The sequence below is a fragment of the Alosa sapidissima genome, chromosome 17 (genome assembly GCF_018492685.1).
Source record: "Alosa sapidissima isolate fAloSap1 chromosome 17, fAloSap1.pri, whole genome shotgun sequence".
Taxonomy (NCBI): Eukaryota; Metazoa; Chordata; class Actinopteri; order Clupeiformes; family Clupeidae; genus Alosa; species Alosa sapidissima.
Window position 1 is genome coordinate 8,343,912 of NC_055973.1, and position 134,200 is coordinate 8,478,111.

General features: G+C 41.3%; 2 protein-coding genes and 5 long non-coding RNA genes across 18 annotated transcripts in view; 4 read left to right on the forward strand and 3 right to left on the reverse strand.

Annotated features, from left to right (window-relative positions):
* The window catches only part of LOC121688962, a 14,755-nt gene extending 7,780 nt beyond the window's left edge, over positions 1-6,975 (forward strand). Inside the window, exon 3 of the long non-coding RNA XR_006024738.1 lies at positions 6,697-6,975. This is a non-coding gene — a long non-coding RNA (uncharacterized LOC121688962). The remainder of the gene's footprint in view (positions 1-6,696) is intronic.
* Positions 6,976-18,052: 11,077 nt separating this feature from the next.
* On the reverse strand, positions 18,053-33,062 carry LOC121688963. The gene is made up of 3 exons (XR_006024740.1): positions 32,985-33,062; positions 21,743-21,748; positions 18,053-18,063 (listed from the first exon to the last, which is right to left on the reverse strand). It is a non-coding gene; the product is annotated as an uncharacterized LOC121688963 (long non-coding RNA).
* Positions 33,063-45,031: 11,969 nt separating this feature from the next.
* On the forward strand, positions 45,032-53,216 carry LOC121688957. 4 transcript variants are annotated; one of them, XM_042068877.1, is made up of 12 exons: positions 45,032-46,108; positions 46,635-46,746; positions 48,519-48,590; positions 48,686-48,793; positions 49,549-49,724; positions 49,808-49,970; positions 50,059-50,297; positions 50,370-50,627; positions 50,714-50,905; positions 51,035-51,268; positions 51,341-51,492; positions 51,579-53,216. In XM_042068877.1, the coding sequence occupies exons 6-12, from the start codon at positions 49,964-49,966 to the stop codon at positions 51,580-51,582; spliced, it is 1,086 nt and encodes a 361-aa protein (XP_041924811.1). In that variant the 5' UTR covers positions 45,032-46,108; positions 46,635-46,746; positions 48,519-48,590; positions 48,686-48,793; positions 49,549-49,724; positions 49,808-49,963; the 3' UTR covers positions 51,583-53,216. The 4 variants fall into 4 exon arrangements, with proteins under 4 accessions (XP_041924811.1, XP_041924813.1, XP_041924814.1 ...); XM_042068879.1 differs by having other exon boundaries at positions 51,347-51,492; XM_042068880.1 differs by having other exon boundaries at positions 50,370-50,468; positions 50,696-50,905.
* A 2,559-nt stretch (positions 53,217-55,775) lies between these two features.
* Positions 55,776-83,656, reverse strand: LOC121688960. The gene is made up of 3 exons (XR_006024737.1): positions 83,000-83,656; positions 56,210-56,279; positions 55,776-55,823 (listed from the first exon to the last, which is right to left on the reverse strand). It is a non-coding gene; the product is annotated as an uncharacterized LOC121688960 (long non-coding RNA).
* LOC121688959 lies at positions 81,458-90,529 on the forward strand. Of its 4 annotated transcripts, none has more exons than XR_006024735.1 (7): positions 81,458-81,817; positions 82,182-82,338; positions 82,554-82,840; positions 83,654-83,782; positions 83,869-83,934; positions 89,520-89,690; positions 89,787-90,529. It is a non-coding gene; the product is annotated as an uncharacterized LOC121688959 (long non-coding RNA). The 4 variants fall into 4 exon arrangements; XR_006024734.1 differs by lacking the exon at positions 81,458-81,817 and having other exon boundaries at positions 81,874-82,338; positions 82,554-82,646; positions 82,781-82,840; XR_006024736.1 differs by lacking the exons at positions 81,458-81,817; positions 82,182-82,338 and having other exon boundaries at positions 82,391-82,646; positions 82,781-82,840.
* A 2,348-nt stretch (positions 90,530-92,877) lies between these two features.
* On the reverse strand, positions 92,878-104,315 carry zc2hc1a (zinc finger, C2HC-type containing 1A). 6 transcript variants are annotated; one of them, XM_042068882.1, is made up of 10 exons: positions 104,180-104,315; positions 103,099-103,175; positions 102,684-102,861; positions 102,450-102,485; positions 100,974-101,115; positions 100,401-100,552; positions 98,491-98,596; positions 97,414-97,519; positions 96,759-96,869; positions 92,878-93,966 (listed from the first exon to the last, which is right to left on the reverse strand). In XM_042068882.1, the coding sequence occupies exons 2-10, from the start codon at positions 103,164-103,166 to the stop codon at positions 93,828-93,830; spliced, it is 1,038 nt and encodes a 345-aa protein (XP_041924816.1). In that variant the 5' UTR covers positions 103,167-103,175; positions 104,180-104,315; the 3' UTR covers positions 92,878-93,827. The 6 variants fall into 6 exon arrangements, with proteins under 6 accessions (XP_041924816.1, XP_041924818.1, XP_041924821.1 ...); XM_042068884.1 differs by having other exon boundaries at positions 102,684-102,800; positions 104,180-104,314; XM_042068887.1 differs by lacking the exon at positions 104,180-104,315 and adding an exon at positions 103,727-103,788 and having other exon boundaries at positions 102,684-102,800.
* Positions 104,316-104,997: 682 nt separating this feature from the next.
* Positions 104,998-114,255, forward strand: LOC121688758. The gene is made up of 3 exons (XR_006024682.1): positions 104,998-105,110; positions 111,271-111,434; positions 111,798-114,255. It is a non-coding gene; the product is annotated as an uncharacterized LOC121688758 (long non-coding RNA).
* The last annotated feature ends 19,945 nt before the right edge of the window (positions 114,256-134,200 follow it).

Consider the following 134,200-nt stretch of genomic DNA (forward strand, 5'->3'; position numbering starts at 1 on the left):
TGCTTTACATTAGGCCTACATTTCGGAAGCAAACTGATTTCAGTTACAAGACTTTTTCTGGAATCATTCAGCTTTCAGGATGCCCTGCATAAAACATCCTTGATGCCATTACCAAGTTCTACGCAGACCATGCAAAATGCATGTTTACTTCAGATGGGGCTTAAAGGCTGTATCAGCGATTATGGCTGAACGTCACATCTGTTGATGTTCAAACAAAACAGACAGCTATAGCTCGCTACTCCCTTCCCCTCCTTCCTGTGCAATTGAAACTCTCCTAAACGCGCATCTCGTCGGTTATTGGTTGGAACACTTTATTTTGCCTTTGAGTGGTTGCCAACACTTGTTGGTAGCAATTGTTTTTGTGTACAGATCTCGGAGCTGACTACAGAGACGCGTTTTTTTGACGGCCTGCTTATGGCAGACAACTAGCGGATCGTTAGGAAAGATTAGATGAATTTGATAATTTATGTTTGGGACTTTTTTGTGCTTGAAATCGCTGATACGACCTTTAATGTTGGGCAGACTTAAAGGGACACCAGGCAAGCCTGATGCTTTTTCTCTACGAAACTCCCCCTCGCTCGGTCTGAAGCTCTTTTCCTTTTCTTTGCGTCTTCTGTCAAGGGTTTTCGCTGCTTATTCGCCGGCTCTGCCATTATACACACGTTTGCAACAATCTCTAGCGTTTCGTTAGCCTGCCTCTGTGCTGTAAACTGATCCTGCTTCGGTCGGCGGGTAGGATACACTGAACTTGCAAGTGGGATATTCTTCCTACAGGCAGTAGGGGCAGGTGAGAGAGCCTTCATTCGCCCCGTAATGAGTCTTTTAACCATATACCGACTTACGAAGATGATTAATTAACACGAAAACGGTGCCTGGTTGCGGCTCATCTTGTCAGGTGTGGTACCTGACGCTTCAGTAAAGCAGACACTCCTTTAAAGGAATTATCCGACTCCTACGGACTTTCCCCTAAAGATGCCAGCTGCAGCAGCAACATTTCCGGAAAGGTACTGGCTTGATGAAATTCATTCTGGACTCTCTATCCGACCACATAAAGACCTTGGGATAATTCGGTTTGGCTTTAGGGACCCTCTACTCACTACCATGTAAGTGTAATATTGTTTGGAACTGTAGAAGAGGTATAAAAATAGCGTTTTGTAGCGGCAAAATGACATGCCCTGGTCACTTCCAGGCCTAACAAGTTTTGACTAAAAACGGTAAAATCGAACTTTCTCAAAACACATCCGAATGACATGATTTTGATGTCCGTAAATTGAGCTAAAGTGCATTTTACTCCGGATAATTCCTTTAAAGGAGTGTCTGTTTTACTGAAGCGTCAGGTACCACACCTGACAAGATGAGCCACATAGGCCTATCTGGCTATCTCCCTCAATGAAATTCAAATGACATGTTTTGTAGCCTAGTTTGTTGCAAACCACTCCAGTTATAATATTGTTTAGGCTACCTTTAGGAAAAATTACACCATGTCAATTAAATAGTACATTTAATAGTCAATTTAATAAGCACTGCATTAGCATTTTTCTTTCACTGAAGTTCCACTTAAATGTTATATATATATATATATATATATATATATATATATATATATATCATTATCAGTCATAACCAGTGAACCAGTCATTACCTCTCTAAACCTTATTGAAGTTCAACCAAAGATCCTTTAAAGAAGCCCTATGCATCAATTTGAGAAAAAATTACCTTAATTATGCAGGTTAAGAGTCGTTCTGATGGTTCTACAACATTTTTTGGGTCGTTTGGGTGCTTCGTCTCCCCCTAGTGCTTCTCAGCGGAAAAAACGAATTTGCAACTTTCTAGTTGCGGTCCGAACACATCCAGATGTGACTCAGCGGAAGTATCCAATCGTGTCTCGAAAATGTAGTCAGATTGTAGTTTCTAAGAAGACTGCAAAACAAACTCAGACTTGGCTTTGTTGCTGTTGAAATTGTAAGTAGCCTACCCTTGAGTGAACTTCGTTTTTGTAATGTGGTTTGATAGTCTCTTGAACTATGTATTTGCTCGACCGTTTTATTGTGAGGCCTGTATGTGTTTAGCTTGGTTTCTTGATGGCTAGCTCGCTAGCTAGTGGGGGTTTAGCGTAGCAGTCACTTGCTACCGAAGCTGCAGGGGGAGCTATGTCGTAAAAAAATGCGAGCCCAAATCAGGCGAAACCCACAAACAGCAAAGGAATAACCAAACCTGCATAGGGCTTCTTTAAGCTTCGTTGCTCACAGTGCTGAAATGTGCACTCAGAAAACAAAATATTTGCTCAGTGCTGAAAACAAATAGAGGGAACATTGGTTACATGACAGAACAGACTCCTTTTTGTGCGAAGGTGGTGTGTCTTACAGTAATCTTAATGTGCTGTTGCCAAATATTCGCTTTCTGGCTGCTAGGTTAGTGTAAGTCTGTACTAGAGAGCACTTTAATAAGTTTCGGGAAGTTTCAGTTTGTTTTGTTGCTACACACACACACACACAAAGACTCATTCATTTTCTCTCGCTCACACACACACACACACACATTCTCTCTCTCTTGGCCTCGGTCACACTCACACACACACACACGCCCACGCTCACACAACAAAATGATTCGAGTTCAATGTTCAGCAGCCTTTATATTGTGGACTGATTATTAGTCACCTGCCAAGTTTATAAGTTTATTTCAAGGATGTCCTTATTGACCTTCCTATGAAAACGATTTCCATAGAAACCACGTCACTCATCCACAGCCTCAGTGAAGTTTTGTCATGCATTAAGTGATTGCACAAGTTTATAAAAAATTGGATTTCCTGCATTGCACAGACTTCATTGGTTACGCAATTTTATCTCCGATTAACATCTTGATGTGTCAATTCTCATCAGAGCCCTAGCGTTTCCTTTCAGTCTAATGTAAACTAGACAGTGCATCTGGTTCCACCTGACTGAGTGCCATTCATGCCATTTGACTGTTTGATTTGCAGCATAAGCCTCACCTTCAAACTGAGATTTCTTAATGAACAAAAAAAAAACTGTATCAAGATATGGACTGAAATCTGTTCTAAAATGAAGGCTGCAGTCTACACATGTCATCTGTAAGCAACCCACATACCTCTAGATCTACTGCAGATAATGATTCCTTTTTATATCACAGTTTTTCCATCACAACAGTATTATTCTTGCTTACTTTTCTTCCTTAACTACTTCCTTAATTCTGTTGTCATCTCAACTATGTCAATTCTGATATGGGCTTTTCCCCCTTCAGTTTTCATACTCTACTGACTGGCTGCTCACCACCAGATTGCGAATACTACAGTAATCTGACAAGTCAACATTTGCAGGATGACAATATCATTTGGATCCTTTGGAAGGGAACACACCTTCAATAATACTATATGCAGAAACACTTCTAAGTGTCAAGTAAGAGACACACATTTGGTATGCAGCTTAAATCAGGTTATTTCCCCCTTTATTAACTTTTAAAATGTATAATTTAAAAAAGCTATTTAATATCTATATGTTAATGGATATGTAATACAACCCGAATTCTGAAAAAGTTGAGACACTTTATAAAATGTTAATAACAAAATGCTGCTATGATTTACAAATCATGTCAACCCTATATTTAATTGAGAATAGTTCAAAGACAACATATCAACTGTTGAAGGAGAGAACAAATATGTTCATTTTGAATTTAATGCCAGCAATATGTCTCAATAAAGTTGGAAGAGGGGCATGTTTATCACTGTGTTGCTTCTCCTCTTCATTTAACAACATTCTGTAAACGTTTAGGAACTGAGCAGACCAGTTGCTAGAGTTTTGAGAATGAAATGTGGTCCCGTTCCTGCTCAATATCAGCTGTTCAACAGCCTGGGGTATTCTTAATCATGTTTTCATTCCATGATGCACCCAATTATATAGGTCTGGACTGCAGACAGGCCATTTTACCACCTGGACTTTTCCTCTATGGAGAAATACTGTTTGAATATGGGCATAATTCAATGTGGCATTGTTTTTCTGAAATATTTAAGGTCTTCCCTGAAAATACATTGTCTGGATGACAGTATATGTTGCTCAAAACCTGTGTACATCATTCAGAATTGATTGTGCCTTGCCAGATGTGCACAATGCCCATGCCATAGGTACTAATGCACCTCCACACCGTCATGGATGCTGGGTTTTGAGCTGAGCATTATAACAAGTTGGATATGTTGGATAGTCCATCCCCTCCTAACCCAGAGGAGTCCATGATTTCCAAAAAGAATTGCACATTCTGACTGGTCTAACCACAGGACCCTTTTCCACTTTGCATCAGTCAATTAAATGACTGAGCTCAGGCTCAGATAAGATGGCAGCATTTCTGTATCATGTCTAAATAAAATGTCTTATTTGAATGGTAAAGTTTACACTCGCATTTGTAAATGGAACATTAAACTATGCTCATCAGAAGTTTTCCTGAGCCCATACAATGATTCTCTTTACAGAACAAGGTCTCCAGTACCATCTGAGGTCCAAAAGGCCATCCAATGGCCATCCAATATTTTTTTGCAGCCCGGTCCCTTGTTTTAAAGGTCTCTCTGGATTCTCTGAATATTTTAATGTTATTATGTATGTAGATGATGAAATCCTCAAATCAAATTTCACTCTTATATTGTTTCATAATTTTCCCACACAGGTTTACACAGAGTGATGAATACCTCCACATCTTTACGTCTGAGAGACTCAGTCTCTCTGGGATGCTCTTTTTTTATCCCTATACATGGTTCCAGTTTACCTAATTAGTAGTAAAATGTTCCTCGTTTTGTTATCTTTATCAATACATTAACTTTTTATGTGTTTTTTTTTTTGCCCTGTCAAGTTTTTTGGGATGCGTTGCTGGCATCAAATTCAAAATGTGCTTATATATTTTCCATAAAATAGTCAAACATCTTTCCTTCAACAGTTAAACTATTCTCAATTAAATATAGTGTTGACATGATTTGCATTCTTCTTTCATTCACCTTATACAAAGCCTCTCAACTTTTTCGGAATTCGGGTTGTAAATGTCTATACTTCAGGCAGTGAGAAAGTTATGTGTATTGCATCACAGTCCATGTATTTTCACAGTCCATCATGTAATGAAATGTAAGCGAGGACAAAACAACAAAATGCAAAGAAACACACTTAACATGGTAAAGCCTTCATTATGAAAGAGTACATCAGCATAAAAACAGTTATTAATACAGGTGAGTAAGGGGAATGTCCTGTTGCAATAGAGCAATTAATACAAGTCACAAAGAAACACAAATATAACACACACACACACACATACACACACACACACACACACACACACAATGTAGTAGGTATAGTGGAAATGTGTAGACCTATTGCATGCTGGCATACTTAGGCTATTCTGGATTTTGACATTCCTAATCATCTTAACAAGCTCAATTGTTAAGTAAGGGATAATGTATAGAACGCCAGTCATTATTGGGAAAATAAGTCCCGACAGGGCGAACCGGTCTTGTTTCGCCCTGAAGGGACTTATTTTCCCATAATGACCGGCATTCTATACATTATCCCGCTTATTACACGGCTACTTGCCAAAACGAAATAATAAACTCCCCATGATATGACTTTAGCCTACATAGCCTAGCCCATTTGTTACCGTTCATCGTGGCATTTGCTAAGAAACAAATAGTTCGCAACACACGCTGAACTTGAATCAAACATTCTTTAGAACACAGCTGATCAACCGTCTGCTTTCACTTTTGAACGAAGTTCCAGTCCTTGCGTAGTGATATGAAATACCTGAATTAGAAGCACAAACTCTGTTGCCATTGACAGCGGTCATTTTTTTTTTCAGAGGTCCTTTCCTAGGAAATAATGACCGCTAGAACTTTGGGAAATCCCATTCAAGTCAATGGAGCGTTCTACTTGCCTTGTGAAGAGCCATGTAATAATAATGAATAACATGTGCCAGGGAGTCCCCAACCAACAGCAAAAGTAAATTCCAAGGGAAAAAAAATACATAATATGTTATTATTACAGAGTACTATGCTGCTTATTATTATATACAGTATAACTACTAGGCTAGATTAAATAAACACAATAACAACATTAAAAGGAGGGGCCTTCTCTCTCCCTCTTGGCTCTAATATACAGGATGACTGCTGTAGGCAGGACTGACCTCCTCTAAGATCCTCCGACTGAACACAGTCTGTTGTCTGACCAGTAGGCTATGGAGGTTGATGTGAGGAATTGTCATTATGTTGAAATGTATGTGCAACCATCCTCCTCTCCTTGTCCCAGTCACAGTGTCAACCTTCTTAATAAGTCTGGTCCACTTCTTAGTGCCACTGGCTCTGGTGCTGCTGCCCCAACAGATGGCTGCAAAGAAATAAAAAAAGAAAATGTAAGATGGTCAAAACATCACTGATTCCTTCCCATGACTTGAATGCTTCTTTCACTTAAAATGTTTTTGTGGCAGCATATTTAGTGGGCAACACACTCAAACCAATCCATAACCTTCCATTTCAACCATCGGTTAGAGCAGCAAAATCAAGACCAAGAGGACAGTCTAACAGCTTGTCCTAACTGCATGTGAGCGTTTGATGGTTGCGTAGCAATGAATGCTCTCTATCCACACTGAATCCGTTAAATATGCCGTTCTATTCCATCATATTTCTCATTCAATAGCAGAATTTTATTTTTATTGCAGGCAGCAGAAAGAAAATAGACAGAGGGTGTCTGGCAAAACAATCTGCTGAAAATGTCGCCCCGCATTGCTTCATGTTGGACAACACTGCATCATGTTGGACAGGGCTGCATCATGTTGGACGGCACTGCTTCATGTTGGACAGCACTGCATCATGTTGGACAGGGCTGCATCATGTTGGACGGCACTGCTTCATGTTGGACAGCACTGCATCATGTTGGACAGGGGCTGCATCATGTTGGACGGCACTGCTTCATGTTGGACAGCATTGCATCATGTTGGACAGGGCTGAATCATGTTGGACGGCACTGCTTCATGTTGTACAGCACTGCATCATGTTGGACGGCACTGCATCATGTTGGACAGCAATGCATCATGTTGGACAGGGCTGCTTCATGTTGGACAGCACTGCATCATGTTGGACAGCACTGCATCATGTTGGACAGCGCTGCATCATGTTCGACGGCACTGATTCATGTTGGACAGGGCTGCTTCGGTTGCATTCAGTAAGTGCTCAATCTGATCTTGTCGCTGACACTTGCTCGAGTCATATGCAGTTAGGTCACAGTGTAAGGAGAACTTTTAAAATAACCTTTGTACTGTGTAGGAACAATATCTCAATACATTTTAAAGTGACATTTATTTCACATCTATCTTAAATTGTTTTTTTTATTTTTTATCTTAAATCATTCCTCAGAGTAGTTATCTTTTTTATGTCTGTATCTAGATTGATGACCACTGCTAACTGGTAGTGCTGTCTGCTTTGAAAATGCTTTCAACATGGTTTCACATCTGCAGAGAAAGTTCAACCTTCCCACCACTTCCCCTTTCAGATGATAGTAATGTATTGACATCATCACTAATTCCAGTAATTCTGACCCTTTCACAAGCCACCACACATCCAAATAATTGTCCTTCATGACCCACAGGCCGTCAGTCTCCATAGGTTAACATGGCAAAACTCGACCCCCTTACCTGATAGCCCCAAATATATTTGCATCTTTCTAAAACTGCTTTTCCATGTCTCACCTGCATAAAATATAGTATAAACACAGATATGTGTGCGTTGACTTAGAATAAATGGGGATTACTGCCTGGTCGGGACAAATGAAACAGGTGTTTCAATCGTCCTGCCATAGACATTTAGCATTATAGGCTGTTTTGCATCCATTACAAACAAACATGCAATGTGAACGTCTTGGACTGGGGAGAGCACTAAATGCTTTACTGAATAAGCATGAAGTCAAACCTTTAAATGAAAAACACTCTTTAATAATCAAAAAAAATAAACCGCTAATGAAGTAAACTTGTGACCATCAAAAAACAGGAAGGCATTTGGCTGAGCAACGGAGGTTAATATGCTCTATGTTTTGTCCAAATGATGACTGTCTATCATCGTTGCATGAACAGCAAGTGGTGTGATCCTAGAAATGTCACCGTTCTCTCAAAGTCCTGCTCGCCTCATCTAGAACATCTAGCGATCGTCTGTCGACCCTTCTATCTGCCCCGTGAGTTTATTTCGGTAATATTCAACGCTGTCTACATTCCTCCACAAGCCAACACAGATGCTGCGGTTTCAGAATTGCAAGAAGTGTTAAATAGACAACACACGCACCCTGAAGCTGCGCTTATTGTGGCCGGTGATTTCAATCATAGACTGTATATATAGAACTGGACAGTGTGGTTGCATTCAGCAGTGTTCTATGGAATTGAAGCCGCCGAGGCGACGCCATCTTGGAAAATTTGCAACCAATTTGAAGTGCGGCTGCGCAGCAGAAGTTGAAGCATGCGCAGTGAAGAGGAGTCACGGTCAGGCACGCCCACTCAGTTGCCACTCAGCGAGTTAAACACGCCCCTTGTCAAGTGAAACCCGCCCCCTTCTCCTTTCCACAACGCAGGTCGACTCGGCGCCGAAGGCTAGCTGGCTGGATGAATTTTGCGGCTGTGAGTTAGCTAAACAGTACAAACAACAATCGGTTTGTTCTTGTCTGGTAAGTGTTGCGTATCAACTGAAAAGTTTTTTTTTGTCTATTGTTGTTCTTAAATACGTCTAAGAGAGCTTATTATATTGATTATAGACTGTGACAATTTAGTATGGTGAATACTAATGAGCTAACAACAGAAATACGGACAACGAATTACATGCTAACGTTAGCAACATTAACGTTACCGTCAACAGGAGGCTAAGTTAGTCGTTGAAGTGAAGATTAGCACACAGCTCCCGTAACAGTCGATGCATGATATACTTGGTTTTATTAGTTGTTGCTGTTTTCAAATATCTCAATCTTAATGTATGCCATCTCAACATGGAGTAACCATTGACTGTACATGGGGATTAATAACACTAGACAGTCAGTACAGTATATGATGTGATAAAGCAACGGTATGATGTGATAAAGCAACGCAAGTTAACGTTAACGTAATGTGAAGCATGGACCTCATCAACCCGTCATGTTAATGTAACTACTAGCCAGTTTGCCAGCGTTGCATTTTTTTCTAACGTTAACGACAGACACCTCTGTTAGAGCTACTTCCAGCAGCAGTAGCAGCAAAAAATGTCCTGTCCTGTTAGTACTGTCCTGAGTAGTGTCCCGAGACACCCAGACACTGTCCTGTAACACCCAGACACTGTCCCGTGACACCGATTACTGTCCTGTGACACCTAGACACTGTCCCGTGACACCGATGACTGTCCTGTGACACCCAGACACTGTCCCGGGACAGTTAGCCACTGTCCTGTAACACCCAGACACTGTCCCGTGACACCCATGACTGTCCCGTAACACCCAGACACTGTCCCGTGACACCCAGACACTGTCCCGTGACACCTATGACTGTCCTGTGACACCTAGACACTGTCCCGTGACACCTATGACTGTCCTGTGACACCCAGACACTGTCCCGGGACAGTTAAACACTGTCCCGTGACACCTATGACTGTCCTGTGACACCCAGACACTGTCCTGGGACAGTTAGCCACTGTCCTGTAACCCCCAGACACTGTCCCGAGACAGTTAAACACTGTCCTGTGACACCCATGACTGTCCTGTAACACCCAGACACTGTCCCGTGACACCTATGACTGTCCTGTAACACCCAGACACTGTCCCGGGACAGTAAGCCACTGTCCTGTAACACCCAGACACTGTCCCGTGACACCCATGACTGTCCTGTGACACCTAGACACTGTCCTGTGACACCGATGACTGTCCTGTGACACCCAGACACTGTCCCGGGACAGTTAGCCACTGTCCTGTAACACCCAGACACTGTCCCGGGACAGTTAGTCACTGTCCTGTAACACCCAGACACTGTCCCGGGACAGTAAGCCACTGTCCTGTAACACCCAGACACTGTCCCGTGACACCCATGACTGTCCTGTGACACCTAGACACTGTCCTGTGACACCTATGACTGTCCTGTGACACCCAGACACTGTCCCGGGACAGTTAGCCACTGTCCTGTAACACCCAGACACTGTCCCGAGACAGTTAAACACTGTCCTGTGACACCCATGACTGTCCTGTAACACCCAGACACTGTCCCGTGACACCTATGACTGTCCTGTAACACCCAGACACTGTCCCGGGACAGTAAGCCACTGTCCTGTAACACCCAGACACTGTCCCGTGACACCCATGACTGTCCTGTGACACCTAGACACTGTCCTGTGACACCTATGACTGTCCTGTGACACCCAGACACTGTCCCGGGACAGTTAGCCACTGTCCTGTAACACCCAGACACTGTCCCGAGACAGTTAGACACTACCCCGTGACACCCATGACTGTCCTGTAACACCCAGACACTGTCCCGTGACACCTATGACTGTCCTGTGACACCTAGACACTGTCCTGTGACACCTATGACTGTCCTGTGACACCCAGACACTGTCCCGTGACACCTATGACTGTCCTGTGACACCTAGACACTGTCCCGTGACACCTATGACTGTCCTGTGACACCCAGACACTGTCCCGGGACAGTTAGCCACTGTCCTGTAACCCCCAGACACTGTCCCGAGACAGTTAAACACTGTCCTGTGACACCCATGACTGTCCTGTAACACCCAGACACTGTCCCGTGACACCTATGACTGTCCTGTAACACCCAGACACTGTCCCGGGACAGTAAGCCACTGTCCTGTAACACCCAGACACTGTCCCGTGACACCCATGACTGTCCTGTAACACCCAGACACTGTCCCGTGACACCGATGACTGTCCTGTGACACCTAGACACTGTCCTGAGACAGTTTGCTACTGTCCTGTGACACCAAGCCACTGTCCCGTGACACCAATGACAAATGTTCCAAATGTGAATCACTTTGAGCTGCATTCTGTGAATGAAAGGTGCTATAATTAAGCATATTGTTATTGTTATTGTTATTGTTATTGTTATTATGATTATTATTATTATTATTATTATTATTATTATGTAGAATCATTTATGTCTTTGAATCATTGTACATGTATGTATGTATGTATCTTAGACCTTTTTATTTGTTTTGTTTTAGATAAAAGATGTAAATTGTTTTACATAAAATTGTACATGTAAAAATCCTTCTTTGCTTTATGATTTTTGAATTTTCAAAGTTGTTTGTTAGAATTTTTAATAAAGATGACTTGTGCTTTAAAGTAGTAGCTCTGGATTTGTGTTTTGTTATCAAGTAATGTTCAAGCACAGCTGACATTCAGCCAACACTCAGTCAGATCAGTTAGTGTGTGGGCCAGTGCATGCCCGGGGACCCAGGCAACCCCTTAGCCAACACTTTGATAAACAATAACACCCACACCTGGGCCGACAGACAGATAGATAGATAGATAGATAGATAGATAGATAGACACTTTATTTGTCATTTACACGACATGGGAGTATGAAGAGAACAGACCTTTTAATTGAAAGATACATCTTGCTGATGCGCTGGGACACATCATCAGTGATGTAACCTGGGGTCACTGGGTGTTTCGGGTCTTTCAACATCAGACACCCTCGCCCAGGCGACCCGACCAGAGTTGATCAGACTCCGGCCTGTGTCCCAGCAGCATTCTTCCACGGATCAGCCCTCTTGATCCAAAGCCATCTTGTGGCTCTTTCTGCGGCTTCAGTTGCAGATCTGATGGCCTTCCTCTTTGCCTCACCGGTGAGGCCCAGCATGGTGAGGACTTTGCAGAGGGACCGCCCTGCAAATCCTCGGCATCCCACCTCCAGGGGTTCACAGTAAGTCCTCCAGCCTTGGCTCCTACACTCCTCCACCAGCTCCTGGTACTTGGCACGCTTCCGCTCATTAGCCTCCTCCATGCGTTCTTCCCAGGGCACTGTCAGTTCCAGAATGATCAATTGTTTGGTGGAATCAGAAACAATGATCATATCTGGTCGGAGCCGTGTTGTTGTTATTCTTGCTGGGATCTTCAGCTGTTTGCCCAGGTCCACTTCTAGCTGCCAGTCTGTGGCGGTAGTGAGGAGACCTGACCTGGCCCTCGCTTGGATAGTGGGCTTCTCTCCAGCTCTGTGGAATCTGATTGACTGAGGCTTGCTGTAGTTCTTGGTGGTAGTAATGGCCTTGGCTATACTCTCAGCAACCGCCTTCAGCACCTGGTCGTGGCGCCAGCGGTAGCGCCCCTCTCCAAGGGCTTTAGGGCAGCTACTGAGGAGGTGTTCCAGGGATCCCCCTCCTGGACACTGGAGGCAGGATGGTGTCTCTGCTTTGCCCCAGACATGGAGGTTGGATGGACTGGGCAGGACATCATAAACAGCTTGGACTAATAACCTGATGTTAAGGGAGTCTGCTCTCCAGATGTTGGGCCAGGTGATCTTCCGTTGCAGAACATTCTCCCATTTAGTCCAAGCTCCCTGTTGTCCCATACCCACCATCCTGCTGGCTCGTTCTTCCTCCACGCCTGCCCGCACTTCCTGCTGGATGAGATGTTGCCGCTGTTTTCCCTGGGCCTTGTCCACCCTGGTTGATGGGAAATAGCCAATACCTGCGCGTCCTGAGGCTATGGACCCCACCAGTACCTTCTGCCTCAGTCGCGACTCTGCCACTTCCAGAGCCTCGACTGCCCTCCATTTCCGGCCTGTTCGCACCTGGATGCCAGCCGATGCCACCTTTTCATCCCTGGATTCCCTGTACTGCAGGGCTTCTCGAGTTCTAGTCACCATGAACTCTTCAGTAAGTCCACTGAATGGAAGCTTCAAGGTGTTGCTACTGCCGTACAGGGCAGCACTGCTCAGACTTCGGGGTAGGCCAAGCCATCTTCGCAAGTGGCTGCTGATCTTTCTCTCCATGGCCTCTACAGTTGTAATGGGTACTGCGTATACTAGCAGAGGCCACAGGATGCGGGGCAGGATGGAATGCTGGTAAATCCAGGCCTTGAACAGACCAAGTACTATAGTGAATAATAAATAAATACAATATAACATAACATAAGTGCTTGTTTATGGAAGTCCACAACAACCATCTCCTTGGTCTTGGGGAGTTTGTTTTCCTTGCATAACAAAACAATAAGTCATTTTACGGCGTATGGGCCACACTTGGGGCAGAGCAAATCTTTATGTCAGTTTCCACTGATTGGGCCATGGCTGGGCATGGGCAGGGATGGGCAGTATTTCTAATACATGTATTTAAAATATGTATTTAAAATACAAAATACTATTTTGTAATTTGTATTTTATTGAGATGATGAAAATGCCTTCGTATTTTGTATCAAAATACTTCAGTATTGTGTATTTTTGTATTTTCAAAATACTTTAAAAATACTTTCTGTGAAACACTGTGATGACATCTATCTAACTATCTATACTGTAAAGCACGAAATGTCTGTCTCTGTCTGTTTGTGGCACCCTTGCATGGTCAAGCTGGAATGATTAACAGGCCCCAAAACAACTATAAAATATAAAAAATATTTTATATATATATATATAAAAAATAGTCTGAATGCAACACTGTTTGAGAAGTTAGTTGTGCTCAAGGCATCAACTGAGGAGACACGACTAGCTAAGGTTACACACACTCCTTTGCTCACACAAGGACAGCACAAGGACTTAAATTCACAAGCTTATATTGCAACACTTGAGTTTGCTATTTTCCTTTCTTTTTTCTGTTTTACAGTTTAAATTTGTCTATGTTCTCTGACCTGTGAAATATTTCAGTGCTATGGTAACTTGATAAGATACCTCAAACAAGGACATTTCCAATTTTGCACATTTTAAATAACAAATGATTGATAATGTCATAATAATTGCCTTCTAATTGGCTCAACTGATTGGATGGTATTAATGTGACAACCTGATTTTTATTTTTACTTTTTTTTTGTATTTACATTGATAGAAGTTGTGCACACACCAGTTTTAGGTGTATACAAAATTATTCAACTGTGATGAAACTCACTATAAGTGTGGTAATGATGGTGTTAAATAACTTAAAAGGTTAAAATGCTACCTAGTTTAAATTTCTAAATCAGTCATCTATTTGGATTGCTTGTCTTTCAGTTATTGTCACTGATTCATAGTGGGCAATCTATTACACCAACTGGCTGGAAAGTGCAACAGTTGTAGAGTCGGCATTGCATGTCGCTGCAAAACAGTACATCTCCAAACTTATGAACAGTAACTGTCAAATAAGGAATTTGAAGATGACATCCGAAAAGCATTAGATTGCATAGAAAACTGATTGATATGAATACACTGTACAGTTTATGTAGTAATAATGCACTGGTTATGAATAACAACTATTTTAAGTAAACATACAATTAGGAATGCAATTAGTAGCCTAAAGTTTTTGTTCTAAGATTTATTTCTCTTTTGTGGCCCCAATTAGTCCAGGAAACTAGCAAAAATGTTACAGACTGCCATAATCTGTGATGAAGATATCATAGATGTTGACCTTGTGCTCGACGTAATGATGCCTGAGGTAAGGAAATTTGAATATAAAAGCCATGCCATATTATGATCAGTGTGGTTTCTCCAGAATAAATAAACCAAACCATACCAAACATGCATATTGTCACTACATTCTCATGCTATTTCCAATTTGAAATCTGTTTGCATTTGAAGGTTTCCATCAACATTGTCACGAACCACGAGGGTTTCTGCAGGTTTCTGGCGGAGAGGTTCATGTCCATGCACCCGGCATTGGAGTAACAACCATTGCTGTTTTTTTCTGTATTTATACATTCTTTTTTCATGTATTAGTTTTTTATTTATTTATTTATTTATGTCTTATTGGATTTCAATTTATTATCTTCATTTCATTATTTACTATATGTGTGTACTGGGGAAATTTGTTTTTTTTTTTGGTGTTAAGTTTATGGTGTATTTTGTTCTGAGAGAGAACTGAACCATGCAAGGTTTTCCGTATTTAGATTTACAAAGCTTTTTTGTTTACAAAGCTTTTTTGTTCTTATGTTTAGAATTAAAATGTGTTCTCCAAAACTGTCCAGTTGTCTGTTTTTGTGATCATCTACCCATGGATGGCTACAACATTTGGTTAAGCAATCCTATGACTTAACAGACCTGGGGGGTATTCCAAGTACATGGTTTAGTGATAAACCTGGGTAACTTAACTCAGAGTAAGTGGTAAACCTTCTACAACAAGAGCCCTATGGTATTGTTTTGTTAGGAGAATGAAGCCATACAGCTCTTCTATTAGGAGGTTTACCACCTACTCTGTGTTAACTAACCCAGGTTTGTCACTAAACCTCGTACTTGGAATACCCCCCTGGTAAGATGCCTAAATATTTACACATTTGCCTATAATAATTATCTAAACAATTATTATTTATTCTTAAAAAATTTGCTGGCACAAGGAGTTTCATTAATTATATTTCCCTTTATGCATGCATGACGATAAACTACTTGAACTTGAACTAATGCTGCTTGTGGAATATCAACAATATACATTAAGTGTTTAATATACGTAGGCTATTTGTTGTAAGTAAAAAGTGATTTATATATTTCTTGGTTACAAGTAGCCTAGGCTACAAGTTAATAACAAATAGAACAGAAAGAGGTGGAAGGTAGCCTAATAGGCCTAGGTGGCATAACAAAACATTTCCAAAGCAACTGAGGTCGACAACGGATACTTGTGTTTTTATTTGGCGTTTTACCTAACTTTACACTTTCCACGACGAGACAACCATCATGACAGCGCTACACACCTAGCACACCTTTACACAAGACAGTTCTGCCAGGCACAACGTAACTTAAGCAAGACAATGCTGGATAAACAAAAAACATGTTTTACAGCAGAATAATATTGGCCAGACGTCGCCCTACATTCAGCGTTGTAAGTTATGAACCCACTTTCTACAAGCCACATGTCTTCCTAACATCCCGACATTGAAATTGTATTTTCCAACGAAACAAATAAAGACAAAAAATAGCTTTGTTCGTGATCTGTCTAGAATCTTTGATACCACTAGCCAACTTCCGCAATACAGTGCCACAAGACAGTACGCAACTTCCGCAAGACAGTGCCACAAGACAGTACGCAACATCCGCAAGACAGAGGACAGGACAAAAGTACGGTACAGTACAGTTTCGGCTCTAACCGCCTCTCGCTACTTCTGTGATGGTAGGTCGGTAGCATAGACTGTAAAAAATAGGTCGGTAGTTGTAGACCGCATAAGTGAATGATCGATAAATGAAACGCCTGCATTAAACACTACGCCAAGAACCAGAAAGACCTTAGTTTGTCATCTAACGTCCATGATCAGTCATACTTTATCATACGTTATTTTTCAAGCTGACGCAAGTTAATAACATTCCCACCGCATATTTAAATGTGTAATTAACATTAGGTAGGCTGTGAACTTTATTGCACACATATATTTAATTAATTGGTATTACTAGTGGTGTTGAGTGCCTGATTAGATGCTTTGTAATGTTGTAAAATTGTCTGACTAACTTTATTGTAACTTTACTTTTTGCAGGTAAGATGGCTGAATGTACTGGAGGTGGCGGCAAGGTGGTCTCCATGGTCTACATTAGTCTGCAAGCAAGGGAATGCCTACGTGAAGTGGTTTGGCTGGGGTGGTCTGAGGTGGCATGTCCTCCTCCTTTCTCCAAGTCCCCTGACATCCATCTCCCTGACATCACCCACCGTCACTGGATCAACCTGAAGCCCCTTATACATGGGACATGGCACAGCACCACGTTCTGAAAACACATGACTTTCAATAACTTGCGTGGCACCAAGAAAGGTCTGTCGCTGCTCTGAACCTTCTGTTAATGTGACATCATTCATACTTGAGGCTGTACACATCCCTTTGTTTCTATTTTCTTTATTGATGTCACCCAAACTTCAACTTTCTGTATGCCCCTGAACTCACACAAATTGTAAATTGCAATGCGCCATTTAACCAGTGGTGTAGTCTAGTTAGTTAGTTAGTTGCAGTGGTGGGAATACTGTGAGCAACCCCAAATGTTATTGAATACGTATCCTTGTCTATTTTAAATGGGTATACTGAGATGATGATTCTTTTTAAATGGGTTTACTGTGTAGTCCTGTGTATCACGTAGACTATACCATATTAAGGTATTTAAGTATTTATACTTAAATACCGTATTGGTATTTAAGTCAGAGGCCATTGCTTAGTATTTAACTGTAGCCTACACAAAGATGTAGACGTTACAAGAATATTAATATCAGAATAATTATTGGTTGATACTAAATCAATATTGAATGTTTTTTTTTTTTTGTGTGATATATCATTCAGAATGTTGCAACATGACTGGTCTTCAATCAGCCAAAGAGGACACATCGTAACTCCTCTCCTAGTTACTCTCCATTGGCTCCCTACAGTAGCCAGAATTACATTTAAATCTCTCACTTTGGCCTATAGGACTGACTGGATCTGCTCCTTGTTATTTTAATTCAATGATCAAGATATACATCCCCAACCGCCCACTGCGGTCTTCTGATGAGCGTCTGTTGTGTCGACCAGTCTTAAACGCTAGGTCAAATTCAAGACTCTTTTCCTCAGTGGTTCCATGTTGGTGGAATGAGTTGCCCAGTGCTCTTCGTTCTTGTGATAGTTTTTGGTTTTTTAAGCACTTCTTATACATTATGGTTTGTATGCAGTAGTACTGTTTTATTTTCATTATAGGCTGTTGATTAATTTGACATTTGTTTATTATTGATATTCTCCTTAATGTAGTCTTACCATGTTATTGTTATTATATTATTGATTGAATGGGCATTATTATTTATTATTGCTTTCCCCCCTCATTTACATTGTTTATTTCATTAGGCTATTGATTGATCCCTGTTTTAAGTATTATATTGTTTTGTATTTGTTAAGGGTAACCATAACCATCATCATAATGTGGTATTTTCTTATGCACTTGAAACAAAGAATAAAAATGTTTCTTTAAACATAGTACCGCTTTAAACACATCACACACTGAACAGCAAAGTAGCTTCCTGATTATGTGTAAAATGTTTACAGAGTATCCTGATGTAGTAGGTCCATGTTCTCATATTTCTACAGCTGGCATGAAGGCTGCAATATTACATTTTTGATTTATAATGGAGCACCCTCTGACTAGCAAGCCTGTGGTAGAGGCATACGATCACAGACATATTGAGAGAGCCTATCAATGAGTTGTCACAGTTTTCAATTTAGACGTATTATTTTGAAATGATGTACGTCTACGGGAGGATTACACATCACTGGCAAGACCTGATCAAATCATACCAATGCAAAATGCTTCTCCAGCAGTGCAATCGCAGGTAACAACGATACCTTAACGCATTTTCAGATACCGCTGTTCTGAGCATACTAAGCATTTGTAACTTTGAATCCCTCCTCACGTTAAGCTATGGTCCAATAATGTGTTCACTAAAACACAAGTAACGTTATTTGTCGGGCTGATTCATAAATGGGCATACCGAGGTTGTCGACCTAGCAGGCTAGGTGGCGTTTATTGCCATTCGCAAAACTAAGCAAGAGTTAACGTTAATGAAACTTAACATCGCCTTCTCCAGTGACAAAGTGTATTCAAATGAAGTTGCAACGATGATGGCGGCAATCACTGGTTACGTTAAACCATTTGAAACAAGTAGGACTAAATGATGGTGACTACAGGGCGGTGGTAGTGTAGTGGCTAAGGAGCTGGGCTAACGTGCAGTAGCCTGAAAGTTGTGGGTTCAATTCCCGGCTTCCACCGTTGTGCCCTTGAGCAAGGCACTTAACCCCAAGTTGCTCCGGGGACAATGTAATCCCTTGTAATATAGCTGACATATGTAAGTCACTTCGGTCAAGAAGTGTCTGCTAAATGTAATGTAATGTAATGTAAACTATGGCTAACGTCACTTCAATATAGCAGAGCCCTTTTACTTTACCTATCAACTGGCTAATGCTAGCATGATGTAGCATGCTATGAGCTAATATACTTAGCATCTACGAAAGAACAGCACATCTCTTTTTTCACAAAGAATCTGTCACAACTAACAACGATTTCTCTTACAAACAACTACACAATGTATGACTATCAATTTTGTATTTAGTCAGACTGTGATAAGATGTAGCCTAATGATAATAACAGCAACACTTATTTAGGTTAGATTATGTGTCGAAATCAGGTGTCGTTAAAATAAGTGAGCGATGACGTGGTAGTGTCTGCAGCCTAGACGTTAAAACATAATGGACAAAGCGTCGTGTCTGCAGCCAGCCAGCTGTCAATCATAGGTGTAAACACGCCCTTTTTAGATTTGTTAATATAACATTAAAAAAAAATAATTTCAGCGAGAAAAGAAAAATTGTGTGTATTGAAGCATCTTGAAAACTATTTTTTCGAATAAAAAGTTGTAGATACAAAAATAGTTTTAGGTGAGAAAAGTGACACGGAAAGTTGGCTACTTGGCCATTGAAATACATGGGGATGGGCGGAGTTACACATTGTACTGCAACCAGCCACCAGGGGGCTCTGGACTAGCGCTCGCATCACTCTTAACAGACGACACACTGTCCAGTTCTATATATACAGTCTATGATTTCAATCAAGTACATCTGAACCGGTCCATGCCTGAATTTATTCAACACATTCACTTCCCTACACGTGGTGACAACACACTGGATCACTGCTACACACAGTTCAAGAACAGTTACAAAGCTAAGTCTCTACCATCTTTCGGAAAATCTGATCATGCCACTGTTTTCCTACTGCCTATGTACAAACCATAGACTGTAAAAAATATGGACAAAGCGTCTGTGACGTCACCCATAGATTTTCTGAAGAACGGTTATGAAGCCGTTTATGGGGGGTATGGGCGGCGCCATCTTGGAAAACCTTGGGAAATCCTAACCCCGCCCACCTCCTGAGCAAGCCGGTGAACCCGCCTCGTCGTCAGCCGAGCAGCCTCAGCTAAGCTATCTGTAACGTTAGGCCTACAAGATGGACTGGCACAGACGTTGCTGTAACATAATTTGCGGGTAAGTTTGATCTGCTAACGTGAAGTTCATGTATGTTTCTTAATGCCATGTTCAGACAATTTTTAATTTTGTATGCTGAAAGGTATTCGGGTGAACGGTTGAAAAGAATCTGCAAACTCAACTCTTCATTCTCAATGAAGAGTTGAGTTTGCAGATTCTAGCTTCTAGGTAAAATAAACTAACGTTAGCTATCCCTCCCTTGCTGAAGTTACGGTAAAATAACGTAGAGTAATTTAGCAGTTTAGCGTTACAGGTTCAGCAACTCATACTGACAAAAATGTATATTTGCCTTTATTGTTTTGTGATTAACGTTAGCATCTCATATCCTCAGTGGCAGCCATCATTGTAACGTTAATTAATTTACGATAACATCAGCCAGCTCGCTGTATTCTGTCAACGTGTGGTGTGAATTGATAACAAAATCGTAGTAGGGTATTAGTTAACTTGTCACTGAAGACCCATTTCAAATCGCACAATAGTACTACAGCATTGTACAATAACTGTACTTTTGTTGATTACAACAAGTAGTGTTGGTTTGCATTATTGTATTATCTTGTAAGATATATAGGTACTAATGAAAAGTTTACCTTTCTATTTTGGCAGTTCGCCATGGGGAGGAGGCGGCAAGGAGGTCCATGGGCTCTAACCTGGGACTAGAGGTCCAGGTGAAGTGGTTTGGCTGGGGTGTGGTGATATTGAACCCATTGAGACTATACAGTACATTTCACTTTATGTCTATTGATGGACTGTTACACCTACCCTTTACTTATGCCAAACCCATTTCTGTTCTTTACATATCAGAAAGCAAACTTACTGTTGATGGCACTGAACTTGCACTTGGAAATGTTTATGGAACTTTTCTGAACTGTGAATTACATTAAAACTCATGCCAAACCAATTTGCCTGTGCTTTCAAAAACATTTATACAAATCCGTCAGCTTCAGTCAGTAGGTTGAATTGAAGACCCAGATGCAGAAGTAAAGGTGATTTTTTACTTGTATATCTTGAGCATTACAGATAACCACTGAATTTGTGAAACTAAAATAACAAAAACTAATATGTTCTAAGCTAGTACATAGTCAATACATATTAGATCACTTTAAAGACACAGATGCAAATGCTGTAAATAAAGGTGAACAAAGTCCTTGAAATCAGAAGCTGCCACTGCTCAATGACTTCTGCCCCATCTGGTAGGATTTCAAAATGTTCCAGATCTGAAAACAGAAATATTGGTATATGTCACATCCTTGAACTTACTGTAAACTATGAACAAGTGCTCACAAATTAAGCTAAAAATATATATTTATGTGCCAATCATAGACTGTGGAGGCAATATATGACAACAACGAAGTAAGATTTGCAGACTCACTCCCAATATTTATAATAAACAACAAACTCACAGAACACTTAGCTGAACACGCGTATTCAACTACTGCACATGCCCTGTTTATGTGGGCAATAAGCAAAAACAAATGTGGTGTATTTAAAGTAATGTAGAATAAATATTTCTTGTATTTTCAGTGAAACAGTGTAAGCTCATATCTACACCCTATTGAGGTAGTTATTAACAGTTAGGCCAAGGTCCAGTCAAACAGTAGCAATCTGTATCCAACCAAAACCTGCTGATTTTAAGGCATAATACAACTACTTTCTGTGTGTGACTTATCAAAAGATGCTAATGATAAATTATTTTGAGAGTTATTGCACAGATGTGCCCTGGACTGCTCAAAATAAAAGGCCACTCTAAATGTCTGAAATGCATTCATGTTTGTTCAGTATATGGTAACGATGTCTGGAATGTTCTATATATACAGTCTATGATTGTTCAGATTAGAATGTTGCCGCTTGGTACAAACAGAGAAGTCAGAGGGATCCCCCAGTGACGAAGGAGGTCAAGCGCTGGACTGACCAATCGGAAGCCAGGCTACAGGACGCCCTTAGCAACGTTGACTGGGAGATGTTCAAGACGAACTCTGCTGACATCAATGAGTTTACGGAAGTATCATTGAGTTACATCAATATGCTAACTGATTCCATCATCCCAACTGTAAAGATCTGAAGCTTCCCTAACCAGAAGCCATGGGTGGATAGAGAAGTGAGAACGGCATTAAAGACACGCACCATGACTTATAATGCTGAGCTTATTTCGGGGGATATGACGGATTACAAAGCAGCATCTTATAGTTTACGTAGAGCTATTAAAGATGCTAAGCGGCGCTATAGAGACAAAGTTGAAGCTGATTTCTTGAAGGGTGATCCAGCACAAGTGTGGAAAGGACTCCGAACCATCACTGGCTTTGAAAGAAAGTCCCCTCCTATGATGAATGTGAGTAAAGCCCTCCCTGATGAACTTAATGCTTTTTATGCTCGCTTTGACATGAAAAACACAGACTATCTTACACTAGCTGCAGCATGGGAAGCAAATGAGAATGCACCTTTCTGTGTCTCTGAGGTCGATGTGAGTAATGCCTTTAGGAGGGTTAATTGTAGAAAAGCTGCTGGACCGGATGGAATTTCTAACAGGGTTTTGAAATCCTGCGCTGCTCAGTTAGCTCCTGTGTTCACTTATATCTTTAACACATCATTGGCTCAAGAGACAGTTCCTACTTGCCTCAAGCAGTCTGTTATTGTTCCAGTACCGAAAAACAAAAGTCCATCATGTCTGAATGACTATCGCCCAGTAGCCCTGACGTCTACATTGATGAAGTGTTTTGAGAAGCTTGTGAAAAACATTATCTGCTCATCCCTCCCTGCCTCCTTCGACCCCCTCCAATTTGCTTACAGAGACAACAGATCTACAGAGGATGCCATCTCAAACCTCATGCACACCACCTTAACTCACCTGGAGGAGGGGAATGGGAATTATGTGACGATGTTGTTCATTGACTTTAGTTCAGCATTCAACACGATAGTACCTCTCACCTTGGTCACTAAGATGAAGGCCTTAGGACTGAACACCACCCTGTGTCACTGGATATTTGACTTTCTCACCAAACGTTCACAAGTGGTTAGAGTGGGGGGTCTGACATCTGACACATTTAGACCATCAGCACTGGTGCTCCCCAAGGCTGTGTTTTGAGTCCACTGCTGTACAACATCTACACACATGACTGCAAAGCCAACAGTAGTCATACCTCCATCATCAAGTTTGCAGATGACACAGTGATCTTGGGCCTGATTAGTAACAACAATGAACAGCTCTACTTGGATCAGGTTGATGAGGTGGCACAGTGGTGTCAATCTAACATCTTGACACTGAATGTCAATAAAACCAAGGAAATGGTAATGGTGGATTACAGAAGGCAGCAGAAGAACTACAGTTACACCCCACTAATGATCAGCGGGCAACCTGTAGAGAGAGTCACAAGTTTTAAATACCTTGGTGTCCACATTACTGAAGACTTAACATGGACTGTTAACACTCAATATGTTCTGAAGAAGTTCAGACAACGACTCTACTTCCTTCGTCAGCTAAGGAAATTCAAAGTTTCTACTGATCTCACGCTTATGGAAATAGCATGCACTATGCCATTAATATAGCTAGAATAATGCATGTTTCGAATTATATAATGTTTCTATAGTAGAAAATGTTTTTTCACTCTGTTTTTACGTGGTTAAAGCCACCACACATCCAAATAAGTGTCCTTCATGACCCACAGGCCGTCAGTCTCCAAAGGTTAACATGGCAAAACTCGACCCCCTACCTGATAGCCCCAAATATATTTGCATCTTTCTAAAACTGCTTTTCCATGTCTCACCTGCATACAATATAGTATAAACACAGATATGTGTGCGTTGACTTAGAATAAATGGGGTTTACTGCCTGGTCGGGACAAATTAAACGGGTGTTTCAATCGTCCCGCCATAGACATTTAGCATTATAGGCTGTTTTGCATTCATTACAAACAAACATGCAAACATCCATCATGAAGGCCTTCTACACAGTGGCGGTTCTAGGATTTTTCTGAGACAGGGGCCACAAAGGGGCCCCATCATACACTGAGGGGCCAAGAACCGGTCAACATCCATACACAGAAAATCCCTTGTTCAGTAAGGCAGAGGCACGTAGTCTACGTGATATGCAGGACTATACGCAGTATACCCAAAGTCCTTTTAGGCAAGTCCCTCCACTCAACGGCCATATTGCAACGCTTTTTGGGCACTCATCGGGCATCCTATTCGGCAGAAATGTGCGTGCGCAAGGCTTCACGACACCATTCTTGCTCCAGCGGCAAGTTCACAACACATGATTGGCACAATGTCTTCACATCATACCACATGATTGGCTCAATGTATTCACATGTCGAAGTTTTGCCGAGGAAGGGGTGGGATATGTGTAGACAACGGCGTTACAAACTAGCCCCATGCATTTCTATGGAGGATTTGAGTGCTGTGTCTCCTCATTAGAAAGTCTCTGGTATACCCACTTAAAAAGCATCACCATCTCAGTATACCCACTTAAAACAGACAAGGATAGGTATTAATATTTGGGGTTGATCACAGTATACCCACTACAGCTAACTAGACTACATCACAGCAGTAAGGTGCATACATTTCACCAGTCTTACCTTGTTCAAATACTTGAATGCTAAATGCTAAAAAACAAAAAAGCCAATACAATTCTTAAAAATTTTCCCATTTATTTATAATGTGCATTGAAAACACAATATAAAACTAAAATATAATAGACACCGGTGGAAATACATTGATATTTTAAACAGAAATCATACATCATCATACACACATTTTTCGTTCAATTAAACAAGTTTTACTTTTACTCTTTCCCCTTTTGTTGATAAGAGAAACCACTTTCACTGCCAGTTTGCGTACATTAAAACAAACACACACGCACAGTACACACACATAGCATGAGCAACAACTACATCATATTTACACAATTTTTTCAACAACTATTTTTACAAGTGTTTGATTTGGAATGGTCTTTGAAGCCACCGTCTTGCTTCCAGTTAGAAAAGCCTGATTCTGATTTGAAGACTGACGATGGGTCATTTGAAAGCGAAAAAATTACGGAAGGGGTAGCAAAACACTAAAGACGGAATATTCCTACCATTTGAAGTCTTTGTATCAGAAGTCATTGAGTGGCCTCTTCCTATTTTCGGGCTGCATCTTGCGGAATACCAGTTTAGGAGAGGTTGTACAGAACCATCTGCTCTAGAATGAGAAATGTCTGGAGAGAAGAAAATGAAACAAGTTTGAGTAACTTAATTGTTATTAACTTTCATAACCCACTGTCAACCTGGCGTTTCTCAAATGAATGACAAAATATGCTCACTGTAGTGGCAATAGGAAATAGCATCATATCATTAGGATCAGCTATGCTTGGTGACTGGTGGTTCTGAAGACTGTGGGTTGAAGTCACCAGCTCCTGCGCCATCCCAGTCTGTAGGTGAAACACAAATGCGTGTCACAAAATCCATGCTTGTATTCAGCATGTCGTCTGGCATGTCGTTTTTTTTTTTTAATTATATAAAGCTTGAGTAGAGTAGAAAATTTAACCAATTTATCTCAATGAAACTCTCCTTGTCCTAACACTTTGAGACAGAATTCATGCGAAGCCCATGAATCAAATAAACTCAGAATAGTGGTTAATAACTTTGCAATGATAGCTCACATTAACTACAAAAACGTAGCGTTAGCTATTAGGCATGTATTCTCATGTTCATGTTAGCAGCTGCCAAACTTTTTCCTCAAGCAAAAAAAATCGAACGTTATTTACATTTGGTAAGGCGCACTAGCGCATGTAATATTATTAATTTCGGACCCCAAACAAACAGGATGTCCATTTCTCTGCATTTCATATAACACCATTTCAAACACTTCATACATTACCTTACATAAAATCTATCAGCATGCTAACAATGAATAACAATCAAACCTCAACTCAAGTAACCTAACGTTAAGTTAATGTTAACAGTTCACTGACTAAGTCAGTTAACAGTTCACTGCAAGCTTGCTGCTGCTTCGTAATTTAATTGAAAAACTTAACATATTGGGAGAGCAACAAATAAACGTCCCTTTCACATGATGATAACCAACATAGAGATTTGTGACTCACCAAGAAACTTCTGTGGAGGATGAAACGCTGCCATCGGTTCTTCACGTTAGAATTCTAGCTGATACTTTTGTTCGCCAAATGTATCGGTTCTTCACGTTAGCTGATACTTCCGTTGCCAAATGTATCCTTTCTTCACATTAGCAGAGACACATTAGCCAAATGTATTCTTTCCTTTACAGTTCACTGTGTGCTTTAGCTTTCAGGCTTCATAGGTGCATTACTGCCACCAGTTGTTTGGGAATGGAATTGCATCTCTGATCGTCGTTCTCAACAAGTTTGACACTTATTGATGATTGACGGTACAGGGGCCAGTCAGGGGCCAATGAGACTCAGATGGGGCCCGGGGCCCTGTGGCCCCGCCCCTAGAACCGCCCCTGCTTCTACACTTCAGCGGTTGAGAGTGTTCTAACTGGTAGCAACATCACCTGGTATGGGAACTCCACAGTTAGAGATTGTAGTACTCTGCAGAGAGTAGTGAGCTCAGCTGAACGTACTATAAGAACTCAACTCCCTGCTCTACAAGATATCTATTCCAGAAGAGTACTCCTAAGAGCCCAAAAGATTCTGAACAGTCCCTCCAGGAATTCGCGATGTTGCGATCGCAACAATTAACGCAAATTCAGCAAATCCTAGTGAATTCTGGGCGACCTCACAATTTTGTCCAAACACCGCAACTTTTTCGCAAATTTGACCAATCCTCATGGTTTCCCCGTGAAATTTCACCTACCACAACAGTGCCTCGTGCAGAATATTAAGTCAGATGCCACACTCACTTCTGCAGACACCAGAGACTGCCCTATGTTCACTCCTCGGTTGATGACAATAAATAGAAGGCTAACGTTAATGATCTGCTTTACTTGCGCATCTCTCAACCTGGTGTTGCTAACCTACCTAGGCTATGAAAGTAAGTTAATTAAGGCCTACTTTTACTGACATTTGAGTAGGCTACAGTATGCAACCCATTGGCAAACGTTTACACCTGGAGATGTCTTTTAGCTCGTGTCATGTTTGCTAGTTTGTGGGCTCAGTTGTGTAGTGCTACCAAAATCATAGAAATTAATAACATTGCAAGACATTTACCTCTTCTGTGATCCAAGAATGATTTCATTCGAGTTATTTTTTAACATTTATTTTAACTAATGACATAGAAACATCCCGAATTCCATCCACATATCGTAATGCACTATGCAAAAAGTTATTTCCAATCGTAGCCGAACACAGTGAGATGCAAGCCTTCCAATCCACTTAGAAATGTAATTACGCTACTCACACATCTTCACTGTCATCACTCACATACATCACAGTACTCTGCTTGCAATAGTAAGTCCCTTCACCATACTTAGTACTTGTAGTTTACGTAGGCTAACGTTAACAATTCATGTGGATGTCTTGTTAGCCTATGAGCTTCGGTTCAGTTCGCTAGGCAAATCGTTGGTGCACTGATGACAGTCAGGATCATCTGCCAACTAGTATTGTTCAGTTCATGTATATAACATGCTTTACTTGCTACCTGGATAATTTCCGCGAATATTATTAGGGTAAGATGAATGATAAGATCATTAAGCTTTACTGTGTTCGGTGGGTTATCGGCATCGTGGCAAAGGCAGCAAGTACAGCTGTTGAACAATCTCCGTGGAAACCAAAGGTAGCGCTCTAGAATCTTTGGTGGAAACGGTTTCAGGTCCCTAACAACCGTCGTTAAGGACGAACTCGGAGGACAAGCAATGAAGCAAGCATCAGTGCACCAACGATTTGCCTAGCGAACTGAACTATTTCAATGGGTTGTCTCAGTTCGTTTTAACACTAATGATTGCGAATATATTCAAGCAAACACCATGGGATTTCGTGTTTTGACATTTGTGCTCACCTTTCTTTGGTAAGAAGATTATTAGCAGTTGTTTCCCCTTATTTTGATGTCTCTCTTTTTCCTGTTTTGGCCTGTTTTTGGTAACCTGACTTGGCTTTCTTGGAGAAAGATATTGCACCAGCAACACAACAATTAGCGGTCTACTATTAGCGATGCTCAACTAATAAACTAAAGATAGACTATCTTATGAATTGTGCAGGCGGACTAAACCATTTAGCTCTTTAGCAAGGGAGAGTGAGAGTGACCTAGACAGTTTTCACTATGTTTTGAATACAAAATCCAGTCAGTCAAACTTTACATTTCATCTGACATTAATTTTGACATTTAATTTGGAAGTTAAAATGTTCAGGTAAAATAAATATATGGTGGAAATAAGTATTGAACGCTTATTTTTTTTTTCAGTAATTAGCCTAAACTTCCAGTGAGTCTATTCAAAACTTTCACCACACATTATATTAACACACATATAACAAATCCAAACATAAGAGTTATGTGTAATAAAGTGGAATGAAAAAGTATTGAACGTGCCTACTGAAATTTCTTAAATACTTTGTGGGAAAGCCTTTGTTTGTAATGACAGCTTCAAGACATTTCCTGTATGACAAAACTTATTAGTCGCAGTATCAGGTATGATTTTGGACCATTGTTCTAAACAGATTCCAGGGGTCCCTCTTGTGAATCCTGATCTTTATTACTTCCAGAACTGTTTAATTGAATTGGCTGCTTTCAATTCTTTCTGGAGCTTTCTCCGAGTGGTCCTTAGCCCTTGGAATTGACTATCCTTCTGACTCCCTGGTCAGAAATATTGCGAGGAGATCCTGTGCATGCCGGTTGATGATGCAGTGATGTTCCTTCCATTTGCAGATAATGGCTCCCATGCTGCTTACTGGAAGATTCTGAAGTTTTGAAATGCATCTGTAACCAGTTTCATTGATATGTTTTGCAACAATAAGGTTACAAAAGGTCTTGGGAGAGCTTTTTGCTTATATCCATCATGAAATGTGTCTTGTGTGACACCTTGGTAATGAAAAACAATTTTATAGCCCATCAATATGTAGGTCAAGCTTATATTCATTTGCACAGATAGAAAGGATAACTACTCTCTAACTATTTATAGATTCCAGCTCGTTCCTTCCCTTTCCTTGCCTTTATAGTGCTTTTTCTTAGCGTGTTTAATTCTTTTTCCCTGTGTTATTCCACTTCATTACACATGACTCTACTTATGGACTTGTTTGGATTTTTTATGTGTGGATTATCTGAGTTATTACTAATGCCTGGTGAAAATATTGTGCCCTCCGTATTCCACTTTTCAAGGGCCCTCTCCTCCATTGGGGCCCTATACTTCTCACTCCCCCCCCCCCCCCCCCCCCCCCAGTTCGACGCCCTTTTATCTGCTGAACCTTCTGCCTGTTTCCAAATATAAAAAAACTCTCTACAACTCAACATTGGCCTGCCTGCCTCAGCTGCCTGTGTGCTGGATTACTGTTCACTGCAAAGCGACCAAGGATGAGTGCAACTAACTAAAAATCAACTACTGCTCAAACTTAAAGGAGAACTCCGGTGATTTTTCACATAGATCTCCATTTCTCAACGTCACCGAGTACTGTCGGTATGAACACAACTCGGTTTTACCTAGCTCGAGTTGCTGCAGCTACAGCGCTACACACTGGGAGCATGAACATGGCTGCCTTAGCTGCTGGCTGCAGCAACTCGAGCTAGGACCAAAGTCCTTTTAGGCAAGTACCTCCACTCGGCGGCCATATTGCAACGCTTTTTGGGCACTTATCGGGCATGTATTTCGGCAGAAATGCATGTGCGTAAGGCTTCACGACACCAATCTTGCTCCAGCGGCTAGGTCACAACAGATGATTGGCACAATGTCTTCACAGCACACCACATGATTGGCTCAATGTATTCACAACACACCACATGATTGGCTCAATGTATTCACATGTCGACGTTTTGCCGCAGAAGGGTTGTGATATGTGTAGACAACTGCCATATTGGCATTACAAACTAACCCCATGCATTACTATAGAGGATTTTTTGAGTGCTGTATCTTCTCATTAGATCTCCTCATTTAGTCTCTGGTAAAACTGGTTGTTCTGGTCCCCCCCCCCCAAAAAAAAAAAGTAACTAAGGAACTTTTACTTAAAGTACATTTTAAATGAACTACTTTTTACTTTTACTTGAGTACATTTTCAGATCGGTATTTTAACTTGTACTTGAGTAATATTTCATCAAAGTATTGGTACTTTTACTTGAGTACAATATTTTCATACTTTTTCCACCTCTGGCGATATATGTAACATTTATTTTGTATTTGGCCTGTTATAAAATCATGTAGACTTATTGAACAATTGAAACACATTGGAACCGCAAAGTTGGAGACATGCATAAAGACATTGCTGCAAATTTAAAACCGGAATACTCTGGAATGGCTAACTGTGCAGGGGAACGCTTTACACCTTTATGTTCGTTAAGGTCTGCTGTTTATTCTGATATATGGTTTGTCATGTGTTGAGGGAAAGTTCGCGAAGTATTCCACCAAGATGAATGGGTAGAGACGGGCGCAAAAAAATATGATTAAATTAAAGTTACTTTTCTCGCGAACCGTTTACCACAACAACTAACAACTAACATCGTTTAAAGGCTGAGAAAAGCTCTTTCGTGTGATACATGTCTGTGATGAATAGGCTACTTCGCAAGTAGTTCAGCAAATTTGGGTGGGACAGAAACAAGAAAGAAAAGAAAAAAGAAACCAATGTGCTTATGTCGCGATTTCCGATAGGCCCAGGCCTAGAGAAAAGACAGCTATGGTAACCTAACAATTAGGATTTGCTTTGCCTACACTGCTGTTTGGTTGTCCCAAACTTTGAGACGATCCATATTCGCATTAACTGAATCTTATCAACCCGAACTGAAATGTTGAGTGACAGGATGCAATGCCTAAATATAGCCGCAAGCGGCAATGGCGGGCCCGAGCACCTGCGGGCCGCAACCCGTGACATGTCGGAATCCAACAAAGCACCAACGTGGTGCGTTTGTGAAATGTACATATTTGATGTGTGTGCTATTTGTTTTTGTATTTTATTTTCTGCCATATTTACTTGCTTGGCCAGGTGGGGGCGCAATGCAAGGCAGGTCCATTGGGTGTCATCATAATCATAATATATATTAACCTGAGAAATTTCAGACCATTCATTTTAAGCAAAGAACATTTCTGATACACTTTTTAGTTGGCCAGATGGTGGCGCTATGTTAGGCATGCAAATTACATGATATCCAACATTTTTGTAAACTTTCAGATCAATCACTTAAGGCATTGTCCATTTCTGGCACATTTCCTGCTTGGCCAGGTGGTGGCGCTATGCCAGGCAGGCCCATTGGGTGTCTGGATATCATCATAATCATAATATCTATTAACCTGAAAAGTTTCAGACCATTTATTCAAAGCATAGAGCATTTCTGGCACATTTCCTGCTTGGCCAGATGGTGGCGCTATGCTAGGCCTGTGAATTACGCATTTGTGAATATTCTCACAATAATGATATCCAATATTTTATAAAGTTTCAGATCAATCACTTAAGGCATTTTCCATTTCTGGCACATTTCCTGCTTGGCCAGGTGGTGGCGCTATGCCAGGCAGGCCCATTGGGTGTCTGGATATCATCATAATCATGATATCTATTAACCTGAGAAGTTTCAGACCATTCATTCAATGCACTGTGATTTATGACACATTTCCTGTTTATGTGGTGAGATATTAAAATCATATCAAATATATTACAACATTCAAAAATCCCTTCACAATTTAACATCAGCGACATCTTGGCATAATGTTTGCCAAATTTCAAATGAATCTGACAAACCGTCTAGGAGGAGTATGTTCAAATTGATCATGTGAAATCAGCATAATTGTCATTCTTTCTGTTGCCAGTTGGTGGCGCTATGCCAAACCTTCGGTGCTCGGGCCCTAATAATAATAATAATCTTTCCAAAAACAATAGGGCTTCGCACCTCTCGGTGCGCGAGGCGCACCGTCGGTGCTCGGGCCCTAATAATCTCACTGCCTTCGGCATAACTGCTAACAGTGCGCCTAGGCCTACTGTTAAACACCTGAAAAATATTAAGCTGCTGTTTTCTTTTCATGAAGAGCACTAGGCCTATGCTTGAATGATTTATGACTGAATGGAACGTTGCATTTTTAAACTATCACGTCGTGTGACAAAGTTTACACTAATCATCATCTTCTAATGTATCCTTATGTTGAGATGTCCATTCTCTTTGCCCTATAGGCTATCATTTGTGCGCGAAGCATGTTTCAATTAAGACAGTACACAAGCTATTTTTATTGTTGTAATATTGAACGATTTCATGAATAAATTGTACGCACAGTACATTGTACGGCCAAGGCAAGGGGCAACTCTTCTCTTCAATTTCCATTCCAAATTACGTTTTATTGTCTGAAGACATCTATCGCAAGAATTTAACATTCTAACAGCAACAGCAAAGCAAATGCAAGCTAACTAAAGTGCAGTCGGTTCTCCCGCCATGGTTTTTGAAATCACACACCTGCTGTATCTAAATGCCCACGCACATAAGGCCTACAACTATCACTCTACACGCCTCCTGTTGCACATCACAATTTAATTTACTATAGCTGATCCTGCCTCCCCAAAATGCTGCATCATGTGAACAGATCAGCAGGCCGGCAAATTTTCACCTCGCTTTCAGACACAAAAAGACGGCAAAAAGATGTCCCCTCTTCCCGCAAATTTAGCGTGATCTCTGTGTGAAAAGGCCTATTGTTAACTTTTGGCAGAGAAAAGCAGACGGAAATTCCCGTGTGGTACAGGAGACATTTCATTTTTTGGTGATGTGTCCGTTTAAAGCTAAAAAAAATTCAAACGCCAATAAAGTAGGCAGGCCTAGGTGCTAGACATTTGGATACGAAGCATGCATTATGAAGCTACGAAGTTATGCCACAAATGTTATCTTCATGCTCAAGAGGAAAGACTCAAGTCATGTAGGCTAAATAACATAGGGTAGTGACTTTAACAAAGTGTTTTTTTTTTTTATCATATTCCTCAGCATATCATTTTAATGAGAGACTTATGATCCATGGGAACGGAGGCTAACGTTAGCCTACATTTCACGCAAATGACCAGTTAAAGTTGACACTCCATTTGAGTTGTTTGTTTTAGAAAAGAAGACATGGGCTTGCAAGTAACATTATTGCATAAGCCTAATATAAGGTACCCTAGTTTATAGCTAATCCGTCATAGGCTCCTGTCCTGTCAGTTAACATCCAGCACAATGCATTTTGTGCATTGTAACGTTATTTCAGTCAATCGTTCAATGTGTGGCCAGCATAGGCTACTTTATCAAAATAATTATCCTCTTACCTCAGGGGGAAATGATTGTCCCCCCCTGTCATTATGTACCCTTTGAGTAGGTAATGTTCTCACTAAATCTAAACTAATTGTTTCTGCAGTCGAAGTTAACATTAGCTTAAGCCTAACCTAACTTTACAGTGACTGGCCACATGTTTAGCCTAGAAGCTACCTTCCTACTTGGTAAAATCCGTTGCTTTTTCATAGGTAAATCCGCTACACCGCTAGATGAAAACAATCCAGACTCGGCTACACCGAAATATTTCGGCAATATGTTTTTATTCTTCATCTTATATCAAGTTCAGCCTGCTTGTTTTCTATGCGCTGTCAGTGTAAACAACTAGTGCTTGTCCTCCGAGTTCGTTCTTGACTACGGTTGTTAGGGACCTGAAACTGGTCTATTCGTTTGTCTCATGACGTCGCTGTAGCTTTACGCCGCCATCCTTACGACCGATTCGGGCAGCTCACTCAGCCGCCCAGTGGTCACACAAACAGCTGACCGTCTGACAGCTAACAGCTGATAACCCACCACAAACTGTTCCCATAAAGTCACAATCGCCTCGTTTCCCTTCAAAGTCAAAGTCAAAGTCAAAGTCAGCTTTATTGTCAATTTCTTCACATGTTCCAGACATACAAAGAGATCGAAATTACGTTTCTCACTATCCCACGGTGAAGACAAGACATATTTTACCAATTTAGGTCCACAGACAAACATAACTTTCAAGTAAACAAAAAAGTAAGTAAATAAGTAAATAAGAGGGCACATATAATAATGAAAAAATAAGAGCAGCAAAATGTGGTTGAAATTGTGCATAGACAGTCAATAAAAATACTAGTGCAAATTCAGGCCAATAAAAGGCTTGGGTAGTTCTGTTTGACCTAAGTAAGAAGAAAGTGGCATAGTGGTGCAAGTTATGTAAGAGCAGCAGAAGTGTTGTGTTTTCAGGACAACAACACCAGTTGTAAAGTGTACAAGTGTGCAAGTGTGCAAGTGGAGTAGTGCAGGCGGCCACTTTGGGTCCAATGTCCAGGATGTTATGTAGCTGAGGGTGGAGGGGGGAGAGGAGGGAGAGAGTTCAGCATCCTTACGGCTTGGTGTATGAAGCTGTTGGTGAGTCTGGTAGTGCGGGAGCGCAGGCTTCTGTACCTCTTCCCAGAGGGCAGTAGATCAAACAGATTGTGAGCGGGGTGACTTGCATCACTCACAATTTTGGTCGCCTTGCGGGTGAGGTGGATGGTGTAAATGTCCTTCAGGGAGGGGAGTGAAGCACCAATAATCCTTCCAGCTGTGTTCACTATGCGCTGCAGGGCTTTCCTGTTGTATTCAGTGCAGCTTCCGCCCCACACAGCGATACAGCTGGAGAGGATGCTCTCGATGGTGCCTCGGTAGAATGTGGTCATGATGGCTGGTGGAGCACTTGCTCGCCTGAGTTTCCGCAGGAAGTACAGGCGGCGCTGAGCTCTCTTTGCCAGTGATGCAGTGTTGGTGGTCCAGGAGAGGTCTTCACTGATGTGCACCCCCAGGAATTTGGTGCTGCTTCCCTTCATGTTCTTTCAATGAGTATAAACCATGGAGTGTATAAATACGTAAACACATCTTACATTAAAGGACATTATCCAGATTAATGACAGCTAGCTGTGAGCTAAATGACACTAATGAGTGGTAGGCTAGCTTGCTATCTTAGAACTCACTACATGTAGGCTAGTAAGTAAACTACCACCAAAATCATACATTTGAATTGTTTTTACATAATACTTACATTTCCCATGATTAAATATAAATCCTTGGTGGCCAGGTGCCGCACTTTCACGTTTTTGACCCATCCAGCCACCGCATATTGATAGGCAGGGAGCAGTTGAAACACTTTTTAATTAGGTCTAAACATAATTTAGCCTACAAACCGATCGTACCACACTGAAAGCTAATATTTGGTCACTATAACCTACATCTGTCCTCTGTCAAATACAAATGCATTTCCAGCTTTGAAAAAACGTTCAGGAATTAGGCCTATTACAGCAAAAGTGGGACGTGCGTTTCATTCCTCCCGATCCCAGTTGAAACAACATAAGGGGACGAATGAACATAGGCCTAAGACTACAATAATATAAAATGTCCCACAACTTCAAAATTTTACTACATATCATGAATGGTAGGCCTACTCCCAATAGGGGTTATTTCAGATAGATTGTTGCAGGGCTAGCCTCTTCGTGCATGTCTGATAACATGCCATCATCATGAAGCAGTTTGTGCGGTTTTTGAAATATCATGCCCCGTGGATGATTCTGCGATGTTTATAGCTAGAACGGTAGGCTTTCCCATTTATATCATGTTTATATTGTTGGAAACAATATATTGGAAATGTCATTTCACTAGGTTTTTACGTGGGTTAGGCCACGGCACATAAGTAGGTAGGCTATAGGCTTAACGACCCGGCCGTCAGTCTCCATGGATAACATGGGAAAACTCGACCCCTGTGGGCCCAAATGCATTTTCATCTTCCTAAAACTGTTTTTCCATGTCTCACCTCCATAAATGATTGTTTAAACACAGATATTTGTGCATTTAATTAAAATACATGGAGTTACAGCCTGGTCGGGACGATTGAAGCTTGTTTTCACGTAGATGGCACCTATGAATACATACAGTCGGTTAAGATGTTCGGAACCGCCTCCCACGAGGGGGAAAGCATGCTAACCTCACACAATGGAAGTCAATGGGCGAACTCGCTAACAGTTAGACTTTATACATTCGTTTTACATTCAGGTGGAGTTCTGCTTGTTTCTGAACACAATAATTTGAAGGAATTGTGTTTACTTAACTGCCCAGTGTATGCTAACAACTTAATTCACCCTCGATTGCCCAATGTTGACGACAAATTTCTCTGGAAGCTATATTCAATGGTAGCATCATTAGGTTGCTAACTGGCTAACTTTATATCGTCAGTGTAACATAACCAACTGGTACACATTACTTGTTAAAACTATTCCCACGGCCATTGTAGGGAATGTGCATTCATGTGAGAATAAATTTAGATGCAATTTACGAGTATGTGATGTTAAGGCAAAAGGGTTAGCTTGCTAAACCGAGCTACACATTCCGGCCATTGAAAGCAGTTCTACAATGAGTACACTCGAGACAGTTCTGGCCGTTTAACTGGAATTCGCAAAATGAGGGAACTTAATATTACCCTTAACCTCCATGACACACAGATAACTCTCAGTTGAAACGTGTTTGTGCCGTTTAGTGATGTTTGCTAAAAGATTTAATATTTTTATAGGTGCTTTCTGCACTCAAGCCGCTGCACCTCCATTAGATTACATGCAATCGAAACGAATGTTTTCCCCCTCGGGGGCTTTTCAGCCACGGTAACCACGATTATGACTAGTTGCCGACTGTATGTATAGAATTTTCCTGCCGGAAAATCCCTTTCAATGCAGTAAATCGCTTAACGTTTCTAAGGAAACATTTTAAGGTTTTCTGTGCAACACCCTTAAGTAAATCCGTTACCTAAGGAGAATTAAGACTAAAGGTGCTTTGTGCAACCGGCCACAGACCCTTATTCTTTCTAGATTACCAGGGTCTGGATTTTCCAGGCTAAGCCTTTGCAAGAACACTGAGAAAATCATGCAGTTAACAGTGTTGGTGAAAGTTTTATTGAAGAGGGTTATAGAGACCAATAGAATTTGGAGCGTGTTTAGATCTTATGATATGCTTTGAGATGAATCATGCTTTGTTCCCACCATGAGTGTGTTAGGTATTGAGCAGGCACAACGTATCAGTGGTTTCATGGCATTTGTTTCTATAACCATAATGAATGCTTCTGAATACCGTGGCACAACATATTAGGCATGTTTCATCTTGTAGTCCTCAATATCTAAGTTATGTTCCTTTAACACTGATGTTGCAATACTATGGACTCATTTGAATGCCTACTCTCAGTACATGCCACCTGTATAACACATTGAAATTACATGAATATTTCATGTAGGCCTAAGCCTAATCAATTTAATTGGAATTACTTGATCAAATTGAGTTTTCACAACATGAATTTTGTAAACCGAATGAGAAATGCTGGACTAATTCTAGATATTTCATTCTTGTGCAACCAATGTACATGATAAAATCAAGTACATCCAGTAATACCTTCCATAAGATCATCTCTCAATGCAAATCAAGCCAGTTACTAGGCTAACTGTAATAAAACCATGCCAATCTCTAGTGTGATGTGGGGCTATTTAATTAAGATCAATTTCCAAAAGATTTGTTTTATTCCTTTAGCATGTGTAACCTGCGTTGTGTTGAACCTGCGCGATTCAGCCCTGCACACGCCCGGACTCGAACCCGCGAACAGCAGCACCTCAGATCAAAGTCAAAGTCTGCTTTATTGTCAATTTCTTCACATGTCAAGACATACAAAGAGATCGAAATTATGTTTCCCACTATCCCACGGTGGAGACAAGACATATTTTAACCAATTAGGTCCACAGACAAACATAATATTCAAGTAAACAATATAAAAAGTAAATAAGAAGGCACATACAATGAAGAAATAAGAGCAGCAAAATTTGGTTGAAATTGTGCAATTGTGCATACAGTAGACAGTCAATATAATAGTGCAAAAGTCAGGCCAATAAATGGCTGAGGTAGTTCTGTTTGACCTAAGTATACAAGTGGCATAGTGGTGCAAGTTATGTAAGAGCAGCAGAAGTGTGTTCAGAAGTGTTTTCAGGACAACAGGACAACAACAACAAGTTGCAAAGTGTACAAGTGGAGTAGTGCAAGTGGAGTAGTGCAAGGCAGCCATTGTGGGTCCAAAAGTCCAGGATGTTATGTGGCTGAGGGTGGAGGGGGGAGAGAGTTTAGCATCCTAACAGCCTGGTGTATGAAGCTGTTGGTGAGTCTGGTGGTGTGGGAGCGCAGGCTTCTGTACCTCTTCCCAGAGGGCAGTTGATCAATCTTGCGGGTGAGGTGGGAGGTGTACTGTAAATGTCCTTCAGGGAGGGGAGTGAGGCACCAATAATCCTTCCAGCTGTGTTCACTATGCGCTGCAGGGCTTTCCTGTTGTATTCAGTGCAGCTTCCGCCCCACACAGCGATACAGCTGGAGAGGATGCTCTCAATGGTGCCTCGGTAGAATGTGGTCATGATGGCTGGTGGAGCACTTGCTCGCCTGAGTTTCCGCAGGAGCTTTCTTCGCCAGTGATGCAGTGTTGGTGGTCCAGGAGAGGTCTTCACTGATGTGCACCCCCAGGAATTTGGGGCTGCTCACTCTCTCCACCACAGCACCGTCGATGGTCAGTGGCAGGTGTTGGGTGTGACCTCTCCGGAAGTCAACAACAATCTCCTTGGTCTTGCTGACGTTCAGCAGGAGGTTGTTGTCCCTGCACCACGTGGTCAGAAGGTCGACCTCCATCCTGTATTGAGTCTCGTCGCCCTTGGTGATGAGACCCACCAGAGTTGTGTCGTCAGCAAATTTCACTATGTGGTTGTTGCTGTAGGTTGCAGTGCAGTCATGCGTCAGCAGGGTGAAGAGCAGCGGACTGAGCACGCAGCCTTGGGGGGGCCCCCGTGCTCAGTGTGATGCTGCTTGAGATATTGTTGCCAACACGTACTACTTGAGGCCTCTGACAGAGGAAGTCCAGTAGCCAGTTGCAGAGGTAGGTACTGAGTCCCAGTTTGTCAAGTTTGCAGATGAGTTGTTGTGGTATTATGGTGTTGAATGCAGAACTGAAGTCTATAAACAGCAATCTCACAAATGAGTCTCTTTTTTCCAGCTGGGTGAGGGCTGAGCATATTGTATCCTCTGTGGACCGTTTGGCTCGGTATGCAAACTGGAAGGGGTCCAGGGTGGGGGGGGGGGGGGGGGGGGGGAATGGATTTGATGTGTGACATGACAAGCCGCTCAAAGCACTTCATGATGATGGGTGTCAGTGTCACGGGGCGGTAGTCATTGAAGCAGGATGGAGCAGTTTTCTTCGGCACAGGTATAATAGTGGCAGCTTTGAAACATGATGGGACGATGGCTTGCTTCAGGGAAGTGTTAAAGATGTCTGTGAAGACATCCTTAAGCTCCTCAGCGCAGTCCTTCAGCGCACGACCTGGGATGTTGTCTGGGCCTGCTGCTTTACGGGTGTTGATAGCAGCAAAGTGTCCTCTTCACGCTGTCGGCAGAGAGGCACAGGGGCTGCTCGTGTGGAAAGGGAGGGGTCTTCTGTGGGCAAGTGCTGTTTTGTGCTTCAAAGCGAGCAAAGAAGCGGTTCAGATTGTTGAGCAGAGGGATGTTGCTCTCACAGCTCTGTGGCGTGGGCTTGTAGTCCGTGATGGCCTGAATGCCCTGCCATAGGCTTTGTGCGTTCCTGCTGTCTTTGAAGTGGGTGGTAATCTTGTGAGTGTATTCCTTTTTTGCTTCCTTGATGCCACGGGACAGGTTGGCTCTCGCTGTTCTCATGCCAGCTTCATGCCCAGCTCTGTAGGCTTTGTCTCTGGCCCTCAGCAGCCTGAGGACATCCCCTGTCAGCCATGGCTTCCAGTTAGCCCGAGTGATGATGTCTTTTGTGTGGGTCACATCATCAATGCACTTGGTGATGTAAGAGGTTACAGTGTCTGTATACTCCTCTATGTCTGTCTGGTTGTTGCAAGTGGCTGCCTGCTTAAACATTTCCCAGTCTGTTGTGTCAAAGCAGTCTTGCTTGCGAACCGGTTTGTTTGCTTTCACTCTTTGTCTGTATGCGGGCATTAGCATAACCGTGATATGGTCAGAAAGTCCAATGTGGGGGAGGGGGGTGGCTTTGTATGCTCCTTTGTGTGTAGTGTAGACCAGGTCCAGGATGTTGTCTCCTCTTGTTGGAAAATCAACATGCTGGTGTAGCTTTGGAAGAACAGTTTTAAGATCTGCATGGTTAAAATCTCCAGCGAAGATGGTGAAACCATCTGGGTGTGCCGTCTGTTGTTCACTGACAGCCTGGTACAGTTCACTTAGAGCCGCGTTCCTATCGCTGTTATTGTTGGTAGGCGGGATGTATACTGTGACTAGCAGAATCGCAGTAATTTCCCTTAGCAGGTAAAAAAGGACGGCACTTTATGATTATAAACTCCGCCAGTGGTGAGCAGTGTTTGCATACTACTGTACTGCAGTGTCCCGGCACCATTCGTCACGGATGTAAACACAGATCCTCGTGATTTTCCTCCCTTTACAATGGCCCTGTCTGCTCGATAGCATGCTAGCTGCTCCAGTTGTACAGCAGAGTCCGGAATGTTGTCATTTAACCAAGTTTCAGTGAAGACGAGCACACAGGGGGTTCCATGTTCCGTGTTGTGCATGCATTACTTGAAAAGAACTAGCTCCAGTTATGTATGAACAGTGAAGATAACAAACTCTTAAAAATGTAAAAAACGTGAACTTGAAGAAGTGAAAATTGAAACAACTTGAAGCTACATCTATCATGTGTGAACATGCTTAACAAAATATGGTAGCAAAACATGGGAACTAAACGTGCATTATGAATATAATCAGTGGGAGCCCTGTGCTTGTTTCCCTGCAACAAGAAGGTTCCATCTGGGGGTGATGGAAGACAGTGACACCCTCAGTGTGTTTGAAATGTCCAGTCGATTGCGCAATTTGGTCTTAGTTGCAGTCATTGCCGAAAACCTGGCCTTGCATAGATACATGGTGGGAAATGGTAGCAACGTTTTCAGCGCTTTTACGGCTATCTCGGGATATTCTGCTTTGGTTTTCATCCAAAAACCCGCCAGAGAGGTTTCCTCATAGCCTACACACTCTTAAGACCACAGTCATTTGCAATTTTGATCAACTGCTCTTCCTCCTGCGCTGACAAGTTAGGACTATTCGGGATATTGACAAATGGGTTGCGGACCCACTCATTGGTTTGCCGTGGATCTTTGGAGGATGGGAAATAACGCTCAAACTCATTTGAAAGTGCAACAAGGTGATCGCGCACCAGCTGCGAGAGAAAGGGCCCTGCCTCAGTCTCTCCCAAAACGCCCACTACTGTTTGGAACATATCAAATACACCCCGATCCACTCGTCGTACCCACAAATCAAGCTTGGCTTTAAATGTAGCGACTTTATCTGCCATTTTAAAGACAGTCGCCATTCTCCCCTGCAGTGACAGGTTGAGGTCATTAAGCAACCCGAATAATATGTCACACAGGTAAGCGAGTTTTGATACCCAGCCCTCATCACTAAAATATGCAGCTAACGGTGACTTTTTTTTCTGTAAGTAATCTCTGCAGCGGCTCTCGCAACTCAAACACTCTGGCCAGTGACCTGCAACCAACCAACTTGGATAGCGTACCACGGTGACCTATTCACCCTCTCTAACAACTGTGCCTCAATATCCTCTGACATATCATCAATTCGCCTATGGACAGTGCTTGCAGAAAGCTGTACCTGAGCTATTTGTTTAGCTGCAGCCTCCCCAAGGAGTTCATTGCACATGCCTTTACCAGCAGGCAGAATTAACTCTTCCCCAATAGTAAAGGGCTTCTTAGATTTAGCAATCCGACTAGCCACTATGAGGCTTTTAGCGCAGCCACGTTCACCGATGTGGTTGCTTTACGCACTAGTTTTTTGTCCTTCTTGCTCGCGTTTCTTACGCTCAAAGAACTCAAGGGGTTTGTCTTTAAGTGTAGGATGCTTGGACTCTAGATGTAGCTTTGATGGTTTCATTGCTTCGTTTGACAACTTATCGCCAAATACCACACATAAAGGACTTGGTGCATGCGAGTCACCGGTCTCTGCGAAACCATATTTTAAATATGACTCGTCATATTTCGTATTGAATGACCCCTTCTTTTTCTTTGAGGTATCTGGCTCACCATCGTCAGTGGGTATTATTGCGAATGTGACATTATTGCGAATTAAATTGAGTTTATTTAGTTTGCATGCATTTTTTTTTAAACTCTTGTCGTAGGCTACGGCCCGGTTAGGAATGTCCCGCGGCCCGGTGGTTGGGGACCGCTGCTATAGACTATAGAAAAAAAATACATTGACTCATATTTCTTTTGGCAGTATTTGACTTAATTGATAAACAGCCAATCTAAACCACATTAGCATAGGAAGCCTTGAAGAGGTCACAATCATACACAATATACAAACTCAGAATGCAGTAAGATACCACATCTCCAGTGGAAACCAGTGTATTGGATGCAGTCTGCTAGCAGATGTGTATTCCAACCAGCAAAAAGCATTACAACTTATCTTTTTGTGTCAAATCCCTCCCTTTCATATCAAATAGGCCCTTTTCTGCACAACATACAACAAGAAGAAACCAACAATACTCTTAGGAATGGTTGATGGTCCTTGAACACAGACCCCTTCCCCAGATAACCTGTTGGTGTTAAATTAGATACGTTTACTGTAGATTAGATATACTTTATTCCTCCTAGAATGAAGATTACAGTGTTCCAGCATCCATTTAGGTTATTTGGGGCAGCCGTGGCCTACTGGTAAGCACTTCGGACCTGTAACCGGAGGGCTGCCGGTTCGAACCCCGACCAGTAGGCACGACTGAAGTGCCCTTGAGCATGGCCGCTGTTGATGCAGGCAGCTCACTGCGCCGGCATTAGTGTGTACTTCACCTCACTGTGTGTACACTGTGTGCTGTGTGTGTTTCACGGATTGGGATAAATGCAGAGACCAAATTTCCCCTCACGGGATCAAAAGAGTATATATACTTATATACTTACTTATAAACATAAAAAACAAAAGATTCACACACTGAAAAAAAAAAAGAATCGCTGGATTTACCTGATTTTATCATGTATATCAGTTGCACATGAATGAAATGTCTAGGTTTATGTTTAGGTTATTTGATCAAGTATTTTCAATGAAATTGATTAAGTTAAGTTTATATTAAGTATTTAATTAATTTCAATGTCATTGTGTTTACAGGCGGCATGAAATTAGGCATTCAGATGTACTTGCAACATCAATATTAAAGGACAACTTTGAATATGCTGTGCCTCAATATTAAGAAGCATTAAGAAGTTGAAAACATGAGCTATGAAACCACTGATACTTTGTACATCAGTGGTCCCCAAATGGCGGCCCGCGGGCCAGATCCGGCCCAGTTACGGCACATTTTTGGCCCGCCACGTCATATCTGGACAAAGGTAAACAGCGCCATCTATGGCCATGGATGATTAGCAATCTCTCCACTTCAGCAGGTGACATCTCAGCTAGTAATCAGGAGTGAGTGAAATCTTATGTGGACTTGTAACAGTCATGACAGCAGACCATGGCAAGTACAAAAAAACGTAAAGTTGATAGCGAAAATCGTCAGTTTAAACCCGACTGGACGGATCAGTTTTGCTTTATTTTACCTGAGCATCCAAATGCTAAGCCAACATGCATGATATGCATGCAGACTGTAGCCGTCTGCAATGTTGACAATATCAAGAGGCACTTCACTAGTATGCATGCCTCTAGTTTTAATTCAAACTACCCTGAAAACTCAGATAACCGCAGACAGAAAATAGCCAACATGCAATCTTCATTCAGACGCTCCATTTTTACCATGGAGAGATTTACCACAGCACAACAAAGGGCAAGCGCAGCATCTTTACGTGTTTCTTGGAATATTGGGAGAGCAAAGAAACCCTTCACTGATGCCGTGTTGGTAAAAAAGTGTGCAATTGATATGGTTGAAGAGGTTTTATGTCACAACGAGAAAAACAAGCAGAATATTGTGGAGCTACTAAAGCAGGTGCCATTGTCGGCCAACACCGCAACAAGAAGAATGGAAGTTTTATCTGAGGATTGTTCATTCAAACTAAACAATGATCTGATTAAGGCAGAGGCCATGTCACTGGCAATTGACTCGTCTTGTGACCGAACCGATATGGAACAGCTGTCTGTGTTCGTCAGATTTTTTGATGGAAATGTATTTCGGGAAGAGCTACTTTGTTTGCTACCTCTGCCTGGGCGCACAACTGGGGAGATCCTATTTAACAAACTGACACATTTCTTTGCGAAGACAGGCTTGGATGTTAACAAAGTCGTGGCTGTCGTTACCGATGGAGCCCCATCTATGCTGGGACATCGCAAGGGCTTGGTGAGCAGGCTTTCCGCAATTCACCTAGCCTAGAAATCTAGACGCACCCTAGCGGCGGCAAATTAATTTGCTCAGCCTGTATGTCTAGTATCAAACCATAGGGATTTCTATTGGCTGACGCCGTGGACTTCATCCAATCACAGCGCTCTATTTTGTTAGAGTCTTAAGGCGGGCTTAACAGGATAACGACAGTCCTGTGACGGTGAACAACAAGGAAGGTGGCTATGGCTAACGAAGAGCGGTTGTTTGAATCGGCATTGGCGTCAACTTTGGAGGAGCTGGACTTGTGCTTTTCTTTGAAAGTTGAGCAACACAATGCACTTAAGTAATTCCTTTCGAAGAAGGATGTATTTGCCGTTTTGCCGACCGGATACGGATATGGTCGTAGCGCTGGCCTATTGCCTGCCTAGGCAGTTTGAAAGACAATTCTCTGCCCGCCCCTTGGATTAAGCGAGGTAAATGGTTCGATTCCAGACTATACATTTCAATGATATAGGATGGCCCGTCAGGCTACAATTCACCCAGAGCTCTTGACATTTCATTGAATTATTCACCAATCAGTACTGTGCACTAAACTTGGCAAGGAAATGAAAGAGATCATGGATTCGGTGACAAAACTGGTAAATTTTGTTCGGGAGAAATCTAGTCTGCAACACCGCATTTTCAGAGCATTGTTGGAGGAAATGTCAGCGGAGCACACAGACCTTCTGCTACATAACGATGTTCGCTGGCTTAGCAAAGGCCGTGTGTTGGAGCGGGTGTGTGACCTGCACGATGAGCTTGTGTCCTTTCTCTCCAACCTAAAGAGCCCAAAAGCACTTGAATTCCACGTGTTTTTAAGTGACGAGAAGATGGCATGTGTGTTTTTTTTGAGTGACATCATGTCTCATCTGAATCACCTTAACCTTCAACTACAAGGCAAGAATCATACTGTTGCAGACATGTACGAGGCTACTGAAGCATTCCAGGCAAAGCTGGGCCTTTTGGAGAGAGACATTCGTGGAAGAAAGTTGCACTTTCCTCGTTTACGGCAGCACTGTGAGAAGAACAACATGTGGGAGAATCCAGCAATGACGCAATTTGTGTCCAATTTGGCAGAAAACTTCAAGGAACGATTTGAAAACTGCCGTAAACTGTCAAATGACATCCTTCTCTTTCTGAGACAGCCGTTCTCTGTGTCACCTGATGGCCAGTGAACATCAGAGGCCAAAAAGCTGCTGCCTTCTACAGATGAACCAACGCTTCAGATGGAGGTCTTGGAATTGAAAACTTCTGATGTGCTTAAAGCACAACACAAGGAAACAGGATTGACTGAATTTTGGATCAACATTGATCAAGAAAGATTCAAAAACAGCAGAAGAGTCGCCATGCTCCTTCTAACGATATTCCCCTCCACATATATATGTGAATCCTCTTTTTCTGCGATGAACTGTCGAAAAAACCAAGCAAGAAACAAACTTTCAGATGTGCACCTTGGCCAGTGTTTGAAGATTGCCACAACTGGATATACACCTGACTTTAGGAAGATGGCCTTATCCAGTCACTATCATTTCTCACACTGATTGGTGAGTGAATCAATTTTTGTCTTTCAATATTGTTAATTACTTGAAGTGAATTTTTAGTAAGCACACATATAAATAATGATATCTTGTCTCATTTCTTGAACCCCCCCCCCCCTGTCTCCAGGGACTGATGTGGCTGATACTGTTCTGTGGAGAGCTGTTTGAGTTTCAGTTTCTTTTTTGCACTCCCTATCTCTCTTGCTATCTGTCTCTGGTTTAAATGTTAATTCTCCACAATTTGCTTCTGCAGAGTTTGCCTCTGCTCACACTTGGCACTTACATGTGTGGCAGCTGATAATGTTCAAAGTGGGAGGAAGTTACATTACTCAAATCTCAGTGTTTCCCACACAAAGGCTAATCTGTGGCGGTGCGCCACAGATTCGAAACCGACCGCCACAGATTGCGTTTCGTAATTTATTTATTTATTTATTTATTTAAATATTTAACGCTATTTAAAACATGCAGCGTATTCGTTCCGCTGCATTTACTTTCCCTGCTCTCCGCCCGTCTCTCTGTCACTCTCACATAGGCCTGCTCACACACACAGCCCCTCCCCTCCGTGCACACCGCGTCTGTCTCCATGAAAACGACATCCTTGGAAGCAGAGAAGACGGCTGGCGAAATTCACAAGCTCACGAAAGGTTGGTATCTCGTGAACACTTCTAACACAATCACAGATTAAAAAGTGCTATAAAAATATTTTCTTTTCTGAATACAATGGTTTCAGTGTGTTAATGTTGGACTCCCGACCCTAGCAAACAAGCGATTGCGCCTTCTTTATAAAAGTTAACGAGTCGCAAGTTTGCGGTAAAATGTAGTTGGGTTGTCGAGGTCAAAACACTATATGTAGCAGCTTTGAATCAAATAAATGTATTGTAAATAATGTTATGTCGTTTTTTACTCTTACACTGAACGTTTGCTGCTTCAATGCAGATGAGTATTTAAAAGTATTTTCCGCGATTGAAAAAGGCACGTGTTGAGGATGAGGACCAGCCTGAACCGGAGGTATCAGTCTGAAACAGAGCTGAACAGTCCGACCAGTGTAATTAGTTATCCTATTAATTTGTTTATAATATTTTCAGGCTTCAACCAGTGCTGCTCAAGGAGAAAGACAAGGTCAGGGAGAGAAAGAAATAGATTTGTTAGTAGGGGTCGACCAATTATCGGCCTGGCCGATTATTAGGGCCGATATTTAGCATTTTTATAATAATCGGTATCGGTCATTTTTTCCACCGATAAGCCGATATTGAAATGGATAAAGAAGGAAACGCGCTATTTTGTCTGTAAAGCTTCTCTCACTCCCTGCATTTACTCTGTGGTCAAGAGCATTGTCCCGCCCACTACACCATCTGATTTGTTAGTTAGCACGAATGCAGCCAATCAGGATCAAAGACTGAACACAGACAAAGTTTAGGATTCTCACTGAGGCAGACTGGGCTTCAGCTGTAGCCTACGGAGCTATTTTTCGAAGGTAAGGAAGGTAGCCTACATTGCTAAAGTTGCAGTGAATCACAATCATCTACACTGAAGTTACAAAAACACCACTTTGTAAGCTATTGTCTCTTTGATCCGGATCAATAAGTAAAGCACCCACTTCCTTCATTTAGCGAATTCCCGATTAATGCACGTTACTGATGCTGTTTACTAGTTAGCCCACAAACTCGGGTGCTGCGCGTCGGGAGTTCTCTGCCTCCGCCTCGTTCGTTAATTGTGAATAACGGGACACCTCGGCGGACATAGTACAGACAAGTCCTAAATTATGCGATAGCGAACGTCAAAAAGTCTAATTGCTCCTTTTTGAAACGGACTGTCAGAAAAGATTACATGCACCAAGGGCCAACCGTAATTTAATCCGACCTGAACAAAATCGCGTCATGAGCTGGCTATTAACGTGCCTTTTAGGCTCTCAAAAGTGTAGCTTATAGCCTACACATGGACACAAATTGCATGCTTAAATAGCCTAAGAACTATTTTAAAACTGTTTTGTTAAACTATTCAACCGTAACACTTGCCATCACGCATGCACCTCTTCCTCTCCCGTGCACTCACACACACGATGGCAAAGCATCCTCTTTGTGACAGGTCCCTTAACAAGCACATAGCCCATTGTGCAGGCCTACTCTATGAAAATAATTGCCATCACTCAGCTCTTGGATTAACATGATACACAGGATTTACACTTGCAAAGTGATGCAAGTTGATAGACAATTGTGTATCAAAAGAAGAAAGAAAAGTTTGCATAATTAAATGATTTTTAATTAAATTTTTGCAGCATATAGCCTTTACTATTTACCCCCCTTTTTGACAACTGACATATCGGTTTTACATATCGGTTATCGGCCTCCTGTTTTGGTAATAATTGATATCGGTATCGGCCCTGAAAAAACCATATCGGTCGATCCCTATTTGTTAGGCATTGAAGAAAGAGTAGGAGAGGAGGACAGCATCCAACATGCCGCTGTGAGAGAGCCAGCTGAAGCAACAGGTGAGATAGACAAACAGATGTAGAAGCAGGCAGGTAGGCTAAGAAAGCAGGTGTCAGGACAAGGGAACTCATTTATATTCTTCTGTTTCTGGCAGATAGGACTTTGGCAACATCCAAAAGCACTAAACACAGGGGCACTGGATTCAACCCTGAGTGGTTGAACATGCCTCAGTTCAAGTCATGGTTGTACCACACACAGCATGGTAAACTTGTCTGTATAATTATGCTCCTTTACAAATAATCAGAAATATTGATTTAATGATTCTTCTTTTTATATCATTAGCATTTATGTAATATGTAATATGATTAAAAAACACAAAGTGTGACTGTGGAATGTCTGGCTATTTAGCTAATTTAATTAATTATCAATGTACTTTATAAAGGGATGTTTTGTAGACTGTGCAGGCAGCACAAGCCTGCGCCTAAGAAAGGTGCCACAAAGAGGGCATTTGTTGAGGTCGGGGCTCTTTCCTATAGAAAAGACTATATAGAGCGGCACATCACCACAGAGCACCACCAGGAGAGTATCAGATGCCAGGCATCTCTTGCATCTGGTAATTTCTGAGTCCAATAGCAGATCATATATAATAATAATAATAATAATAATAATATTATAACTTAATTTAGTAAGGCTCAAATAATCTTCTAACAATTTTGGCATTTACGGGTGTCTCTGTAATGGACACTTTTGAGCCTACTGTTGTGGTAGAGCACGAGGCCATCATTGGTGGCTTCAAGTGTCTCTACTGGCTTGTAAAAAATGAAAAGGCCCACCATAACAACTACCCAAAGCTTCTGAGCCTGGCAGGGTTTTGGTTTTGGGGTTTTAAGAAGTTAAAAGGTAGCACTTATAAATGTCACCTATCCATTATTTAAACTTACATTTAATCTCTACATTATTGACTATATATTTTTTAATAAGTTATAAAGTACCTTTTTTCCCTTTTTCAATGTCTAGATTGACCAAAGGAATAATTACAGATCTCATCGAATAATTGATGAGATGCTTGAGATTTTATCTCATGAAATTGAGGAGCCTATTCTGATGGCCATAAGATCATCACAGGCAATTAGTCTGGGAATAGATGAAAGCACAGATGTGTCTGTGTCCAGGCAGCTTGATCTGCATGTCAGGTATGCATGTATTTTCTTTGTCAGAATTACATACATCATGGTCCCCGTTGAAGAACTGTTGATATTAAATGCTATTCTCACAGATACATGGATAAAGAGGGAAAGACATTTAATCAATTTCTGGATCTTGTCACTGTTCCGGATGGAAAAGCATTGTGTCAGCTGTTAAACAAGTGCTATTAGACAAAGGTATCCCAACAGAGAGGCTGCATGGGCTCGGGACTGATGGGGCAGCCGTAATGACAGGTAATTATTTAAAACTATGCGTTTTAAGAGCATCTTGGGGGTTGAATCCCTAAATATTGTAACTAAATATTGTTTTTTTTAAATCTAGGGCGTGTGAATGGGGTGGGAAAGCAGCTAACAGACTGCTTCCCCAAACTTGTGACCGTGGCCTGTGCTGCCCACAGACTGGCCCTTGCCTGCAAAAATTCGTCAAATAACGTAAAATACATGGCTACTTTCAGGGACCACCTTCAGGACCTCTACTTATATTTCAGCAATAGTGCAAACCGTACTGCCACTCTGAAGGCTGCATCCACTACCCTGGGTGTCAGTGACTTAAAGCTAAAGGTAATATTATTCTGATATTAATAGTCATCTTTTGTCTATTCATAACTAATCATTATTGCATGACATTTACAGGAAGTGAAAGACACACGCTGGCTCTCACAGCACAAGGCTATTGAGACGCTACAGAGGAACCTGAGTGCTGTCCTTGGAGCGTTGGCAGTGGAGGCAGAGGTGCGCAAATGTCCTGGGGCAAAGGGGCTCTACACATTCTGTGCTATGTACAGATTTGTGGCTGCCGTATACCTCCAGGCCGATGTTTTGCCCCACCTCGCCTGCCTGTCCAAAGTCTTTCAGAAAGCACATGTAAACTTTTTACATATAAAAGAGCAGGTATGATAAATGCATTGACATTATTTTTTGCATGTACTAAATGGCAGGACATTTATATTTAAATGTAGGTTCCTGTGACAATCCAGACTCTCAGAGACATCAAAGAGGCTGGACAAACTCCACTCCCTGGATCTTTCTTGTCTCGCCTCCACCAGGACCTTGGTGATCCCCAAGGACTTGGAGCTTATGATATCCAGCATGAGGAGGAGAGGGATAAGAGAGGGCGAGAGGTCCGAGATGAGTCAAGGGAGGGACATTGGGCCAGATTCCAGCGAGAGGTAAGAGTGCATGAGAAGTACAACACTGTTGTTAGCAGTCCTGAACATACTCTCTGGTTTGGCCCTTAATGCCCATCATCAAAACTGAGTGTAGGCTCTTCTAAAAAGATGTTGATCTGGTCTTTGTAGGTCATTCACCCTTACATAACTAGCCTGGAAACAAATCTGGAGAAGAGATTCCATAATCTGGACATCCTTGGAGCCTTCCATGTCTTGGGGCCACAATCAGCTGCTCTAACAGACAATACAATGAACATCTCTCATCTGCAGACTCTTTCCAGGAAATGTTGTCCTCAGCATGAGAAGGAAGTCATTCAGGAGTGGCTCTCGTTCAAGAACCATGTCCTTACTGGGATATTCAAGGTGAGTGAATTGACCGTTCACAACACACACACACACACACACTAATGCCATGACAAACCCTTATCTTTCAAGAACAAGAACCAGGAGGAGCTCTTGAGTTTACTGGCAAGTGAGTTTGATGAGTGGGCCAACCTCTACCCCTGCCTGAGCCTTCTTGCAAGCATTGCTCTGGTTATCCCTGTTTCCTCTGTAAACTGTGAACGGGATTTCTCAACAATGAAAAGGTTAATAGCAATACATTGAAATTCCCAATGCCTTTATATTCGTGCGTTTTGTATTGATAATAATTAGCATTTTGCTTTATCTTCAGGTAAAAACAGACCTCAGGAATAAACTCCAGGGAGAACACCTGGCAGCTTGCCTGAGGATCTCTATCAATGGACCCTGTCCTGAGGCCTTTCCATATGATAGGGCATTGGAATCTTTTTTTAGCAAGCCCCGTAAAATCAGGTGCCCTGATAAAAGTTGCCGACTTTGCGGTAGGCTGTATAAACAGTAGGCTGTTTATACCAAATGTAGTATAGGGTGTGAAATTTGTACAGCTGTGGGATTTGTATAGGGTGTTAGATGTGTAGATTTTTGGTCTGGTGTGTGGATTTTGTAGAGGTAAGGAAATTTGAATGGGGTGTGAGTTTTGTGTAGGGTGTTAAATTTAATGTAATAAAGTTTTGTGTAACCAATTATTAATGAATTAATGAAGGAATTCTTCGTCTCCCCCGGTCAAACCCTAAATACTGTGCCTGATTAAGTAATTAGACACAGGTGTGCTGAGCAGCAAAGCAGGGAGACAGGAGATGCAGTAGGTCAACAGCAAAACATGGAATGGAGTTGACCACCTGGGAATGGAGCACCTTAAAAGTGCAGCCATTCAGGTAGATACAGGAAAACCCGGCTCAGGATCTGGAAGGTCCTGGATGATTCGTGGCAGCACCCCCCCTCCTACGGACAGCACCGGGCGGTCTAGACAGGGCCTCTGGGTTCCGACGATGAAAATCTTTGATCATGGTTCGAACCAAGATGAAGCGCACTGAAACCCAGCTTCTCTCCTTTGGTCCGTACCCTCTACAGTCTACTAGGTACTGTAAGCCACGACAACGTCGACGGACCTTCAGCAGCTCCTTAACTGTAAAGGTCTCACCACCATCGATGATCTTAGGTGCTGGTGGAGCCTTGGTGGGAGGAGAAAGAGGACTGGAGACAAGGGGTCATAACTAGGACACATGGAAAGACGGGTGAACACGTCTCATGGACCGGGGCAGACATAACCGAACAGTGTTAGGATTTATGATTTTAGAAATAGTGAAAGGGCCCACAAACCTTGGAGCCAGCTTACGTGACGTAACTTGAAGGGGTAGGTTTGCTGTACTAAGCATTACTCTTTGACCTGGCTGGTAGACAGGAGCAGGAGTCTGCCGCTGATCTGCTTTTCTATTTATCGCCTGTGATGCTCTCAAGAGATGATGCCCGGCCCGTATCGATATTCTGCGACAGCGGCGAATAAAAGCTTGAGCAGATGGGACAGACACATCCTTCTCCTGAGTGGGAAACAGGGGTGGCAGGCTGTTGTGAGCATACTCTATCCAGGGTAACATCTGGCTCCAAGAAGAAGTATTCTCAGACACCATGCACCGCAAGGCCACCTCCAGCTCCTGGTTTGCACGTTCAGTCTGACCGTTGGTCTGTGGGTGATAGCCTGAAGATAAACTGGGTCTAGCCCCAATAAGTTTACAGAAATCCCTCCAAAAAAGTGCTGAAAACTGAGGACCCCTATCCGATACAATATCAACAGGTAATCCATGAATGGTCTCACCTGGTCCTGGATCCTGAGCGAGAGACCGCTAAACTACAGTCTCTATATCCAGCTGAGCTGCAGCCACTAAGCAGTGACGAGGGAGAATAGTCTCAGCCTGGTCCAGTGGAGTATCAGGAGCGAACTGTCGGGACAGGGCGTCAGGCTTAACATTCTTGGAACCTGGTCTGTAGGAGAGAACAAAGTTGAAGCGGGGGAAAAAATAGAGACCACCTGGCCTGACGTGAGTTGAGCCTCTTCGCAGACCTTAAATACTCTAGATTTTTATGATCTGTCCACACAATAAATGGCTTCTCTGTGCCCTCTAGCCAGTGCCTCCACTCATCAAAAGCGAGTTTGACCGCTAGTAGCTCTCGATCGCCAATGCCATAATTCTGCTCAGCAGGTGTTATTTTACGAGAAAAATAAGCACTATGATGCATCCTGTTATCATTGGACAATCTCTGTGACAGCACAGCACCCACCCCTGAATCAGAGGCATCCGCTTCCAGTACAAACTGGGCAGAAGGATCAGGGATGATCAGGACTGGGGCAGTGGAAAACCTGGCCTTCAAAATGGAAAGGGCACGTTCAGCCTCCTTGTTCCAGAGAAATGGACGCTTGGTGGACGTGAGTGCCGTGAGTGGAGCCACAACAGAACTATAGTTCTGAATAAACTTCCTATAAAAATTGGCAAAGCCAAGAAAGCGCTGTAACTCCCGGCGAGAGGGAGGAGTAGAACAGTCAGAAACTGCCTTTACTTTCCCTGGATCTTGATCACACCAGGAGAGATGACAAACCCCAAAAATGACGTCTCTTCTGTATGGAAGTCGCATTTCTCAGCCTTAACAAACAACTGATTTTGGAAGAGACGTTGCAACACCACTCTGACATGGGAGCGGTGTGACTCTGCACAGGGTGAAAAAATCTAAATATCATCAAGAAATACAAAAACAAAAACAAACTTATTGATAAGGTCTCTCAAAACATCATTAACTATGGCTTGAAACACAGCAGGAGCTGGAAGGACAAGAAAGGACAAGGTATTCGTAGTGACCACTGGGTGTGTTGAATGCAGTCTTCCATTTGTCTTCCTGTCTGATCCTGACCAAATGATAGGCGTTGCGGAGATCAAGCTTGGAAAACTCTGGTGCATCTTGCAGGAGTTCAAAGGCTGTGAACATCAGAGGCAAAGGGTATCGATTCTTGACGGTGATGTCATTTAAACCTCTATAATCAATGCAGGGATGGAGGCTCTTATCTTTCTTAGCGACAAAAAAAAATCCAGCCCAGCTGGGGAAGATGAGGGAGAATAATGCCTGCAGCCAAGGAAGTGATGTAATGTACTTGTTCATAGCCTCTTGCTCAGGAGGGGAGAGTAGATGTGTCCAGGAGGGGTAGTGCCAGGCAGTCAATGGCGCAGTCATAAGGCCAGTGTGGAGGGAGAGAAGTAGCCCTAGACTTGCTAAAGTCCTGACGAAGATCATGATACTCTGGAGGAACAGAAGAGAGGTCCATGTCCACTTCTATTTCAGACCTTGGAGCAGCCTCCGGAAGCTGGGCAGAGGACAGACAGGTGGCAAGACAATGAGTGCTCCATGAGAGGATAGAACCATCCCTCCAACTGACATGCAGGTTGTGAAGACATAACCATGGAAGGCCTAATACCAGTCAAACATGAAAAGTAAAAGTAATTGACTCGACATGATTCCCAGAAACCTTTAAAATAACAGGCTCTGGGGGAGCCTGGCACCATTCAATGCTCTTGCTGCTAGAGGTGAATCTAGTCTGCATAACTTAATTCCCATTCTATCAGCCATTGCTGTACAAATAAAGTTCTGATCCGCCCCTGAATCAATAAGCGCTTGAACAGAGTGAAGCCTATTATGAATAAGCAATCCAACTAAAAAAAATAGCTCTTTCTGAGGGGGAAGATTGTCCAAGCATGCCCACCTGCAGTCCCACAACTACTGGTGGGCTGTTCCTTTTAAAAGACAGTGAGAGACAAAATGTCCAGACCTGCCGCAATAAACTATGGAATTGGTGTCAATGTGGCGCTTTCTCTCCTCTGCAGATATATGGGTTCTCTCAATCTGCATGGGCTCAACTTCAGAGACAGTGGGATCAGTTGGTGGGGGTGTAGTCCAGGATTGAGGTCTGTATCTTCTCTGCCCTAAAGTGGGATCAGTTGGTGGGGGTGTGGTCCAGAATTGAGGTCTGTATTTTCCCTGCTCTCTGCGTCTAATGGCGGCTAAAGTCTTTCTAGTCGTGGCTCATGCAAATAGTGACGTGAACTATAAAAACCAATAGTGACCTCTCTCCAACAACAAACAGGAAGGGGCAAAGCCTATTTGTTATTCTTATAAAATTTGTAATTTCTTATACATATTTAGTCGGCTCTTCCACGTGACAGAACAACTCTATATCGGTTAGGGATGTCACGCATGAAACAATGCTGCAGAAACACGAAAATACAACTTTGAGTTTAGTAGGCTATCATTTCAGTTCCTGTTTATCTATTGCACAATGGGTAATAATTTAAAGGAATCTTGTTGCAGTCTTGTAAATAGTGACCCTGCAAGATCCCTAGTCATTGCAAAATCATAGTCTGTGACTTAAAACTACTACTTGTCTTTAGATGTGAGACTGTAGTCTTTCAAAAATCTTTCCCAAATCTTTGCAAATCTTTCCAAAGTCTGTCAGTGTAAAGAGGGCTTAAGATGAGAATCCACACGGCCAGCTGGGTCAATTAGCCCATCCAAATTGCTGGGCAATTCAAGAGCAGTAATCTCATTAGCTACAGAATTGTTAAGACCATGAAAAAATGCATCAATCAAAGCACTTGGGTTCTAATCCACAGAAGCGACTAGAGTACGAAACTCTATGGCAAACTCTTGTTTTAGGCACATTAACTCTCAAGTCACCTCCCTTCTCCTCAAAGATCGGTCAAACACTTTAAGCATTTCATCAGAAAAATTCTTAAAATTGGAGCAAAAAGGTGCGCCAGAATCCCATACAGCAGTTCCCCAGTCCCGTGCCCTCCCTGTCTGGAGGGAGATGACATAGGCTACACGAGAGCGATCCGTGGGATATGCAGAGGCTTGTAACTCCATGGACAAAGTACACTGGGATAAAAAAAGAGCAGCATGTACCAGGTTCACCAGCATATGGCTGAGAAGGGGGAAGACGAGGCTCACGTGAAGGAGGCACAGGTGGATCTACCTGGAGAGGCACAGGATCGGTATGTGACGGTGTGGAGATATTGATGTACTGTATGCTGATGACACAGTCCTGTTTACACATGGCAAAGAGCCAGGACAGGTTGCCCTGAAAATTGACACAAACACTTACTAAAGTCACAAAGTGGCTCAACAATTCTTGTCTCACATTAAATACTGATAAAACTGTCATCAAAATAGATTTAACAAAGTACTATTCCAAACATATACGTAGATCTACAGTGCGCCCATTTCACTCGCACATGCGAGTAAAAATGATGCCGTGCGAGTGCAAAAAAATATTTAGGCGCACTGGTGCGAATGACTTCTAACCATGTCAATGTTTGTCTGCAAAATACACCGCAACATCGAGAAACATTACTGGTGCAAACCATAGAATCACGTCGCGAATGCAGCATAAAAACTACACCTCCCATCAACGTTAGCAGTTTCGCGTTGTGACTCGCTAGTAGTCGCTTCTATCAAATCCAAGAGCGTGCAGAAAAAGCGGAAAGTTAGACTAGCCAGCCAAGATGCAAAGATTGAAGAAATTAGTTCTTCTATCCTGCGAATTCATTGGATATAGGAGGAACAGGATGAGATTCTGAGAATGCAGTGAGAGAAGGAAAGGTAACCTAACATGCCTTTCAGCCCAGTTGACGTATTGGCTGCAATAAGCAAAATATAGCTGTAGCGAACCGGCACAAAAGTAACCTCCCGTAATACTCCCATTTTATTCAAAGGTAGAACGCTACTGACAACTCCAGGCTTCCACGCATGCTTGTTTGTTTACACCGAATACAAGCTGAAGTGCAAAACGAAAGTAGGCCTAACGTTTGCCTACTGCCCCTATCAATGCAGATATTTCAAATAAAAACTAAAAGTATAAAACATGATTAGCCTTGATTAGCCTATGTTGGGTTTTGTGGAAGAGAAAATGGACTGTTTTAGTAGTAGTATTAGGCAGTATGCAGTCAGATAGGTCACCATGGGCATATTTGGTTTAGCTATAGATGGATTCACAAATAAATAAATTAGCCTACATTTGGCAGGATACTTGATGTACAGGCTAAATGCAAATATGGCAATGTATTATATTATTTTACATTAACAAAATGTAGGAAAATAGAACAGGCTGAAAATAAAGTAGGCACTGATCTTTAAAATCCTGTTTCCTGTAGCCTAAATGTTGTCAGTTATTCTTAATGTGACTTAACTGACTGTGCGCCCAAATTTTTGTCTGTGCTCCTAAATTTTTTAACTTGGGAGCACAAGTGCTCCTGAAAAAAAATGTTAGTGTAGAGCCCTGACGTAGATGGGAAAAAGTAAAAAAATGTTGATGAGTTTAAATACCTGGGAGTGACTTTAGACTACACTCACTTTTAAAAAACACATTAAAAAGCTGGGGAATACAGTGAAGTATAGCATAGCTAATTTCAGACACATTCGTAATTCATTAACTGTTAATGCTGCTAAGGCCTATGTAAATGGAACACTCTATCTACATCTTTTTATGTTAGTAATGGGGTAAGGCAGGGGGGGATTTTATCTCCAGCCTTATTTAATGCCTACATGGATGACCTGTCCAGGCAGTTGGGGACATGCCAAACCGGCTGTATGGTTGGAGAAATGTTGATTAATCATTTCTTATATGCAGACGACCTAACCATTCTGTCACCAAGCAGCAGTGGGTTCCAACAGCTACTTAATATCTGTTCTGATTATGGGGTAGAATTTGATATTAAATATAATGCAAAGAAAAGTGTGGTTATGATATGTAGAACAAAAGATGATTTAAACATTAAATTCCCTTCTTTCTATCTATCTGGAGAAGAGCTGGGAGTAGCTAATACCACAAAATATCTGGGGCACATCCTAACAGATACACTGGAGGATGATGCTGACATGAGCAGACAAAGGAGAGTGCTATATGTCCAAGCCAACATGCTGGCTAGAAAATTCCATCACTGCACTACAGATGTTAAAATCAACCTGTTTCGAACTTACTGCTCCCCTCTTTACACAGCTCCTCTCTGGGTTAGATATAAGAAGGAGAGCCTGCTTAAGCTAAAAGTAGCCTATAATGACTGTCTCAGGATTCTCTTGAAGAAACCAAGAAGTACCAGGGCAAGCCAGCTGTTCTGTAGGCTGGGTTTAACTACTTTCATGGCTTTGGTGAGAAATCTCACTTTCAAGTTTATGAACAGGCTGGACCGATCCATGAATGAGCTTATTGTTCAGATAGTAGATCCAAGTCGTAGCTCTGTGAGGTACATGTCAAAAATATGGGAACACTGGTATCTGTGCCTTCATTAGCTCTATTCTTCTGTTGTTGCTGTATAGAATGTGTATATATGAATGTGTGATGTTTTATTGATCTGTGTACAGTATTGTCTTCTGTGGGCCTTGAGCCTGTAATAAAGTTTATAAAGTTTATTAAATGCTATGATTATGTCTCACTTACATTACTGTATGTCAAGCTGGTCCCAGGCTAACAGGACTGCCTTGAAATCCATTAGATCAATTTACAAACAAGCTCTGAAAATACTAGACAAAAGATCAATTCAGTACCACCACTGTGCCATACTGGGCAAGTATAACATGCTTAGCCTCGAAAACCTCATACTATATTTTTACGTGCGCCTAATACATAAAATAATTCACAATGCTGCTCCACCACCTCTGAAAAAATTTGTCCAACCCTGCTCTGAACGAATAGGCAGAGCCACCAGATCCATTACTAGGGCAGATTGTAGCCTCCCAAATCGGAGCACTGCATTTGCACAATCAGTTTTCTCTTTTAGAGCTACTAAAGCATGGAACACTCTCCCCAGTAATCTAAGAAGTGTTACAGATTTCCATACTTTCTCACGTGAAGTGAAATTTTTTTAAGTAATCAGTCTTGTCAGCACTAATCATTATTCTGTATATTTTTAATTGAGTGTGTGTGTGTGTGTGCGTGCTTGTTGTTCCTATTTCATTTTATCTTATTGTATTCTTCTTAGGTATTGAGCATGCATAAAGTATCAGTGGTTCCATGTTATACTTCCACCCACAATGAATGATTCTGAATACTGTGGCACAACAAGTTAGCATGTTTCATTTTAAGACTTCATCTTAAAGTCTATTATACAAAAATAATTTTCCTTTAACATTGGTGTTGCAATACTAAGTACATCTGAAATCCTACTCTCAGTACACACCTGTATAACACACTGGTGTTGGAATTACATGAATATTTCACGTAAACTTAATTCAAACAATTTGATTGGAATTGATTGGAATTTATCAAATTGGGTAAGCACAGAATTAATCAATTTTGTGAACCGAAAGAGAAATGCTGGACTAATTTTAGACATTTCATTCATGTGCAACCGATGTACACAATAAAAGGGAACACTTTACTTGACAGTATCGGCATAAGAGTGACATGACACTCATGAACACATGACACGGTCATGACACATGAACCCTAACCCAAAACCTAACCCTAACTTGTTTTGACAAAAACTGAATGTCACTTAATAACAGAAGCGTTGTCATAAACATTTATTACTTGTTTATGAACGTTCATGACAGTGTCATGTCACTCTTATGTCGATACTGTCAAGTAAAGTGTAACCCAATAAAATCAAGACATTCTCCAGCAGGTTTTTTTTTTTCAGTGTATGCTGCTCCCAAACTTTATGCACAGATACACATGCATCCAGAAGCAGTAATCATAATGTCCCATGCAGAATGGATGTGTCTTGGAATTTCACACAAATGATTGACACACATCGACATGATCACGTGACTCTCCCCGGGTAGATTGAACCCACCCATGTGTCTCTGTGACCAATGATTCTCTCTCACCAATGGTTCTCTATAAGAAACCAGTGAATTGGGCAAACAAGCTGTCAATCAGGCACCCCAACTTTGATTGACAAGAACTCGAGCCTACATCAAGCCTCGAAGACGAGACCCAGATATCCTTGTAGCTTAGAAGCAAAGAGTATAGAACAGGGGGGGTCAAGAGCATGCAGATTAGCTTTGGCATGTTAGCATACGCCATTTTCAAGTATGGCGCAACATGTAGCATTTGGAACCAGCTCTGTTCACGAAAGTCTGTGTTGGTGCTCTCATGTCGAGCTCTCATGCGTGTACATGTTGGTGGGCGGGTACCTATCCGGTGGCTACAGCCAAACGTTACTCAGTGTGTATTTCTTGAGGAGCCTACAGCAGGCAGACCGCTATTAGTTAGAGCCGCTGTTAACCAATGAAATGAAGTTGCACTTCAAGGTGAGTCCACTATGACTCCACGCGCGTTCCCGATAGGGCTGGGACAATGCATCGACGTAATCGATGACGTCGAAGCAAAAAATACGTCGACGCAAAATACGAGTGTCGATTCGTCAAGCATAACGTGTGCTGCTAAATATTTTTAATTTTACACCTTCAGTGTTTTCCATACGTTGACTAATCTGTGGCTGGGCACCACAAAATCAAAACCGGCCACCACACATTGATGTTCTATGTTGTAGGCCTACTATTTAAATTAAAGATAAGATAAAATAATTTCATTGAGCTGCACTTTTTACTCACACAGCCTTTCCTCGCCCCGCCCGCTCTCTCTCGTTACGAGCCCGCTGCTCCTCCTCATATACGCTCCTCCTCTGCATGTGCATTTAACAAAATATTCACGATTGTTGTTGCCACATAGAAGCACTGCATAGAACACAGTGGGCTAAATTGCTATTAAATCCGCTTAGCATCGTGACCATGCTGCGCTTGTTCAAAACTGCTGCATTAAAGTTAAAGTAAACTCTGCAACATAGTTTAGTCTCCTCAATGTACTAAGTTAAGTTACAGTATGCAATCAAGCAGTATCTCAGAGCTAACGTTAGAATACTGTTTGGATGTCAAGTTTAGCATGCTTACTTGCAGCTGCTTGTATTCGTTATTCATGCAGGGCTCATTTTATTGACTCTAAATGTTTGCAAAATCCCGATGTAAATGGAAAAGTGTTTTCCAAGACTCAAAAGTGCTTGTCCAAAGGAGAAGTACGAACCGTTATTTGAACTAACTACGTTATGAATTGCATCCACACATCAGCAGCCTTTTAACTGTGTTAATGTTAATTGCAAGGATTCCCACACGAACGTCTTAAAATGACAGGCACTCAATTAGACATAGGCCTACACTACTGAACTTTATTGAATGCTACCTCTGACTAAGAATGCATTACTTTGCACTTGTATAGTCTTTTATTTTGGAATCTTAAGAGCAATAAACATATATTGCAATGTTAAAGAATTCATGTTTTTTCATTCAGATATGTAAATAAACATGTATAAGTTGCTATTAGTGAATTAATGGGGAGATAATCAAATCGAAATCGAGTCGGACTGAAAAAATGAATCGTTAGATTAATCGATGCATCGAAAAAATAAATCGCTAGATTAATCGTTTAAAAAATAATAGTTTATCCCAGCCCTAGTTCCCGAGCAACTTTTTCTTCTTCTTGTTACAAGCAAGATATGTGCAAGCAAGGTATGTGCATTGTCGCCACCCTCTGAACTGGAGGACGACTCTCTTTTTACAGAATATCCAATAAAAATCGACGTTGGTCCATGCGTCATTTCCAGCTTTGGAACTTGACGCATGGTCAGAGCCGACTGGCGCTGGATCCGAGCCCTAGTGTTCAATATAACGTTGACTATGAATTGGCCAGACTTACTAGCCTAGCCTCTCCCATTCATTTGTATGGGAGGGATAATACCAGAGACTTTCTAATGTGGAGACACAGCACTCAAAAAATACTCCATAGAAATGCATGGGGCTAGTTTGTCACGCCAATATGGCCGTTGTCTACACATATCCCACCCCTTCCTCGGCAAAACGTCGACATGTGAATACATTGAGCCAATCATGTGGTGTGGTGTGATATGAATACATTGAGCCAATCATATGGTGTGTTGTGAAGACATCGTGCCAATCATGTGTTGTGATCTCGCCGCTGGAGCAAGATTGGTGTCGTGAAGCCTTGCGCACGCGCATTTCTGCCGAAATGGATGCCCGACGAGTGCCCAAAAAGCGTTGTCATATGGCCGCCGAGTGGAGGGACTTGCCTAAAAGGACTTTGATAATACCTCCATGGTATAGAAGCACACAATTCAAATGACATGCAATTTCACCAAGAGTCCTAGAGGACACCAATCAAGCCCCCGCAATGATCAAAATGGTTTCATAGCTAAATTTTGATGGGAAATGTACTAATGCCTACTGACAATAAAAGTCTTACTACACAAGAACCCCTTTGAGTAGAAGCATAATCTTGTTGTCAAATGAAAACTAACATTCTGGAGATTCTCGTTTTATCTACATTTGCAGCTAAACACATAGGTATTTCAACACAAATACATGTGTGAAAAATCCATATTTTACTCTATAGTCATCTACTTTGAGTTACAGCTTCACAAGATCTGGTTTCAGGCCTCAATTGACCTGTCGCTAAGCCCCGCCCCCCATTGTTACCGTGTGAAAACCATATGAAAGCAGGCTTTGAGGATGTTTTGGTTGATTAAAGGATTTACTTTCCTCCAGAAGCTATCAAAAGGGACTTAATTATGCTATGGAGGGGTATATTCAAAACTTTAGAATACATACAAGGTGACAAGCAGTTGTGGCGAGTAGCCGTGCAAATCCCACTGACGTTAATGCTAGCTAGCTAGTGGAAGATTGATACTAAGATATGTTAGGTTACGTTAATATTTGATGTAGTAAGAATATAGTAGTTGGTTAATGAGCATTTTCATCTTGGGATTTAACAGGGAACCTGTGCCCACGTTGTTGGCTTAGTTGCCTACATTACGTCGAGCTGTTTCAAACGCGAGAGACGTCCTGTAGGCTACTTTTGATGAAAATATACCCCGTTTTCTAGCATCTCGGGGTATCGGCTATCAGTATTACACGTCCCCAATGCAAAACAATTGACCATGGTTATCCGTCAGGGTTTTTTGAGTTAATAAACTCCATAAATAACCATTAATTTGTCATTTTATGCCTGCCCCCGTTGTTTCCTATGGAGTTGCCCGAGCTGATGTCCGAGTCCCGTTGAGGCTGGACTGTCATTGGCTCATCAGCGTTCTAAGGGTGGCGCTTAGCGACAGGTCAATTGTGTTTCAAGGCCACTTTAAATGACCTAAAGGGCCCAAATGTGGGCAGTTCCAGAGGTTTATGTTACCGGCTCAAAGAAAAAACAACATTCAAGTCTCTGTAACTTGTTGGCAGTACATCACACTGAATTAAAAGCGCTAACCTGTGAAGTCTTTTTTTGAGGAAGATACAATATGGCAGGTCTTAAGAGAATAGTCCCAAAAACAAGGATTAGGTGAGAGTGGAGCAGTGTTTCTGCCCAGTAACATTTTAAAATGACATTACACAGTAGCAAAGTGCCAGCTTGAAAAACATCTGATGCTTGCAATGTACCTTCTGATAAAAATGTGTACCTTTTATCCAAAAGCAACTCACATCCAGACATGCATTTTTGACTGAAAGTAAATTTGTCTGCAAGTTGTTGGAATGAGGTTAATTTTCCATCAACATACATCATACTGCCAAAAGGAGCAATGCCTATCTTTTCCTCATGTGCCCATGCTGTGTGTCAGTTAATATTCCTGCATCTATGGCCTTGGTATTGTTACCACTTTCCTTTACCAGTTGCGCTGGAGGAGGACAAAAGCATTCAGCAATTGATTGAAGTACTGGTCACTGTAATCTACAGAGCGACTATTACTTTTCTGCTCATCAAATGGTCCTCCAGGGTGCTGTCACTTAGCTTAAGGACAAGACGGATAAAATGATGAGTGCTGTGTCTGTTGTGTATGTGTACTGGGGTACTCTGTGTGTGTGTGTGTGTGTGTGTGTGTACGTGTGTGTGTGTGTGTACTGGGGTACTCTGTGTGTGTGTGTGAGTGAGTGAGTGAGTGAGTGAGTGAGAGAGAGAGAGAGAGAGAGCAATGTGATATGCATGGGAGTTCCACAGGGAGTGCAGGGAGTAAAGATTCCCTGAGTGGGAAAACAGGGATGCAAATTTGGAGGCCTGTAAGATCAAACAACTGTGAGCTGTGACAAGGCACTGCACGTAGTCTTCCTCGTGTTCCAAAGTTTATTTGCTGCCTCTGCATTTTGAAACATCCATCTTGCTTTACAGTTAGGCTAATGTGTTTGGACTTCTACTGTGGGTGTTTATGAAAGAACCTATTGTGTATCATCACCAATGAACTTATCGGTCATATCAACATTGCTGTTGGAGCAATCACAAATAATGTATGCAGTTAATCTCTGCATTAGATGTTCTAGCTCAAGAGTAAACAATACATAAGGGTGCAACCCATATATATTGTATCTATGGTGCAACCACAGAATCAAAGTCTTTGAAAGACATACAGCTGTCTTTTGCAAGACAATTGAGAAGATCACCAGCCACCTTTCCTCCACCAAGCCTGGGCTAACTGCAGCACATTTAGTTGTACATATCTGTTCACATCTGTTACTGAGTTTCTCTTGTTCTATTTTAATAAAACAGTAACTAAACAGAGAACATTCAACCTGCATTGCAGAGGATCAACAGATGACACTACAGTACATCAACTACTATCAGAGGATGAGAGTGCAGAAGTTTAACCACTAGTCAAAGTGTAGTTGAAAGAGATAGTGGTAGAAGAAGAAGAAATAATTAAAGGGAAATGCAACTTAAATTCATACTAGCTGTGTTGTGTGTGGAGAGGAGTAAATCTCACAAGAGTTGGGTCTTTAAAAGCATCTTAAAGATAGAAGGCCCTATATAAAATACATGGTCTGATGCATAGGACGCGTCCAGTTCACTTTTGCTTGTTTAGTTTGACAGCAAAATAAAAGATCTGACGCCAGGGGAATGGTTCAAAATGGCTGTTCTTAAATTTTCTTAATTAAGCATGGATGTGTTTTGAGCAAAACATCTATTAAACCAATGAAAGAGCCATCTCCCATTCCCTTCATGGTACACACACCAGTAGTGCTAATAATATTGGAATTCAGGTGTTCTGCGTATTGTATTACATTTTAAGGGCAGTTGAGTGATCACAATAGAACAAGCATGACTTGAACTGAATTGAATTGATCTTGAACTGAAACAGACTTAATTTTATGAATGTTGTACATGCCAATAATGTTTTTTTTTTTTTTTATTATTAATTTTTATCCCAACGAGGCCATTGAAAGCCATGATAGGTCTCGTCACCCCTGAAATTGTTGCCTGATGGCAGAAACCAGACAGGAGGGTAGAGGCTTCCTTATGCCTGCCAAGAACTCCATACGCCCAGCATATAGCCTGCCTGTACGCAGTGTACCGGTATTGCCTAGGGATAAGTATGTTGGAAACTTCATTTTATTCCTGTTTTTCATGCATGATTATTGTCTATGCAACACATCTCTAGTCGCCGATAACTGTTTAAGTTGGTTCATAGGACTCAGTATAAAAAGCATGGTAAAGTAAACATAAACAATTAAAGCCTGTGTTGCAGGTTAACCACCACTGTTAATTAATGGGTACATAAAGCACTCAATATATGTATATCATTTTTAAAAATGTCTCCAAATGGTGTTAAATGCCAGTTTTTGTTGTTTTTAGCATTAGCGGGTTTTGTTACGCAATTCGGTGATGACGTCACTTTGGGGACTACATGATCTGCGCTTCATTCATTTCAATGCATTTCCATGGACATCGCGGTTACACTTTCAACATAAAGTTTGTATATTTACACTTCGAATTTCGTCACAGCATTTATATCACAGCTACCCGATGATCTACCAATGGTAATAACGGTGCCTGATTTCGGAGGTCTTGTTTTGGAGGGTATGTTTTACATTCATTCCTATGGGAAATGGTCGCGGTTACACTTTCAACATAAAGTTTGTATATTTACACTTCGAATTTCGTTACAGCATTTATATGACAACGACCCTATGGTCTAACAAAGATAACAATGTCTTCCGATGTTAGTTTAATGCAATTTTCTGAATTTGAGAGGCCTCGTTATGAGGCTACATAATGCACCTATTCAGTTCAATGCATATGCTTATAACGTTACTTTTTTTGTTACTGTCAGTGAACAGCACCGAGTGAAAGTCAACATTTTCTTTATATCTACTGATAGTGATCATGTCGTTAGTTCAGATAAGTAGGCTACCGGGCAAACTTAGTCAGAAGATCAGAACATAAAGCATCATGATAGCTAGCTATGGGCTAACTTTCCAGTCCCACCTGTGAGCCACCCCTGTTGTTGCAAACTCAGCTTCTAGCCGCCGCCGATTAGGCTGGTCGTGTCTTCAGCATGAATATTTTCGATAACTACTGCTCGTGATTGATTGCCATTGACATCATCAGGGTACGGCTTACCAAAGAGGGAGATAATATGGGCAAGTCGCAGTTTTGCAGGTGCTTGTGTGGGCTGTGCTGTCCCGATGGAAACTGTGGTGGAGAGCTGCAGTAACTAGGGAAGCGAGTGCATTTTGGCCGCTGGTCGAGGAGCTCCCCCGTGACCAGCATATGACATGATATCTATCTAGCTATCTATCTACCTGTCTATCTACCTGTCTATATACATATCTAGGCTATCTATAGCCTATCTATTTATCTATAATCTGCGCTATCTACTGCTGAACAATCCCTTACTCCTCTCTCGTTACTCTCAAGGTGACGTAATGCAATGCATTGTGGGGGAAAGGAGAATCACTTCAAACGCTGTGAAATAGTACCTGCTTCTTCGTATTATATTCCGTTTTGTGATGCCCAACAACATCAAATACAATGGATAACAGTTTAAATGTTTATTACCAACAAGCAAATTGTGCAAATTCGTTGGAAAATGAACCCTGCAACACGGCCTTTAACATACTCGTACGTGCAGGCTTGAAGTGGACCATGATCCTGGCTGAAATGTGTGTATGCTATCTTCAGCACAAACTAGAGATGCACCGATTGCAATTTTCTGGGCCGATACCGATTTTAGAGTTTGACCTGCCGATACCGATTTTAGCCGATTCCGATTTCATTTCTTCTAACCATTTTACAGCACAGACACACAAATAGTTATTTTCTATCTTTTCTTTGATAGAACATGTTAATATAGAAATGTAATCAACTTATCAATAATGAAATGGCTGTTAAAAAAATGGAACCGGTGAGCAGACAGATTCTTCTTCAAGTCTAACTTCAGCTGCAGTATCAAATTATGGATTAAGTTAAGTTATGGAACACCCATTTTTTTTTCTTCTCACATCCAATATCCAACTAAAGATATAAGAACATTTTTCATGATACATTTGAACATGCTACCATGGAACATATTTTTATATGCATTAATGAATTTATGAGAGGCTGAGGGAAAAGTGGGAGTAGGCTATCACACAAACACAGGGGAGAAGTGCTAATAGGGATTAGGTGCTCCACCATATAAAACAGCGCACGTCTGTTTTGTAAATTCCACGCAGAAAGCACAGCGTTTGCTGCATAGAAAAACTCAATAGCCTATTAGCGCTTTCTTTGTAGCCCTACATCCAGCCCTGAGTGTTGGCCTGGTTGCTAGCTTCTTCAAACTTTGCAAACTCAGCTGGGTGTTGTTACAATTGCGGCGCACGAGTGCATTTGACTGGCATAAAATCAGCATGTATCAGACTGACCGGCCGGTCGCCGGTCATGGCCGATCACGTGAAAATCGGCCAATTCCGGTCACCAGACGATCTGTCGGTGCATAGCACAAACAGATTCTAGCAGCATGCCTCAAATCCTGGATGCTGAGTGAGGCATTTCACATCTGCTGGTCATGGGGTGAGCCAAAACACACTCACTTCCCTACAGCACAAGTTCTCCACCGCAGTTTTCCATGGTACGGCACCACCCACAGACACGCTTACTACTGTCTTCCTCGCTCAGTAAGCGGTACCCTGACGGTGTCGATGACAATCAATCATTGAAACTAGATGTACCGCATAGCGGTACAAAATATGACCGCCGCTCAGTCCTGTACATCCATTCCACGAAAATAAATCACACTTCAATTTGTCTCCATATTTTACTCCATCCCCCACTCTTGAAACTTTTGTGTATGCTTGTTTGGCATGCCTGAGTGTGTGTCTGTGTGGCTGCACAGAAAGTAGCCTACTGGTGCTGAAAAGGTGAATAGATTGTAGAATAGCCAAAGAAGATGTAGCATTGTTATAATACCTTTAAAATCTCTAAACAATCACAAGTAGGGCAGTTCATCACAGTTCATCCATTGCAACTGGATTGATGAAAGGTCACTTACACCTGTAGGCTACATTGTATTTGGGAAAAGCAAAAGGTATCAGCATAATGTTATTTTTTATGTATTTATAAACAAAAACATATCTGTCAGTTCCATGCCGTTCCAGCTATCAAAAACAAAGGTCATTTTTGGATGGATGGATTTTAGTCATCTTTAGTCCATGTAATACTTTATTGTCAATGCACAAATTAAGTAACAGTAGTCTGAAACGTTATTGTTAATGCACAAATTAAGTAACAGTAGTCTGAAACGAAATGCTGTTTTACATCTAACCAGTGGTGCAAATAACTGACATGTCCAAATGGGCCTTGATGAAATGCGTCGCTAGACTGTTCATACACATTTTAACGGGCCAAAGTTGAAGAGCTTTTGTCCGTTATTGTTCGTGCAAATATAGGCTGATTCATGTTCCCTTGCATTGTGTAACTGAGGTCCATGGCTAGTCTGGCTTTCATCAGACCAAGCTCAATCTTTTAAGAAATCAAAAAATAAATAGTGGGCAGATCAGGCTAGGTTCACCCAGCCTAGTCCATAGGCACCCGATATTGTTTAATTTTCAGATTGAGATGTACACGCTCTGGCTATTCTAAATGCAAAAATGCATTAGGGAGTTATGACAAAACTGTAACTAACAAACTAGATCCTAATAGAAAGCTGTTAGCTTCCCTAAGCTACAGGTAGGATTATAAGGTAGGCCTATTTACAACATAAATTGTCAATAGGCTATGCTGGCGACACAAATAAAATCTCCTTTGGAAACCAATGGCTTACGACTTACAGTATCAAGCGGACTTAAACTGCCATATCGTGGCGAAAAGTTGTAATAACATTCACGCAGCTCCATGAGTCAAGGAAAGCGCGAATGAAGTAGCCACTTCTAAATGGGACCCACTACACAGTAGCTTAAGGTGTGTTGCTAAAGCAGCCATAATGAAATGAAGGTGTCATTGTTTGGATACTTCACACACACGTGCTTTTTAATTTCACAGACTACAACTACCAAGCTGGAATCAAAGCACATCGATTCCCCTCTCACACCCTGCACGCACTTAAAACAAAATAAACAGGCGTCTCAGTCTCACGCATGTATAGGCAAAACTGTATCAGACCGGTGAAACGTTGGTAAATCTTCCATTGCACAGAATGATTTTGTAGCACGTGCAATAAATGACAGTCGAAAGATACAAACAGTGCTGCTATCAATTTGCTTGGTATAACCGCATTTATAGTTTTCTACAAAGGCAATCAATCAAATGGGCCTCCATCACTCAACCAACGCTAACGGTAACATTACCTAGGTCCTTATTGATATTACAAGATTAACGTACCTGCAGTAAAAACCAAGCATGTCTGATAAACATCCTCAGATTTATTTCGGCTTCAAGAAGAAATGGGAATTACACTTCATGTGAACATCGTCCTGTCCTTATTAGATGTTCGCTGCGGTAAATTACAGTCCTTGTAGGAAGTGTCCATTGTTTTTCCAACCCACTTTTAACTTCCAACAAAATTACGTCTCACTGCAACGATGCGCCATCTAGTGGACAAGCGACTACTTATCGCCAATACTGAAAATGCAGCCATGATGATGATGATGATGATGAATATTTATTTTGGCTTTCTTTTGATCCTACTGAATTTGTAATTATGTATCGGCCGTTCTAATACCGATAGTATGTGGGTGCCTGTGTGTGTGCATGTTTATATGTGTGCACCGCCATTTACAGGCCAATGAGTGTACAGTCACTAAATGTACACATAACCTAATTTTTTTAGACCCCCCCCCCCCCCCCCCATGGATGAAATTCTACGAAACTTGGCATACCCCCAGAGAATGCCAGGTCAATCATACACATAAAATTTGGTGCAGTTCTGAACATCTTAACTGAAGATAGGGGCGATTAAAGCAGAATAATATTGCATTTTCATTTTTTACCGGGGGGGTGCAAATCACAAATGAGTGATTATGAGCCAGGTTGATGTGGGCCCTTGAGACCAACATACCATAAAAGATTCACAGAGAACTGTGTCTGCCCTACCCTCCTTTCGGGGGGTCCAGTCCAGCGGGGGGGCTGTAGATCAAAACAAAAAATGACGGTTCCATGCTATCCATGTGGGGGTACATGCCCACCAAGTTTTGTGTACCCCGGTCTTTCAGTGTCCCGGGAATCCTTGTTGGTGTACGTCACTAAATGTACACATAAATTATTTTATTGTAAGGCCCCCCATGACCGAAAGTACACAAAACTTGGCATGCATTCGGAGGGTGTCATAATGATCCTACACTTTTAATTTCGTGCAGTTTTGACCTTGTCAGCCAGAGATATTGTGATGAAAACACCTAATTTTTTGCTTTTTAATTTTTAACTAGGTGGTGCTATACATGAAATAAGTGGTAATGGGATGGGTTGACATGCCCCCCAACATACAAAAAAAATGTGGACCTCCTAGGCCCTACGGTTTTCGAGATATTCACAGAAAACTGTCTCCGGCCACCTACAGGCCAGTTGGTGTATAGTAACATAAATTAATTTATTGTGTGGCCCCCCATGAACGGAATTCCACAAAACTTGGCGTGCATACAGAGGGTGTCATAATGATCCTACACTTCCAATTTCGTGCAGTTTTGACTATGTTAGGTCACAGATACCTTCAATTACACCACCTCATTTTTACTTTTTTGTGTTTAACTAGGTGGCGCTATACATGAAATGAGTGGTTATGGAATGGGTTGACATGGCCCCTTGAGATCAACATACAAAAAAAAAAGGTCCTCCTAAACCCTACGGTTTTCGAGATATTCACAGAAAACTGTGTCTTCCCTACCCTCCTTTCGGGGGGTCCAATTCAGCAGGGGGGCTACAGATCAAAACGAAAAACGATGGTTCCATGCTATCCATGTGGGGTTACATGTCCACCAAGTGTCGTGTACCCCGGTCTTTCAGTGTCCCGGGAATCATTGACGGAAATTTGGGCATGCGAAAAAAAAAAGGAAAAAAAAAATCTGACTAAACCTATATGACCGCCGCTTCGCTGCGCGGCGGTCATAATTATATGGCTGCGGGCCATCATACATGTTATTAGTGGTTCTTGCCACCTCTTCCTCATCCCAGTCAGTCGCCATAGTTCTAGTACTAGGCTGAGGCTACCTTTCCTCCACGTCTCCCCAAAGTTACGTCATCACCCCCGCATCAACCCCCGCTAGAGTACAGAGCGTGGACTGGAGGGAGGGCACAATGTCAGAGGCTTTGGTGATAACGCTATCTAATTTCCTTTTTGTGCGACTGACCGACACAACCTACTCACACAACAGAGTTTTATCAGTCGGTGGCTTCAGCTTTGATGCAATTTTAGGACAATAACATGAGGTATTTTCTGCCCATGCAGTTATTAGGGCTGTTTCCACCAATGAATTTACCCAGTTGGACCAGACATCTGTGTTGTGTCTTCACACAAGTCTGAAGTCTGATGACCTTATAGCCATTAGACTTACAGTATCTTTTCACTAAAAAGTTAAAGATTTAGAAGAACAGTGGTAAGATTTGTACTCCATTGTTAATGGAGTATGTTTATTGATTCTTTCATCTCAAAACGATTAATGCACTCATGTGTCAAAACTAGGAGGACCTGAAAGAAAAAACCCAATACCCCATAAAGTAAAAAAGAGAAGTATATCGAGACAAGTGTTCATATAATAAAGTAACAAATGGTCACCTTTTTCTCATAGGTGAAATCAGAGATGCTGCAGAAAAAAATGTCCGCCAACCCATTATCGTTCAATGAGTAACAGCAACTGAATAAACCAGCGCAATTCAGGGTCAAGCATCTTTGCCAACGAATGACACAGAGCCTTAAAATGTGCGACACCATTCAGTGAAATGGGTGTGTGTGAGGCAAACCCAATTTCTCAATTGGTACAATAAAGTTCTATCTATCTAACTAAGATGTGTGGTTTGTACTGTAGTAGGTTTGCAACCAAAATGGCTAATCTAATCCTAAAACACTGCTGAACGTGGGTGGGGTATGAATCCTCAAATGAAATGAAACTTTCCTGTTGATTGACTTGCACTTAATCAATAAAAGTGCATCAATTGATTTCCACCACATTTCTACCACCATTTCATTATAACCTCAGCCTGAGGTATATACATTTTTTCAAATAGTTTCCCATGTGAGCAAGAAAACCCAACACATTTCTTCTTGCTCGTATACATGTAAGACGTTGATTCAAACATTCATTTATGACTATATAACGAGTTCACAACATTTTCTGTGTCATTTGAAACTGGTTAGACTTAAATAATCCAACCTGCGTTCCTGGCAGACAGGATATTTGAGCCAAAGCTGTCAAATTACACCCCTCCCTTCATGCTCCTGAAATAACATAGTAGTCTGCTAGCTGTTTAACTTTTGGCTTCCATTCTCAGAGCGATGTGTGCAAACACCACTGTTTTAAACTAAGTATTAAGGTGACAACCTCTGATGAGATGTATAGTCATACAGAACTAGTGCCAGAGTAGGGTACATTTTCAGATCTATTGTATAAGTATAATTACAGTCATAAACTCTTATGCCACACCAAATGTTGATTGATTATATGCCAGCTTTTAAAGGAAGCCATGCAATTACCAAAGTTCCTACATATTACAGACATTCCACTGTGGTGGAGAATCTCCAGTGTCTATGCAATGCTGATGCCATTTTGAAGGATTAACATAAGCAGGCAGAGGATTTGTTCATTTGTTTTCAAAATGGGGTTGCTTAAAGTTAAGCAATGCAAGCATTTCTTTGTTATTATTTTATTATTACATTATAATAGTTATATTATTCTTTTTAAAAAAAATCACTAGCATGCAGTAAATCAGTATGACGAACGAGCAGATAAGGGAGTAATTTGCTTCACAGGATGTAGTTGTAAAAGGTGACGTAAATCAATCTCCACTTATCATAACATTCTCATACTTTAAATGCCTTGCAATCCACAAGACATCTATGCTACACACTGGCGCCATAATGCAGGGGCTTACCTGGGCTTCAGCCCAGGGGCCTCGACCAATGAGGGGCCTCCTAATAATAATAATGATAATTAATAATAAACGGCGTGTCTGTATTCGCGGCGTCATTAGCCTACTCTGGAGCTAGCCTAAATAATTGAGCACATCGTACTGCTCTACAATTAGGCTACATCCATGCAGAGGCCCCCTTTGTCTTCTCCAATTCAAAGTGTAGCAACATGTAACAAAACGTAATAAATCCTAACGGGTGTAGAGGAGCTAGAGGAGAGGCTGACTGACTGACAAACTCAAGAGATAACGTGGGTAGGATTGAAGCAACGATAAACGAATGACGTGGATTCCTGTAACTGTCCATGAAAACAGAAGGCATAGCAGGTAAATATCGTAGCAAATAGCCTGGAAATGAAACGGCTTTAAAAACATGTATTTCACGTGTCTCATTGGAGTGAACACAGAACATGGGCTGTGGCGCAAAGAAATGAATTAGTGATCTGCATCTCCGTTCACCAACAGCTAAGTTTGTGCTAACCCATTCGCACATATGGACCCTTTCAAGAGAGTTCCATTATCAGCATCATAGTTGGCCCCAGAAGACTTCCTTTTTAACATTCCATATGTTATCTTAATGCAGAGGAAGTAGATTGGGGCCCAAATAGAACGTTCAAGCATTGTTTTTGTTTACCTTGTTGAAAGGGTCTATAATAGCCTGTTATGTTTTCTCCATTGTTAACGTGAGATATGTCATGTACTGTAGTGATAATGCATGTTCACGTCACATGAGCCAGCTTGTTCTGTAGGCTAAAAGTATTTCTGTCCCTCCCAAACTGCGTTAAACTGGTGTGTTAAGTAGACAGAATTTAAAAAAAAAAAAAAAAAAAAAAAAAACATTCCTGGGGAACCCCCCGACACGACAAACACATGCACTTTTAAAAAGCTTTTAAACGTCCATATTTGTGTACCCATCTTTTAACTTACATGTAGCCTACAGCCAGTGTTGTAAAAGTTCAACGCTTGTTTTCGTGCAGTAGGCTAGCCTTTTTGATAAGCGATGTCATGGGTTGGCTGACGTGATTCGAGGACTTTCTGTTCCTGTTTATGTAAAGGTTTTACATAGGCTCAATAATAGGCTACACTGCATGTTATTAACCAAAAGCGCACGCTATGTAAATAGGCGGGGCAGATCGCGGGCCGGGTATCATTTAATCATAATTGATATTTGCGGTTGGGGGAGGTGGGCCTTAAAAAACATATAGCCCAGGGGCCTCGGGTGGTATTAAGGCGCCCCTGATGCTACACACTGACAAAATACTTCTAGGGTATACAATATTGATGCACGTATGGGCCATGAAAATCCCTGAAAAGGGCTGTTGGAGATTGGTGACTGAGGAAGACGTCCCATTGGTTAACGTTGAGTGAACCTGAGTGAGCCCAACTTATGGTTAGGTTTAAAGTTAGGGGTTTGATTTGGTTTTGGTGATGTTCAGTGCCATAATTGTTCAAAAACAATTCTACTGAACAGATGATCTGTTAAGTCTCTGTCGGTAGAGTGTTACCAGTAACATTAATAAATATACAATACTAATTCTGTGATCATGGAATTCTCTTTCAGAAAGTTTTAAGAAAATAAAATGAAATGCCTACAATACATTAAAAATTAACAGAATGGACCGGAATTTACTTTTGCGTATCAGGTTAAATTTAGCCCCCGGCTGTGCTTTATAGTCACAGAATTGTTTTTTCTGGGCATATACCAGCTTACTCCGAAAAATCGTAAATCTTAAAGACTTCCAAAGTATACAAAAATTAAAAAGTTGTTTGTGTTTCTTGAAAGTGAGATCGGAAATATTTGTTATATGATTCATAACATTTGGGGATAGGAGTGTTCTTGTTTAGTGAGTCATAGGTATGTTCTCTATTCCCAGCACATTGTCTTTCAAAGGGAACACACTTTTCTCATGGTGGGTAAATAGCCTAGTGTTACTATAGTTTGTAAAAACTTGATTAAGTCTCATCCACCTGTGTACTATCTCAAACTGACTGGCACAGACATACCATGGGAAACCCTTATTTGTGTCATGAACATGGGAACAAGTTTGTGCATATATCAGGCACACTGCTTAATGTTTGTGTTGCCAACCACACAATTAATGAGTCAATCCTGAGTAATATGCTGCATACTTGTGGCAATGGACAAAATGCCACAATTCAAAATGAGCAAACCCCATTGCGCTTTGCCTTAGACTTTCATCATATCATATCAAGAGAGACTGCAACTCTTCTTTAGCACAGTTTATTAAAAACACCACGCACGAGGCATTTAAAAAAAAATCACCTATGAAACCCAATTAAATGAACTATAGTGTCATGAAAGAGATGCACCTTGCAGTTAAGTCTATAGTCACTGAAAATATATCATGACAATACCATGGTTGTCTGTGATGAAAAAATGAAGTTTGAATTGCACAGGCCCTTCCTGTTCATACTTTCTGAACATAAGCCAAACTCAAAGTTCATATTTCAACACCATCACCCTTTGTCAGAAAGGCTGGTCCTTTCCCATGACTGTTCAGAACAACACGTGGAAGAAAGTAAAAATCCAGCATCCAGCAAAAATCTGTTGAATAAGATATTGTCATGATAAATAACCAGAACAAGCCCCCTTCTCAGTGGTAATACAAATGTCTGTGAATACTGCAGGAGCAGTAAATTGCCATGATCATTGTTGATGAGAATGCCTCCAGTCAGCAGTAGTGAGTAGATAAATGTATGAAAATACAGTGATATTATAGCAAGCTCTAAACTTGTAATAAGCACCAAATAATTTTACGTGTTTTGCTGCTCTTATAGATAGTTACACTAGTTGCATACATATTTTCTGTATGTTGAAAATACTCAAATTTTATGAGAAAATCACAGAAATCTATAATCATCATTATACCTATTTTTGCACTTTAATTAGCTCCCAGGCGTTCCATTTATGGCCAAGTTCCCCCCTCCACCACCTCTCCCCAACATTCTAAGTCAATTTTATGCATTATATTGTTGTATAGCATAGTCCATAGGCGTAGCTACGGACGGGCCTGAATGGGCCTAGGCCCGTCTAGGCTTTGCAGTAGGATTGTCCAATGGTCAATCTGATGCTTCAATTTGTGTTTTATGTGACACGCCGATGCTGGGTTCATGCAGTATTGCGCAAGTTTAAAATGTTTAGCCAACTACTGCACCTCACTGGAATGTCATTCCAGAACTTGTCTCCCATATTGCCTTGCGTCACACTTCCCACACTTCCATCAGCAGTAATAGAGACTGTGAGCATGTAGAGGTGGAAGTAATATCCCATCCCAACTCCCCATCAGATTTCTCATCACCATCCGCATCAAATTACCTGAAGTTCCCTTCATACAGTCTGCTACAGATTGTCAGGCTGCTTTTTATTATCCTAAGACCGTCAGTAGCTCACCCAGATAATCTCCAGCCTATTTACTGTTTTTTACTAGCCTAAGACCCTCAGCACTCACTTCAGCACCCACCAACACTTACAGCACCCACAAATCACAGGGCATCTCTACCCTTTTATCTCTACAGAAGGCTCTCTTAAGCAACCTTAATTTTGCACTTCATATTGCAGACCAATGCATGTGCAGTGATACTGATAGCAGCAGCAGGGAACAAAGCACTGACTTTGATTGCAATGATTGTATATATTCTGGGTCACTTGAAACAGAAATGTTACTGACAGCAGTTTTGAGAACAAGTTAAGACCCAGTAGGCCTCTCCTGGACAACCCAGCAGCCGAATCCATGTCACGGCAGTCGACTGCAGCAGATGACAGGGTGGCTACCACCTGACGGACATCTCCTGCGTACAACACTGCTGCCAAAGCAACCCCCTGACAGACACCTCAACCGGACGACCCAGCAGCCATGGATGCCTTCCAACAGATATCTCCAGCTGATGGCCCCCGGGGGTGTTCAGCTGGACTCAGTGACTCCCATTGTCCAGCCAGCAGCCGTAGCCTCTGTTCAGCCTGAGCCGTGGCAGCGCCACCGACCGAGGCCTTACTGGATCTACCACAAGCTGGCTTAGCCCCCGTCTGGGTTGCAGCAGGCGGGGCGGCTTTTCCTCCTCCTGGTGGTGACGGAAATCAAGCTGCTGCCATCAACCAGCACTCCCAAAATCAATGGGGTGCCTGCTCCACTACCTGGCGCAACCTGCTAAAGGAGGCAGTGGGCAGACCAGACGATCAGGAAGCCTCCCTTGTCCAGCCACCCGGGAGGAGCCATTGCCAAGGATCGAGTCATCCACCCTACTGCCAATGGAGCAGCCAAGTGGGCCCATGCCGACTCAAGAGCCTGCATACCGCCCCATATCAGCTACATGGATGAAACCACCACGTTCCATGTGTTCTGAGTGGGCATGCCAGCCTAGCTCCCAGTCTGCCTATCCTCCGTCAATTTTCCCCCGACCACTCTCTTGGTGACTCCATAATCAAAAAGGTGCATTATCTTGATGCAACTAGAAAATGTAATTTCGAGGAAATTACCAGTGCATGAAAATATAAACATACTGTATAAAATGCCAAACAAACTTTTATTTGGAAACAGTTGGCAGGAGTCATAGTTGATAACAACTGACAGTTGAAATGGCTAAACAGTTAAATAGTTGATTAGTTTAAATAGTTACATTATTTAATAGTGAATTATTGTAGTGAGGACATTTATTTTGAAACAGTTGTGGGCAGAGGAAATAGTAGTCTTAAGAGAGCCAGATTGTATGCTTAAAGCCTGAGACAGAGTATATAGTTTAAAAGTTGAATGTAGATAGTGTAATGGATGTTGATAGACAGAAAGTTGAATGGCTGTTGATAGGCAGATTGTTTAATGGATATTGATGTATAGTTTAATGGGTGGATGAGTGAATGGTTTGAAGAGGATGAATGTATAGAAAGTTGGATGGAATGTGCCTTATATCCTTGTAGAATGGAGAGACACAGAGAGAGTTGGCCTAGTTAAGCAGAAAGCAGTTGATACAGGTGCAATCAGTTTAACTGGCCCTTTAATGGGTCCTAGTAGTGAGCAGCTGGAAGTTGATACAGGTGCAAATCAAGTTAATTAGTCCATTGTGATGTCATAGTGCTAATGCAAAGTTTATGGGGAAAAATAAGCTTGTTTTTTATTAATATCTCAAAAAGTATAAAGTTTACAAAAGTGAAAAATACATTCCCCACGTGTCCTTTTCAAGACCTACGTTACAAAGTTTGAACGAAGTTTCTACGTTAAACGGTTAAAGCTGAATTAGACGCAGAAATTTGGTGGGAAGAATAAGAAGAAGAAGAAGACGACGACTTCGGATAACAGAACAGTGCATTTTCATGCACTGTAATTACTCACTGTCTTCCTGGTGCCACTGTTCCCATTATCTCGGAAAAACTCAATAACATCATGCCCTCTCTCCCACTGTCAGTAAACAAAATCATTGTCCATGTGGGAACAAATGACACAGCCCAAATGACATCAACTCTGAGCCGATCAAAAAGGAATCGAACTAACTTTTTAACTTTAACTTTTCTACATGAATTTTAAAACTGCACCAAACTCAAATGAAAAACAAACACAATGACTGCGCTTTAACAGTGCATGTAATCAGGCTTTTCCATAACACTTCTAACAGTAATAGGTCTACTCAACTTTTTTATTTATAAACTAAAGTCATTAAGAAAACCCAATGATTGTGTTGTTGTAGCTTTGTGTAACCCAGACATCAGCAACATAAGGCATTTCATGCATGCGACTAATTACTACTTCTCGTGGCTGCTGCAGCCAATGAGCCGGCGACGAGAGTTGAACTTGGTTCAACTTTCAAAGTGCAACATAGGCAAACCGTTTGAGTTACTTAGGAACGAGATAGAACTTGTTATGGTCTGAGCGTTGTGATACACTTACCGCTGCCGCTTCGTTTATTCCAGTGTGATCCCCGCCTAACTGTGTGATATAGCCTAGGCCATAGATACAGGTGCTGGTCATATAATTAGAATATCATCAAAAAATTGTTTTATGTCAGTAATTCCATTCAAAAAGTGAAACTTGTATAATGTATACGTTCATTCCACACAGACTGATACATTTCAAGTGTTTATTTCTTTTAATTTTGATGATTATAACTGACAACTAATGAAAGCCCCAAATTCAGTATCTCAGAAAATTAGAATATTGTGAAAAGGTTCAATATTGAACACACGTGGTGCCACACTCTAATCAGCAAATTAACTCAAAACACCTGCAAAGGCCTTTAACTGGTCTCTCCGTCTAGTTCTGTAGGCTACACAATCATGGGGAAGACTGCTGACTTGACAGTTGTCCAACTGGCACCTTGCACAAGGAGGGCAAGACACAAAAGGTCATTGCTAAAGAGGCTGGCTGTTCACAGAGCTCTGTGTCCAAGCACATAAATAGAGAGGCGAAGGGAAGGGAAAGATGTGGTAGAAAAAAAAGTGTGCAAACAATAGGGATAACTGCACCCTGGAAAGGATTGTGAAACAAAACCCATTCAAAAATGTGGGGGAGATTCACAAAGAGTGGACTGCAGCTGGAGTCAGTGCTTCAAGAACCACGACGCACAGACGTATGCAAGACATGGGTTTCAGCTGTCGCATTCCTTGTGTCAAGCCACTCTTGAACAAGAGACAGCGTCAGAAGCGTTTCGCCTGGGCTAAAGACAAAAAGGACTGAACTGCTGCTGAGTGGTCCAAAGTTATGTTCTCTGATGAAAGTAAATTTTGCATTTCCTTTGAAAATCAAGGTCCCAGAGTCCCAGAGGAAGAGAGGAGAGGTACAGAATCCATGTTGCTTGAAGTCCAGTGTAAAGTTTCCAGTGATGATTTGGGGTGTCATGTCATCTGCTGGTGTTGGTCCACTGTGTTTTCTGTGGTCCAAAGTCAACGCAGCCGTCTATCAGGAAGTTTTAGAGCACTTCATGCTTCCTGCTGCTGACCAACTTTATGGAGATGCAGATTTCATTTTCCAACAGGACTTGGCACCTGCACACAGTACCAAAGCTACCAGTACCTGGTTTAAGGACCATGTTATCCCTGTTCTTAATTGGCCAGCAAACTCGCCTGACCTTAACCCTATAGAAAATCTATGGGGTTTTGTGAAGAGGAAGATGCGATACACCAGACCCAACAATGCAGAAGAGCTGAAGGCCACTATCAGAGCAACCTGGGCTCTCATAACACCTGAGCAGTGCCACAGACTGATCGACTCCATGCCACGCCGCATTGCTGCAGTAATTCAGGCAAAAGGAGCCCCAACTAAGTATTGAGTGCTGTACATGCTCATACTTTTCATGTTCATACTTTTCAGTGGCCAACATTTCTAAAAAAAAACTTTTTTGTATTGGTCTTAAGGAATATTCTAATTTTCTGAGATTCTGAGCCAGTTATAATCATCAAAATTAAGAGAAATAAACATTTGAAATATATCAGTCTGTGCAATGAATGAATATAATATACAAGTTTCACTTTTTGAATGGAATTACTGACATAAATCAGTAATCATAAAATACACCTGCTAGAGATCATAGATCTGCTGAGACCAGTCAGCTAATCGTCCCCAGAGTCAATATCAAACAAGGACATCTGCTCCAATGGCTCCTATTTTCTACTGCCTTTGATTATTTAAAATAAAAGTTTTTTTTTAATAGGCCATATTGATAGTTTTATAGTTTATTTATTCTTTTAAATGTATTTATTTATTATTTTTTTCCTTCATATTCTTTTATTTTCTCTTATTCCTTTCCACTACACAAACGCTATGTCATCCGTTTGTTCTGTCTGTGTCTTGGGCTATTTCCATTTTATTTGTTTCTGTCTGTGTAAAGCACACTGAATGATGATCATGTATGATAATATATAATAATGTATATCATGTTATACAAATAAATTTGACTTTGATGTTGTCTGTGTCTGGCATTAGAGGGTTGCCAGTTGCGTTGTGTGTGGAAACTGGAAGCTTTTACCACAGAGATTTTTTTGGGGGACTAATTATCAGAGGTGGATAACTTAAGTAGTCTGTTTCTACCTTAACACAGTGATATCTCTAGCTGGTGTACCTGACTGAAGAGTTATACTGATATCAGTATCAGTATACCCGCCATAGAGCCAGGCCTGTATTAGCCACAGTAAGAGTGACTACAGCAAGGTAAGAATACTTTTGCATTAAGTTTGTGTAAATGCATTGGCGGACAAAAGCCCTCACTTGAAATTGAAAATCTCACTCCAGCTGGCCAAATTGGCAACCCTGGTATTAGTAGTTGTAGGCTAATCAACTGGCCCGCTTAACTAAGGCACATAGGTCCTAGCTTGATTGTTTTGCCTTCTCACATGTAAAGTGCTTTAAATAAAGATGTTTGGCAAATAAATTAATGGAGTCTAAAAGAGTAAATAAATTGAGCACAAATGAACTGTATAGGGAACTATGTGGCAAATGGATTCTAAATGTTGGCCTAAGAGATGATGTGAAGAAACTATAGGCCTACCTCCAGTCACTTTTGTATCTACTGTAGAAGGCAGGCTACCAGGACAAGATGACATCCGACCGACCATGTCAATCGCAGATCAAACATTTCAAAGACCATGCAATTCCTGAGCAGGTCAACACTCTTATTCAAGAACACTAGCTGTCTATCAATTATCGTCCTCTCCTGATTGGACTGACTCATCGTGAGTAGGCTATCCAGTGTTTTAGGATTGCTTGTGGGTGTGTGGGGTGTGTGTGTGTGTGTGTGTGTGTGGGTGTGTGGGGTGGGGGGGGGAGCATAACTTTCAAATTGTCTATTTCACGTAGCATAGACTGACGGCAAGCATTTCCTTTTTTTCGTTTTCTCCTCGATAAAAATGCGGACTCGTCCCCTTACGGTCAATGGCCGTCATCCAAGTGTTAGACCTACTTTTCCTTCAGACTTTTCAGAGAGGAGGCTATGTTACGTTTGGGGAAACACGAGTGCGACGAAGTGACCGACGAAGTGAAAGTAAGCTGACGCAGGTTAAAGTGATTCAAATGAACACGCACAGAGATTACGATTCAAGTATTCGACTGGCATATAGGCTGTTTTTAAAACTGTCTTATTTGCACTTCTACCCACGAAATGGACTTGATCTGAAGAGCCGAACATGGCAAACTGTGGTTCTCTACGACTATGAACAGAATCAAAAATGACCAATGGTAAGTAGCCTCCCCATTCTAGATCAAGCAATTTCTGTTACGTACCCTGAGGTCTGGTAGCTATTTAGCAATCGAAATGTTTACTCTCTTTTGATCTATCCCATTAATAAACACAATAGGCTATAAAATATAAGGACATTTCGATTAATGCAGACTTACTTGAGAGTAGAGCCATCAAGACACGTTGCTTCTCCACCACGCACCGGCGACTCTTCCGTCAGTTCTGTTTAATAGTCTCTGGCGGGATTTTCCAGGGGCTATTTAGTCTATTTGTCTTGTCAAAATGAAACCAAATTGATTTATGGGATAGGAGAGAGCATTTGGAAAGTGAATGTAAAATTCCCAAAAATGTACAAACAAATAAAGCTACTGGAAATGTGGTTTTGGGAGCCAAGTCCCCTACGCAATAACTTCGTGTATTGCTGCTTGTTGGCTGCAAACAAATTAGTTAATTTCTCCATGCAAAGTTTGTTGATAAGCTGATTTACAGTTTCCTGTAGAACAATTACATTCCTTCAGCATGATTCACTCAAAGGTGTTGGGGAAATGACCAGTTGAAAAAAGTCATTAAAAATGTTAGCTTAGCCTTTGCACCTGATGACGCTGTCGAACACTGTTTTGAAAGACTGATTAATTAATACGACGTTAGCGAGGCAGATTGGCTAGAAACCACTCTAGCATAATGTAGCCTACAACTGTCGTCTTTGAATGTCAAATCGCTTCATATTGTTGGACAGAAATATAAACATGTTGCATGAAGTGCGTAGCTTAATGTACCTTTTTTTCCCTCAATGCATGTTTATTCGCCTTAAGCATCTTCTGTGCACTCTGGCATGGTCTCTTATTCTACTACCTCTTGGGTTCTGCTGCAAAAGCCAAAAGTCCAAAGAAGACATTACAAAGGATTATGTATATGTCATCCAAGAACATATGGAGACCATTGTGAGTAGAATGCATTGATTTATATATATATCTATATTAAAGTATCTTTATCAATTTCGAATAATAATAATATATTTCTCCCTTAGCTAAATAAAATTGTCAACGAAATGAATGGAACCTGCAAACAGACCATCAGAAGCGGGAATACAACGGTGGGCTAAATGCTAGACACAGGAATCGCCTATTTGATGCCCTCTGACGGTCATTCAAATTATTACATGTAATAGATAGATAGATAGATACTTTATTGATTCTCATAGTCCATGAGCTACAGGCCCAAAAAGGGGCGTGTCACTACCACTTGGGGGGGCAAATTCTCACTATATTTTTCTGAAAGCTACATATCTCTGGAGTATAAAATGGTATGATAGCAAGTTTGATCTTGTAGCTTTGTGGCTGTACAGGCCTTCAAAGTTGACCTCTTATTTGAAAAAAGGAAATTCCGCCTATTGGCTTTTTTTTGTTAATCCACTCATAAGAGCCCAGAAAATAATCCAAACCTCATTATTACTGATGCATATGTGGTGTTTGATGTTGGCATACATATTTTGAATCATTATGTGATTTTGCCCTTCATTTTGGTTGATAAAATTCAAGATGTATATATAATAATGAGCAAATCTACGTTTTCAGAGACACGTGTTGCAGCACTATTTGAAATGCCCACTACCTCATTAATCAATGTATTTATACCTTCCTACCTCCCAGCAGAGACTTGAAATACAAATGATTACATAGGTCTGCATTGCTATGCTATTTACTATTTGTAAATGTACTATTCGGAAACACCCCAAAATTCAGTAAATTAGTATTTTATTGAAACTACCCATAAGAGATATTCCAAGAGATCAAGACATCATGATTATCAATCACATATTACTTTTACATTCAAGGAATATCATATGAAAATTGTTCACATCACCACATGTACCCAGCTTAACATAAATATTATAATTTTATATTGTCCAGGGCACATGAAATACATACAGTAATTTCCTGTGTATTAGCCGTATTGTGTATAAGCCACAGGACAGTGTTTTATGCAAGTCAAAAGAAACAAAATCATATACCATATTAACTGCCCCCGTGTATTAACCTCATAGCTGAAGAAATTTTGCAAAATCATTGCTGCTAATAGTTGGGAAATTATGGTAATTGCATCACAGGTGCTAAAATGATCTACATCATACATTTCAGTTGTACTTTTGACTAGTAAGAATGTGGGAATGAGATGTAGATGAACTGGTTGGTGAAAATATTCATACTTTACACATTGTTATCATTATGTACAATTATTATTATTATTATTATTATTATTATTATTATTATTATCATCATACTTAAAATTGTCTTTCATCTGATGTTAAAATAATTTCCATTGAAAAGAAATAATAACTATTTTCCAAGACTTGATCTACAAGTACATACTGTACATTTAGTTCTATACAGTTACATCTGAGGAGACAGAAACTGAAATTGGATCAATCCATTTTCAGAGGAACATGAGTTCATTTGCATATCTACAGCAGGCAAAGCAACACAAGAGGTTAGGGATGATCTGATTCAGGCTCATACTACAGGCAAATATCATGACAGAGAGGCTGGAGTCAGATACACCTAAGCACAAATTCCATGATACATTGACAAAGCAAAAATTAAATACATTTACGAGCATGAGTCAAAAAAGAAAACACAGGCACATGGCAAGACCATCATGTTAAAGACTGGACATGAGAGAAGTCTTTTGTCACCCTTTGGACCTTAACCATGGTCATTGGCGACACCTGAGGGGACCCCAAGGAAAACCTCTAAAGCAGCACTTGCAAAGCATTTGCAGAAACTTGCATCACTATCAGATAATCTTCCAGATGAATATAATACAGCAACAATCATTGATGGAATGTCTCTGGTCCAGAAGGTCAATAACAATGTCTCAACTTATGCAGACATTGCTGCTGCTATTCATAGCATGATCCATAAAGAGGCAAAGCAGAGGCAGATAATTTTTTAGATTAAATTAGATTAGATTTAACTTTATTGTCATTGTGCAGAGAACAAGTACAGAGACAACGAAATGCAGTTTGCGTCTAACCAGAAGTGCAAAAAAGCAGAAAAGTACAATGTGATATACACAGTATAGGCAGGTGGTGAATAGACAGGACAAGAAATATAGTGCAGTGTAGACAGTAGTATACAGTTGTTTTGCAGAAGGTGGTTTAGAGTAGCATAAATTAAATATAAATATGTGCGGTGTATTAGCAGTTACCTTATAAGAGCAGAATAAATATGGCTATGTACTGTGATATGAACAATGTATGAACAACATGTACAGGTATGTGCAGTGTAGTGGCGGTACCATTATAGTAGTAGTAAGAACAATATAGATATATGCAGTGTATTAACAGAATATATTACAGAAAAACTGAATAAATATGGATATTTAGTATGAACCATATAGACAGATAGGTACAGTACAACTATGTGCAGTGTGGTAACAGTACCATTGTAGTGCAGAAACAGTAACATTACAATAGTATTAATAATAAGTGTATGTGCAGGATGAAAAGCAGTAGAATATGGCTATGTACAGTATAAGTGTAATTACAGTATGTACATTTGTAAATAAATAGATGGATGGGATAGATGGGTGGGATAGGGTAGTGCAGTTTTGGGGGGGGGCTAGGGGATGTCCGCCTCCTTGTTGTCCCTGTCAAGGTTGCTATGGTCGTGGACACCTCAACAGGCACAGGCAAGGAGGCACCAGGCGGGGGCGGGGCAGGGGGTGATGGGGGCTTAGTTTGTTGGATGTCACCGGGATGCAGAGCTAGAGTTCAGTAGGGTGACAGCTGCAGGAAAGAAGCTTCCTCTGAACCTGCTGGTTCAGATGCGGAGAGACCTGTAACACCTCCCGGAGGGGAGTGGGGTGAACAGTCTGTGGTTGGGGTGAGAACAGTCTTTGATGATGCACGCCTTACGCAAGCATCGCTTGCCCTGGATGGCCTCGATGAAGGGGAGTGAGGAACCGGTGATGTGTTGGGCAGTTTTCACCACCCTCTGCAGTGCTTTCCGGTCGTGGACAGAGCAGTTGCCATACCAAACTGTGACACAGTTGGTGAGGATGCTCTCGATGTTGCAGCGGTAGACGTTCACCAGGATCTGAGGAAACAGATGGACCCCAGAAAGAAGAGACGCTGGTGAGCCTTTTTGATCAGGGTAGAGGTGTTGAGGGTCCAAGAGAGGTCCTCAGAGATGTGGACACCCAGGAACTTGAAGCTGGTGACATGCTCCACCTCAGTCCTGTTGATGAAAATGGGTGTGTGTGTGTGCTAGCTTTAGACTTCCTGAAGTCCACAATGAGCTCTTTGGTCTTCTTGGTGTTGAGAGCCGGGTTGTTATCAGTGCACCACGATGTTAGGTGCTGGACCTCCTCCCTGTAGGCCGTCTCATCGTTATTGCTGATGAGCCCAATCACCGTAGTGTCATCTGCAAACTTGACAATCAAAGTCAAAGTCAAAGTCAGCTTTATTGTCAATTTCTTCACATGTTCCAGACATACAAAGAGATCGAAATTACGTTTCTCACTATCCCACGGTGAAGACAAGACATATTTTACCAATTTAGGGCCACAGACAAACATAACATTCAAGTAAACAAAAAAGTAAGTAAATGAGTAAATAAAAAAGTAAGTAAATAAGAGGGCACATATAATAATGAAAAAATAAGAGCAGCAAAATGTGGTTGAAATTGTGCATAGACAGTCAATAAAAATACTAGTGCAAATACAGGCCAATAAAAGGCTTGGGTAGTTCTGTTTGACCTAAGTAAGAAGAAAGTGGCATAGTGGTGCAAGTTATGTAAGAGCAGCAGAAGTGTTGTGTTTTCAGGACAACAACACCAGTTGTAAAGTGTACAAGTGTGCAAGTGGAGTAGTGCAGGCGGCCATTTTGGGTCCAATGTCCAGGATGTTATGTAGCTGAGGGTGGAGGGGGGAGAGGAGGGAGAGAGTTCAGCATCCTTACGGCTTGGTGTATGAAGCTGTTGGTGAGTCTGGTAGTGCGGGAGCGCAGGCTTCTGTACCTCTTCCCAGAGGGCAGTAGATCAAACAGATTGTGAGCGGGGTGACTTGCATCACTCACAATTTTGGTCGCCTTGCGGGTGAGGTGGGTGGTGTAAATGTCCTTCAGGGAGGGGAGTGAAGCACCAATAATCCTTCCAGCTGTGTTCACTATGCGCTGCAGGGCTTTCCTGTTGTATTCAGTGCAGCTTCCGCCCCACACAGCGATACAGCTGGACAATGGTGTTAGAGCCATGTACAGGTGTGCAGTCGTAGGTGAAGAGGGAGGAGAGGGCTCAGCACACATCCCTGTGGTACACTGGTGTTCGATGGTTGAGGAGGTGCAATTATCTAACCTAACAGACTGAGGTCTGTTGGTTAGGAAGTCCAGAATCCATAAGTTTGGTTTTTCTTTTATCACATACACATATATTGGTAGATGTTTTTTCTTTACCTTGACATGTTTCGACGTATACTTCCGTCTTCATCAAAAGGTCACACGGTGGAGTAGTGTTTTTATCAGCTGATGTTGTTACGGAGGTGTGATCCACCTGTCAGTTTTTTGACAGTTGGACCACACCTCCTGCATGCCAGAGTCATTAAGACAAACCGATACCACCGCTGGATAAAGGAGGCGATTGAAATAAGAAAGCGGAGCCCAAAGACGATGAACAGAGATGAGGGAGCATATATGCTCTCCCATACCTGGAGTGCCGTCCTGGGGTGCAGCTGACTGACAGCAGGAGGTGTGGTCCACCTGTCAAAAAACTGACAGGTGGATTAAACCGCCGTAATTGCTATTGTCAAGGTGGGAAAGGGCAGAGTGAAGTGCCATAGAGATGGCATCCTCTGTGCTCCTGTTCTGACGATGAATTCAATGAATAGATTAAAGATCCTTTGTACTCGTTTCAGCTACAATTTAAAAAACATTTGTACTGCAGACCTATGTATGTCATCATTTAACATTAATTTCAACTCGCAATTGAAAGTAAGGAAGGTAGAATAGTAATGATCAATAAGGTCTGCATTCAGGTATTGCCATAACATGAAAAATCAAATTAGCTTTTTTTTGCACATAAATCTTGAATTTTATCAACCAAAATGAAGAGCAAAATCACATAATGAGTCAAAATATGTATGCCAACATCAAACACCACATATGCATCAGTAATAATAAGATTTGGATTATTTTCTGGGCTCTTATGAGTGTTTTAACAAAAAAAGCCAATAGGCGGAATTTCCTTTTTTTTCAAATCAGAGGTCAACTTTGAAGGCCTGTACAGCCACAAAGCTACAAGATCCAACTTGCTATCATACCATTTTATACTCCAGAGATATGTAGCTTTCAGACAAATATAGTGAGAATTTGCCCCCCCAAGTGGTAGTGACGACCCCCTGTGACTCATGGACTATCAAGGGGAAATTCAAGGGTCTCAGTAGCATACAGACATCACACACAACATGTATTTACAGCAGAAATGGTAAACATAAGTATAAGTATAAACATATAACTAAACTCCACTGTACAATAAAGACAGTAGAAGATAAGAAAGATAAGAAAACTAACAAAACTAAATACTAAATACACTACATAAATGAAATTAAGAAAGTCCAATGTGCTTGAGGGTGAACAAGCATAAGACACTTAATATATTTTATTTATAGAGGCTGTCTCATTTGCAGGAGTTGCAGAATGTCTCAACAGCACACATTCTGAACAGAGTCTGTAAACATTCACCGACAAAATTCTGCCCTATGAGTTCTGAAGTGAAGAAGCTCACGAAATTAGTTCATACTTCCTTAGGACCCGGGTGCTCATGCAAAGAAAAGGAACAGCACTCCACTAAGAAAAAGGTAGGCCTGCACGCTAAATGTATCACACTTTCTAAATTGATGTCGCCCCCCTCCCCCCAAATTAAACACTTGCCTCTTTTTTAAACAACTAAACAGCAACAAGCACGGAGTCCCTGTCCACAATCTCGCTTGCCGAGGAAGAAACTTTGCATACTGAAACACTGGCTGGAGAAGATAAAGGACCTATACAGTCAGTTCAATTCTACCTGAGCGTTGGCTCAGGGCAGCAAGGTGTTGTCATAATGACTCAAAGTTGTAAAAGCTCCAGTGTAACTCTACAGTGCCTCCACTACTCAAGGACAGGGGAAGGACACTTGGACCGAGAGGAGAAAAGAGAGGCCGCGTTTCTCAAGCTTCTGGTGACAAAGGCTGTGAGGATGCACATTACCAGTGTGATTTGATGGATACAGCTTTTCAAGGAGCTTTATTGACTGGAGGGAATTTAGTGTAACGGCCGTCATTTTTTGTTTGTTTGTTTGTTTTGGTATATTCCTCTGAGGACCACTCCACCAAGAAAATGCTTTACTATGAATGAAACCAGTGTAGAGACAGCCTAATCTTGCCAGAACCATTCAGGATGGATATCAAGCCCGACTTAAGTTAAGTTGATAAGTTAAGACTGTAACTAAAAGATGTACAATAACAGGAGGGGATGAACACGGCATTACTGAAAAACACATAGCCTACTGTATATAGAGAGAGGTTCAACATATTTGTTCTCATGTTCTATAGTCAGATCACTGTCACACACTACCATGAATGAAGAGGTCCATGTGATTTATATTAGAAAAACACATGATGGAGAATGCATTGTGATTAAATGTTCTGTTCTGAAGCAATACACTGGGTCCTACAGTAATTTAAATGGACTCTCCTATAAACAATAAAACATACCTACCATATAGTTATATATGCAGATTGTCCTGTATGTGGACTGAAGGTTTATGAATCCTATCTCAAAGGTGGGGCTGGCGGCATTGCTTCGGATTCCTTAATACAGAATACATACCTTAAAGGAGAATTCCAGTGATTTTTCATATAAATGTCTGTTACTCGAGGACACTGAGTACTGATGGTACGAGTAAAAATGAAAACAATCGGTTCTACCAAGCTAGAGCTACCAGGCAGCTAGAGTAGTGCTACACTCTGGGGACATGTTCACGAGCCCTGGCATTCCCCCTTACAGGAGAATTGCGTTGTGATATTGACCTAAAGTGTGTTGAAACATGATACCGAGTGTGAACGTATGTCTCATAGCTCATCTCGGCTTGTCCCCTGCACTCCGAAATCTGGCGCTAGTTAATAAGCAGTAGCAGTTTCCAGTAGCAGCAACTGGAATCCATGCATTTCCACAGAATTAATTTTGGAATCTGATCCCTTATACCTGTTCATTCGTACTCGTCGCTCGACTTATCGTGACTAAATTTAAGATGGCGGCGAACGGTAAACTTCCTGAAGGTACTGTCTGTATAAATTGTCTTGTAAATAAACTACCAGTGCTTTTTCAAAGTTCTCAATGTCTCGTTTTAAATGTCAGGGCCCTCGGAAGTCTACCAATGAAGTGTGGAGCTACTTTGATCCTCGTAAATGGTGATTTATTTGTATGGCTAGGCCGATGCCCGAGGCACCCCCTTTGAAAACCTGTTGATAGCATCGGCTAACTAGCGCCAGATTTCGGAGTGCAGGGGACAAGCCGAGATGAGCTATGAGACATACGTTCACACTCGGTATCATGCAGACATCCCAAATCTCCCGGAAGTTCCGGGAGTCTCCCGCATATTAACAGCGGCTCCCTGACGCCCGCAAATTAGATAAAATCTCCCGGAATCTAGAGCGAGCGATCAAGAGCGTGCACGCGAGACCAAGACTTCAAATCGCGAGTGCATCTGAGTGACAGGGGGGAGAGAGAGGGGTGGTGCGTGTGTGCCTGAGCACATCCAAGACAGCGAGCATCCTGATTGGCCTGTTTTGCTAAATCAACCAATCAGTTTTCAGTGTAGGCGGGCTTTTTATCTCTTTTCTCCCAAACTTAATCAGTTCAGTGTATCTAGGAACAGGAGCGTCATGGAGTCAGTGCCCCCCAAAAAAGGAAAATGTAAGACCCATTTCAAAGTGTACCCTGGTCTCATAAGAGTAAAAAATAATGATAGGCCTAGTCTTGCACGCTGCACTGTTTGTAACAGTGACTTTAGCATTGCCCATGGCAGGTAAAATGATTGCAAAAGACATGTTGAGGTGAGTTTAACTAGTGCCAATTCATGTGCATATTATTCTATATTCAGGCCTTTTAAAAAAAAAAAAAACTACCAAAATGTACATATTTTATTTTCACAATTTCTATCTTCATTATTTGGTGTACTGACTAGACATTGAACAAAAATATTAATCTGTATTTCAGTATCCAAATAGGCTAAAGTTTTTTTTTTTGGGGGGGGGGGGGGGGGGGGGGGTACGTAATACCTCCCTGAAATGACTTTTTGCAGGTTGGGATGTCTGTATCATGTTTCAACACACTTTAGGTCATCACACCGGAATTCTCCTTTAAGACAAAGTTCATGACCGCAATACCATAAAATCCAAAGTACTTTGTTTTTGTTTTAATTGTTTTAAAACAAGTTCAGGCACATTTCAGGCTACTTAATATGGCAGGTGTTACTTTTGGTACTTTTAGGCTGCTTAGGTGAAATGTGTTTTTAATCCATGATATAGCAAGATTCTTTGATGCTGTCTTGATGCCAAACCTCTGCCTACTCATCAAAACATGAACCATTTCAAGGGTCAGGGTCAAAAAGACCCTTGAAACTAAACTAAAATGTTGCAGTATGTGAACACTAATGGTGTAACATCAAAATTGATAGTGGCTAATATATATAGCAATTTTGCACTAGCTATGCGCAGACTGGCACATTCAGAGATGTGCTATGAAGGGCTGAAACACTTAATAATGGTTCATTTACTTTTTATATATTGGTTTTAAAAGGGTACAATTAACAACAATAATAAAGTAACCAAACAAATGAAAAATAGCATTGGTATCAGCATCGGCCCTCAACCAAATTGTTATTTAACATCAGTATCTGCAAAGAATTCCAGTCAGTGCAACAAATTAAAGTATGAAAGTGAGCAAGAAAATCATAAGTATGAAATTAGTAAATATGACAGACAGCATCACACAACAAGCAAACAGTATGTGTATCTTTTTTTTTTTTTTTTTTTATTTATGGTGATAACAGATTTTTTGAAATGCAGTGTATTTTCAACCTTTGGCCATCTTTTTTCCATGAAAGCATGTTGACCTTAATTCAGATACCACAAACTTACAAAGGTTACATGAATGTACAGCAAATTGACGCTTGAGTTCCATCACCTCTTTGGACCAAGTTGCCACAAAAAAGCGTAATTGTGATCAGTCATGCAGTCAGTTACTCAACCGACTTGTCTTTCTGTTGGAAATGTGAGCAGTAGCTGTGGGAAAGTTAGGCTTATGTATGATTGCAAGGAAGGCTTTCTGATGGACAGCATTTGTGTGGAAAATGTAGGGTAAACATTGTGAAATGTTTTGCAATACTGGTACAATAAAAACAGATATCAGCTAACATAGCATAAAGAAATGGTACAAAACGTATATATACAAAATAAGATTGGTAAGCTGAATATGAAATCATTTATCTGTCACAATATGTTTAAAAATATAAATGTGAAACAATATCATAAATAATAACTTAGTTGACCGCATCTTAATTCAAACAGTTGTCATATCCCAGACGAAAAGAACTGACGTTTGCTACATGAGGGCATACAATTCAATATAATTCATGGTCCCATTTGAAATTTAGACCTAAAGTTTCTCATATCTAGGTCCACCCACCAACCTGGACAAAAAATACTATTTTGATCAGTAGTCAATCATATTGCACTCAATACATTAGCTATGGAATCATGGGATGGGAGCAATTAAATTTCAGCAAAAAACGAGAAGGTTAAAATTTCAGAAAAGGAGTGATCTGTCTAGCGCTTCATAGTGTCTGAATGAGAGCAATGTGCTAGCACATTCGAGTTTAGTATTTTAAGTAATTCATTTCAGCAACTTGAGTCTCTTTCGATGTGCACCCATCCCATTCTGCTCGCCTCGCACAGCTAAATGCACATTCGTTTCACCCCACACTCGCAGCAGAACTTGGCGCACTCCACGGGGTACTTTGTGCCACATTCATGGCAGAATTTTGTCAGCTGCCCTGTGGAGTTGTCCACCTCATTCACAGTCTGGGCATCATTCCTGAGGAGGGCAAAGAGACGGGAAAACAGCCTTTTAATATTAGAAAAGTCTTTGTGTTTTTCACTATTTTCTCATGACCTCCATGGCTTCAGCTCTAAAGTTTATCATTTTCACACAATAACTGAATTGCACTGAATAGAGCAATTGAAACGAAAAAAAAAAAACAAGTTCAATGGCATCTGTAGTGCTGCCGTAATTGACCATGAAAATTAGTCGATGGCATTGTTTTTAGTCGACGAGTCGTTTTACTATTGACCGCCTATTTATTTTTGGTCTCCCGTCTCAAACGGCTCACTGTAATGTTATTAACGCTTGAGAATTACAATGACTGCCTTTGGATGTTAAACAGGCTACTTAGACTCTGGCAGTCATGTTTTAAACCAAGTGACGAAGCAAGTGTTGCGACCAGCAAAGCTGCATGTCTGCCTGCTTTCAGCGTGATTCATTATTAGGCCGATCTAAGCGGGGGAGCGTAGTGGGTTACGCTAGTCCAGACTCTGACTTTACATTAATACACAGGATTAGATGTTAAAATCCCTTGTGCCAAAATCCAAGGTAAAAATTCAGAAGTCCCTACTCAAATTAACTTTAAAAAGCACGCTACCCACAAATCTGCCAACAAATGGTCACAAACACAAGACAAATGGCCCATCCAACAGCAGTATATAGTATGCGGCATGTCATTGGGGTTATCAAGTGGGCACCCTCATTCACCAATGTTTCGTTAAGTTAGGCCCACGACACCTCATGAAGGCTTAACAGTGAAACCAGCGTCCTGGAGACACTCCCCTCCATGCTGCCACCATATTACCACATTGAAATATCCAATACCCAAAATACTCTTAACCAGCCTAGGCATGGTCTAGGTTGGCCCATCCCATTGATGCGGACTGAACCATAACCATAAAAACCCTAGCCAACCACCATCACCCTAGGCACAGTCCGTCGCAAACAGTCCAGACTCTGACTAATATAGTATTGTGGAAATTGCAATAAATGAAGTGAAGAGTGTTTCACATTGACAACGCAACGGCGTGTCCTTTATTCATTCATACAAAAAAACGTTAAAACGAAACATGACGCCGCCCGTGATATCAACAATCAAGGTGCGCATCATTTCCCATGGTCAATAAGTCACAACTAGGGATGTAACGATTACCGGTATAATGGTAAACCGCGATAAAAATGTTGACGATAATAATTACCGTTTTCATTTCAAACATCATGATTATCACTGTTGATTACCGCGGTGTGGCAACCGTGTGTTTAATCCTTCCCAGCTTCATCCGAGCCTGCTTTTGACATACAGTAGGCCTGGTACAATGGAACAAAACTGGTACCCTACTGATTCTGTTGTTTAATTGATGGTTTTAACTACAATTCGGATTAGGCTACACCTGATTTTAAAAGGCGGAACTTTTTCACCGCAAAATGTGCACTGTATCATGTAGCCACTCTGCTTCTTTTTATGTTCACGTCCACATTAAATCCATTCCACTCACGTTATCAGGACAATACAGTAGCCTAAAGTTTTATTTTGAACGCTTACTTTGGTCTCACTCATTGCATCCAAATAACAGAAATAGCAAACTCCAAGTTATGGTAGGGTAATTTAAGCTATAAGCACATAGCCAATTTAACATAAAAAGAAAAACACTTTTTGAAACTATTTCAGCTTGTGTAGGCCTATCAGTGCTTTCTGAACACTTTTAGAAATACCGTGATAATACCGAAAACCGTGATAATTTTGGTCACTATAACCGTGAGGTTAAATTTTCATACCGTTACATCCCTAGTCACAACCCATATTTTTTAGCGTTCAAGCCAACTGAAAGTGAGGTAACCTATGTGGTAAGACGAACAAAGTGCCTGTAGCCTGTAACTTGTTTGGAACATGCTGATGTTAGGCTCATTTGCAAAGTCCTCAACTCCTGTCGCCTTTCAAAGTACTCGACAGTTTGTCTATGATAGTAGGGTGTTTTGTTTCCATTTCCATATAGCGTTTTAGTTTTGATGGTTTGATGCGCTCATGTGCCAGTAATTAACTGCACACCACACACTGTGGTTTCTGCTCCTTTTTGTCCTCAACAAAAGTGAAAGCATTCTTCAAGTATTCATGGTAATTTTGCCATATTCTGCCATGCTAAAATTATGTCTAACATGACCTGTCGCAAACATTGTCTATGTCCATGGGAACGACTGGCATACAAATAAAGTCTATCAAAGTAAAGGTCTGACATTAGATCTGAGGGTAGCATTTTAAATGGGTGATTTTTTTTTCTCCATACATTGAACAGTTTACTTTATGAGCTCCTAACAAAAGTAGGGTGATGCATATTTTGTTTTGGCCCTTCAGTTGAGTTCAAAATAAAATGGACACAACGAAAAAACAAACTCTTGATTTTTAAAAAAAATTAGTCTTTTAGATCAGTCGATTAATTGAAAAATTTGTTGAAAGATTAGTCGTTAGAACTAATTAGTGGCAGTCGTTAGTGGCAGCACTAGACATCTGTATCTGTTATATTTAGGCTTATAAATGCAGATCACGTCAAGCATGACATTTTGCACAGCAAGAAGTAGACAAATACAGATACCTGGAAAAACAAATATTCCACAAATCCTACAGGCCATTTCATTTACCACATTACACTGCTACTTGCATTGCGTCAATGGGAGTGAATGTGTTCCCAGTCAGAAATTTCACTGCATTTATAAATATGAAACATGACAAAAATACAGCTTCTAATTGGAAATAATGATACAACTTAAGAATTGCTTAGAAATCAAAATACCTTGAATTGTGGATATCTGAATTGTAGCCTCTTCTGTTTTTCATTGCAATCCCAGAGGATGCATTCTTGACAGATCCTGCTGTTCCAACACTTCTGAGTTTTGGGTTAATTCTAGAGGGAATTTGAACAGCAACTGAATGATTAAGAACACACTGTCTGCATATTATATAAGTTGAACTGTTAAACTGTTAATTGTAATGTTAATTTAATGTTTATTGATGACATTGGAAGTTGCTTAGGACAAAGGCATCTGCTAAGAAACATAAACCTAATTAGAAATTGTACATTTAGACAAATCCGTTTCCCACATGATAGTTCAGAGTCAGATGTGATTTTAGCACTGGTATGACAGGAGTTAACAGTCTGGAGACAACTTGTTGAGCAACTTGTGTGTGTGTGTGTGTGTGTGTGTGGCAAGTCTACTTCCTTTTTCTCTAAGAGCCTCCCCAATCATTTGCATACCCCTCTACTCTACCTTCTGTAATGAAAGACTTCAGATCCTATTGCTAGTCCTGTCCTAAGGAGGCATTTTTCGCGGTTTAGTCATTTAAAATGACATTTAATGCTGCATTATGCCCCCTCCCCTCCCATCCGAATCGAGACCGCATTTCACCATGCTTGTCTCCAGTCCAGACAGATACAAGCTCCTTCTTACCCAGACGGTGGGCTTGTCAGTCCTGTAGGTCCGGTGCGAATCTGCCCATACCCAGATGCGACAGTCCTCACTGCTCCAGCAGAAGATGCTTTGCCTGTAGGAATGCCTGGACAAAGACATACATGTATGAACAAACTTCGCTTCAGCTAAGCTTCAGTATTACCCTTAATATGTTCAATGTTTCTGTGTTTGTTCAAGCATGGATTCTTTACTTCCCTCTTCCTACTGTTAGGATAGGTTAGGCATATGGTAGCTTAAAGGGCTTCAATGTCGCCTTCCCACTTCCCAGTCACATGAACGCATTACTACTCTCAAGTTATTCACATCACATAGGGCTAGTGTGTAGGTTTGTCCTTTAGCAAAGGTTTCATTCTTGGTTGTTTGATTAAGTTAAGGAAGAGGCTGCTATCTTAATCACCCCTAGACAATGTAGCTTGGATGCCAAACTGAAGTGTGCCTCCTTCTTTGCAACGCCATCCACACATCTATCTATAAAGACATCCATCCCTTCATTTTCTGCACAACTATCTCAAAACAAATAAACAAATATAAGTGACAACGAGCGCACGAGTTTGATAGGCTAAAGCTTCATACACACACAGTAGTAATTCTCTCCAAATAGACGTCCAAGGATAATTCAACCTTAAATACATGGCAAGCAGAAGCTTTAGAGGAGAGGTTAGCATCAGGGATGTAGTGGTAAAATAAGAGGTGGGTAAACTATAAATTCTGTGATCACGGTGAGGTGGACTGCACCATGCTGTATCAGATTTTTTTAAAACGCATTCAGAACATGTTTGATGATGGTTGAGGTTATTGTCGATTGTTTATAATATACCAATGGTAAAAATGGTTCATAGAGTGTTGATGAGTGTAAATATTGTGAATGTGGATAATACAGTGTAATCTTTGACTGTTAAAAGTTGCAATTAGTGAATAAACTCTTTTGACAGGTGGATAAACTAATAAGAGGTGGATAAAATCTATTTCTGAAATTTCAGGGGTGGATAAACTGCATTTGTTTGCGTTTAGCCTCCACTACATCCCTGGATGGCATAAATGCAACCACACTTGTACCTGTGCCTGCTGTGGGACCAGACATGGACCTTTGTGGTAGCCGTGAAGAGGCAGGCAAAGTGGACGTCACTGTGGAATTGGCCTTCTTCACTGGAGGGGGCTTGCACTGAAACCAAACACACGGCTTCATTTTAAAGGGGACCTCAGTATGAATCAATAATGAATTAAAGAATTAATCTTATTACAGTTTTTTTCTGAATGCAAATGCTAACCGTGATTCTTATAGCAAAATTTCTAAAACTATTAATTTGTATAGCAAAACCACTCACTGAGTTTGCAAAACTAAAAGCACAAACACTGCTTTGCACTCCGTTTGCAATTGTGTAACACTTTCACAACTGTAGGTACAATCCACTGCACAGCACTCTTTTTGCAGAACTGTAAACACAACTCACTGCTTTACACTCAATTTCCAAATGATCAACACACTCCTAGCAAATCTATACACATGTATGGCTATTATTTACATTATTTTGCCAACTCTCTGGCACACTTTCTCATGTGAAAACTGTTATATAATTAGTTCACTTTGCAATCAGCCTAAGCACTATAAGCCACAGGTAATGTACAATGGGTACAATGGAGGGAGCAGGAAGAGTGAGAAGAGTAAGAATTAGAGGAGGCCGAAGAATAGGACGTGGAGGTGAAGAAGGAGGAGGAAGAAGACTCAGAGGTGAAGAAGCGAGAGGGAGAGGATGACAAGGACAAGGAGGTGAAGTTAGAGGAAGAGGACAAGGAGGAGCAAGAGGAGGAAGAGGAAGGGGAAGAAGAGTAAGAAATAGGCCTTTTACAGGCAAAAGAATCAGTCTACATGCGGAGATATTGACCAGGAATCATGTCAGGCCTGGATATGGCATTCCAGAATATTTTCCCCGGTGCCTTGGACTAGAGGAAATGAAATAGAGACGACACGATGTAGACTGATTTTTCTTTTCTCAGTGAAATTGCCATTTTGTGTTTTGACTTGGAAAAACACACTTGTGTTTGTTTTGATGTGTAACACAAGTTTGGATCCCTGTATGTTTACAGAACTATGACAAAAGTATGACCTCAAACTGACATAGCCTACCTTGTGCACAGAGAAAGCAAAAACCAGATGTGTTTTTTATTTATACCATCAGTGTGTAGTTGGCACATTGTGTGCTTATTATTGTGATGGCTTGTGTTTACTGTTTGATACGAAAACACCATTTTTACAAAGGTGTGAAGAGTTAAGCAAGGTGTGTTAGCTTTTGCAAGAGAACTACAATGTTTTGCTGATTTGGTGAAAGGTTTTCCCATTTGTGTGTAGAGTTTTGCAAAAATAGCCAATAGTTACAATCAATCTGAAAAAACTGTAAACACACTCACAAAAGTAAGAGGTTATATAGCGAATTATTTGTTAACAACATCAACAAAACATGACAAAATTAACCCTGTAATGGCTCACACAATTATATGCATATTCTCAAGGGTTTTAGGATTATGGAACAGTTAAAACAGAATGTTTCAACAAACAATTTGGGTTGACAATTGTCTCTGAAGCAGAGGTGTTTTTTTAGCATGGCATTGTCACAAAAGTGATAATCGTACAACTGCTCTGTATAGCCAAATGAACGCTCTGCATCAACAAATGTATTGTTGTCAACAACAACAACAGTAGCAAGTTTCAACAGGACTGACCATCATTATGTAAAATTACCAAACATTTCACCAGCCAAAAAACACTTGACTGCCCAGAGCATTCCGACAAAGCTGACCATTCTAAAGAGACCTACTGGCCAACTACAACTTCTTCACAACAGGGACCAATCTGAGGCCATGTCCACACTAGCTGTGTCTCTGACCCCACACACACACACACACACACACATCTCCATTGGCAAATCTGATACTGAAATCTTGTGAGAGATTAGAGTCAGAATGATTACCTGGCTTCGAGCCGGGAGTTTCCCTTTGGCATCACCTCCTGGAAGCTTTGCCTTATTGGCGATCCTTGCAGACTGCTCCTTACAGAACTTAATGTGTCGGTCGGCAGCAGACTCGTTGAACCTTCTCTGACAGTATGGACACTGAATGTAATCTAGGTGAGCGAAAGATGTTTTTAATTCTCCAGCAAAGTGATGTCGCTACTTGCCAAATATTCCTAACCAAAGCCAGTTGCTAAGGCAGACTCACATTTGAAGTCATAAGCATCATCCTGGAACATTTGAAAACATTGATTCAAACCGATAAAATAATAGGTGCATATCAAACATTAAATTACTTTGGCTTGAATTTATCCACCCAGATGGCATAAGGCATCAGGCTCAGAAACCTACCCCATAAACCCACCTCACTAAACTCTGATTTTTGGTTTGGTTTGAACCCACAAATATTTAGCAAACCTGAAGCATAAACTCTACTAAAGTCTAAAAATAAAGTCTGAAACATCCCTAGATGTATAGATTTACATCTATGTAAAACATCAAGTCCCTTGACATGCCTGAGGCGTCCTGATTTACCTGGATCATAGGATGGAGGAGGTGGAGGGGGCAGCGGACCTCCATCCTTCATCACTTGAGTGAGCCCCTTGGCTGCTCGGATCGTTGCGATGAAGTCTTCATGCTTCCTGCGCCAGTTGGACTGTTTCTTGGGCGGCTCCGGCTATGGAAACACAGACACACAGACACAGATATACACGTGCCCACCCATGTGCACACACACACATTTCAAATATTTACAGACCGAGTCATCATGCACAGAAAGCAGAGGGTATAGGCCAAGACTGTACTGTGAGGCCTAAAATATTAACCTCCTAACTTGCTCTCTGGGGATCTGAAGTCAAAGAGCACAAAAAACTCTATGAAGCATACAGTATACAACACATTATATCTGGAAATATCTGGCTTTTAATAAATCCATGTAAATTCTATATGTATGCATAGTATGTAAAACCAATTGGTGCTAACAGGAGAGTGTCTATTTCCTGAGCTGCTTAATCTATACTCTATCGGAAAATGATAAAAGAGGACCTGATCTGGAGACTGAAAACAAACATCCCTCCCTTGAAACTGACAGCAACTGACAGAAATAGTTCAGGTCCAGTGTCATCCCTGTCTATGGTCATGTGACTTCCTTTAAGACCTCAAATTAGCTCTGTCTAGCTCCATGTCTTCACTACCACTAAGGATAATTGAGCCTTGACTTTAACAAGAAGGCGTGCTGCAGTAAAATCATGGCATATATTAATGGCTGGCTGATCAAGTTGACTTTACAGGCCATTGCTGGAAATGTCTTAATACTAAACAACATTCTCAAAACATGAATATATACATAAAGTATAATGGTATTGGAGGATAATGTTTGGTCCATGAGCTTGACAGTTAAGACTTCTGTCTTTGATATTAGGACCATCTATCTACCAATTGTTTTTGTCATCATCATGAATTTCTTTTTGGCAAACACCCCCCAAAAAATCAAACCCTGCATAGTGGTACTATTAAGATCAAGCCACTAACATGATTGGTATTTTGGGACAATCAAATGCAGTGTAGTTGTCTACAGTATGAGGCAAAGCAGCAATATGGGGCAATTCTAATCATTTTAAAAGAGTCTACAGGGCCATCTACAGAGAGAAAACTCTCAAAGCAAACCTAAACAGATTTTGGCATGTGTAATTGCCTTTAGAACATTACCTTCTTACAAATGATGCATAACGGTTCTGTCAGAGGGAGGTGTACGTAACATTAGTCTGAGGTAAGCTAAATGTTTACAAACATACTTTTCCATTGTCTGTTTACTTTTCATTTTCGGCTGCAAAACGGGGTGAAGCAGACTACACAATATGCCATCTACTATCTTCAATGTAAAATATTAAAGACAAACATACAGATCATCTTAAGATGATCACAATGTGTTATTCTTAAAACATTCTAAAATGCCATACTTAGGCTTATGTGCTAAAATCATGAAAACAATGTCAAAAAAAGTCAACTTACTTTATTAGACTTAGGAGTGCTGGATGTGCTTTGTGACTGAAATATAATCAAAGGCGGCTTAAGGGATAACATGACATCAGGGCAAAGTAAAGACTGGGGCCATACCAGGGTACTGGGCTTGGCAGGGGCATCACATTTTAAACAGCTGCTTTAGTGTGTATTTTGCTGTTTGTTTGTTTGTTTGTATATTTTGTTTTGTTTATGTGTTCCCTTGTGACTTGTCTATCCTCTTACCTTAGGCTTCAAAGGTTTTACAGTCGAGATTTCAGTTCCCTCTGCCCTCTGCCTGCCAGAATCAAACACCTTCCTCCTCTTGGCTGCTGCCTTCTGACAGATGGGCGTATGCTTCTTCTGCAAGGATATGGCAGTGTGGGAAGGGCTGATTACAGATAGCCAGGCAGAAACCGGCCTGCTGTGTGTTTATAGTGAAGTGTCGTTGGTTGCTAGGCATTACAACAGACAAGTAAAGACAACTCCACCTTCAAACAAACACATACACTAAACAAGCAGGGGCTGTGGTGCAGACTAACAAAACAGCTACAGTGATTTGTCAACAACATCCATAGATGAAGGGATGCTACACTTTCTAAATGACAGATTAAGTGCATTTAAACATACAAGGGGCAAAGCAAAGTTTGACAATGCTTACAAGAACTTTGGAGAAAAAGGTTCTGCCACATATTTTGCACGGAGCCATCTCATCATTTGGTGGGACATAGTCTGGATCTGTGTGATAAAAGATTGGTGCACAATGCACATCACCAAATTATGGGTTAACAGGACACTCACATAGTACACGTCTTCTATCTGTAAAACATTATTAAATTTGCTAGCTCAGCATATGGCAGTGAGTAGCGTAATTATCATTCCACAATGTAACAACAGCTCAAAACTATCTGCAATATCGTATTTATCTGATCTGGTTTCAAACTAATTTATGAATATATGTATGCATATCTGGGCGGGGCACATTGGCTCTGTCAAAATAATCACGACAGTCAAGTGTTTATCTAAGCACTCAGTGTCTATCTGTGCCACATCAGGGCCTTACTTGCCCCAGAATAAAATGTTCCTGTGGCAGAGCGTTTTCAGTCATAACAAATGTTAGCATATAGATGTCAATAAAAACAGCAAGCTAACGCTAACCATGGCAGACATTTAGGACAAGAGGCCACACTTTCTTGGCCCAAATATCCGCTTCTACTAAACAGCGTGCATGTATGTATATGTTCACCCAGACCTGTAATTAATCACAAGATACATAATGTGACCCTTACCAGACAGAATGACTGATTAACTGGAAGGTTTACTGCATGTAACGTTACACACCTTGGCTAGGTATCCACGGATAGCTAACTATGCTAACAAAACCAATTGAAAGACTGCTAAGCGGTTGCCACAACTACGATTTCACAACACTAGGACATTCTCTTTTTTAATTCATGAACAGCCATTGAGGATTGGAAATATAGCTTGTCTGTTGTGTTTGTGGACTTAACTTCCACTGATTTCTACATCTAGTCTATATATGGTCTGATGATAAATTGGAACACAGATGGAGGTCGACCGTCGTCTCCCTAGATAGATAGGGACATGAAAACAAACATCCAAGTGTCCGAGAAAGTCATGACATTCCAGTAATGCAATGCCCCAAACTAAAAATGAAGTGAAATGTCATGTAATACTAACTTCACGTTTCCACTTTTCTCTATTGTTAAAAATCAGCTCACCGTCAAAATCCTCCATCTCTCAGTCTAGCTGTACAGCGCCCCGATGATGATACTTCAACTGGATTGTCCCAGAAGGCGTTTCGCATTCCAACATCCAGAAATGTTATTGGTCGTTCTTTCTCCGGCGGCGAGGACGCGCATAAAGAACTCTTTGACGCGCATACGGTCTAGTTACCCTCGTGCAAAAAAGTAAATCTCCACATCATTCTAATTTTGAAAACGAAATGTCAAATACCATTAATAGGGATCAATATCCTTACAGGCAGACTGAATTTGTAGCCTGAAGTCTAATGAACTGAGAAAAGGGACTCAAAGAAGCTGTTTCTAAAAAGCATGCACTGGCTTCTCTGCTCGCTGGCATATTGCATATGTCGGTTTCCCATGCATGCAATCCGTTAGAAACAATCGGCATGTGTTTGTTTGTGGTCTGCAAAACAAGCGAGCTATTTTCTATGGAGTGGAAGTATTTTTGCCATGGGTCCATGTCAGCATCAAGGAACAACAATGCCTTCACTGTCTGACCATGAACCAATATTGCTTGGCTATCTGTGGCAATGCAGTTTAATGATATGTTAGTGATGTGAGCAAAAACTTTTTTTTTTTTTTTTTTTATTAATCAAACCCAAATGACTGAAGAGCCTCAATGTACTCAATAGCCGTTATTATTTATTTCTACGTCACCTTAATAAAAGAAAAATATTCTGTGGGCTAAAATAATACAGTAGGGCACATAAAAACATTTGGAACAGCCTAGCTACACTAACCCACACTGTCCCTTCTGTTGACAGCATGTAGTACAGTAACGTCATGCTGTCAAGATAGTGTGCACCACTAAAAGTGTCCCGTCATATCTCTGAAGTGTAAACGAACGCGACAACTGATTGATGCCGATCTGCATGCCTACATTCGGATACCTCAAAGCATAAAACAGGTAGGAGTTGTCAGAATGAATTGTGCAGCTTTTAAGTCGGAAGTAGGAAATATTTGATCATGCGTTTCATCACAGAATAACGGATCCATGCGTGTGGTAGTAGCATCTTACTCAGACATGTTGAACAAAGGAATTTTATATAGCCTGTTACATCGACATCGATCTAAATACGCATAATCGAAGCTGGCTATTTAATGTAGCTAGCTCTATGTAGGCTAATAACAATAGCTTCGCCTTTTAAAACAATGCCAGCCTCAATGGCGTACTATTGAGAGACAGTAGCATAGGCTACAATTTGGTGCTTGGAACGCTGCACTTAGCCTGAAACAAGTGAAGTGACAGATTCGGTGGTCAGCTTGGCTGCAGATTACACGAGCTAGCAGTGTCAGTGTCTAATATCAATCGAGTTTTACTAGTAAATGGGCAATTATGAAGGTCAGCAACTTAGGAGGGCAGTGTGCTGAAGAATACATTATGACAAACTGATTTGTTGTTGTGCTTTCAAATGGTGACATTAGGCCTGCATATTTCCAGACCCTTCAGCTTGCAAGCAGGGATGTAGTGGTAAAATAAGAGGTGAGTAAACTATGAATTCTGTAATCTCGGTGAGGTGGACTGCGCCATACGGTATTGGATTTTTTTTTTTTTTAAGCATTCAGAACATGTTTGATGACGGTGGAGGTTATTGTCTAATGTTTATAACAATACCAGTGGTATTAAATGGTTAGTGCACATATTGTGAATGTGGATAATACAGTGTAATTTTTTTAAGTTAAAAGTTGCAATTGGTGAATCAACTTCTTGAGAGGTGGATAAACTCTAATAAGAGGTGGATAAACTCTGAAATGTCAGAGGTGGATAAACTACTTGCGTTTAGCCTTCACTACATCCCTGCTTGCAAGTAGTAACTGTAATATGCAATCGGAAAACTGAAAAAGTCTTGCGGCCCCTTTCTCAAACAGTAGGGTCAGGCAATCTTCTTTTGTTTGAGTTGGTAAAATTGACCTGTCACTTTCCTCTCATTCGTGTCCATAGAGTTGGCTGTCATGCCAGGATTTTTTTTGTTTTGTTTTTTTACTCAGAGTACATTTGGAATTGAGTAGATGAGCTTTATCAAGACCATTTGTTAACTAGTCTAATAATGTCAAATAGTCCTGTTGTGCTCCAGCAGATGCACTCCCATGAAGGAAGGGTGTAGGCTACTGTTAAGGCCTTGTTGAACACAGCTGAACCAGGCATACCGTACTCACTGACGATGTTCACAATTGTCTCTCTTCCCCGTGGGCTTCCTCCCACCCACCCACTGTCCATATTGATTTTCTGGACGTGGATCTGAAGAAAGAGGACCCTGGAAGTATGAGAGCCCCTGCACTTGTGCCTTGACTTTACCACTGCAGTTGCTTTTGGTTCAATTTTGTCAAGCATTTTCTGGTCATAGAACTGACCTTATTTTATAAACAGTCTTATTGTCTGTATGGCATGAGTGGGTAGTTAAGGGTTTTCAAATATAATTTCCCCTGGTCAAGTGACATTGTTTCCCATATTAGTTGGCCACTGAATAATGTAGGCGGCTCTTTAAATTATTCAGCAAAAGCTCGGCATAAGACCCTGTGACAGCATTGACAGCCATCTGCTTATGCCTTATCCAACATACCTCTTCAGTCATCTCCTTATCATGTTAAGGGAGGTAGAAAGGAAGTCTGTATCAAAGATTTTCAATGTGTCTACTAGATATGCATACAGCCCAAACAGGCCGGTCGACTTTATAGTGGTGACCTCCTTATGTTTACCCTGTCGAGTGACACCATTTTGAATGCAACAGCTGACAGAGTCGAGATGATAACACAGACTAAATATAGCTCAGCTGTTCTGTATTTTGGCTGAGCATATCTCGCAGGCTCTAATGCTTCAAGGAATTCTGTTAAGCTAGATACAAAGCACACAATAGGTCAGAGCAGAGTTCAGAGCAATACACTTTATTAAGGGATACAAACGTGGAAACCTCCAGTCAATTACATAGTATATTCAATGAAATAATGAGGTTGTATGAACATAGTGCTATTTTATGTAAATGTAGACAGGTAAGAGGAAGACGTGAGAAGTTGTTGTTTTAACTCGTTAGCATGTTCCAGTTGACATTTTATTGATAAATAATGTAAATATTAGGTATCCATTTTATATATATATATATATATATATATATATATATATATATATATATATATATATATATAAAAAACATAATGGTCAGGTATGCTTTGTGTTTTTCTTAATATGAGATTTCTACAGCGCTTTTATTCTCAGTGAGATTGTAAGTGCATCTTTGTGTCAATGCCAGAGGAAACAAAGCTTCGAAGATGCACTTACAGAAATAATCATTGTGCTTTTCCTGTACTTGGGCATACTCTGACTGCAACCTGGGGCCAGTTTTGTCACATTCATGTGCGCGCGCACGCACACACACACACACACACACACACACACACACAGAAAGAGATGTAGCACACAAAGCAATGCCATTGTGATGACAGTGATAGCATTCCCATGCCTGAAGCATATCTTATTGCACACATGGACCATGCCTTTTTCAACCTTGGCCCTTTCCCAACTGGGATTACACATATTAACCTTTCTGCACACTAAAATAATAACTGAGGCTAATACAATAAAAAGTAGGTTAAACCTGGATTATTGAAGTTATGTTTTGTTTTTGTCCTTTAGGGGATTGCCTTGAAAACACTCTTTCAGTTTCAGTTAGAGATCTCTTTTTTGTCTTGTCTATTCGAGTTATCAGGCTCTAAAGGTATGACTCGGGTAGTATTGAGATGTGAGTAATTAGCAAGATTAAACTTTATTGTTGACACAGGCATCTGCTGTCATTGCCATAGCTTTGTTGGTAAAATAGGTTTCCTTTAAAATGGCACTCTGTATAATTCATTGGCAGAATGAATTTTAGATCTTGAACAGTCTCTACTGTTTTTAAAGGATAACTATCACTATTCTTCTTTATTTAATTTAATAATATAATAACCCTGCTCTGAGTCTTTTATCATGTTTTGCTCAACCTTTGTAAATGTTTTTTTTTTGTGTTTTGCCATGTTTGTTTATTCATGGTTATCAATAAAAATAAATGTCGTCTCCTAGTGGCTATTAGAAGTATGGCCACTGAGAGGATAGACCTCTCCGGGCCCTAATTTGAATGACTATTTGGGTGGGGGGTTGGGATGGGGAGCTGTTGCGCACCCGCACCACATTTGGGTGTAAGTGGCCACGAGGACCCAGGTTCGAATCCGACCGGAGGTCATTTCCCTAACCCACATGCCCTCTCTCGCTCCCAGTCTCTTACCTGTCATTTCTTCACAGTCCTTTTTAATAAAAGTTAAAAAGCCTAAAATCTTAATCAGCACTTTAATACCATGAGAAAGATCCGAAGTGCAAAAATTGGTGGGTCACCACCAGGCTTGGAATTTCACCATTCTGGGGCAAGGCCACTTGGCCTTCAGTTGGGCATATTTGGTGGGGGGCACAAAGGCCACATGTCAGGGCACCAAGGCCAAAGTTAACTATACAGTAGTGAATGATCAAAGTTGATTAAAGTTGTATTTAGCCTATTCACTGCAGTAGACCTGCATCACTGTATGAAACATTACAAAAACATGAAACATGACATATTACATAGAACTGTAAATCATCTGATCATCTAATATTTACAGATATCTAGGCTATATATAACATTTATTTTATATTTGGCCTGTTATGAAATCATGTATTGAACAATTTAAGCACAGCTCAGCTTTAAGAAACTCAAATAGCCTAGATGCATGCTTAGCATTTTGTGATCATTAAGGCTACTTTCACAAACTCTTAGTCAGCTGTCCTCTGATTTACCTATATCTAGGCGATATTTGTAACATTTATTTTGTATTTGGCCCGTTATGAAATCATGTGGAACAATTTAAACACATTGTAAAACTTAAAGCCCAAATGTCGAACTTTACTACAAATTCAAAACTGGATTACTCTGGAACGGCTAACTGTACAGGGGACTGCTTAACACCTTTGTGTTCGGTAAGGTCTCCTGTTTATTCTGATATATGGTTTGTCATGTGTTAAAAGAAAGGTTCGTAAAGTATTCCACCGAGATGAATGGGTAGGGAGAACATGGGACGCAAAACCTTAAGTAGAATGTATGATTAAATTGAATTATATTATTTACTTTTCTCGCGAACCGTTCAACACAGCAATTGTCGGCTAACATCGTTTAAAAGCTGAGAAAAAAGCTCTTTCGTTTGATACTTGTGATGTGTGTGTGATGAATAGGCTACTTCGCGAATAGTTCAACTGAGAATGGGTGAATTTGGACGCACTTTCTTTCTTGCGCTGTCACTTTCTCCACTGCGTAAAAGACTAAATTAATTTGCGCTGTGAATGCTAAGATTATTTTCACAGGCCACAGGCTAAATAAAAATCGCTATTAGTAGGACGCAAAGCAGAATATTGAAAGAAGGGGGCACCAAGGCCACCGTGGCCTGTAAACCTCTGATTTTCAAAGGGGCCTCACGGCCAACCGTCGTGGCCGCCGAGAAATTCCTACCCTGTTAATAGCTTTATTTCACACATGAGAGAGACACTCTTCATTGTTGTTCTTTCTGTTGCATTTCAAGAACACTGTGCTTTTTTGACAATGTCCTGACTCCTGACTGAGAATACTCGTATTAGTAGCTAATATTAGTAACTAGTATTATTTTTCTGTGGGATGTAGTTCTATTTTAAGGAAGTCTGCAGATTACAGAACTAAATACAGGAGCATCTCAAACAAATTGAATATCGTGGAAAAGTTACATTTTTCCATTTCAAACTGGAGATGAATCAATTCTAGATTAATTACATAAAGTGAAACATTTCAAGCCATAGCTCATAGCACTTGTAAATAGTAATAAAAACATAAAAAAACAGTATTTCAAAATATTAGAATAAACAATGTATAACACAGAAATGTCAGTTTCCTGAGCCTTCAGTCTGATTCAGTACACAGGGGCAACAATCATTAGAAAGACTGCTGACCTGACAGTTGTCCAGAAGGACAGTCATTGAGACCCTCCACAAGAAGGTTACGCCACAGAAGGTCATTGCTGAAAGGGCTGGTTGTTCACAGAGTGCTGTATCAAAGCATATTCATGGGAAGTTTACTGGAATGGAAAAGTGTGGTAGGAAAAACAAAGCCGATTCAAGAACTTGGAGACACTTCACAAGGGAGGGGCTGAGGCTGGAGTCAGTGTATCAAAAGCCACCACGCACAGACATGTCCAGGAAATGAGCTACAAGTGTCATATTCATAGTGTCAAAGTAGAAGCATCTTACCTGGGCTAAGGAGAAAAAGACCTGGGCTGTTGCACAGTGGTCCAAAGTCCTCTTTTCAGATGAAAATACATTTTGTATTTGGTAAATCAAGGTCTGGAGGAAGAGTTGCTTGAAATCCAGTGTGACGTTTCCAGTCAGTGATGTCATTGATGAGCCATTTCATTTGCGGGTGTTGGTCCACTGTGTTTTTATCAAGTCTAGAGTCAATGTAGCCATATAGCAGGAGACTTTAGAGCAGTTCATGCTTACATCTGCTGATAAGCTTTATGGAGATGCTGATTTCTTTTTCCAGCAGGATTTGGCATTTGCACACAATGCCAAAACTACTAGTAACGTGTTTTGCTGTCTCGCGTGCAAGCAGAATCCTTCAAATGCGCTTACTGTCAAAATACTGATGCGCTGTTTGAAGTTGGGCTGCTTGCTGTTAAAGGGAATGACAGATGTCACGGCCAAAACGCACCCATGACTGATTAAGAAACAGTAGAACAACCCTTTCGAACAATGCGCTTGGTCTCTGATCACAAAATCACCCTTAGGGGCCTATTTTGGCGATATGAAACGTCTGGTCAGGGGTGCAAAGTTATTTAGATATTTAAAGTGTAACTCCAGCGTAAATTGACCCCAGGGTCTTTTTCTGCATTAAAACACATAAAATAATTAAGCCGTGGCCTTATATGTGTTACACCGCAGTGTTCTATACTATGTTACTCTACACTGCCTTGCACTAGGCCACACTGTTTGAATTTTTCTTTGTAGTTTCTTGTCTCCTGATTATGTGTCATGTTTCGTTACCTTTCAGATGACCTTGCTGAAATGCATCAGCTATGACTGATGTGGAGTCATCGTCCTATGAAGACTTCATAGCCTCAGGAAGGACTGGAAGAAGGAATGCTATCCACGCAGGCAACCTCGAATCAAGCGAATTATCTGAGTCACTATCCAAGCTCAACATCAGTAAAACTGGTAGGTTGTTTGTTTCTTACCAAATTAGTGTAATCTTACACTTTTTGCCAATAGCATGGTTATACATTAGACACATCATTCAAAACTAAAAGTGTTATATACTAAACACTCCAAAACATCTTTCAGGATTAATAAAGTAGCTATCTATCTGCAATTAGAACATGCTCAATCATTTATCAATTACCTGTACAGAGAATGCACCAAAACCTAAAGAGGACTCTGGTTTGCACTTTGGTGGGCAGTGCACAACAGTGGGGGTGATATTGTGATGTGGCAGGATGAGGACTTGGTTGTTTTTTAAGGTGCTTTTGAAATAATGGTTCAATGAAGCGGTTTAAGTCTCTCTTTCTCTCTCTCTCTCAGGTGGTGATGATGAAGGGGAGCAAAGCCAGGACTCCTCAGGCTCACCTCCTAAGCCAGAGGAGACTAAAGAGCAGGGCACCTAACTGCTAACTGAAACCTATCAGGGCATTTGTTGGGCACATCTCCCCCCCGCCCCTTATGCTTCCCCCGCTGTGAACCTCCTCCAGCCCCAACCTCATCTGTGAGATCAGGCCATGGATGCTCCGCTGGTCAAACCGCTGAGAGACATGTCCATGTCTGTCCGCCTGGCTGTGTGCCCAGGCACAGGAACAGGGCTTTACCTAAAACAGCTGCCGGAACCCACAGCACTGCGGCAGCTACCGGTCTGCGGCGAAGGCTGAGAGGACAACCCAACCCTTCCGCTATTACCATGACCACCTCCACTGCCGCAGTGGACATCTCCAGTGGCTTGCTACTGCCCCTCCTCAGCCATTTCTGTAGCTGAAAGTTGACTAGGAAACGCCACAGTAGGCTGCTTGCGGCACCGCCAGATATCCAATGACTTGTCCCCGAGGGAGGCTCACTTGTTTTTTGGGCGACGAGGCGAGTGGGGGATACAGTAGGGGGACAGTTCTGTCGTCCAGATTGGACTTGTTGACCCGCACCTACAGTACAGTATAACTAGACAAAGATTTTTGATCGACAAATCAAGCTGCCAAAGTTGTTAGTCTTCACATATTTTCCACTCAGTGGCGTTGTAGGTGTATGTGACGGCATACTGTAGCTTACCCTCTGCTGTTTACCAATATGTATGTATAGGGATAAATACTTTTGTATTCTTTGTGTAGGTATATTTATTCATTAACTTTATGCTGCCATCATATAGTAATATTTGCACTGGTTTTGTGTATGCAGTATACCATGTAACACATTGAAAAATCCAACCAGCATGTGTGTTAGTACCATTGTGTGAAAAAACAAAAACACTATTAAGGTCAAATTCATGTGCACTTTTATATGGAAGAGCTATAACTGCCACGTCAGAGTTTTGACAGTGTTGTCAATCTACTGCCCGTGTAACCAAGAGTCAAGACTGTGATCAGACATAGGCCTACCGTGGAGAAGGCATGTTTTTCATGCTGTTTCAGTCTGTCATAGGATGGTTGAGATTTCTTCAGTCTTTATATCAGTAAAGTTTAAGCTATACAGTGATGCTCCTGCTAAAGCATTGAGTTTGTGGTCGATACTTTTTTTTCACACTGTGTATAAAGGTAATAAAAAGTGCTTAAAATCCACAAGAAGGCTTCTTATGTATAATGAAGAGTGATTATCACTAATAGTGAAGGAGTTTGAATAAAGTAGTTCATTTCAAAATGTCACTGAGAAAAGTAGCTCACCAGTTAGCAAAGGTGCGTTATAGGTGCAGTAAAAAGCCTATTGTTGCAGAGACCAACAATCGCTTGACTTGATATTTTCATACAATACTGTGTGTTACTCATACAGTATACAGTAGGCCTATCATATCAGGCAGTTTTGGTTATACATTTCTAATTCACAATTATGCATTTCTGTGTTATTGTGTAATATTGTGTGTGAGTCAGAATGAAGGAAGAATGGCTGGAATACTGCTTGCTGTTGTGAGAGCAAGGTTTAAGATTAACCTAAATTATGATTGAAAATGCCGCTATTGTTGTACTGTTTTTGACCACTAGATGGGACTATTTTTAGATTTTCATATTGGGCTCCCTTAGACCGTCTTCAAGAAAACATGGCCACCCTGTGGACAAAAAGTTAACCTGCAGTTTTTACACTTCAGATCACCAACTACTGGAAAGAAGTCTGCACACATTTTGTTTTGTAGACAATGTTTTCTTTGAAAATTGAGCATAAATACAAAAATGCTCCAAAAAAATGAAAGAATTGAGTGGGGACCTCTTTACAGTAGTGTTTGAATTCACCCTGTCCTGCCGCTGGGATATGCACGTCGAACTGCTTTTGACCTTCTCTTTGACTTTATTCTACCAGCTCCCTAACCTGGCTCTCAGCCATGCCACACCAGGGCCAGATCTGGGCCAGGGACACTAAGACAGTCTCCCTTAATAAAGCTTTCAGCAGCGCCTCCAGCTGCTTCTATTGAGCAATCTGTGGTGTGTATTCAATTTTGACTATTCAAAGTTATCAGTGTCCATGTGTTTTATGATATTCAATATATGTAACAGGGCATTTCCGGGTGATGTTATTAATTATATCATGGATTCACAAGGCAGTTTATTCAAATACGGCAATAAAAGAGGATTTGGAATCAAAATCCACTTTTACGATTTGGAATCAAAATTCACTTTTACGATTAGGTGGTTGGTATATGAAGGTCTATATTGTGGAGTTCCTACAGCCTTCGCTCCAGGCCTAATCTGAAAGTCCAGGCTGTAATGTTAAGATGCTTGACCCATATATTTAGACACAGACAGCTTATACCTTTCACAGTGGGAGACATAGACTTCCTCCTTCATGGCTTCCTTTTAGATGACTATTACTGTAGTTCTGGATTCGCCACAGACAAAGCATGTATTATATAAAATTAAAAATATGCTGTTATATGCTTTACCAATAATAAAAAAGTATAGAAATCAAACATTATGTTGTTATATTTTTCTTGCTAGAATATTTTCACCATTTTTCATTCTCTGAAAAGCTTCATTGAAAGTGACATTTGCCATTTAATGTAAGCCCTGCCGCATTCAGACCAAACAAAACCACAGGCTGACCTTTCCTGGGTGGCAGAAACAGACACATTAATCATTTATCAAACTGGACTCCAGTAGGCTGCAAATAGTTGCATAAAAATGGAACATTTCTCTTCAGATTTCAGTTCTCAGGCTATACTCATCCCTGTTGTTCAAGCATCCAAGCATTCAAGTCCAAGATGAAACTGGAGTTAAAGCAACAGTATTCAGCAATCTGCCTCTTGGAGGTATTTCTGTAAACAAATAGTTATATGACCTTCAAATTAATTTTGATGGTATACGAGAATGACCAATAAGCAGCTGTCATTCTCATAAGCCATCCAGTCTAGTCAGTGATTAGTACTGTGAGTGGAACACTCAGTGAATGTAAGAAATGCGTTCACAACATAATATTATGATTTATGGTTTGTCAAAAAACACCAGTTGGCCCCTCAATGTTTCAGCTTTCAGTGTTTGCATGGGGTTTACCCACTTTTTAAGTACTAGATTTAAACCAAAAGTCCTATACAGATTTAAAGAAAGGGGGATGCCAACTTATCTGAAGGTGATAACAAGACTCGGAGCCTTTCCAGAGGAAGGGGACGTATTCAGTCATTAGTTTACATGGTTGTTTATGTGCAGACTCCCCCATGTCAATTTCCCTCTTCATTCTTTGAAAGCTGGATCTCCACATGGTCACTAGAGGCCAACTATTGGTGTAGTGGCAGGATGTCACAGCTGAAGGGAAATATTCTCCCTGACAAGCAGAGCATCAATTCTCCACACCACTGAGAAAGCTCATGTCAGGGTGTCACACTATTCCACCCCCTTGTGGTAATTTAGGAAACTGCAGATGGGCTCCAGCAATTCTAGCAAATTTCCAATTCTCAGCTATGCATACCTCTGCGCTTGCATTCCTAAGCATGATACATGTGGACCGCAAACCTGGGGAATCTATCATGGTTGCAGCTATATAAAAAATGCAATATGTGCAGTCTGTTCAGGAACTACCAGACCAGGACTGAATTCAGATGTATCCATTAGAGAGGGCCCAGTCATGTGCTAGGGGCCGTGGGAGGGTTTGCATGTGTGGGCAGCGTGATGCTGGGTCTCTGGGGACTGAAAGGGATTCTGCGGTGGAAGTGGAGGAGCTCTCCACAGACTGCGTTCACACAGCTCACACAGACAGTGATGGATTCAGGCCTGATGGGGCAGTGGCATACCATCATTTCTAATTTATCTCAAAGGTTCTCTCTCTCTCTCTTTCACTCTTTGTCTCTCTCCAACCCTTGTCTGACCTTCGCTCCCTTTTTCTTTTCTTTCTATCTATCTATCTATCTATCTATCTATCTATCTATCTATCTATCTATCTATCTATCACATCTTAAAGGGTAAGTAATAATCTTTTCTAAGTCAACCATTTGACATACATGTCTAATTAGCCACAACCTGAACTGAATACAGGAGTGCAAATGACAGACACACACAGACACACATACACACACACACACACACACACGCGCGCGCACATGCGCCGAGCAACAGCAACTCTCTCCGGTGTGTAAGTTGAGAGACGACACAGCCTCCCACGCCAGTGGCTCTGCAGGTCTGTCAGGAAGTGAAATTGGCCATTGTGTCGATGCTTGTTAACAGCTAGCTCTCTAATGACCAATCGGCCCGTCTGCCCGTTTCCGGAACACAGCAGGATTGAGTCCTACAGAACGCGAGAGAGAGAGAGACAGAGAGAGAGAGACGAGTGTCCACACTGAGTATGTGTGTGTCTATGCCTATGGCTGTATGTGTGTGTGTGTGTGTGTGTGTGTGTGTGTGTGTGTGTGTGTGTGTGTGTGTGTGTGTGTGTGTGTGTGCAGAAGGGGCAGCAGCAGCAGCTGGTGCTGTGGAGAGCTGCAGGTGTCACGTCATGATCTGACAAAGCAGGATGCGTAGTAATTAGACAGTGACATTAGGTGACAGTGGAACGGCAGTAATGAGGACCAAACCGGGCAGGATGGATGGATGGAGGAGTGGAGAGAGACAGGCAGGCCGGAGGGGATGAGAGAGAGGGAGACAGAGACAGAGAGAGAAAGAGAGGGAGAAAGAGAGGGAGAGAGCAGATCACATTTATGTATCACAGGAATTAGCAGGTAAAGGTCATGGGACGCCTCAGTGTTACTCAGCAGGTAGAGATGGAGAGAGAGAGAGAGAAGAAAGAGAAGAAGAAGAAGAAGAGAAAGATGTATGTATGTTCTATTTATTTATGTTGAAGATATTATCCTGCTTCCTTGATGACAATGATTGCTATTGTTCTGTTATTGTTCCCCTCAGCCTCTGCATTTGTATCTGAAGACTTTATAGAATTATATGGACATGACAGTGAGAGAAAGTGTGTGTGTGTGTGTGTGTGTGTGTGTGTGTGTGGGGGGGGGTATGAGAGAGCGTGTAAAGGTAGTCTACTCTCCCTACAGCCAGGTCACAACCCTGAGATCTGACATATCAGCAGAAATATTATTCCAATTCATAGAACAATCCAAAAAGCCTATTTAAATGTATAGTGATGGTATGTTGTATTCTATTTATTATTCTATTATTATCTGATCTGCTGACATCCGACCTACAATCCGACCTGCCTTTGGTATAGTAAAGGATATATATGATAATCATGCTAGTTAAGGATATATAATCATGCTAGTTAAGGATATATGCTAGTTAAGGATATATATGATAATCATGCTAGTTAAGGATATACAGTACTGTAGATGATAATCATGCTAGTTAAGGATATATATGATAATCATGCTAGTTAATGATATACTGTAGATGATAATCATGCTAGTTAATGATATATAATCATGCTAGTTAAGGATATATATGATAATCATGCTAGTTAAGGATATATAATCATGCTAGGCAAAAGCAAAGTAGGACAATAACTCAGGCCAGGAAATTTACTTTGTTCCAGGCCACCCTTTCACGCAGACCACCAGACCTCTATTTTTGTAGGCTAATCTGATTTTCAGGGTAATTTTACTACCTTTACTTTAAAGCTGTTATCTTGGTCGTTATGAAGACCATCTATACATGCTATATATTTCCTTTTATAGGACAGCTTAGGATACTGATATCTGGCATCACATAATGTAATCATACCTGCAACAGCCTTTCTATCTAAGAAAACATATGGTTTCATGTGATTTGCATGTGATATCTATGTGACAAGTACTTTATGAGCAATTCAACAGAGAATAATGGGGGTGATTTTGGTGCTGGTCAAGTTGACTGTTTAAGGCAGGCAGAATGACCATCATGCACACCACCAGGAGATGTCCCAGTGCTCCCAATGTGCAGTCAGCCACTGCTGATTGATATCCCAGAAATCTGCTGATTCTGGAATAGATTCGGTGCAAAGCCGGGGCACACGTAGTCAATGCCTGTGCCAAATGCTTTTCTGTGGAGATGTCTGAAGAAGGATACAATCTGTCTAAATCATCAAATGAAATAGACAGAAAGATGAGAAAGCACATTGCTCACCCTTTTAAAAGTGTATTTGGATATGCAATTTAGCACCCTTTTTTTCAAAATATCACTGTATAAAATCAGAAATGCTTTTTGGAGATTTATCAGACAGCACAATTTGAATTTAATCGGTGCATGAAATATTTGAGTTCTAGAAGTCCCAAAAAGAGTTCAGGCATATTGCAGTGTTTTACTCTAATGTATGGCTCTATCACCATAGACACACATGGCTGCATTATTTTCCAGTAGACTCCAAATAAATCATATGTAATGCTTTTAATAAGATTTTTTTGTTATTAATCTTTGAGCTTGAGAAGAAACACATTCATCAAAAACAAAGCTTTGAGGACTAACCACATAATTATCATAACCTATGCACCCATTACAAATAAATAAAATTACATTGGAGCATACATTTCCAATATGCTTTATTATAATACATATTATGTCCTGTCAAATTGTTATATTGTTATATTTCTTATGTTACCTTGAGGTGCTGCATTTCAGGGCCCACAGCTTCAACACAGCCACACAAGAGAAACATTTCACAATATTAATGTGGATTAATCTTATTACAATCGCACATCTAATAAAACACTGTAGGTGTAATGTGATAGGGAGAGAGGAAACAGTAATTTGATTTAGAGAATGCCATCGCAGTGGCTGCTTGCTCTCATGTTTTGGAGGCTGCAGCAATTTCTGTGTAAATCAGACTGAACCTCCGGACTCCTGCATCAGTAGGGAGGACACCAGTGTTGATGGAGGAAGAAAAGAGAGAGATCCCATAGAAAAACGTACAATATTATCAATGAAAACATATCATGATCTGTTTAATTTCTCACCCAAGTCACCATGACTAATAAGCCATCCACTAATAAACATGTCTGGATGGGAAACGATAACACAATTAAGCTGCCTCTGTGCCAATTGAAAATACACAAACGTGCCGTGAAGATGAGGTATCGGGTTACCCTTGCCTGTCCATCCTATATATTCCCATACTGTGTGCTGAGCTGCATAAATAAAGCTAATACTCGGCTTGTGAAATTCAGAGAGAATATGTGGCCACTGCCATGAATCTCTCCTTCCCAGGAATAAGGGGCATTGGCTGACATTAACCTTCGACCTCTGGGAGAGAAGCTGCTGCCGTGATTCTCATGGTTCAAGCGCTGTCTTTAGGATTCCGCAATGGCCTTCTCCATCAGTTCAAGAGCTTAGGGTCTTCTATATGGTGGACTTTAGGAGCATATTAAAAGCAAATGCTTATGTTGTTTAAAGGTTAAACTCCATTTAAATGCTTTCCCATAAAATGAAAAGAGATTTATAGGTTCTATTTTTTGCCTCTGGGGGAATGTGATCTTGTGAGAGTTACTTATGTTTGTATGTATATTCCAAATTATGCTGAACTGTTTCATATTATGTTGTAATATGGATTTTAAAAGCAGGATTTTTAGTTTTCATTCAATGCATGTTAAAATTCTCTCAAAACAAAATGTAAAATCCTCAAACTCTTCTCAGCATCTCTGGTCATGGGAGAAGAACATGTGTTCATCAACAATGTATTTGCCTTCTTTGCCTTTGGACGCTGGGTTGACAAAGACGGTATAGTTGCTGTGTGTTTCAGTGATAGGGAGAAGCAGTGTAGAGAATGTGTAATCACCTTTATTTCATAACCATGCCTGTCCACTAGGATGCGCTGTTGTATAACAAAAACCCAACATTCTCCAATCTCATAGGAACACAGCCCAGCAATCATTACCACTGAATCAAATTTGGTGGCTCAATCATCAATCATCATTCGATAATTTCAGCTGTGATGTTGTGTAATGATGTCACAGAATATATCATAAACTAAAGAACAAGTATGTTTTTATGTATATCCTAAATTTCTTTCAAGATCGATGTAGTGTCGTTTGTCCTGGTGCTCAGATAGATTGTCTATGTGTTTACAGAAATCTTTCAGCTTTAGGAGTTATCAGAATGTCTTGAAGATATTCTAAGATCACACTGTAGTTACAGATATTTTTCTGTATACAACTAAATGCAAAATGCAACACATATCCAATTTTGCTGTACAAACCACATAGGAAAAAATATGAATATGTGCTTTCTATACCATATCTTATACCATATTTTACAAAAAAGAAAAAAGAGAGAATCTTGACCTCATCTTTGACATATTTATGTTCCCCAGAAACCAAGTCATTCATACATGGTCTTTCTAAGGGCTTATGGACAAACGGTGTATACACCATTGAAAATACCATGGACACACTGAAGTGGTTGTTGAACACATTTTGTGTGAGCAGAAACAGGCCAGGCAGTAGCACATTTTCTCAAGGCCAGCGCGAGGGCAGAGGAGGGCTGCAGAAACAGACTGACTGAGAGCCTGTTAGCTCTAGCCTTTGTATGTGTGTGTGTTTGGGGGCCGGGGGCAGGCTGGCCTGAACAAGGTTAAACTCTCAGACTCTACTAACCCCGCAGAGTATCCCCAATACACCACAGTACAGTATTATAGTACATTGTACAGTGCAGCACATCCCATTACAGCACAGCACAGCACAGCACATCCCATTACAGCACAGCACAGCACAGCACAGCACAGCAAAGCACAGCACAGCACAGCACAGCACAACACAACACAACACAACACAACACAACACAACACAACACAACACAACACAACCGCGTAGTACAGCACGGCTTGGCATGGCACAGCACATTACTATACAGGACAGCAGAGAACATCACAGCATATACTGTAACAGCACAGCACCATAAAAGAGCACGGCACAGGACAGCACAGGACCATACAGCCCCCCCCCCCCCCCCCCCCCTCCTGAGCACAAGAGGTCACGGAGGAACCAATGAAGTGTGTCAGCCTCCATCATCTTCTCTGTCTCTCTTCCTCTCTGTCGCTCTTTCATCCCCTAAATCTTGTTCTCAACTCTCTCCTCTCTTTCTCCTTCACAAGCTCTGTCTCTCTTTCACTCTCTCTTTCTCTCTGTCTCTGTTCAGCTCCCTCTCTCATTCTCTTTTCTTTCTTTATTCATCTGTTCACCCACTCTTCATTTCTATTTTCCATCTTTGTGCATCGTCCGTGTGAGTGTGTTTGCGTTCCTTCACCAAAAGGCCGCGGAGTTGAGTCTGTCCCGAGTCACTTTCTGTCTGCAGCACACTTGACTGCACTCTGGTCCTTTGCATCATGTCAGCGAGTGTGTGTGTGTGTGTGTGTGTGTGTGTATGTGTTTTTGTGTGTGTGTGTGTGTGTGTGTGTGTGTGTGTGTGTGTGTATGTGTGTGTGAGAGAGAGAGTGTGTGTGTGAGTCCAATCTGGAACATTTAAAAATACATATTTTTACATGACATGACCCAACTGGCAAGTCTATAATTCAAGGTTTTATACTGCCAGCTCTGACTAGGCAAACGTCTCCAATAATACATTGCAGAGATTATAACTGCCACTGCAGAAGTGTTTGTGCTCATATGACAAATCAGGCTCCTTTCTGGAGTTTTTTTGTTTTGTTTTAAACCACACACATTAAGATAGATTGGTTTGCTTTATAAAGAGTAATCCAATCTGTCATGCACAGAAAATAACAGAGGCTCTCGACTCTGGGCAAAATTACACCTCTGAATCTCTGTCTCCTGTCTCTCTGTCTCCTGCCTCCTCCTCCTCCTCCTCCTCCTCCTTCTGTTAGGGTGTTCCTAGTTAGGGTCCAGTTTTGACCAGATCTGTGCTCTTCCTCCTCTCTTGTACATAAACAAACATATCTGCAGAGACTCCCAACCAGGAGCTAACCTCAGCGTGTCTCTTTTGCATGGAGAAAAACATGACGAGATAAAAAAAAAACACACTTGTGAAAGTGTTTTACTAGGAAACGCAGTCGGGTTTGTTTAGACAGCTAGCAGTCTTTGGGTAACCGCTGCTAATTGTGTGCCATAAAGCTGTGGAGCTAGAGACACTCCTTGGAAACCTCGCTTTTAAATTAACCCTCGCCGTTTGGCGAAAGGAACATGAATTACTTTTTAATTGCTCCCTCACATTTGCCAAAGCCCCGTGTTTGTGGAGATCAAAACTGTCATAATTAAAAACGTTCAATTTCATTTTCTCTCCTTCCATCCCCCACCTCACACGGAGTAAATAAGAAACAGTGACATACCCATGTAGTGAGTGGTGTGTGTGTGTGTGTGTGCGTGTGTGTGCGTGTGTGTGTGTGTGTTTGTGTGGGTCTCATTCTCCTTAAAGTTGAGTTGCAGCTCAGCTATAGACCCTAGTCCTAACTGGGTCATAAAAACAGTTGAATCACATCTCATGTTAAAGCAATCAACCATTTCACACAGTGGGGAATTTATCTTCATTTTAGACTGACCTCAGAATCCTTAGAAGGGATCTCCAGGTTTTTTGTCATTTTTAGCCATGTTGGTATTGTGACATATTACATATTACACATTTTTAAACAACAAAAACACGAGACAACTAGCAGACCACTATGGTCTTGCTTTTGACATGACTAGATCTTTCTTGTCACCAGAGGTGGAAAATAACAATCAGATTAGTGGCTCAAGCACTCCAAAAAAAAAACTGGAAATATCTTTCCAGATCTTTCCGCACCGCTCTGTATCTTTCCTGAGAGACAATCTGACACCGAGTTCATGGGCTGCTCGAAAGCCGCTAGCCTTGCGAGCCGAACCACAAAGAACGTGCCGGAGACTTTCCATGTCACGGCGCCGACTGATGACCTGGCGCTGTCTCGGACACCATAACTCACCCGCGGCTAGCGCTGAGGCTGCAGCAGGCATACCAGTCCGTAGGTCGGTAAACACAAAAGGAAACTGTCAGACCACAACGGAGAGTAGAGAGCAGAGCAGAGGAGAAACGTAGAGACTTAACTCTCATCAGATGTTAGGTGATGACTCTGTACCACTCTCAAACTGTGCATTAGAGAATAGGCCTGTCTTATTTCAGGTTAAATCAACCATTCATACTCAGATTATGTACACAAAAGCTATAGCTATTAGCAGAAACGACTGTCTTTCCGATGCAAAATTATTTTCAACAGGTCTTTGCTGTAGCAGTCACACTGAAAGAATCTGAGTTACACATAACAACCGACGATGATTGTTTTTTCCTTTCAAAGATTGATATTATGGTCTGTTTGTAGGCCTGCATTTGATGTCTTCCAAAAAGCCATCTGTCTGTGCAGTTTGTTAATCACTCCACATGTAAAGGCTGAGCTAGCCGAACCACACAGCCTCCCAAAACCCCAACCCCCCTCTCCGCAGGCCCTGTAAGAGCCACGACTGTGGTTGTGCCGTCAGCGCATTTGAGGAAATAGGATCCTCTGTATAAAACACAGCTGGATCTAAGCACAATGCTGGGGAGTGCTATTTTAGAAAACATGTTTGGGAGTGAATCATTAATCAGAGGTCTGGTAATTAAAGCTATTTACACACACACACACACACACACACACACACACACACTCATGATATGTATAATTTGAATAACATAAATGCATAGCTGTGGTGGGACAAATAGAGCTGAAGTTCTGTAAGATTTTACAGAGCTATTTGTTTGTGTGTGTGTGTGTGTGTGTGTGTGTGTGTGTGTGGCATGTCAGTGAGATTGACACATGGTGGGCCAATAACTTGGAGCTGGTGCCTGACAGACATACAGTATTTCCCTTTTCAACCTCAAGCAGATTGCAACAAGAGCAACTGGAACACCACACTGAATATGTAGGACAGGTGTCATCTTAACTCCTTAAGATAAAAACATAAAGTTTTGATTTGTTATTTGCACATTTTATGTTATTGTAAATGAACAATTGTCATAGAACATCTGTTTGTAATAATATTCTATTAGCACTTGGGACATACAAAGGAACCAACAGTGGAATGTTAAAAGCAAGATAATCATTAGTCAAGCATGTATTACATTGCTAAAGGTAAAATAATAGGTGAAATATGTGTTGTAGACGCTAATGTACAGAGCACCATTGCACATTGGCTAGCTCAACTTTGGGGCAGCCGTCGCCTACTTTTGGGGCAGACGTGGCCTACTGGTTAGCACTTCATACTTGTAACCGGAAGGTTTGCCGGTTCGAACCCCGACTAGTAGGAAGCGGCTGAAGTGCCCTTGAGCAAGGCACCTAACCCCTCACTGCTCCCCGAGTGCTGCTGTTGTAGCAGGCAGCTCACTGCGCCGGGATTAGTGTGTGCTTCACCTCAATGTGTGCTGAGTGTGTTTCACTAATTCATGGATTGGGATAAATGCAGAGACCAAATTTCCCTCACGGGATCAAAAGAGTATATATACTTATACTTATACTCAACTAACATCAATTGTTTAGATAATGCTGCATTGGTCAACCAACCAAAAGGAGAGAGGGAGAGAGAGAGAGAGAGAGAAGCATTATAATTTCACAGACATGTCTCTCAGTAGAACTTTTCCCAAGACCCAAAAAAGACTGTGATGAAGCCATGACACCAGTTATATGGTATGCAAAGCAATAGGCAAAGTAAGTCAATGAGGAACAGTTTCTGAAGGACTGAAAGTTACGGTATATTAACTGTTAGCTGCAGGTTGCGAATATCGTCTGCCGAGAAAAGGTACATTATTAAGAAAACAAACATCAGTCTCAAATAGGCCTACAGTGGCCGAATATAGAAATTGGTGCACAGGTGTGCCCTTAAGCACAAGCTGCTAATTAATTTTCATTTACTTGATAAAATTACACATATATGTTGTTAAATGACCATGTGCAACTAGCTATATTCATCTGGCGGTTTTAGGGATAACAGCAGACCACCTGGAAAGTGTCTCATATGTAATTTGAGTTTGAGACGCCTATTTTATTTCCTTTATGGTGAATAAATCGCATGCTTGATCTTACACAACATATCTTTACACTTTCGCTATGACTATTCCACAGTGCCACAGGCTATTCCTGTAACTGTGTTCCTGTGACCTGCAAGGCTAAAAGCAACCTCAGAAACCTGCATGCAGAGAACACAGGCTACAGAAAGTGTTTCTTTTGTCTCTTTAGTAAACCGCAGTGGAGAGGAGACGAAGAGGTAAATCCTAACCACCCCCTTTCAACCTGAATAGTGTGTTTTTTATGATTATTTTCAGTAGAGGCCAGGGACGGCAAGATGGTGTTGGGGGTTGATGGGAGGTGGGGGAGGCGTGCTTGAAGAACAAAACACTCAGGAGCAGGAATTAGGAGTGAGGGGGCTCAGCTGTGTGGCCCACATGTCTAGATGACAGTAAATTGCAGATAATACAGAATTTAAGTGGCTCCGACAGCCCTCCAGCCTCGTAGAATGAACGCTGGGACCGGAGAGCGCGGGCCGAACAAGACCGAGACAGAACCCGCGCTGACGTGCGTCCTCACTCTCTGTCATCATCACGCCACACTGACGGATGTCAACAGCTGAGAGCAGGCTTCTCTCTCACCCTCACCCAGGACTGGAGAGACGCAGTCGCTGAGATGCACACCGACTTCCACCTCGCTCCATATAAGCTATTGAGCAGGTTTAGCGCTTAGCCTTGGTGACTTAGTACAGTTCAAGTATGCATTTATTCTTTTGCTTTGTTTACTGTGAAATAAAGAAGTATGAATGAATAAATGTCCATTTTATCAGAATAAATGTGAGGTCCCTGGCTAGTACAGATGACCTTGGTATTTTACACACCTTGCTTTCCTTATTGAGCAGTGGAACAGGAACATGTGTCCTCAATCTGAACCGATTGATTTTGCTTACCAATCCCGGGAGGCAAGTAAACTGTCAGAGGAGTCTAAGACACTGTATTTGCTGCCGTATATTCTTCAACAACCCCAAAATGTCTTGTTGAATCATCAAGCTCTCTTAGGGAGGATTATCTAAGGAAGTACAGAAAAGGGTCTGAGGTTTAAATGTTTATTAATGAAGAATGCAGATGCCGCCAACAGGCCCAGTTGCAGACCGGATGAGGGAAAGTTCAGCTTTTGTTTCGCTAATTCCCTCCTGACAGAGGGCTGATGCTCGTTTGCCGGAGAAGCCTGCAGAAGATTACATTTCAGTTCTTAATTATGGCAGATCATTTGCATATCTTTAAAAATCATAATATATGGAAATGTGAATTTACATTGCATTGTGCTTGCTAGGCAGCTAATGTGGCCTAAAAATGTCTGTAAATATTAGTTTTTCCAGTCATTGGGGAGCTCATCTTACATTTCCTCCCAGTGATATTCGTTGATTATGTGTTTTAAAGAGATGTTTGTGAATGTGACATAATTTGTGGAAAACATAAATTATATGGATTAATTAATGAGTTTCCACTCAATGGCCCTGCTGATCTTCATGTCACTTGCAGTTTGACTGTAGTTGTGCTTTGACTGTAGTTATTATAATTCTAAGGCCAGTTCTTTATGGATAAAGTACAGCAATTTAAAGGGGAAATTCCATAGAAGACAACTGATCCTAGAACACATATAAAAGAGGTGCATTCAACTTCAATGATCATTCAAGGCAGACACATTTGTATGGGTTTTAACAAACAGCTTTTAAATCTGAATGCTTTTTTCAGATTTTGTGTGTGCAAATACGGCAAATTTCCAACGTCCATGTTTGTTCACTGAGAATTACCTCCTAGGAACATTTATGTGTGTACGCAATGTTCACAGTGTACTCGAAACAAATGAAAAAGGACCAGGGTCTAGTTGGTTGTTAGTTGGTCACTCCAACTGGACATGAATGTGTTTTGTTTGCAGTTATTCCACGTGTCTTTGTATTTAGCTGTATTTGTATTAGCTCACAAAATACCAAAGTAGTCTACATAATGCCACACATTTTTATTTGCATTTCATTTGCGACATCATAATTATTCATGTATTAGTCGTTACTGTTGTTGATCGAGGTTTGATGAATAACCTCTATTACTGTAGTGGTTGTTGATTAGAACTGAAGGGCAAATTTGCAAAGGCGTTTCCAATTAATTCAGTGATATAAAGTCATAAGCATAGATGTGTTAGTAGTGCGCTCTTTTCTAAATGATGTTGTGGGCCTAACTGAAGAAGCCCTGATATATGTGTGTATTCAGTTGCTCTGCTACGCCTGCTTCTACACAAAACAACCTGGTTTCCTCTTTTAAAAATGAAATACTTTACTCATATGTTAGCCTCGGTATGACTGTTGCTTGTTTGTTGTTAATTATGCTATTTTCTGCATCTCTTTTATTCTAACCATGATAATTTAAAGATGAACATTAACGTGCCGTGCATGTATCCCAATTTACTAGCACCTGGATTTATACAGTCGCACCTACTCACCCTGGCCACAGATACTACAACTACTATATTTAGAATCATTGTGAGAGATAAGAGAAATAAGGAAACAGGCTATTCCAAGTTAACTTGTACATTATTCACCCACTTTACCAAGAACTGAGAGAGCAGGGCAATCTTGCATAAGAAAGATTCCACATATGGTGGCTCTCTGTCTGTGTCTTTAAATGGAAGTATATTGATATTCATTTGAAGAGCTCTGATGTTGCAGTAGATGTTTCCTGTCCAAGTGTGTTCACCACACCTGATGTCTTCCACCTCAGCCTGGCCATTTACAAACCCCATTCACTTATACCTGCTGTCACAAAGGCTTTGATCTTAATGCTTAATCTTTTTATTAGAGATGATATCCTAGTCCTTGTAAATTATTTTCATGAAAGATCTCAATCATAATGTAATTCTCCCAACCCTACCCCACACTTGGAAAATTAAGAAACTTCTTTTCATGTGATTCCTATCGAATGCATCAATCTCAGAGACACTTCACAGGGCGCATATGGAGAAGAGGCCTATTTTGTTCTGCTCACAGGGCGAGCCTGTGTTGACTAACAAACAAAGCCACTTTCAGCAAACCACTCAGGCTTTGATACTGGCAGGCTTTCAAGTATTTGTCTGATGATAGTGCACATCGGACTGACGCAGGAGTGGTAAGAAAGAGAGAGAGTGAGAGAGAGAGAGAGGGAGAGAGAGAATGAGGGGAGTCCAGTTTTAATTCATCAATGCTCAAGAGATGTACAATGCATTTGTGGCATACCAGATGTGATTTCCCTCTCAAGGATGTTTTACCCCCCCCCCCCCCCCTTCCCCAAAACACACGCACACTGTGATGTCTTGAATTGAGAGCACCACGCCTGACTTCTGTTGTCTGTGAAAACACAAAAGCTACGCTGTCATGGTTATTCTGTCTGATAGCAACCTAACTAGCAAGTAGTCAGATCTGCACCGGATAGGGGACACACCAATACTTCCTATGTACCTCAGGTCTGGCTGTCATTAGAGACAGACATGTAGACATCCTCCTTCCATTAGAAAGGATATAAAGCTTGTTACAATCTAATGAATTTAGACAGATTTTTTTTTAAATTTCCTTTCCATAAGTCTACAAAATTAAAATTTTAAATGGCCTGTCTCATCCCCCCTGGATTGGGAGTGTCGACCTCAGCAACCTGACATTTAATCCCAGTCCTCCAGGAGGCGAGTGGCCACACCTGCCCGAGTGCATGACGGAGGAGCCATTGATTTCAGTGTGGTGCCACTCTCAGGGATGAGCTGGACAGATAACACTTGTAGAGGCGAGAGGCTTATCAGTCGTGTGGCCCTGGTGCCCATCCAGAGGAACTGACCCTGCAGCTATCATCCCCCCTTTGGTGGAACGCAAAGTCAACCATACACGGGAAGACAGGTGAAATTTGGGTGGGTGAAAATATTGCTATTCTTTACTTAAGATTTATTCTCTAAGACAAAAACTGTGGATATCAATGTTTTTCCCAAGGCCTTTGTGAGGACTTAGACTGTAGTCTTCTACAGAGACCTCTAACTTCTGGTCTCTAAGGACAAACGTGTATGGTCTCAAATGTTCTTGAAATAGTATGCAATAATAATTTAAAAAAACTCCACAGACAAAGACAAAGCACAATTATCATTTCCACGAAGAGAATGGACCGTGGTTAAGTAAGGTTGAGAGAAGAGGAGAGGAGACAACGCTTGCGAGCTTAGCAGCTTTGAAGCAGTGGTAAAGCCAAAGCTAGCCATACGCTCAATGCTCTGAATCCAGTACCCGCCTCATTAGGACTATCGGTAGAGGACGTTCACAGTGGACAATGCCATAAGCTGCCCTGCTTTGCCGGCCACCGGCACAGTTTTAAAAATGCCGCTGTTAATAAGGCCAGCAGCTCATCAGCTCCGACCAGCCGCATAATGATGCCTTCACTTTTCATGGCCACCTTTCATCACGCACTTTGCTTTTCTCTCCCTCCCCTCCTCCTCCTCCTCCTCAATCTCCTCCTCTGCTTTCTCTTCTTCTTCTTCTTCTTCTTCTTCTTCTTCCTCTTTACCCACTCTTACGTGGGAGAGATAAACAAACTTCCGAGCCGTGAAGGGCCAAGATTGTTATCATACATTGCGGCAGCGGATCCTCCTGGAGCTCAGGGCTAATTAGCCTTCTTTACTCCTGCAGAAACATTTGGCCTAAGACACTGATGTAGCCCTTGACCCGAAAGCTAATCACACACACACACACACACACACACACACACACACACACACACACACACACACACACACACACACACAGATGCATTTCCACCTAACAAGACAAACAAAGGGCGATTGCTTTAAAGCATTCTGATGTACGTATATGTATGTCTGAAACACAAACACAGATAAACACTTACAGAAGCATGGAGAAATGCAGAGAAAGATAATTTCTCCGACACACTCAAAGAAAAGACGAGGCTTTTATATTCTCTGTGGTTGGTAAGCATTACTCTAATGTAAACACAAAAGCCAATTGAGGGTTTTTTTTCCACAGTAAGGATACCGATGACACATACAGAATCTTAACCAGACAGGGGCCAAGAGCCAACTGTACAGTACTGTCTTATGATAATGGCAATTGGTGTTTTACCGAGCATAACCAGACACCACGATGACACACAAAGAAAGCAGCTCCAACCAACACTCCGCTGTTGGGACTTCTTGAAAGGTCAGTTCCCAGCAATTAAGGTGAAAGTGTTGAAACACCACCAGATGGAGGGTACAGTGCTGTCCTTGTCCTAAATAGCATGACAAAACAAGTTACAATTAGGTGGTTTTGTACTAAATGGAAAATCTCTGCTTTGCCTTTTGCTTAGTTAGGGAAAATAGAGGAGTGACTGTGAAACCTTTGAAACCTACGCAGAACCAAATTCCACAGCCTTTCCCACTAAATTAAACCCAGAGTTTTGTCGCATCGGAGGTCCCACAATCCCAGCCAGTGAGGTCTTTGGCATCAACAGGGGAGCAACAGCAATGTGTCAATTTGCGACATTACCATAGTGACCTATTGTGATGTTCACAGGAAGTTTATTGCCAGTCTTCCAGTTCACAGGAAGTTTATTGCCAACAGAACCCCAGTCAAACATAGGCCCAGTACTTTATATGGATTTACTCTTTATAGGCCTAGTGCCGCGCAACTATTTATAAAAGCGAGACATCGAGAGGAACCGTCGCTATCTTGATTTGTTCTTTTTCGGTGGCAATAACCACCTTCCGCTGACTTCACTGACACCCAGCAATCAGGGACTATTTCTGGGCCACAAAAGTGGCTGACTGCTTGGGCAAAGGCTGTGTCAGTGTGATTATAATATGCACTCTCTGCACAATTTCTCACAGTCTCTCAACACAACACCATTCCACATGTTTAAATGGGAGTTATATTTTAATTAATGTGATCATAGTCATCCATTAGAGGGCCTCTATCTAGCAGAGTACTGTTGACTTTAGCCGCTAATGGTGATTTACCATTAACACGAGATGGCTGTTTGCCCATTAAACTCAGCTGTAATGTGACGGAGAATGACTTTGATGATTTAGCCCAGGCATGTGGAGGAGGGAGGAATAAGTTAAAGTCCTGTCCTCGTGTAATTAGCCAGAGTAATTGAATTTAATTCACACAGTCCCTCAACAGGCTGACGAGCTCTTGTGTTTAATTAAAAGGGGGATTGTGTGCAGAGGCAGACAGCCATCTTCTCTCTCTCTCTCTCTCTCTCTCTCTCTCTCTCTTTCTCTCTCAGAACTGGTTGGCCACTAGCTGGGATTTCAGTACTCTGCACTATGTCAGATTTTTGTCACAAGTCACAGGGCCTGATGTGTGTATAGCATAGCAATTATCACAAGTTTCAGATGACTGAAGCAATCAGGAATGATGAAAGGGTATTTTGTTTTGTTGTGGACTGGATATATGTGTCTCTGTCTCTCTCTCTTTCACTCTCTCTCTCTCTCTCTCTGTGTGTGTGTGTGTGTGTGTGTGATGCATGTATGAACATATGTATATGTGTGTGGTGCATGTATATGTGTGTGTCTGCCCATAAGGGACTTGCGAATTACAGACTTATCACTCTGTGCATCAGTTTAATAATTTAAAAATGTGTGTGTGCATGTGTGTGTGAGAGACAGATAAAGAAAGAGAGAGAGAGAGAGAGAGAGAGAGAGATGACTAGCAAGCAGGGCACTTATCACTGCTCACATCAGTTTAATCATTTAAAGCATGATATAAGTGAAACAATTAAAACGATGTTGGCATAGAAATTGGTAGTTTAACTGGCAGGCATTATGAAAGACTGAGTCTAGGAGATTGAGGTAGTGGTGGTGGTGGAAGGGGCAAGAGAATGGAGGGAACAGCCATAATTCATGGAATGGGAGGGAGGAAGTGTGTGTGGGGCAGGGGGGGGGGGGGTAACCCCTTATGAAATGGTAAAAGGCTGAAGCCCATTAATTGTGCTGGAGTTATTTAATTTAATTGAGAACAACGCAGGATCAGAGAGAAATTACATTGTGAAGATTTTATGAGCCCTGAGAATTATGGAGATCTAGAGTGGTGCACTGCTTGTCATTTCAGCTATTCAATGGCTGTGTGTGTGTACAAAACAATGGAAGTGGAAGTGGAGTTTGTCAATGGCTTATTAATGTTCACTTATTAATTATGAATTAGCGATCGCACTGAGGAGACCTCATAATTCACCCAGTCAGTCCCAAATATTAAACACACACAAGTGCTTTTTAAAGTAGGCAAGCACAAAGTAACCTCCTTTTTTGTTAGAGTGATTAATTAGATGAGCGTTTGAGACTTTGAGAGTGCACAAGGCGAGGGGTGGCAGCACCTGTCAGTTAGTAACCAACATCCTCCAATTCTCCAGAGCCAGGTGTGAAAGCCTTGAGAGAGGACTTGACTTCTGATGAGCTCTAGTTACTTGGACACCATCTTCATTCAAAACCCTTTGAAACTTTTCAAAACAGACAAACATTTGGTAGCATAAAAGTACCGTCCACCAAACAGAAGCCTATGATATGTAGTCGGGTGTGGTGGATTACCACTCAGTTAATTGGGCAGGTGTTACTCGCTATTATAATATTAATGCTTCATGTCACGAGATTACTTAAAGGGCCTGGTATCAGAACAGCGTGGAGCTTAGCAGGCTGTTTAAGATAGAGTAGGGATTTACCGCTGTCACACTTGAAGGAAATCAAGATCAGTGAGTTTGTGAGCGTAAGCGCTTACAGAAAAGCCTCTGAATACTTCATAAGCCACATACGACTTCTGTCAAGATGTGCACATGTGTGCAGAGGGCCATGTGCACGCAGAAATAAAAAAAAAAACGAAATCAAGAGGGGAAAACAAGACTTCATGCTTAAAGAAGCTCCAACGAGACCTGAGAGCATGAAAACAGTTAACAAATGGCTGAGCTAGACGATGTAGCCTTGTCTTTGCTTTTTATCTTAACTCCAAAAACCAAACAAACTAGATCAGTGGAGGAAGGGGGAAAAAAGTCAAGGTTGGTCAAAGAATATGTTTGTGCCTCAGTTACAATAACTCTAAACAATAACAACGTAGACACAAACTAAAGGACATAAAATAAATAACTAAAACAAATAAAATGAAATAAAAATATTAAAAAGGAAATAACTAAAAAATAAATACAAAAATACTGTATTTTACTGTAGGAAATCATAAATAAAAGTTGTTAAATAAAAAGCAATGAATGCATGCTTTGCAGTCTATCCACACCATATTAAAGGCAGAAGTATCTGTGATCGAGCAGTCGACACAGGGATACAGGATTGCAAATTCCGCAAAAAAATGGTTTTATTACCAAAAATCAATAAATTACTTTTTTAAATAAAGTTCTGTGCCAAAAATAAGGGTATCTAAACAGAATAAACATTAACCTTCGATGCAAACCTCCGACATGAACACACAACAAGAACTGACAAAAGGAGACAAAGGGGAACTTAAATACAGACTGGCCAGACCATAAATAACTAAAAGGGGAACACGACAAAATCAATTAACTTTCAGACATTACCAAAACAATCAAAGAGATAACCACACATTTGCTATAAACTACACAAAAAGACATTTGGGAATAAACACAAAATAATCCAACCAGAAAGCTCCAAACAATAAACACTTTGTCTCGACAGTCAGGAAGTCCACCCGGACCAAATGCCATGGCCCACACAGCTCCCAGAGTCGGCCGCACTCAAACAGGAACGCCAATCAGATGCCATGGTCGTATGAATGAACACATTAAGTGAGAGCATTCGAAGGCACAATAATATTAAATGTAATACCATGTCTTGCCTTGTGGGACACTGTTTCAGTCTCCCAAGGCCTGACTCACCTTGTCCTCTCCCAGCATCCTCTGTTCCTCCTGAAGGCTGAGTCACAGAGGGGGGGGGGGGGGGGGGGGGGGGGCTGCAGTGGTTCCCTCCACCGTCACTCCTTTCCCCCTCAGGGAAGCCCAGGGTCACTGCTAAGCCCACCTCTGTGCTCCAAGCCAATAATAGCAGCAGTTAAGAACCCCCCCCCCCCGTTAAGAGGTTTCATTACAGCTCAACTGGGCCGAGTTTAAACAACACCTGTGTTTGTGTCAGGTGTTATTGGACCAGGCAGCCTCGTCGCCGGGAAGACACTCAATGAATAGATCATTATTGATCTCACCTAAAGGGCCTGTTGGAGGAAATCAGCCTCTTCACGCCCACCTCTAACCCCCACCACCATCGTCTGACACACACACACACACACACGTACACACACACACACGTACACACGTACACACATACACACGTACAAACACACTCCTCTCCTCTTACTCTCTATTCCTTCAGCCTTCAGCCCAACAATATGGACCCACTCC

Coding starts and splice junctions, on each gene's coding strand:
- LOC121688957 (XM_042068877.1), top strand. Junction 50,298..50,369: donor TCAGTGACTTAAAGCTAAAG/GTAATATTATTC, acceptor TGACATTTACAG/GAAGTGAAAGACACACGCTG. Junction 50,628..50,713: donor TTTTACATATAAAAGAGCAG/GTATGATAAATG, acceptor GTGACAATCCAG/ACTCTCAGAGACATCAAAGA.
- zc2hc1a (XM_042068882.1), bottom strand. CDS start 103,166: ATGTCCCACCAAATGATGAGATGGCTCCGTGCAAAATATGTGGCAGAA. Junction 100,553..100,973: donor TCCTCCATCCTATGATCCAG/GTAAATCAGGAC, acceptor TCGCTCACCTAG/ATTACATTCAGTGTCCATAC. Junction 93,967..96,758: donor TCAGATATCCACAATTCAAG/GTATTTTGATTT, acceptor TGCCCTCCTCAG/GAATGATGCCCAGACTGTGA.